The sequence below is a fragment of the Pungitius pungitius genome, chromosome 8 (genome assembly GCF_949316345.1).
Source record: "Pungitius pungitius chromosome 8, fPunPun2.1, whole genome shotgun sequence".
NCBI lineage: Eukaryota > Metazoa > Chordata > Actinopteri > Perciformes > Gasterosteidae > Pungitius > Pungitius pungitius.
In genome coordinates, this window is record NC_084907.1 from 3559299 (window position 1) to 3703477 (window position 144179).

Here is a 144179-nt window from a genome sequence, read left to right on the forward strand (position 1 = left end):
CATGGAAGTAACCGTGGTGACAGGCCAACTTGTGCCCATTTCACAGGAGGGTGTGTCTGGACACACTACACACTGGTGTGGGATGTGTGCGGCACGTCAGTGATGTTGGAGAGAAGATGAGCCTGAGGAGCTACGGGGGGGGGGGGGGGGGATTACACGACAATATCTGCCCCGACCTGCTGTGTGGAAAGAGTTACCAAAGTAAAAGCGTCCGAAGCAGCAGACCTACAAACAGCTTCCTCTGGCTGTGAGACACCTGCAATCATCCTCCACACTACACACATCAAAGGTGTTATTCTGTATTTGTAGTGTATCTAATACATCTGAGGTCTTTCATAGATGTAGCTCTGTTGATATGTGTATTTGCAGCTCTGTAAACTTCAGAACTTCTGCTGAGCAGCACACTTGTTCCCTGGAGGCCTTTTACTGTGACGCCATGTGGTCTGACATGTTCCTCTCTCGTCTCCTTTCATGCAATAGGGCTGGGGCTGGGTGGGACATAATGTTTTGAAGGGGGGGGGGGCAATGCAGTAAGGATAAGTGGCGTGTTAACTCGAGTCAGCAGTTTAAACTGCAGTTGGCGGATCGCCGGCTTCAGAAGCACCTCCATGAAGAGCCACAAGGGGTCGCCCTCCTCCAGCGCAAGGCCCTCGTAGTTTGATCACTCCACTTCCTGCCAGGTCTGCATTGTCTGCCCGGCTGTGATTGGTTGCTACTGTCCCTCTGAGACCTCCTGCTCCCTCAGCCTCCCCATGGTGACTCAGGGTCAAAGGTCACTATGGAGCAGTGGTTCTCGTGCTTTTATTCAGGGTTCGTCTGGTTTTCAACCGCTGCAGAGACTCACCGAGGGAAGGCGGGAGACGAGTGACAGTGGAGCTACGCGAGGCGGATGTGGCCACGAGGTTCTGCTTTTTGAATACTAAACGGGGTGGAAAAGGTTGAAGTGGCAACAATTAAAGATCAAGTGTGTGCGCTGTGAAAAAGAAATATGAGTCTGACGGAAATACATTTAAGTTTTTATGTACAAAAGTATTCATTTAAGTATTACAAACAAGCCTAAGGACCATGTGTCGAGTAAGTAGTGATCTCCGTCCATCTTTATTCATATCTGTGTCACTGTGTGTGTGTGTTCACACCCATTTAGAATAACGACACAGTCACAGTGTGCTGTGCCGGAGCATAAACTATGAATCCCCCCCCCCCCCCCACCCATACTGAGCCACATGTTGAGAAGAAACGTGACGTTTCATAGACATTTGCCTCCTCGTTTTTACCTCTGTGGGCGACGAGCAGCTCAGTGACACTCAGTGATCACTGTTAAACCCACAGTTTTATCTGCACGTTGTTTCAAGAAATCAACCTTCATAAAATCAAAAAACGATGACCCTTGACTTTAAGAAACCGAAAAATAGTTGCCTTTTTTTCCCTCTTGTCCTTTTGCACCCAAATGGGACGAACTGCTTCCTCACACTAAACTGTTCTGTCTTGAAAAGCAAATTTAAAAAAAAAGAAATAGTTTTGAAGTGAGAGTGAACAGAAGAAAAAAAGTTACTCAATTGAAGAGAAATAAGTGCCGACAATCAGGGGAGAAGGATGGAGGGACCGCGGGAGGGATGGGGGGAGAGAGAGAGAGAGAGATGGAGGGGGAGGGAGACAGAGAGGCAGCATGAGGGAGAGGGAGGGAGAGAGAGAGAGGGGGGGGGAGGGAGAGAGAGAGACTATTGGAGCCGCAGCGGGACCGACCGTCACACGGACTGTCAGCGGGGTCGCAACCGCACAGAGGAGCAGCTACTCGCCGCTCATTGATAGACGCACCGGTGGGGTAGGGGGGGGGGGAGGTTTGAGGGAGGAGGAGGAGGAACAGCAGGAGGAAGGAAAGAGAAGAAGGAGAAGAAGGAGAAACCTGGGGGTGGAACGTTATATTTGCTTCCACGTTAACGCAGACAGGATCTACTGCCCTCTTCATCACACCACTATTCCTCCTCATCACCCCCTTCTCCTCCTCCTCCTCACCTTCCTCTCCTCTCTCCTCCCCTCTCTCTTCCCTCATGAACATGCCGGGCTGGAGGAGGAACCTCACTTTCTGCCTGCAGCGGATGCACGAGGAAGGTAGGGAGGCTAAACAAAGTGCGTATTTGTGTTTGGGCGCGTGCACGTGTGAGCGTGCGTAAGCCTGTGTCGCACGCGGATACAGGTCGCTTGTTTGGAGTCACTTTTCATGCTCCACGCGCTCAGAGTGGAGGTCCCCGGTGTGCGCGCGTCCTCTGCGCGTGTGCGCCGACGGAGAAGCACCTGCAGCTGTGCTAATTAATTGTGAGTGCACGGACACGCGCGGCGCGCGCCGCCGCCGGTCTGCTCCGCCGTTTCAGTGGAGATTTGTGAGAGGCTTGGGTTAGGGTGCGCGTGCGTGTGTTTGCGCGTTAGAGAGAGAGAGAGAGAGAGAGAACAAGGGGGGAGGCTGCAATGGTCCTGCAGCATGAACACAGGAGGCGGGGGGGCAGACAGTGATGCTGTTGGTCAGCTACGTTGTGCAAGCGCGTGCGCGACGGCGCGAGGAGGTAAGGGTTTGCAGAGCACAAAGTGTGTGTGTGTGTGTGTGTGTGCGTGTGTGTGTGCGTGTGTGTGTGTGTGAGAGAGAGAGAGTCTGTGTCAGAGTTTTTACTACCAATCGGTATCAACAATACAAGTATACACAATGTGTATTTATATTATAGGTCTGATGTGTGGATTTGGTGTCCCTTCAGAAGAGATGTCCAAAGTTCCCATTATATCATTAAAGCGGAGAAAAATAAATGTATTTAGTAAAGGTTGTTATTATTATTATTATTATTTATCATCAAACCAACAGCGTCTGTGTTGCATTTGAGTAAACTGCTGATTCCGGGGAGTCAACCTGGTCCACCTCAAAGGTCGCCTGCCCCCTCCCCCCCCCCCCCCCCCCCCCCCCCCCCCCCCCCGTACGCTAGCTCGCGTCCTGGTCGTCGTTAGCTTCAAGGCTAACAGAGCGCTCCATGGCCGACGTTGTTTTTGTGAGCTGTCGACCTCCGTTATCATCAGGCCTGGGACGAGGAGCCGGCGGCACTACCAATAGATATGGAAAACATAAAGAAAATACTGTCACATTGCAATAAAACGGTTTACATAATGACATGTTTTAAAAAGACAGAAACCGGAAGCGAGTTGTTATGACAAATAAAGACACAGAAACAATACATGCATGTACAATACATATGTTTAAAGTCAGAGGTGACCAGAGATTATTGTTTATAAGGATTTATTCATTTAAAGAAGAAAAAATAGCTAAGGAAGGGCTATGAAGGAATTCTATTCAGATCACATGACTTCCTGTTGTGACGTTTTACAAAATGAGTACAAGATGTTGACCAGAGGGAAGTTAACTCTCATATTATATATGTTGTGAAACATGACTTTGCAGTCACTAAACCTATCTGATTGTATACGTGGGAACGTCTCACTTTTAGATTTGTTTGTCATCATCTTGGATTACAGCCTCTTTTTTTTTTAAACAAATGAGCAGAAGCTCACATATTTGGGGTGACGAAGGGACTGGTAGAGACCTCGCAATCACAGTAAAGCATCCCCTGCTTTATGGTCTATTTGACTCTAAACGGATCATAATTTACTGAATGAACATCATGCTGTATTGAAGAAGACTTGAAACTAGAGATTGAGACCCTAAGCTCACGATTACAAAGTTTACTGAGGGAATTTATCCAGAGAAAAGTAGACTTCTTTTCTCATGGACGTCTATGGGACCAGAGGAGTCCTGGTGGTCACTACAGAGAATGCATGTTCATGACACTTAGAACTGGAGATGGCCTCTTTAAAACCACCTTGCCCCTTTACGATCACACACAGTTTGTTACCCTTTTGTACACGTTGGACGTATTGACCGGGCGTTCTGATGTAGCCCGACTGGGCACGCTGTGTTCTCTTCATCCTGAGGCTGTGGTTCCGATGAAGGGTCCTCTAAATGTCGCATCTTGAGGGACAACAGTAGGTGGAAGGGCCTTTGCTCTTTGAACCTCATTGATGCCTCCGGGCCCTTGAAGAAACGTTTTATTCTTCCTGGGCTTAATGTGGGACGACTGGTCGGCAGAGAGCTTCCACCTCAACCCTTTTGTCCGAGACCTTTAGCGCTGAGGAGACGAGCTGCACAGCTGCAGCGGAATCCCCTCGGAACGGACGGCAGAGCATTCACATCCAGATGTGGCCACATCGATGGCAGTGCGTCAACCAGATGAAGTGGAATGACAGAAGCTGCTGTTTTTACTCTCAAACCTCGTTGGATTCCCTCATCTCAGGTTTCCTCTTCATCAATATCAGCTTTAGTATCCGACCAGTGGAACTACTCTGAGGTGGGTCGGACGCCACATGAGGCCACTGGTGCTGAGATGAGATGGTTGCAACAATCACTCTGGTCCCATAGAAGGCAATGAGAAAAGACCCCACTTCTCTCTTGATTCATTCTTCAAGCAGACATTGTAAACATGAGTTTATGGTCTCAATCTCTAGTTTCAAATCCACCTGTTGTTTAATTCATCTGAGTGCTGGTGAGACAGAGCGGTGCACGGATAGAATAGATGTCTGGATGAGTGTGTGTGTGTGTGTGCATATGAAGCAGAAAAATGGTGTTTTCTCAAGGTGACGGCATGTGAAACAGAGAGAGAGAGAGAGAGAGAGAGAGAGAGAGGTTTGCTATCCAAGGATAACGGCCCCATGGAGCCTTATTGACAGCAGTTATAGGCCGTTTATTGCATCAGTTTGTCATATTTAATAGAATGTGTTCAGGGTAAATCTGCGTGAAAGAGGTGAGAACATCCTGTCTGATGGAAGCTCAGTGGTAGAAGAGTTTATTGTGTTTAACACGAGTTCAGTAGTAAGAAAACTTAAATATGCTACAGTTTGCTGGTCTAGTCATCTAATCAAAATATGAAAAATAATTATCAGTTCATTTCAGAAACCTTATCCGTCAGCACTGTGAGTGCAGTTAGTGACAGTGTGGGCGGCATGGTAACGTGTCGCTCTTGACAGCTGGGGGCGGGGCTTAGCAAAGGGTCAACTGTTTTTTTTTAACATATTCAGCTTTTCTTCAGAGATTTTATTTCTTAGAATCGGGGCGGAGAAAAACAACTCCATTAAAATACCAAACGCCCCTGTGGACTGAATACATCCTCACAGATAAATGACAGGAAATGAGGGGGAGGGGAGGGGGGCAGATGGCGAATGACAAACCTCTTGATTGTCACCTTAACCTCCACAAAAAAAGGCAGATGGATGGAAAAGATAACAACATTGTTATCTTAGACAGAAACGCCACTTCTTTCTGCATACATCATCATTGTGCATTGTGTTCTGTGTGTGTGTGTGTGTGTGTGTGTGTGTGTGTGTGCGGTTAACAGGACATGACCACTGTGTAATGCATTTATAAGTAGCTTCGCCACCGCTGGGCAACAGTTGTTTGATCAAAGCGACGTTCCCTCGCCGAAGGACAGATTATGGATAAGCATGCCTGTCAGTGTGTGTGTGTGTGTGTGCGTGCGTGCGTGTCTGTGCGTGTGTGTGTGGCAGAGAGAGGAGAAAAGAGAAAATGTTTGTGCAGGAAGAACTGATCTATCATCTCGACGATGTGGGTAAATTTAAGGTTACAAGCCACAATGGCCGCTGTGATTTGCATGAAAGACGGAGGGGGAGTGATGAGGAAAAGAGAATGAGCAGGGGACAAAAAGACAAATGCGTAGAGACACTGAGAAAGAGACCTGAGAGGCAAATAGATAAAAGCAGAGGAGAGTGTGAAGGAGAAAGATAGAAGTCGCTATCAGCGGAAGGAGGAGATCACATTAATCAGGACACGAGGAGATGGAATAATGTGCCGGCTAGCGGGGGGAGCGAGGCTGTGTGTGACTGAGCTCCAAACCCCGAAAACCTCTTTTAATAAGCCACTGATGTGTTATCGCTAATGGACGGAGAGGAGGAGTGAGAAGACGGGGGGGGCGGAGGAGGAGGAGGGGGAGGAAGAGGATGACGAGGGTGAAGGAGAACGAGGGGAGTTTACGCTCAAGGTGTCACATGCATCACTCGTGTTTATTTCTAGCCACTAGCATAAACAATAAATTGGACTTTTAGTGAAAAGATAAGTCTTAAGTCTGAATTCCTTTGGCCAATGAGAGACGAGGTGTAAAGCGTACTTCGCTGATCCGTTGTACGCTCCCACAATGCAACAGGTGTTTCCTCGTGGAGAGAACGTGTCAGTGGGTGAGCCGGCGGCTAGCGGCTAACGTTGCTTTTAGAGGAAGGGACCTGAGGAGGAGACACTATTTAAGCCTGAACTACTTTTATTCTGAACCTAACTAAGTTTCCTGTGAATACTTTAGTTCCTTTTGAAAAGACAGCGTTCGTGTAACGATCGGAAATTGGAAAGAAAACCAGGAAGGTTTGTTCTCATTTGTTTGCACTAATCACCACGGCCATTTTTCCAATGACATATCGACGCCTGAAATGTCACACGCCACACTTTGGTCTGAAAAGGTCACGCGATGGATCCCGTTTCAAACAGCTGCTACCTGAATATAGTGAATATTTATTATAATATATCTGAAGGTTATGAGAACCAGAGCCAACGAAGCGAACTGGTTGATTTTCACTTTACTTTTAGATGAAATGGATTCCATCAGTGATGTTATTCAGAACCAGGCGGTTTGAAAAATTGTTCTTATAGAGATAAAAAAGCTAATTTAAAGAGAGATCATAAAGTGCTGCAGAATTAAAGTACAAACTAAACTCCCCTTTAAAGCAAAGTTCCAATTCAATATCCTTCATTTTAAGCTTGGTGCCACATGATCCAAAGTTAAACCAAGATTTGATTAAATATCTGACTTTGGTGACTTTGATCACATCTACTGTAATGAGGACATTTGTTGATTGATCTGCATCCTCCACTTAAGAAGAACAAACGTAACTGACGGGACCTGTTTAGGTGCTTAAATATGACACAATGCAGTGCATTGTGGGTCCTTATCTCATTTGTAGTCCCTGTATCTGTTAATTGTAATCGTGTTGTGTGTTGTTTTGTTTTTTTGGGCACCCTGGACGAAAAGCCGATACGTCGTCATTTTTCTCTTGAGAGAACACAGAAATGTCCTCAGTGGATTGTCACTGGAGTCCTGTGTGTGTGTGTGTGTGTGTGTATGTGTGTGTGTGTGTGATGACGAAGGCATGTAGCCCTAGGTTAGCAGTGGGCGAGAGCGGTAACGTGGCTTCAGTCATAAAAGGATGTGACGATGCGCAAAAAAACAAGCGCTCCTCTTCTCTTCTTCCTCTCCTCTTCGTCCTCTTCGTCTTCTTGTTCGTCTCCGTCTTCTCTCCTTCAGCGTCTCTCTTCTCTGTTCCACTGTTCGGCTGCAGTTGTTTCACTTTGCTTTTTTCTAGCTTCTTCATGTCTTCTTCCCATCTTCTTCATGTCTTCTTTCCAGATTCTGACCGTCTTCTTCCTTTCTTCTTCCTGTCTTCTTCATGTCTTCTTCATGTCTTCTTCCTGTCTTCTTCCTGTCTTCTTCATGTCTTCTTCCTGTCTTCTCCCTTTCTTCTTCCTGTCTTCTTCATGTCTTCTTCATGTCTTCTTCCTGTCTTCTTCCTGTCTTCTTCATGTCTTCTTCCCGTCTTCTTTATGTCTTCTTCCTGTCTTCTTCATGTCTTCTTTCCAGATTCTTCCCGTCTTCTTCATGTCTTCTTCCCGTCTTCTTTATGTCTTCTTCCCGTCTTCTTCATGTCCTCATCCCGTCTCCTCTCTTCTTTCCATTTTGTTTTCCTCTTGTCTCCTTCCTCCTTCCTCACATTTCGTCTCACCCAGCGTCAGACCCGATCCCGTCAGCTTCCTGCTTCCTGTTTGTGTCTTAACGTCCAACTTTTAGCGGAAAAGAGCGATTGCATTTCCTGTGCGTTTGTTGAATCTCACCAGCGCCGTCGAGCTCTTTCCTCTTTTTCTTTCATTTTTCCGGGAAATAGAAACGAGTGCTGGTTTTGCAGAGGTCTGTGGTTTCACGCTCCGAAACCCAGATTAGCTGCGTCCCCGCGGACGGGGAGATTTATGAGCTGCAAAATGATTTTTTTATTTTTGTCAGGTTCTTTACGTGCTGTGTGAAGCATCTTTCACCGGCTGCTGGTCCGGGGGCCCGTCTGGTATGGCTCCCTCCTTCATTTGTTATCGCAGACACGTCAAGTCTCATGATGATGTCGACTGAAAGACTGTGGAGTCCCTCATCTCGCCAAGGTTATCAATGCATCAATCTCACAACCTCATCTCCTCTCTTCTCCGCCTTGTGCCTCTGTGACATCACAGCCGGCCTCATTCCGGCTTGATTCTTTTTTTTTTTTTTTTACATTTGATCAAATTCACCTAAAACGTCATGACGATCTAACTGCTCCACTCGGCCCGATCTCCCTCTCTTTCATTTTTTCCTCAAATGCGCACAAACTCAATATCTCAATCTTTTCTTTTTCTTCTTCTTCATTCCTACTGAATATAAATGACTCAGGCTCAATGTCCTTGGTCCGCGTCTCCCTCCCTTTTGCACGAACACAGTGGATCTCCTGCTTTGACTCCTCGTATATATGTACATATATCAGGATATCTGCATCTCCACTGTCATTATCTGCTGGCAGAGGCAATCATTCGTCTCGGGCAGGAAGCTTCGTGTTCATCCGTCCTCACGGTGTCCTAAATTTAAATTGCTTCATGCCCTGCTGCCCTTTTCATATAACCTTCCGTACCCTACTGTACCCTTACATTTCATAGAAATATTATACTCTGAGGTTAAAAAACTGGTGATGATGTAAACATATGTTTGTGTTTGCATTTGGAAGGTCGATGAGGACACCGAAGTGACGTCAGTCAGGAGTTACTGACGGCTGCAGGTTTGAAAGATTGTGAACTTCAGGGATATCTTTGATTGGCCATCGTGTTTATAACAAGAAATTCACTCTCTCTGTATTGGTGAACATTTAGGTAACACCACTCTTTCTCGAACATTTGGGGAACCAATCAACGACGACTTGGGACTATAATAAGATTCATCAATTCTAGATCTGAGACGTAATACGGACTCTGACCTCTGGTGTAAAAAGTCAAATGGCCCGCACGCCAATCCACTTCTTCAGGCTCTTAACGGTATCCAGATAAGACCAGATGCTGGTGTAGGACTGTATATTCTGAGGGAGACCTGACTGATTTATCTCCTCTACCACTGTAACAAACACGTTGTTTGTGAACAAATTGAGTAAATGTTATCATGAAATGGTTCTGCAGAGTTTCAAAATCCCAACTTTACACACTTGTCGTTTAATGACAATGTATTCAATGGCTTTTCTTAGTGTCTCTAACCTTAGCCAACGAGTGGTAGAAGCTCAGGATGCAAACCGTCTACTTCTGTCTTGGTGATTTGACCTTTGACATCTTAGCTTCATGTCACCAGTGAACTGAAATGACCATGTTTGGACTGAGGAGGATGAAGAGATGCTTCGTAGAGCTCCGTTAACCCGTCAATCATAGTAAGCCCCCCCCCCTGAAGCATCTATGACTGCACACAGAGCACAATCTACTGACTGAACATCATGCTGCATTCAAGAGGACTTGAAACTAGAGATTGAGACCATGAACTCATGTTTTCAATGTTCACTGAGGGAATCCATCAAGGGAGAAATTTCTCATAGACACACTCAGATCTGCAGAACCGGAGGAACAAATTGGTCATTTGTGAACATAACTCCCAGGAGAAAGAGCTGGTGAGCAAACACCACAGGTGGGTCTTATGATCTATTCTGCAATATCTAAGATATGTGTACTCTACTAAATATCCATCAAACATCTGGGTTCAGTCTGAAAACCAACCAATGGCCGCAGGTCGTAGCTCGTAACTTACACGTAGATGTGAGGATGTGGAGGACCTCATCGCCACGTACCCACTCTTCGGCTTTAACCTCTCCAGTACGCTCCAAAATCCTGCTGCAAACCTGCACTACAGGAGCCAGAGCGACGTGGCAGCGGGTGAGAGCGGGGGAGGTGGGGGCGAGTGGAGTGCAGGGTGGGGGGGATGAGGGGAAAGGGTGCAGCGAGGAGAAGTGGGAAAGGAAGTTGTGAGGGAGCGAGTGCGAGATGGAAAAGGAATAAAGCCCCAGATAATTGAATTTTTAAAATGCACTGTTTATCGATCCACTTTTTCGAGGCGGCCGAATTACATCAGCCTCCTTCTCCCCCCCCCCCCCCCCCTGATAAAGAAAACAACATCTCTGAAAACTATGAGACGAAGAAAATAAAGGAAAAAAAGAAAGACATCAAACGCCCGGTGACACCACAGAGGACGCAGGCAGGCAGCGGGATTTCACTCAGCGGCTTCAGGCCGGCAGCCAAAAAGCTGGGAATTTATCCCCCAAATCTCTGCTGCCGCTGCCGCTGCCGCTGCCTGTGAGATCCGGACGAGCCGCCTCGTGTCGGGGACACTTTGTTTAGACTGTGTTCACTGCATCGCGATGCGACAAACACCCCCCCCCCCCCCCCCATCGTTCACGTGCACCTCCCTCACACGGCTGTGTGGAGGCGTACGCAAGCATTAAGTGACTAAAGGCCCACTCCTGAGGGTTAGATTGCCCCCCCCCCCCCTCTCCCCTCTCCCCTCTCCTCTCCCCCCTCTGAGTCAGAAGAAAAACCAGGAGAGTAGATGAACAGGGCTGAGAATATGTGTCAGGAACAAACATTCTGCTCACCCATCACTGGTTTCACATTCCCCACCATATGCTGGCGCTCGGTCATCTCCATTTCACTGCTTTCAAGGGGACGTCGACTGGCTAAAGGGTGATAAACTTGTTAATTGAAATGAAAATGATGGGGGTTTTTTTCATTCATTTATCTCTTGACGCTCTGAGTTATTCTAGGACTTTGACCGTGATTGTCATGAACGTGCTTTCGATTGTTGTCACATGACACTTTGTCCCGTCGAACGTAGTAGACCCGACATTTTAGGCCATGAGTGTTTTTACTGCTCGACCCTTCGGCTGAGCTCACATTCACCAGCACACGAGGGGGACAGTGACGTGTGCGACTGTGGAAGCAACCTCCCCTTTGGTCATTGTGAAGGTCCAGTAAAAGAAGCTTTCAAAGAAGAATTACCTGTCGACCTTCCTGAGAATGACAAAATAAAACTTGACTTCCGGTGCGGTTGAGGAGAACAAATCAGCTCTCTGAGAAACACGCATCCGCAAGACGGATGGGCGACACCTCTGGATAATTTAATATCGTTTAATGCTACTGGGAACGAGGCATTTGCATTCAGATAATGTTGGCCATGATTCATTCTTCTGTCAGAGGAGAAAACACATTTACAATCGCGGTTCTAATGTTTCAACACAAACCGCGTGTCACGTAATCGAAGCTGGAGCAGGATACAGGGAGGACTCAAACGCAGGGTACAAGAAGGTGCTATTTATTTCACCAAAACAAATCAAACCGAAGCCAAAGAACGGACGTGCACAAACCAGGACTGACATGGACAATGACGCGACAAAGAACAACTGGCACACAGGGCTTAAATACACAAGGGAGGTGCAGGTGATTGGACACAGGTGGAAACACTCAAACAATCACAAGACAAGGCAGGAAGTGAAGTTAACCCAGGACCACAAGGAACATGAAACTTCAAACTAAAACAGGAAGGGAGACCAAACCGTGACACCGCGTCGCACACTACAGCTTACACTTTGAAATCTTGCATAAGTAAATTGAACTATTCATCAAATGCACATTACCACCACTACATTCTTTATTATTATTATTTCAGGGGAGCTTGCTTGTTTTTTATTTGATTAAATGAAACTCTGCCTTTGTGTTGAAAGTATCAGGTTTTGTGAGTGTGGTATAATCAGGAATAATGGTGCTAACTAGAACACCAGAAGGTCCTTCAGCCGGTCCTCACAGGGGAACCAAACCTTTCAACGGATCCACCTGGGACCCATTGAAAAGGCCTGTTCCAGGTTCCACCCATGACCCACACGGGAGAACCCCTCTAGGGGGGATAAAGATCAGACCCTGTCAACCTTTCATGAATCCACTCGGGGTTCTTGAGAGGATCCTCTTTCATTCCGTCGTCTTCGTGGTTTCCAATATCTAGAACCCACCAAGGAGGTTCTACACCCAACCCTAGTCTCCGTGAATAGATGGTTCTGTAGAAGTCCAACACTTCAGGGACCTTCATCTTAAACAGTGCTTTCACACGGATCCATCTGCAGAGCTCACAGTCTCCAGCCGCATGGAGATCTCTTTGTAGCCTTAAGTGTCCTAAAACAGAGCAGCAGCACTTTTATGAAATGTTCTGTGTCTATGTGTGTGTGTGTGTGTGTGTGCGTGTGTGTGTGCCAGAGTGTCTCTGGCCGGATGAGAGCGTGAATGTGTGTGTCTGTCGCTCTGTGATTACATGTGTGTGTGTGTGTGTGTTTGGCCCCTTCTGCTCTGCAGCTTTAGTTGGCTGATCTACAGTCTGCAGAGAGTCAGGCCTTATGGCCTTTTCTACAACGCTGTGTGTGTGTGTGTGTGTGTGTGCGTGTGTGTGTGGGAACATGTGTATATAATATTGTACGTGCATGGATGTGTGAATTCTCGGCCCATGCCCGTGACTTTGTGTGTCTCTGGGTGTGTGTGTGTGTGTTTTCCATGGTGTTAATGTGAACATGAAGTAATCTGTTGGGTCTTTAGCAGAGGTAAAAGTAAAATGTTGTACTCAAGTAAAAGTACTGTTACTTAAGTAAAATTATACTGAAGTACAAGTAAAGTTACCAGTCTCAAAATTTACTCAAGTAAAAGTAAAAAGTAGCTCCATAAAAATGTACTCAGAGTAAAAGTTACTGAGTTACTTTTTTAACAGCTGGGTGGGGTGCAGGATTCTAGTGTAGTTAAAAAAAGACAAGGGAAAATAAATCTCAATCTAGTTTTTTTTAATTGAAGGAAGACTAAATTAAAGTGTAATAGTAAAAATAATCAAATAAAAAGAAAAGAAATAGATGATTTTAGTGCAGATCATCCTATAAAACATTTTAAACATTACTACAACCACTAAATATGGCATGAACTGGATTCAGTAAAACAGGGGTGTCAAACTCATTTCAGGTTCAGGCAGATACTGCCGACTTGGACCGAACGCGGGCCACTGACGATCGGCGCGAACGGCTGACGGGGGTGGGGGGTGGGGGGTGGGGGGGGGCGCTTCGTTTTCCCGCTCATCAATCTGTGCAGTGACCTTAGTTTCCTGGGCGCCATTTATTTTTCCTTTGCATTTTTTTACTCAGTAACAGATATGATTTAAAATGTAGCGAAGTACAATACTTCAAACAAAAAATACTTAAGTAAAAGTAAAATTACAGATTTAAAAATATACTTTAAAAAGTAGAAGTACACAAAAAAAACTACTCAATTACAGTAACGCGAGTAAATGTAATTCGTTACTTTCCACCTCTGGTCTTCAGGATGAACGTACGAGCACAATTTAGCATCTGGTATTTGAAATGAGTCAGAGACTCTCTGCTAGATTCAACTTTGCCTCCACTGCCCCCATCTATTTGTGACTTTATTATGTGTAACATCCAGCCACAAAAGAGAAGAAAGAATGAGCTCAGACTTCAGCTCGTTGGGGGGGGGGGGGGGGGGGGGGGGGCTTATTAAAAGTCCAGCAAAACTGTGTAGAAAACCCCCCCAAGGGACCTTCTGGACCTTCTTGTTGGTCGACCCAGACCTGAAGGGGCGTGGCTTTAGTTCGAGCCGTTTGGTGCGTCGGTGACTTTGTTTAACAGGTTTTGGAAGGACGTCTCGTCTGCTGTCGCTTCGGTGCTTAAGCACATTTCAGGCGGCTGCTTAATTAGGTTTCAGTTAATTGCCCGCCCACATGCGGCTTATAAGTCAATTATAGACCAAACTGAACGTGGGCTGTGAAAAGGTAGCGCTTCTATGGTGTTGGATGTGAAAAGGGGATTCTGTGTGTGTGTGTGTGTGTGTGTGTGTGTTTGTGTGTGTGCGTTTGGTTTTGTTTCGACCAATCCACATCCCAACATGTGGAAAGCATAATGGCTGGTTGAGCTGCAGGGGGCAGGTGGGCTGATTGTGAAGTTTCGTAAGAGCCCCATAACGACGCTTCGTGTGGCTTCACAACAAAAGGACACAGTGGGATCAAGGAAGGGAAGCAAATGGCGAGACTCGAGTCCTCGTTTCACCAAACGAGGCAAAGACTCTGCTGAGGAGCATTGACCTGAACACATTTGTACTTCCTCCGTTTTCTCAGGGTGTTACTCACCGATTTCCAACCTCAAGTGGGAAATTAAACCTTTTATTGTGTATCACAGTGAAACACCTGATACAAATCTTCATCCACGTTCGAATGAAGAAAATCATTGGACGTCTTGCTTTTGGCTGAACCAGTAAATATAATACCTGTAAAACAAAGGTTCAAACCGAAGAGAGTCCAAGCAGACAACCACAACCTGTTAGGAAAGGATGGATCGCTTACTAAAAGTCCAATTTCCACACCGTGCAGACAGTCAAAATAAACTCCATCAGAACTGGAGAAGATCCTCTTCTGGGCTAAAGGCGTCAAGAACAATGTATACAGCGACCAGAACCTCTGTACCGCCCCAAACCCACAACCCCAAACCCACCCCCCCCCGTACCGCTTAGTATAAAATAAAATAAAAATACCCCACGAATCGCCCCCTCCTCCTTTGATACGTCGGCTTCTTCGGGTATCTGCAGCTCACCTGCCGCTGAACTCCAGACGGCCTCGGGGTCCTTCTCCCCAGCGAGGTGTACGCCGGTCTTATCTGCTCACCGGCCTGATGTTATCCGCCAGCCGCATTTATTGTTCTGCACCATCGGGGGTGTGATTTACACGGAGAGTCAGAAGCGTCTTTCTTCACTCACTCACTCCCCCCCCCCCCCACCCCCTCCCTACAGGCAGCAGGGTTGGATTTAGATCTGAAACGGGGGGAGAAAAAGCTAATTCTCTGGATTATCTCGCCATCTACCTCCCAGGCAACGACCTTCTTCACGCGGAGCGGAGAAAACTGAGAACACAGTTGATGTGTGTTTTGGATCCGGCCTTCAAACGGAACAGAAATAGTCATTTTTGTCGGGAGTTTGTCGGGAGGAAATCTAACCACGTGGTGTCCCTCGTGAAGATCTGATGGTCTGCACATTGTGGACACCGACCCACCGAGGGCTCAAAGCTTCACTCCGACCGGTCCACGTCCTCTGGGGTCAGACCCTGCTGAGACGAATCCTGCAGAAGCGTCAACGCGGAACCACTCGGACATTTATGGACGGTTTCACTTGTTCTTTGAATGAAATGATGCATCTGAAGGAGAAAGTTATGCCATTTCTGTCGTCATTGCCCTTTAAACCAGACTCTTCTTGGTTTGCAGGGATCCGTGCGGCTGATCCTGCGGGTTCGTGTGCCGATCTTCACGCTCCGCTCACACACTCGCTGTAATGCTCGCCGCGACGCGCTCGGCTGCGTCTACGGTCTGGGATCACGCGTGAAAAACCACGGCAGAGCCGACCGGTGTTCACACCTCCGGCTGATGGGTCGCATTGGACCGGAGTTGTAATGATTGTGTGTGTGTGTGTGTGTGTGTGCAGCTCATGAACTCAAGTTTCCAATGTTTACTGAGGGAATAAATGAACTAATTATCTTACGGGGGACGTCTCTGAGATGAATTGCAAACACACATCGAATAGAGCAACGCTATCAAAGTAAAATCAAGTAATTGACAGGTTTTGACCTGTTTTTGACCGAAGGTGTCCCCGTTTTGTCAGTACGGGTTCATCCCGGCAGGGCAGTGAGAAACTTGAAGATGAAGACAAAACAGAGAATTGACTTACACATTGTGTTAGAATTCTGGCAGAGCGTTCAGATGTATTTTTATAACACTAATAATCCCTTGACTTACCGTAACGGTGACGTGTTCCTGAGGATCCACACACTGACGCGCTGTGATCTCACACATGTTCACTTTACATTTTTATAATAGAACACAAATCCAACCCGCCGACACTAATTTCTTCTGGCCCACCGGATCGCTTCGGTTTCAGCGACACAGAGACGTCAGACTGCTGTCAACCCTTGTATAGTGTGTGTGTGTGTGCGTGTGTGTGTTAGAGAAAGCCCGAGTAGACAGCGAGGTGGAGGACGGTGTGTTTAGAACCGCCTGTATTTGCTTGTTCATGTGTGAGTGACTGTGTTCATTTGTGCCAGTGGGCAGGCTTTTGCGTGTGTGTGTTTGTGTGTGTGTGTGTGTGTGTGTGTGTGTGTGTGTCTGCCTGCCGTCCCAGTAGCAGCTTACACATCCACTGGAGCATAGACTCACAGAGTCAGAATATAATGCCAATTATACTTGGACGGCGCCGCTCACGTCGCATTAAAGCATCGATGCATCGGGGAATGAACCGATGGAGGCGACGGAGGAAGAGACGGGTGACTGGAGGACACGATGTAGGGACAAAAGGATGGAGACAAAGAGAGACAGAGGGAAGATGGAGGACGCTCATTTGTTATTTTGGGTCACAGCTAAGCCTCATTAAGTCATGAGCGAGGTGTTTTTTTGGTTGTTGTACTGATGAAATATAAAATAATAAGGAGTCTTTTTTTCAGGCGTGTCTCATTTTACAGTTATGAAATATATTGTCCCTAATTATGTGACCACAAACCGGGACGTAAAAAGCAACAAACCCGAGTGGGATTAAACCAGTAAACAGTAGTAAACCAAGTGTACATGAACAATGTCTGTAACCTCATTACCTTCCGGATCTTTTTCCTGACCTCAATAATGCAAGTAAAAATGACAGAAAAAAACATTTAAATAAAATGAATCTATAAGAAAATTGCCCAATCGTCAATTTTCCTCACAATCTAAAACAATCTGAAGACTGGAAATCCTGATCCGTAATTCCCTAAAGAAAAGCAGAAATGATCCAAGCTGAGGCTTCAAAGCAGTGGTCACCAGACGGACGATTCCAGAACAGGAACAAAAACTCTGGAGAAAGGTTCAAAATGATTTCGTTTCCTTTTGCTTCATCCCTGTTTAATGCTCTATTTGACTCTAAACGGACCATCATTTTCCCATAGACTTCTATGGGACCCGAGGAGTCGCCGCCTGGTGGACAGTAGAGAGATCGCAGCCTTTAGGCACTGAACCATCGTAGTGAAGCCAACACGAAGCACAGGGGGAAACGGATCAGCCTTTAATCATGACAGCGTCCCGGTCATTATCACAACTCTCCGTCCTCCCTCGGTTCCATGCTTTAAAACTCTGATGACATCATGACCGATTGGTCGTTGACAGAGATTTCTAGCTTGTGGAAGCCGCTGCAATTAAATAATTTATATCCATATATATATATTATAATAAAAAGGTACAGAAAAGGACATAAAAAATGACAGCGTGTCTTAGAGATCACAAGGAAGCTCTTGTAAAGATTTTTATAGTACGTGTGTGTGTGTCTGTGTGTGTGTGTGTGTGTACACGCGCACTAAAACGCCATTGCAATATGGGGAGTTATGGTGTGATTTCCGATGAAATAACCTCAATTATCATTAAATTCCCCCACTGCCATTTATCAGAGAACCCAGGCAGAGCTTTCAGGACTGTGTGTGTGTGTGTGTGTGTGTCTGTGTGTGTGTGTCTGTGTGAGTGTGTGTGCCTTTGATGGTACCCTTTCAGAGAGGATGTCAATAAGAAGTGATTTTCCTTTTTCATCCCCAAACTGCCTCTCATCATTTCATCCTTTTCTATTTTTCACCCCTCCATTAGAAATGTTCAATAAAGTACCTAATAGGGTTACATTATTTGCATCACTTCCTGTTTCTCTCTATAGTTCTGCTCTGTGTCTTTGTTTGGAACAACGAATGCATCAGAGGTTTGAACGTGTCAGAACGGTTTGTCAATACATGGGGAGTGTCCTTTCAAAATAAAAGTCCTTTTCAGGCTTTCGGGATTGGGTGGTTGATTACGAAAGATCAGTCTGTAAACTCCTGCTTTTGTCCCATGTTTATTTTATGCTGAAGTTTGAAATGTCCCAATCAGCCCTTACAACCACGCATTACATAACGTGTGGAATAAAAAAATGACCATGACCTCGTTGTCCTCGGCAACGGCCATCACCCTGCTGTTGGATTCACACCAAACCACATGAATTCATTCATGTGAGAGACCCCTGAAATGAGCAGAGGGAGGAAGAAAGCTGTATGAATGTACACATCGGAGATACTCGCCTTCAAAAAAGAGCGTCCAGGTCTGGGTGGGTTTGTCTCAAATAGCAGTGGACAGCAGCAGACAGATTCCAGGGGCGCCCATGCATGGGTACACAGCTGCAGGGAGGAAACACACACACACACACACACACACACAAATCTATATTTCAATCTGTTTTGACATTAGCAAACAACTATCAGGACGGAGACTGAACATGGAAGAGGAGAGAGGGAGAGTGAGGATGGAAAGTCAAGGATTACAACCATACTGCAACGTGATTTCAAAAAATAATGAATCCTAGAGTAACAAAACCAGAAGAGATGAGGTACAGGGAGGGAAGGCCAGGGACACGGATTCATTCCCTCAGCAAACATTGGAGTTTCAAGTCTTCAATGAAGCATGACGTCCAGTTAGAGTCAAACAGACTATAAGGCAGGGGATGCCTTTGGGCGGGGCTTGCTGTGATTGACAGGTAGTTTTGAGGATCGCAATCCAACTGTGACACTTTTCACGACAACTGGGATAACAATGTCATTTTAAACTTGATTACTGCTACATTTTCAACATAGAGGATCATAGAGGATGACTTTATGTGATCTTGACGGGGTTAAACATGTAGTAAACATGTTAAGACACTATGACATTGTCAGCTTCAAAGACACACACACACACACACAAACACACTCACACAGGATCTAACCCCCCTTATCTTGTTATTTCAGAAGTGCTTGTACTTCCTTGCTTTTATCTTTGTGCTTCTTTTTATCAGTATTTGCTTGTTTCCTGATCTCTGTAAAGCACTTTTCTGACTAACGTGTTTGATAAAGACTCTTCAGAAGTAAGAAGGAGGGAGGAACGAGGGAGGAAAGAGGGAGGGAGGGGGAAGGAAAGACGTAGGAAGAGAGAGAGAGAGAGTCGGATCACCGGGAGGACAACGGTATATATATATATATATATATATATATATATATATATATATATATTATACACCGTATGTGCTAACATTATTATGACGTGTTTGTAACATGTGTGAAGTTAATGATCAAGAGCAATTAATTAGAAGTTTGCATTGTTTTTTACTTATGTCATTCTTGCATATAATTTGCCCATAAAATAATTTTAAAAAAAATGTACTGCTTCACTGTGGTTGAAGGAAGTGGTCATTTGTACGGGTTAACTATTGGTATTGAACACTTAAATGTAACAATCACCAAAGAACATCTGAAACTATTGCAGATTTTGCATCTGTTCATTTTTAGCAGCACCCAAACAAGTGCAAATAGAGATGAAATAATAAGTATATAACGTTAACTTGGAGTCATCAGGGGGGTCACTAGGACTTCACCAGGACTTCACCAGGACATCGTCAGGACATCGTCAGGACTTCATCATGACGTCATCATGACGTCATCAGGACTTCTCCAGAACTTCACTAGGACTTCATCAAGCCATCATCAGGACTTCATCATGACGTCACCAGGACTTCACTAGGACTTCATCAAGCCATCACCAGGACTTCATCATGACTTCACCAGGACTTCACCAGGACTTCATCAAGCCATCATCAGGACTTCATCAGGGCGTCATCAGGACTTCATCAGGACTTCATCGGACTTCACTGGGACTTCATCAGAAGGAAAACGTGCGTCACAAAGTGTGTGAAAGAGAGAGAGAGAGATGCAAACACAAAAATGAGTCCTTATTAACTTTGATAACCAGAGCGGCAACCTTCGTGTCCCTGTCACACACAAACACACACACACACACACACTCTCACACAGCTAATTAAGAACCTGCGGTAGGCCCGTTTTGTTGTCTGTACTGCGTGTTTCTTCATTGCCCGTCCTCCCCTGAATCACACGCCCGGGTGGATTTAGGAGCAAACCCATATGTTGTGATCAAAGTGCCCCGTCAAAATAAAGCGTGTCCAGAGATCCCGCTCGAGCGAATGAAGCACGATGTTCGGCGGCAACATGGGCGCTCGTCTCGTCGGAGGTGAAGGTTTCCACGGAGGAGGACGTTGAGGCGTAATTGGATCTCACTTCATCAAGCGCAATTTACATTTTAATGACACGCTGAAGATAATGATGATGTCTGATGTGAACTCAAGCGTTTCCACGTCATGTTTTCCTGTCTTCAATATGAATGCAGATCCAATACGTGCGCTGCATAATGACACAATTATACACTGTGCTTATCTTCATTTGAGAAATGTCAACTTGTTTTTACTCCTCTTATTATTCTACATATTGGATCATTGAGAGTAGTTCAGTGCCTGTGGGTTCGGGCTGGAATCAATACGTATGACATATGCAAATATGTTGCAGTTTGCAAGTTTTCTTGTCTTTCTACACACTGACACGCTCAGATTGCGACTGTCTGACTCCTCCGATGCAAAGTGTCTCCGGGTCGATATGAAGCCCGGACAGTCTGTCACTGTCTGCCACCTCGTCCGAACCTGTCACCCTAACAAGTGTGTGTTGTCACGGAGCCGCCGGGCTCGTTTTGTGTCATCGTTGCGGTGTGTGAAATGTGAGGTCAGGGCCTCAAGTCTCATCCTCTGTGCGTGCCTTCTTTTTTATTGATTTAGATGCTTTGAGTTGAGCATAAATGTTAACAGTGATTTATGAATGGAGGAGGGATGCAGGGAATGAGTGACACAATACGAAATGACGCTTATAACAAGCCTCTGCTCATTTAAATAATCTCTGTTTGAACCCTAGCAGGTTTCTTTAAAAAGAATCCAAAAGAATGGATTCTATTTGAGGTTTATTGTTGTGTCTGACGTTTGGACACTGATTTATTCAAAGCTCTCGTTGTGTTCTCGTTGTGTTTCAAAATGTCGGCTTTACAGGAATAGTTACACAAATAATTAATCTGGAGGATTAGGTTTGCAGCAAACTTTATGCAGATTGTATTTTAGTGTAGAATTGTCCCTTCTGTCTCAGGCACATTTCATCATCTGTTCCATGATGGTGTGAGAGGAAACCATTAGCATTTAGAGACATTAGTGCGTTTAGGGATCACAAGGTGACCTTCGACCTTTGGTCATCTAGTGACCAACTTAACTGTCGAATGAGACGACAATCTGAGTTGAGGCCATGGAAATGTTTGCACGTACTTATTTCAATGTAACAACAGAACTTCTCATTTTAAGGCTTTTAACACTTAAATGTGTCTCTAAAATCTAAAATTTGACACAAGAAAAAAGAACAGAATATTGAGTACCAATTACAGCTTTAAGTTAGTGTTTCTAATTTCTTTGGGTTCATTTCACCAAACACTTCAAAATAAATAACTTTGGTCCAAAGATACAAAAACCCACTGAACCTTCATCTCTGTCACTGACGGTAAAAACCAAGATGGACTGGAGGAGTCGCCCCCTGGTGGTCTGGAGAGAGCATGCACATGAAGAAAGCGTTTCCCCGCTTCTGAAACGCTGCTCACGGCCGGAAACTCTCCCGCTGCTCTCTTAAACTAATGCATGCACACGTTCTGGGCTGCTACACACACAAACACACATAAAACACACGTTAACGATGCACACACACACACACACACAGCGTAAGCACACACGGATACGCAAACCCAGGTGCACACGACATAAAATGCATGACCACACACTGAATGTCAAATTGCACGAATATGCAACCATACTGAATACACCACAGAATTGAATATACACATGCGCACACACACACACACACACACACACACAGTTTGTTGATTGGCTTTGGCATCGCTGAGAACCTCCGTCGGCTCATTTGCATAAAGCAAAGGGACGCTGCTCTTTCCCCTCACGGAGGATGATTGGCAGCAACCAGACGGCGAAATGTGACTTCTGCTTTGACTGAATTCAAAAAAGAGCCGCCCTCTCCCCCCAGTGCCCCCCCCACTCCCCCTCCGAGGGCTACAAAGCTCCACTCAATTTCACCTTTTGCTTGGATCCAATTTTTGGACTGACATTTGTGGACGTGTCCCCAACCGTCAGCTTGACGGACGCATCCTCTCTGCCGAGGTATCGGTTCCATCTACACTAAGAAAAAAGGAAAAAGGACGTTGCAGCCCATGTCCCCAGTGAGGAACCTTGTTACGGTTCCTTCTTCTAACTGACGCACCTTCTAATCATCACGCGCCTCGTAAAGGGAGATTGAGATGCTCATAGGGATGCACTCATTTGGAGATCATTTGGATGTCTTCCCCATTTCCACACCAGCGAACATCTGGCCGTTCGCAGGGAAACGCGCACACGAGTGTCGCCTCGCCAATTAGGGCAAATGTCAGGGATGGTTAAACACAGATTCAACCTCTGAATGGGGACGGAGAACCGACGGGGCCGCCCATCGGCGTGCCCGCCTTCGACCCCCGTCACATGACTCACGGGGTCCAAAGAGGCGTCTCAAAGGGCCCGTTGTGTAGCGCAGCTTCACCAATGAGCCTTGAGCTGATTCTGTTTGTAGGCTTACGCCGCGGAAGTCGGTCTCTCGAAGATCAACACACATTTGATTCATTCCTTAATTGCCGCGAAAAGATATCCAAATGCTTTTTAAGAAGATGACTCTCTCTGGCTCCTACTGAGTCAACGAGTGTTGGAATAAACTCGGTAGGCTGAGACGAAGCTTATCTTTGTCCCATAAACCTCCACATTAGGAAACTATCGACCACATTTCAAAGGTAATTATACCAACAACAGAGGAAGTCGTTTTTCTTTTAATCGCCTGGTAGCTTGTTTGAAACAAACAAACTATGATTTGTTCCTGCTGCTCAAAGATTAGGAGAGGACTTTTCAACTGGGAGCCGCCACATTCCCAACGACTGCTGTGCAGATAAAACAAGTACGAAGAAACAAGGGGAACTCGTGTTTCCACTGCAATGAAACAAAAGGAGCCCCCCTCAAGTGACGAGCTGATATCCCACTCCAACTCCGTCTTGCCGCCGGAGTGACGTGACAAAGAAAAGAAAACAATAATCCAACAAAGAAAATCCAAATTGACTGCAGCGGTTTGGAAGTGTGTTTTCTATATTTATTTCTCTGCGTTACATCACTTTGTGGCGTCCCGCAGGCTCTATTAGCATAATAATTAAGCCGAGCTGTAATGCACGGTCGGTCCCTCTATCGCAAGCGACCTGCCGTTGGTTCTGAAGAATCAGCCCCCCCCCTCCAACCCCCCCTCACCCGAGGAAATTACCCTGCATTTAGACAATGGGAATGAATTAACAGGGAGCTAATTTCTCCTGCAAGTGTGTGTGTGGTTATCAGCCGTGAGACTTCTCACTTTCTCATTACAGGCAGTGATTGACTCCAACACATGAGGGAGAGAGAGAGAGAGAGAGAGGGGGAGGGGGAGAGAGGGAGAGAGATGAGGAGGGGAGGGAAAATGTTATTATGAAATTGAGAATGAGGATTCAATCAAAACTAAAGACTACTGTTAATCTTCCCCCCCCCCCCCTCTCTCTCTCCCTGGGGGTGTTTGCTGGGCTGGACGTGATTCACAGTGGACGGCGATGGGGACATAATGATGTCCTCAGAAATGAATTGATTAGCATTCAAATGGCTGAGTGCAGTGCGGTGGGAGCCCGGGCTGCCGAGGGTCAAAGTTCACAGCGAGCTACATGGTTGCCATGAAGAGAAAGACGTTGTGCCACGGTGGGGGGGGGGGTTTGGAACCATGAGGGGGGGGGGGGGGGTCTGTTGTCCCTATATAATATAATATGTAATGTAGTCAGAGACGTGCTGGGGGGCGCCGTGGCGCCTCCTTGTCATGCCGGAAAAGGTCATTCTTCACCGTGATTACTAAGATCTTCTCACTGGGATGTTTCAAGTTTCCTCTGAAACTAATCAGGAATCTATTAAACTCACCCGACTGATCGCTGATTAATGCCGAGAGCTTTTAATCAGATCCGATTAATCAGCCGGATTTATTGGACAAACATAATTAATTGTTTTTCGTTCTACGTGGGGAACAAATTACTTTCGCAGATTATAATTTTCCGAGGCCAAACTGCATCGGCTCAACTAATATTAAAGGCACCGAAGTGCACATTATTATTGTTTAATTGCTATTGCTGCTGCTAATGTTTCTAATTATAGCACTGAGGCGAAGTACCATTGTGCGTTGTCTCTATTACAATATCATGCCTAATATTTGGCTCTCTGTGGTACTTCTTGTGGCTCCGGTTGCTCTGCCTGCACCTGCCCGGGAGACTGCTGCACAGAATACAAAGAGGCAGACGCACACCTGCTGATGTCGGTGCTGGAAGCGAGTAATTCTCCTCTAATCGCAGTAATCTCGCCACAGCTCTGCGGCGCATCCATAGTTGTCTGCGCTATTATTCGGAAAAACACCAGGGGGAGAAGTGACGACTCGGAGACAAAATGACCGACTCCGAGTTCCCGTCGCTCTCATCGGTTCCCAGTTTCACTGGAACTGACGTTCAGTCAGAGACAGGATTGAATAGCTCCTCTTTTAACTCTAATATTTATATATATATATATATATCTCCTACAGCAATATTTAGAATTTGAGCACATTGGGTTGGAAGTGAATTACAAAATGCAGCCAATTAAGAAGTAGAAGATGAAGAAGAATCGACCTCACAGGACCGACTTTGGGTCACCATCATGATTTTGAGTGACGCAAGTGACCATGGGGAAGTAGGAGTGACGTAGAGATACGGCTCTGGTAGCCACCTGTCAATCACAAGGTAGTCCCGCCCTAAAGCATCCCCCGCTTTCAGAATCAGAATCAGAGGTGCTTTATTGCCACGAATGTTACACACACACAGGATTTATTTTGGTGATTGGTGCGATTTAAGAACAAAAGAGAATAAACTAAAGTAAAATAAGATTCAAATATACATGCAATGGTGGGTTTGAGGAGAACTTAGACCTCCTTCCACAGCAGACAGCATATTGTGCAGCAATTCGATTTATTATTTTTCTCCTCTGGAGTATTGGCTCCCTTTGCAGACCCTGTACAACCTGCGACAGAGTAAATGTGAGGAAGTAAGATGAATGCGCTGCACTCTTGATATCAGAGGAGGTTCCACAGGACATTAGTCTAATCCTCCTGCAGTGGTTCCCTCCTGAATCCTTCTGGACTTTGTGCTTCACAGATAACAACGTGAGCATTTCGCTCCCAACGCGTCAGCAGAAGCGTTTCCTCGTCCTCCAGCTGATGTGATTGTCTGTAATTCTGTGTGTTTCCGAGAGTCAATCTACAATATAATAACTGTGTGTGTGAGTGTGTGTGTGGGGGAGGGGGGGATGTGTGTGTGTGTGTGTGTGTCTCTGTGTGTGTTAGATAGCCAAGCAGCTGAGGGAGATGGCAGCCTGTCTGTCTCTGTTAGCATCTCCGCTCTGCCACGGCTGCCATGGCTTAGAGCCTACAGCACAGACCCCCCCCCCCCCCCACACACACACACGTCTGTATACGCCCTATATAAAGTCTTCAATTTGATAAAAGTGCATCAATGCTCCCTAACATTGACAGACTGTGACACACACTCACACATTGACTTACCTTACTCCCTGCATAATTGAAGCTGCAGTCTGTGTAGTGACCACCAGGGGGCAACTCCGCTTGTCCCATAGAAGTCTATGAGAAAATGACTTTGCTTCTCTCTGGATTTATTCACTCTGTAAACGTAGTAAAAATGAGTTTATGGTCTCAATCTCTAGTTTCAAGTCTTCTTCAAAACAGCATGATGTTCATTTAGTAAATGATGGTCCATTTAGAGTCACACGGACCGGGGGTGTTAACACAAACACTTTCTCAGTATGTCTTCGGTGTAGCCTGAATACTGTGGAGGTGGCCCACAGGGTTCAGAGAGAATACTCGATGATGTGATGGATCTGACGTGGGGTGTTGCTCATGCACATCTTCATCTGCTCAGCCCCCGGTGACTGCTGTCACGCATCGAGGGGCTTCCAGCCAATAACGAGGCTACGGGAAGACGTAGCTGCTCCACTGTAGAGACTAACGGGTGGAAGGCTTTAGTCACACAGATGTGTTTCCTCTATTTTCACCTGCAGGCTCTACAACAGACAGCTTCATAAAGGTTGGGCTGGTTGAATGGAACAGGTTGATTTATAGTGGATTCTCTCAATGAAAATGATTTCCAGCTCTGACATTCAGCTTCAGCTGCAGAGGATGGTGTGATCACGAGGCCCGGAATTGTTTAAAAAGGAGATAAAGCGATTGGCCTGAGTGGAGCCTCGGTCTGGCTCTGATGGCGGAGTGCAGCGCTTTGGTTCAGCTGAAAACGTCCACGTGAGCTGAAGTGGATCCAGTTCCTCCTCAAGCCACGAGCATCTCCTGCTTCATGGTCAGTTTGACTCTAAATGAACCATAAGTCACAGGCTCTATTGAAGAAGACTTGAAACTAGAGATTTACAATGTTTACAGAGGGAATAAAACAAGAGAGACGTAGAGACATTTCCTCATAGACTTCAATAGGAACAGAGGAGCTGCCCCCTGTTGGTCATTACACAGAAGTAGAGTCATTTTCCCATAGACTTTTGTTTGTATTTAATAATACAACTTGGATCAGCTCTGAAACAAAAAGCCTCAACAGTAATTACCTTTATTTAAATTGTGTCCCGCAGAGGAAATAACCTGCTTTTATTCTCTCATCGTGTCAGCTTTGCGCTGTTTCTTTTGAGAGATATGCATTCAACTACATGTGTAAACCAATCAGCTGTAAAATACTGCTGGAGGGTGAAATAACCAGATCCCCTTCAGGTAATCATAACGGCAGCTTCCCACAATGCACCCTGCCCGCGGTGGCCCTTCCCAGCTCTGTGGGTGTGTGTTTGTGTGACCACATCTGACTTCAGTGCCCAGGTACTGCGGTAATCACTCCTGCCAGGCTGTTAGTGTGTCTGTGAGTCTCTGTGTGTGTGTGTGTGTGTGAGAGAGAGAGATAGTGAGTGAGTGAATTTAGATGCTGAGGGGAAGAAAAAGTATCGTAGGGAAAGTGAAAGAAAGCGAATGATGTAGAAAAGTAATTAAAGAAAAGAAAGATGAGGATGGGCTGTGAGAGTGTGTCTGTGTGTGTGTGTGTGTGTGTGTGTGTGTAGGAGAGAGAGCCATGTGTGTAATTCAGAGTATTTGAAAATGAAAATGCAGAGATAAAAGAAGAACAAATCTATAGTTTTGTGTGAATGTGTGTGTGTGTGTGTGTGTGTGTGTGTGTGTGTGCCCTCTGCAGTACAATACTGTTTCAGCATCAACACTGTGATGTTTGTTAGTCTGTATACACACACACACACACACACTTATCTTGGCGAGAGACAATGCTGCAGCATTAGGTTGCTGAAGTTAGACTGGACCAAGTGTAGGTTATAACACACACACACACACACACACACACGCAGCAGTGAAGAGAAAGTGCCTTTTGGATTATGTGTAGGAATATCTCAACAAAGGCCGGGGAAATGGAAAGCTCTTCTTAGGAAACTCACCGTGAACAGTTACTCCCCCAGAAAATCACTCTGTCCCGAGAGCACAGAAAGATGGAGAGACGGAGACGGAGGGAGGGAAGGGGGGAGAGAGAGGGAGAGGGGTAAGGGGGGGGGGGTGGAACAGGAATGCCGACATAAAGAAACAAAAAGCGAAGTTTGTACTTCTCAAAACGCCTGCAGAGGCTCCACAGGCGAACCCCGTGTGATCCGCCTGCTGAGGACGCAGCAGGACATGTTGGTTTGAAATCACCAAGGGTTCCTTCTCTCACTTCTTTGTGTCCAAAGGGGTTGAGTTCATTTTCTTTCTTCTGATATAGCTGAAAGAAATGCCCCCCCCCCCCCCCCCCCCCCGGAATAGATAAACTCTTTGAATAAAAGGCTCCACCAACTGGCAAGGTAGTGAAGGAAAGCGAATATGACAAATGAATCCTGGGGAAATGAGTCTTTGATCACTGCACCAAGAGGAGGGACATGGAAGAGGAAAGGTTGGACTTGTTTAAATGCAAAACAGAAGACACAGACTCACCTCACAAGAAGGCTAAATGTATAGATGGAGAGGAGACGTATAGTAAGAAGAGACATTTATGATGAGAGGAGGACGTGAAAGGAAGAGCCAAGAAGTTGCACAACAAAGACATCACAGCTACAAAGGAGAAGAAAAATGAAAATGATTGCAGACAAATTGATCGATAACTTCTAGAGTTAGAAAGTGGCCGAGAGACAAAAAGAAAACCTATTAAACAAGGTTGGACGTATGAATTGTGAAAGCACCGAGCGTAGATGCTCTGACCTGCACAGCAGCTCACACCCTCATCGAAAAACAAAACCCACTAATGGAACTAAAGCTCCACTCGCCCGCTTGGTTTTGTGACTTGGAGTTCATGATGATCAGTAACGGTTCTTCTGCCAGTGGATTCTTTGAGATGTTTCTGGTGGTGGTGACCACAATCTTTTGAAGAGGCCGTGGGAGGTTCCGGTTCTTCAGTAGATGGAGTTTGGGGCCAGGGAGCAAAGCGACACCATTGTGCACCTGAACCCATACTAATATTTATTCTTCATCCGTCTACAAAATAGCACTTATTTAATAAAAGGGGTCGAAACACAAATAGGTTGTCCTTGCTGGTTACAGTTTGACTTAATGTAGTTTCACATTGCTTCATTTAGCATTGTAACAATGTTTTAATTTAGCATTGTTTAACCTAACACTTAGCAACAGGCGTTTCCCTGAAGCACTCAGCTGGTCCATCAGTCGGTCCCGATAGTGGAGAGTAATTCATAAAAAGAGAGTGGACATGACCCTGTCGGGTCGCCACAGTGGGTCAGTGGGTCAGATTGTTGCAGCATGTTTTATTATTAAAACGCTTTGCAGACGCCCGAGGCCACGAACTGAAAAAAATGTATATTAAAAAAACAGCTAAACTCAAATTGCCGCTGACCCTGGGGCTGTTCAAACAGGGCAGATAGGAGGGAAGGAAGGAAGGTAAAACACAATCATCTTGTTTGGCAATTCTGGCAGGGACAGAGGGATGAAGAAGAGGTGGTGGAGAAAAGCAAAATGTTCAAAGACTGCAGGGCGAGCAGCAAAATGAAGGTTAAAAGGGGGAGGAAGAAAGGAGAGGAAAGAATAAATAAATATGTAGAGGGGAGAGGAAACAAGAGCATGAGAAGGAGGAACTGTAGCGACGAAGGGAAGAAGAGAAAATACATTCAAACAGCCTCAGTGTGTTTGTTCGGCGTGTAACTGCTGCCGGTTGTGGGACACAAGAAAGAGGAAGAACCCACGTGATCCCGGCGACACGCGGTGTAGCCCACGAAGACGCCGCGCACCGCGAGGGGGAGGACAGAGACGGGGGAGGACGGAGACGCCAGCAGAGCGCAGCTGTCGGTCCGCTCGTCTCGGGGGAACTTTTAAAAGGCTCTGATTCAATCCGCCTCAAAAGGCCCGAGCCGCAGGGAAAACCACACACAACGGTGAACGCAATAATAATCCACGGAAACACACCTGCACTCGTGTCCACAGACGCACACTCACACATGAACCCAAAGGACCCATCCACTGTTGCTCAAACCTCACTCCCAACCCACCTAACAAGGAACCTTCAGTCTTCACTCTGAGATGTGATGATGAGTTGTGTCCCCGTTAGGAAGAAGGTCCCCACAAGGTCACCTTAAAATGTTCTCACAAGACCGGTTAAACAAACCTACACACACTCACACACGGATCCCGTCCTCCATCTTGTAGCCGGCGCTAACCGTTATGAGCTAACACACGTAATGCAAGTTGGTCCCTGGTACTTTGTACTGTTGGTGGGTTTGGTAAATGGTTCAGTAAGTGAGAGCTTCTTCACTTGGCAGGATGTAATTACAATCCCCTCACGTGCTTGTGTGTGTGTGGGTGTGTGTGTGGGTGTACATGGGGGTGTGTGTGCTCAGTGATTTATTCTGCATCCGAAATAGATTCCCTTTTATGAATTGATTTTTATGCTACCCTCTCCCGCTTTCTTCCTCTCCCGTCGTCCTCTTCTTCTGTCAAGCTGACTCTTACTTATTCTTTATCTCTCCCTTTAAGCTCCCCCCCCCCCCCCCGCCCCCCTCCTTCTCTCACTCTATTACTCCCCAGACCCGTTCGTATCTCCCCTATCCCCCCCCCGACTCCCGTTACAGTCCTGCTGACATGTTCAAAAGTTGAGAAATGGTCTTGTTTTAACTTCATATCAAGTTATTTGGGGTTTGGGTTCTTGGGGATCAGAAAAGAAAAGAGAAATGTTAAATTATTCAACTGTTTTCTTTCTGTGGAGAAACAATCCCAAACTCCAAACTAGGGATTAGGATTAGTGACGTCACCTGGCTGCCAGCTGCCAACAAACCTGCAGCAGGAAGGATGAGATTAACACACAAAATTTGTCACATGTTGTTGTTAATAATTGCTTTGTAAATAGCAAACTAGAACTAATAAAATAAACTAATGATAAAATGACAAATCCAATAACAAAGTTTAACATTGTATTCAATTGTTTGTTACCAGTGAAATAACTGTTAACTAAACTTAAATTTACTCTCAATTCACCATTTATTAACGGTGGTTATTATATACTATAAAGTGTATAAAGCAAACACACCCCTCCTGACTAGAAATGTTGTAACATAAACACACTTTCGAGTCCAAATTACATATTTACTCATGTAATAATAAGGAGCAGAAATGTTTTAGCTGACAAAAGATGAAGTGGTTTATTTTTCATATTGCAGCTATATTTGATCCTTAAGTCAAACTTAAAGTTGTTTCTCATATTTTAAAACAAAGGACAAGAACTCATTCGCACGTCACTCCTCCTTCATTTGGCAGGAACTATAATTAGTTTTGTGTCATTTCAGGTTGTCTCGACAGCCGTGAGATTACTTTTCTAAAAGTACACTGAACGCAGACGCATTCGTTGATCTCCGTATGTTTTGGGAGCAGCTTTAATTTCCAGCCTCCGTTCAGCCTTGTATTTCTTGTTTTTCTTTTTGCTGAGTGTACCTTTTGTGAGCTGTAAGCCACAATGGAGCCATAATGGAGCCAGCAGAGCAAAAACTACTTAAAACAAACGTGTCACCTGCCTGGTAAGCTGCCGAAAGGCTGCAGCAATATTTTCACTGTGTTGATTGGAAATCAGAAATTTTTGATTTGATGAGCTGCTCTTAATGGCCGAGCAAACGTTTTCTCCTATTTTGTTTATAACTGTTTAAAAGGAAAAGTGTAAATTTATAACACAAATCTTTAGAAGTAGTTTTCTTTCCAGTCTTGACACGCACGTATTCCTTGATATTACCATGAATATGTAGTCCATCTTTATTGACGATTCCACCATACGAGCACTTGATAATGTATACTCGTGGGCCTGATTAGATGGTACACTGCGATTGGATGAATGTGATTCACTGTGTACTTTGTGATTGGATGAATGTGATTCACTGTGTACATTGTGATTGGATGAATGTGATTCACGGTGTACATTGTGATTGGATGAATGTGATTCACTGTGTAAACTGTGATTGGATGAATGTGATTCACTGTGTACATTGTGATTGGATGAATGTGATTCACTGTGTACACTGTGATCGGATGAATGTGATTCCCTGTGTACACTGTGATCGGATGAATGTGATTCACTGTGTACACTGTGATTGGATGAATGTGATTCCCTGTGAACACTGTGATTGGATGAATGTGATTCACTGTGTACACTGTGATTGGATGAATGTGATTCACTGTGTACACTGTGATTGGATGAATGTGATTCACTGTGTACACTGTGATTGGATGAATGTGATTCACTGTGTACACTGTGATTGGATGAATGTGATTCCCTGTGTACACTGTGATTGGATGAATGTGATTCACTGTGTACACTGTGATTGGATGAATGTGATTCACTGTGTACACTGTGATTGGATGAATGTGATTCACTGTGTACACTGTGATTGGATGAATGTGATTCCCTGTGTACACTGTGATTGGATGAATGTGATTTACTGTGTAAACTGTGATTGGATGAATGTCCCACAGAGTAACACCTGAAAGAGGAAGAGGACAAACCCTGTGGTGGTCGACCGTACTCAGGGCTTCTCATCCCAACGATCTCTTTTCTGTCGGTTTGACGCCATAATGTCAGCTAAAGGCAGAAAGGTACAATGTTCTCGCGAGAGATGAAGAAACATCGTCAGGTTTTAGGTACAACTGCTCTCGTCAGAATCCAAACCTTCATGAAAACAATCAACATTTCTCTCACGGAGCCGTTGAATATTTTTCAGACGGTTTGAATGTGTGTTTTTCTCACGTTTCCTTTATGCACCCTGTGATTATTCTCTCGGTGGAAAGCGTCCCGATCCGCGGCCCCCGAAGCAACAAGTCGTGATCCCGCCAGACGCCGCTTTGTCTCTCCGTACGAGGGACCAGAAAGTGGGTATTAGCCAGATAGTGTTCTGATCCCAACGTGAAAGAGCTGAGCAGCATTCAGCGCGCTTCATTAACAACGCTAATTCCCCTCAGTGTTTCCCCCCCCCCCCCCGGTGGTTTGGACTCTTTTCGTCATGGCCGATTGACTTGAGCCCTCCAGCAGGCAGCCAGAGACACTCGTGTGTTTCTTCCGTACGTTGTAGCGGCGTATCGGTGGAACCGTGGAGGAGCACAGTCAACCTTTTCATTGATTTAAATCCCCTACTCCGAAAACAGGTTTGTAATCTCGACACAGGAGGACACCTCGGACGAGTCCCCCCCCCCCCCTCTCGGAGGGACGATTACAGCGCTGATAAAAAGGGTTTTGCAGTCTCTTGGTAGACAAATTGGTCATAGACTCGAGCGTGGGTATTACCATGTCTGTTCATGCATATGCATCAAGAGTTCATTTAAAGCACAAAATGCCAGCACAAATGCCCGTGGGTCATTATTCTCATCCATACGTGACCATTTAGACCAATTTACCAGAGAAAACGCACACTTTGAATCCCCTAAACTTAACTTTTAGATTTTCTGGCGCTGCGGTTGTCGTAATATCCTGTGATCAACAATACACAAAGATGTGCTTGTATTTAAGCAATAAGGCACGAGAGGCTGTATCATATCGTCCAATAATGTATTAGTTGGGGGGTGTTGTTAGGAAACCCTCGAACTGTTACAGTAGTGAAGATATAGTAAGTAAGTAAATAGCTGCTTTTCAGCACAAAGTAGTTGTAGCCACCAAACGTTGTGTATTTCAATAGTGCGTGCATGTAAACAGCATTGGGTCTCCGTGCAAAACGCATCGTCTCATTCATTCACATACAGCATAATTCATGAGGAGTTATCCCATTATTACAGACGCCAGTAGGAAACGAGTGCTTGATTATTGCTGCAGTACTTTCATTGACTTTTAGATATTTGAGTCTGCATAAATGGACCCAAGGTCATTTTCTCATTTCTTACACTTGTTTGTAGAGATGTTTACTTTGCAGCTCTTCAGGGTCACGCGGAACATTACGGTACATGACTTCAACACCTTTAATGTGGATTAAATTGTAATTTTGATGTGTGATACATAGTGCGTTGTGCTTTTATTTTTGTGGGAAATTGCTTTTGCACGGTCAGAGGTATTATTTTTGAGTGCCTCTGTCCCCGGGGCCCAAAGCGATTTAGGCCGTGCAGCTTTCACGCCCTCTGCTCAAACGCCTCTGAAAAGCTTTCTCAAAGTGAAAGAGCTGAACTTTCTGCCGTCCCATCCATCATGTTCCTAGTTTTCGCTTCCCCTGAACTTTTCAATCCCTTTATGGGCTTTTTCTTCTTCTGCGTGCTACTGACAGATTGCTCTACTCGTTATTGACTCAACTTGAGGAACTCAATCTGTGGATTTTTCCGTCCGTCGTTATTTGTTGTCAAGGTTTAATAATATTTAATATAAGTCAATAGAAAATGTAAATGAAAAAATGTTATAATTAAACAAAGATCAATCGACTGATAAAACCAATGAAATTAAAAAACAATAATTAATGAACATTGAGATGCTGAGTTAATAAATGATGGTCTACAAATATAACTACACAAATAAACTATAATACAGTTACTTTGAGCTTGCTATGCTCCAGCTCTGACAACCTGTACTTACAATGTTATAAGTGATCATAAACCCATCTGTGATTAGTCAACAATAATACAAACAAACAATAGTGTAAGCTATTATTGCACTCCTGTTCCGGTGTAAGTTCTTTTATTGTGAAGGAGGAGAGGAAGTAGAGGAAGGGTTCAAGGTGGTGAAGAAAAAGTGAGGGGTAATAAAGTTGCGGCCGGCGTGGCGCAGAACCGGAGCCGTGTTGTTGTTTTTTTATTAACCCAAGTATAGGCGTACCATAACCCTCGGCTACATTGGTGGCAGCGGTGGGATGAATAATGTGTTATATTAGTTACTGTTAGATGTTGGGTTATAAAGACATGTTTGTTTGTTGTATGCAGCAGTTCAAATTTGATTTAGAAACGGGGACGTTTCTTTATGGGGGTGGGGAGGTATGTAAGCTATTATTGCACTCCTGTTCCGGTGTAAGTTCTTTTATTGTGAAGGAGGAGAGGAAGTAGAGGAAGGGTTCAAGGTGGTGAAGAAAAAGTGAGGGGTAATAAAGTTGCGGCCGGCGTGGCGCAGAACCGGAGCCGTGTTGTTGTTTTTTTATTAACCCAAGTATAGGCGTACCATAACCCTCGGCTACAATAGCATAGTTTATAACGTCGGTTGATACAGGTTCTAGATATAAATGTAACTTCTCTATAAACTCTGTATAATTTACAACAGGTTACATCACATATTAACAGCTGTTACCAATCAGCTGCTTAAACCTCCTGGTTTGTGACTACATGCCTTACCTTCAGATTTACAAATGAAACAGTTTATTTCTACATGTGGCTACGGACGCTTAATAAGACCAGCGGGTACCAAGGCTCCAACCAGTCATCAGGCTCCGCCCCTCCAGTGATGGAGCGCTGCTTCGCCCTCTGAGCACACCGACTGCTTTCGTGACTGAAGCTGTGTGTCTGTCTGTGAGTGTGTGTGTGTGTGCGCGCGCGCGCGTGGAGAAGGCGGACTGGCGTGATGCGAGGAAACAGAGCGAAGCATGGAGAGTCTGAGAGGAAATAACTTTTTTGTCAAGAGTTTCCGACAAAATTGAAAACCGTGATAGGTGGAGCGTGCGTGACATGTTTCCATTTGTATCCGTGTGCGTGTGTGTGTGTGTGTTTCTGCCACCTCGCTGCCCCCACGAAGTGACTCAATATTAGTGTTTAATGCAGGTTGAATCCTCTCCGTTCATCATCGCTGACCGTGAAATGTGTCACTCGTTGAGGTTTGGCACCTTCAGTCACACAAGCAAAACACACTGTGCAACAACACAACTATTACAGGATGGATTAAGGTGGTTTTTATCCCTTAAATGTTCTCACATCTGTGTGCTCTCATCAGTGTGACCGAGGCAGGGCTGGACCCTTATTCAATCATTATGTGATGAAAGAATATATTCAAATATCAGTGGTTGCTTTGTCTACATTGATCAAATCCGCGTACACACTCAATTGGTCGCTGTTCCCAGGGGGGCGTTGTGTTCTCCTGCCCTGAATCGACTGTGATGGAGGTGCGATCTGCTTGCAGAGACCCTCACCACCACTGGAACCAGTCACATGAAGAGTATTCATGTGACTTGTATCAATAGTCTCACCTGTTTCCTCTCTCACCGCCCCATCCGCCATCCGAGTACCTGCAGTAATGACACTGGCTAATGGAGTGGAAAGCTTCCTGTGCATTATCACGGGTTAATGAGATGTGCACATAAGTGTGTGTCTTTGTCTGTGTGTGTGTGTGTGTGTGTGTGTGTGTGTATGAGAGAGGAAACCAGTAAATGCAATCCTCGGGTTATGATGGGAATAAATTAAGATAAGAACGGCCCGTTGTTTTAGCGCCATGGATCATGTCGAGCACGTTGCTTCTGCCGGGGGGGGAAGAAGAGGAAGCTCACGCGTGTGCGGCCCCGTCAATATGCCCATCTATCGATCCGATTATTGATGCGGTACAATCGGCCCAAAGGGTTTGACTCGCCAGCGATGTATGATTTGAAGCCGCTTCGGCTTATCGGACCCTTTGATTTGACCAGGTGAGGCGACACAAAGCAACACAGCGTGGACGTGTGAAGGTCCCTTAGAGAGCCTCCTCTCTCCTCTTGCTCCGGTGGTGCAGCGACGGCTTTGTACCAAGTCCCTTTTGGCGGCCGTGTGCACGTGGCGGTGCACAGCGGGTTTCTTTGGGATCGCGGCTGTTTGTGCGTGAGGAATAATGTCAGCAATCCTCTCAGTTCCTCTCTTTGACTCGGTGTAATCTAATGTTTCTCTGTTGGTTTCATGTGGCGTGCGTGTTCATGGACACTGTGCGGATTTCTGTGTGTGTGTGTGTGTGTGTGTGTCTGTAGCTGCGGTCCATTAGTGAAAGCTGCTGTAAACAGCTGTGCTTGTCGGTCTCAGGTGGAGGGAGGCAGTCGACTCTGCATCAGGCCCCCGGGAAGCGATGTAGGCTCTCTGTAAGTACTGGAGCATTTAGTATGGACACACACTATATGTGGCAAGTTGATATCCTGGTAAAATGAGCACATTTATTGCCACAAGAGGGCACCGTCTTCACGCCATATGTGACCGGGGCGGAGTTGGAGTAGGTGGAGGAGGAGGAGGAGGATGATAAAAACATTAATCTCCAGCATTAATGTTCTGCTGAACTCAAAGTGATGAACGACATCGTTTGGGTGAGTAATAAAGCTGAGAGATATTACTCATATCCATAGGTTGTTAGGACCACAGTGGGTTGCAGGATACCGGGCCTGGAGTCTTCTAGAGGATGAATATCTCACGGGAGACATGAGGGTTACTTACGGAATGGACCTCTGAACGATGACACATTAATTGTTCTGCCTCTCTTCAAATTAAGAGGAAAAGGTGTGAATTTGAGTTGTTCAGAAAGCAGCTATCTTTCTGCTTCTGGTCCTCCACGTCTCTTAAACGTTCCAGTAAATTGCAGAAGACTCTGGAGACGGATGGACGCCTCCATCAGCAGTGCTCTCGCCTCCGTTATTGATCTTTAGGATGATCGTCCTCAGTGTGAAGACCTCCTGCTGCCATGCCGAGCAGAGCGGGAGAGTGGTCCTCCAGCCTCACTCAGTACCTGCAGGTGACCGTCCCACCTGCTGCCAAGAGGACTCCTCGCCCTCACTCCCTCGACTCGCCTGTTGGACCCCACCCCTCCCCTCCTACTCGCTATCCCACAGTTCTGGTCCATCATCATTCCAGTAGAATCCCCTCCACACCATTGAGTCTGTAAATTGTCTCCCACTCACCTTTCTAACCATTGAACCTCGGTTATTGGAGTCCAGTACGAACGTGTGATTCCTCCTCAGTGAAGCATAAGTTGAATCGCTTTCCCTCTGTTTAGCCTCAGAACAAAACCAGGACAACAGAACGACAAGGTCCATAAATGTACCACACACACACACACACACACACACACACACACACACACACACACACAGTCCTGAGGTCATTTTGCTAATGAATTAGCCTGTACAACCGACCCAGCATGAAGTTAATTAAGAAGCCTGTTGACCCCCTGCAAGTGTCACAGATTTTACAGTTTCCTCAGGCCGAAATCAGGAATTATCCCAGCAAAAAGACACACACACACACACACACACACACACACACACACACAGGGGGTGGAGAATTTAATGGTCTTTGCATTGTGTCTTGTTTTGCTTTTCGCAGGTGTAAAGAGATTTAAAATCAGTCTGGTTCATACAAGTAGAATCTCCTGTTTGTTAAGAGGTTATTTTTTAAGGGTCTAGGGTCAGCTTAAGTTTTCATTTCTTTAAATAAAAGAAAAACTTTTTTTATAATATAGTAATATTTATTACCTGTGAAAACAGAAACCTGGTTTCTAATACTCAAAATAAACGAATTCCAGTAAATTCAAATGCAATCAGGGAGAAAAAAAAAGGATTTGACGGGTTTAACTTTTTGAAAACCAGGCTCCACACACACACACACACACACACACAGACACACAGACACACACAAACACACACACACACACACACTGCTGATTCATGGCGTGCAGCATTTCTGACACATTTTGACTTAATCCCTCATTTATATTGTTGGACTATGGGACTCAACACGTGTGTGTGTGTGTGTGTGTGTGTGTGTGTGTGGTGTGGGGGTGTGCGTGGGTGGTGGGGGTGTGCTGCGGTGTGTGACAGCTCAACATTATCTCTGCTGAACACACCACTCCGCTCCTCTTGTGACCCATTTAATTTCCTCTGTACGCCACCGACACGTCCCGTTGCCCGTGGCAACGTATGGCCCGCGCACGTCCGCGTGTGTCGCAGAGTTTGTGCGCGTAGTTGTGTTGCAGCGTCTGTTTTTTTTTCTCGAGTGGTCATAAGAGCAGGTATTGTGCACTTGAATGAGAAGTTGTGTGTGTATTCATCAGAAGGATGAGTTGAACCCTTCAACGCTTCTCCTTCCTTTCCTCCTTCCTCTTAAAATGACGACGGAGTGAAGAGGCCGACTCACCATCATCTGGAACTCTTTGTGGAGACCTACCAGAGGAACCCGACCGGCTCCAGAGACGCTTTTAGCTTCCAGTCAGCTCAGTTGCATAGAAAATAAATCTTTTCTTTGTAAATTTCAAAGAAAGAGAACAGGACGGGCTTCAAACGACTCGTCCATGAAACTATGTTTCCCTTTTGGACGATGGAGATCCAGATCCAGATTTTAGGGATGTTAATAGATTAAAAAAACTAACTAATTAATCTCACATATTAAAATTCATTAATCACGTTCAATGGCGAGTAATGAATGTTGTTCGTTAACAGAAAACTACACACATTTGATCATCTTGGAGGCGGAATTTCACCCGGAGGAACATGTTGAACGAGCAACTCTTCCTGCTGTGGCAGCTGGCTTAGCCTAGCAGCTAGCTTAGCATAGCCTAGCAGCTAGCTTAGCATAGCAGTGCTTTAAGTGGTCCGTTTGCCTTCAGTGACTCCTCTGCTCAGGTCTCCGCGGTACGTCGTGTCTTAGTTGGTTTTACTTCCAATGCAAAAAGCTTTCTCCGTCTTGAGGTACCGTGCGGCTCTCTTTTGTCTAACTGACTGCAGCTACCCGCCGTTTCGCTAACTTTATTAAAATATTTTGTTGCATTAATCCCGGCAACATTAATCGCATATTTTAAAGTGTTTATGTTGACAGCCCTACTTGTTTTTAACTTCAGTCACTCCTCCATCCAGGAAGTAAGGCATGGAAAAGTTTGAGTGAATTTAGAGCAAAGTCCAACCCCTGCACCCCAAAATAAAAATGTAAATGGGTCATGAGCCTGTTTGTTGTGGTTTGCCAACACGACACCAGGCTCCCTGGGTGTTGCACCGATAGCAAAGTGAATATTCAGTCAGAGGTTTGGGAAGTCAGGATTATTCAGATCAACATCGGCTGAATTCCACAGGAATCCATAAACGTGTGCCTTTAAAAAACAACAACTTTTCATCGTACGCACCGGGAATCCAAACACATAAAATCCCTTTCGATGTGTTAAATACGGCACCTGGCTGCGTCAAAGTGTGTTTAAAGATGACAGCATGGAGACATCATCTCTTGATCTTCAACAAATAGATTCTGTTACTTTTCCAAACATAGACTGCCTTTGTTTTACTTCTATTTTAATTTTCCTCCTTGCTGACTCTTATGAACCTCTGCATCAAGGCACCTATCTCCGCTTCTGTGTCTGTGTGCGTCTGTGTGTGTTTGTGTGCGCCTGTGTGCGTCTGTGTGCGTCTGTATGTGTTTGTGTGTGTCTGTGTGCGTCTGCTGGAGGCGTGATATGAGATAATCATAAACACTCTAATTGTACATTTAGGAGGAGGAAACGGTGGAGACGTTAACGTTAATGACAGATAAATAGTTCTGTTCAAAGAGACCGACTCCTTTGGGCTTCAAACTAAGAAAGGAAATGAAAAAGTCATCACAAGATCTGCTTTTTAATGTGTTTCACTTTCTGAAAGACAAAGTAAGTACACAATGGTAAAACACCAGATTAAACTATGTTACATATGTATATATATATATATATATATATATATACTGTATATGTATATATGTATACAACAGACGCTGCAAGGGCACAAAATGTTCAGGATCAACAAAGAGAAAGAAAAAACTTTTTCTTTTTTTCTATTATTTTAACTATTTTACACCCTTTGAGAGGATAATACTCACTAATATGAATACCTTTTAATAGTGTGGCTTTGATCAGGTATCAATTAGTCATTCATAGTGTCTCACTGGCTGGATGTATGTTTTTGTGTGTGTGTGTGTGTGTGTTTGCGTGCAAGGTTTAAGTCATTTGAAGTTGAATTACTGTGATTAATTCACACGCCCTCTTTGGGACGGTTTCATAATAAGTTCAAGTAGAGTACCAGTGATGCACACCTTCACAGACCCACACACACACCCACGCACACACACACACACACACACAGACACACTGTATATATCTTATGAAACTTTGAACACCCTTCTGGCATCAGAACCGTCTCTTTAAACCCTGTGAGTGAATTCATGAATAAAAGCCAAATGTGTGGAGCCAATGTGGTTATGAGTGTGTGTGTGTATGTGTGTGTGTGTGTGTGTGTGTGTGTGTGTGTGTGTGTGTGTGTGTGTGTGTGCCATTTTTATATTTCTCTCTGTATGGATCCACTAAAATAGATGAATGAGAAAAAGAATCTCCAAAGGTATAGGTGTTCTCAACATCTCACATGTAAATGTGCATTCCATCAGCCCTCTGAATTTACTTTTTTTGGACAGTGCAGACATATGTGTAAAAAAGATAAATAAAATAATGAATCCCAATTTAAAGGAGGACTCGTCGTAGACAGTCAGCTGTCATGTCTCCTGGGGTCTCGCCATTGGACTCATGTCCCTCGCCGGTCACGTGACTCCTAGAAGACACCTGTGTGCTGCACAGCGTCATATTTTGAAGCTTCAAAACCTTCAAATACCCCTGGTATTGGAGAAGTTTGAGCCGATTCTTTCAGGAACCCTCTGCTTAGGTGAAGACTAATTTTTCCCACGATGCACTGCAGCAGTCGGGAGCAATCGACTGGTTTTAGGTCCCGGAATCCGCTGACAAAGCTCAATGCTGAAGTGAGTCTATTTCTGTCTCTGCGACTCCTGGGTCTTCGATGCTTTGGAAGCGGTTCCTCTGGTGCTCCTCCGGAGGTCCGCCCGTCTGCAGCTGACCTCCTTTCCCCCGCTGCGAGTTTAGGTCCACGGAAACGCTTCAGTCTGCAGAGAGAATAAACAACAACGCATGCAGCAGTTGTTGTTTTTTATAACTGTTTAAAAGGAAAAGTGTATATTTATAACACAAATCTTTAGAAGTAGTTTTCTTTCCAGTCTTGACACGCACGAATTGCTTGATATTACCATGAATATGTAGTTTAAAGCATTTTAATAACATAGAAGTGACTTAATGGCTCACATTAGAACGGCGTTACTTGTTGGTATATATTCAGGGCTTTTATTGTGAAAGGTAAGAACAGGAGGAGCTGATCTGGTCAGCTCTGTTTGAAAGTATAAAGTTTGCTGTCTAAAAAGACTCCTGATGAGGCACAGTCCCACCTGAAGCCATTTAACGTCCTACTCTCGACTCAGAAGGACGGCGTGTGGTCAACAAATGTCCTCGTTAGGAAATGAAATGAGGACATTTGTTTTTCGGTTAAACTACTTATGCCACTTGAAATTCGGTTTAGAGTTGAGTGTTTTCAAGCCACTCAACTCTTTCTGCTTCACGGACTCTCATTTTGTCACAAGTAGGTATGACTTTGTATTATAACAGTGGAGCCTCACAGACTCTTTACAATCTTCAAATACTTTTGTGTTTCATTAATCAGGTTGTCTCTCCAAAACGTTTATTTCATTTTACGGCCTCGTGCCACTTCAAAGAGTGCATGTGATTAACATGAAGAAAAAAAAAAAAGAAAAGAGTCCTGCTCCTTCAGAAGAATCGGACTCGAGACGCTGCAGAAAAGCTCGATAATCTTCACGGGTCCACTTTTAATTTGCTGCCTTTAATCAATTCCGTCAGGTGTCACCAAAGAGGCAGGACTTCATGCGGCGTCGCAGCGTCTGATTGGATCGTCTCGGGCCAGCGATTAAAAAGCGTGTCACGAACCCCCCCCCTCCACCCCCCACCCCCCCGCCTGAGTTTTCATTATATCTACCTGGAGTCCACATCCTCACTGCTGCAGTGTGTGTGTGTATAACACAGGGTACATTTATCTTTGTGCGTTTACGTGGTGTGTGTTATCCTGCATAACTGCTCAGACAGTGTGCGGGTGTGCGTCTCTGTGTGTGTGTGTGTTAGCTCTCCTCCAGAGGAAACAACGAGCTTATTATGAAATAAAGAGTGAAAGAAGGAAATGAGAAGAGAGGGATGGAGGACGGACAATTGGGGAAAAGATGGACGGAGGGAAGACGGACGGTGTCAGGGTGGAGTTGGACGGGTGGAGGGAGACAAACTGACAGAATAAAACAAGACTTAATGGAGCTCAGAGCTGCAGAGGGACAAAAAACAACCACAAAAGCATCACGCTGAGCCTCCTGAAAGAATACTGCTGTGTTTTCTGTTAGCTGGAAGAACCAGCTGAGAGTTTGCAGGGTGTGGTGCTGATGGTGGTGATGGTGCATCGTTAAAGAGAGAGAGAGAGAGACAGAGAGAGGAGGGGAGAAGTGGATGTGCCGCCTCTCCCTTCCTGCCTCCCCTCTCCCCTCACAGCCTCCCGTTGCTTCGCTGGGCGGATTGTCGGTGAAGCCGAGGAAGAGGAAGGGTGAGAAACCAAGAGAGTGGGACCCAAGTGGAGCAACTAAGTACCGTGCTGCAAAGGGGGAGAGGAAGAAGAAGACCAGACCGAGGAGAGGAAGAGGGGAGGAGAAGGGGGAGGAGGAGGAGGAGAGAGCTGCTGTGGGAGAGAAGCAGAGGACCAAGTGCAAAAGTTATCAAGATTCCCCCAAAAGACTAAAAACAACAAAGAAAGAGTGGGACAAGAAGAGGAAGTTGGAGATAAGACAGGAAGCAGAAGGAGGACTCCCTCACCTGGACCCCCAGGATGGACAAAGTGGAGCGGGTGATGAAGATGGTGAAGAGGATGTCGCCGAGGAAGAAGAGGAGAGAAGGGGGAGGAGGACGAGGAGGAGGACCGGGAGAGCTGGAGAGCCCGGACACCTTGTGCGACGAGCTCTGTCGCTTCAGCCTCTGCATCGGGGGTGAGGGGTCGCCGTGTGTGTGTGTGTGTGTACAGAGAATCTGTGTTTCTGTAGATTATTAACATATTGCCCATTGTGGGTGTGTGCATGGGGGGGGGGGGGGGGGATCATTGTAACCTCTGCATGGCACAAAGGAAAGAAAACAAAATTAGAAATGTAAACATGGAAGCCCCCCCTCAGGCAGAACTCATGGGGAAACACTGTGTTGTGTTGGAGAACCAGTTGAAATATCACATCCCCCTTCATTAGGGAAAGTGGAGGGGGTATTTGGGGGGGGGGGGTGGTGGGGGGGTATAACATGGTAATAACCTTTTGAGTTGATGTAAACGAACATTACGTCATAAAACAGAATAACTGACACTCGGCCTCGTGGGGGTCCTCCAGTTTAACCTCCAGTGACCTTTGTGTGTTTCTGGTGATGTCACCGCTCACTCTGGATCGGATTACGCAATTGGAAACGACAAAAAAAAACAACGAAAAAGGCCACAAAGCATCTTCACAGTGTAAGAACACCTCCTGGAATATTGAATCATCATCCTAACCAATGACTGAGAGGTTGCTGTGTCTCGGTCTGGTTCGTTTGCTTGTTGTTGTTTTTTTGCTTAATTAGTTAGCGCTAGCATTTAATTAGCTCTGGGCCGGGCCAGCGTCGGCGCCACAGTCCGCGAGCTACCTCATGTTCTTCAAAGACGTCGGGAAGTGTTTTCACAGAGATTTTCTTGTTTACTTTTACTTGTTTTGACGGCACGCGAGCAGCTGGCGAGGGAGGAAGCGCGTGGGGGAGAGGCGAGAGAGCGAGCGTTTCCCATCCAAACCCTCCCGTAGATCCTTCTTCTTCAAACAATCCCGTCCAATCACAGGAGCGGCGGGAGCCGGGGCTTCAAACGGCGCCGAGCAACCATCAGAGTGAAAGGTCACTTTGAAAACAAGAGGGAACACACGTATATATCAAGGCAAACATCCCAAGATCCCCTCTGTTTCAGCGCTATGAGTGATGTGATTCTCACATGAAACACGCTGTTATCTAGTGACTCGGTTTAATGCTCCATGGAACAGAGGGGATCTTGGGATGTTTGCCTTGATATATACGTGTGTTCCCTCTTTTTTTTTCAAAGTGACCTTTCACTCTGATGGTTACTCGGCGCCGTTTGAAGCCCCGGCTTCATGGATTAACCAATATGTGGTATTTGATCTTGATGCTGGACATAATACATTCTCCCTTGTGGCCACCAGGGGGCGACTCCTTCGGTTGCACGAAGAGGTCAGATTGAAATGACGCTACGCTCTCTGTTGATTTATTCCCTCTGTAAACATTATTAAAATGAGTCCATGGTCTCAATCGTCGAGGGTTGAAAACCGCCTCGTTAGTTCGGCAAAGACTTTCAAGGTGGGTGGTTTCCGAGCTATTTTCCACCCCAACAAATATAACTGCAGGGGAAATATAAACCTTTAACACCCTGAGTCATTGGCCAAACACCCTCATCAATCAATCGACACCCCCCCCTCCTTGGGAACAGCAGGTCTTATGGAACCATCTCCCCCACCCAAAAGGGGCTGCAGCTGACTCTCAGTGTGCACTGTGTGTGTGGGGAACAGAGGCGGGAAAGCGTTGACTGAGTGGAGCATCACGGGAGGCTGGAGAACTCTGACCCCCCCCCCTTCAGACGTCTCAAAACATGGGTTCGTTGCTGCCAGAACGTCTCCTTGAGGCAAATGGAGGGCAATAACCTTTTCATCTGTCGCCTTGTGCTAGTTTCGGGTGTGCACGGCGCACGAGCCCTGCGGCACAACATTCAAATTCACGTCAGGAGACGAGCTTGAAAGGCGGAGAGAGCGAGGCGAAACGGGCGGATGATAAGTGAGACGTCCGGGGCGGTGACGGACCAGCGGTGTGCTGATGATCCGACAGCCCTCGTGTGAAGACGATAGAAAACATGACTTTTTACTTTGCACTTATAGCGTTCTAGCATCAACTTTACAGACAAAGCAACAAAGAAAAGTAGCAAAGAAAAAGTAGATTTACTGTAAAATTACTGTTTAACATGAAATCTATTTAATTAAGTCCAAAAACCTTTACAGGCAATAAGAGATTGTTGTTTGAACATTTAAATTGGCATTTAAATTGGCAATTATCATTAAAGGTTTTAAGTTACAAAATGTCTTTGTGTCTTTAATATGCTAGATTAAAACATGTGTCTTTCTTCAACACTTGTGAAGAATTTTGCTCGTTAAAAACACAAACACAACTTAATGCAATGACGCAGTGCTTTGCTTCCCTCATTCACACTACGGCAGGATTAGGTGGGTGTTTGTGAGAGTCTCAGCCCCCCTCCCCTCCTCGGGCCACTGATTCAGTTTGTGGATGTGCCTCCTGAATCCTAAAAACACCCCAAAACCTGCAGATAACTCTGCATTATTTCTTCAAGAGCCGACCCGCATCTCCTAATAACGCATCACGCACAGGAGTCATCTCAGCTAGAAAGACTGAACTCCTGCAGCAGCTGACAGATGAAGCAAATCAGATGCCCCAACAGTCAAAGCTGTGGAGAAAAACAAGCCTCCTCCACTACGACACGTAACTGGCAGCCTGTGACCTTTTTATTCAACCTCTAAGACAAAAAAAACACCTCAGAGAGGGAAAAGTGCAACACGGTCCCTCCTATTGGCTGAAGTGGCCCATTAACATGAACCTTCCCAGACTCGATACCACTGCTTTCTGCGTGCTCGGACTCGAAATGACTCACCCACAATCCCCACGTGGAACCACAACAAGGCTCATTACAGCACAGCTTTTGTCACATTTGAGGAAATGCCGCTCTGCAAACTTGTACTTTCTATTTGAAATGAAGCCGCCGTAATAAAGTTTTCCGGTTGGTCTTCGCTCAGAGCTTTGTAATTCGGAGGAGTTTGTTGAACAAGACTAGTGGCTTGTATTGTTCTCAAAAACAGCTGGAGCCAGATCACAATGACAATGGAAAATGAATATTGGCCACACGACCAGTGTCTGTGTTTGCTTTTGGGCTGCTTTTGTTTTCCCGCCACATTGGCAGCAAACTCTCCATTTTATTCCGCCAAATGAAAATTGTTAAAAAAATAGGGAACTTGTCAGGGGACTTTTGACATTGAATTTTCTCTCGCTGCGAGGGAGGACAAAAGAAATTAGTTCCCCGGCATGTTTACAAGAGCCGAAGTGGTTTAGGTGCAAACGTGTGGCTGCACATCAAAAGCGCAGCAGATGGAGGAAGAATCACAAACTCCCACAAAGGCATGAAAACAGACGCAAGCAGCTGAAAGGATGCATGAGCATCGCAAGCAGAGAGGAGACGACACGCAATTAAATCCACCGGTACGAAAATCTGAAAAGAATCAACATTCGCCGTCAAACAGATGTGAGCGTCAATAAGAAGGTCAATATGAGCATGGATGTGAACTTCACAAGCTCTTGATTAAAGCCTCCTCTTGCCTGATGAAGAGGAGGTCACGTTGCTTCTGTCGCAATGGTTTTTTTCTTTCTTTCGCTGCACCAAATGAATGTAAATGGACACATTCCTGGATGTGCAGCTTTGAAAATGTTTTTTTTTTTAAATGGTCAAATTAAAGAATATATTTGCATCATTTTAAATATTTTGTCTTCTCAATCCGCCTCTATTCCACATGTGCCTCTGCTAAACCAGGTGCATCATTCCGTCACTGCAAAGTACTTCCTGTTCCCAACAGAGGACACGCATTATTCTGGAAAAGATGCTGCATATTCAGTCTGAATCATATTTTAGTGTATTTATTTTTAGGGGCTATATTTCCTTTGCAGCTGGAGTGACCTAGTTTTGCCTCAGGGATCAACAAGGCTCTTCATAACTCTATCTTATTGGCTACATCTGTAAAAACATCTGTATCAACGCTGATAGCAGCGTTATCACGTTCATCTTTCTAGAGAAAACAATCAGACGGATGAAGCACAATAACAATCCCACTAATAGGGTTTGCAATGTGTAATGACCACAACCCTGATTACTTTTTTGTTTATTCATGTGCTTTTTTGTGATCTAAACCCTTAAAATGATCATTTTACTCTTTGAATTGTATAGATTTAGTTAGATCCTGCTAACGTGTTATGTTTTATTATGCATAGGTTTCTTTTATTCTACTTTAAATGCTACGATGCAAATGGCCAACATTCACTCAACGAACATCATGCGGAATAAATCAAGAGAAAAGGAGAGTCCTTTTCTCACAGACACAGGCCCATTAGCCGTGAATGCGTCTTCAAGTCTCCTCTCTGAGTTCATCTTTTCATCACATTTTTCTCTCTCGATCCGATGGAAACAGGTTCCCACAGAACAGGTTCTGACTCGATAAACAACGTCTTGTGGATGTGAGGGTTAATGTCTCAGTGCTTTAAAACAGATCTTTAAAAAAAAACAACTGCTGGTGTTCTCCCCTGAACATCAGATGTTATGGCTGCTGTGTGTGTGTGTGTGTGTGTGTGTGCGTCATACATTAAGCAGCTAAATTTAGGTGTTAAATCCTCCTTTTATTTTGCTCTCTCATCTCTCCACCCCCGGTCCTCTCCTCCATCTCCCTCCGTTGGTCTCTCTCTCTCTCTCTTCCCTGTCTCACGGCCTCTTCCTTTGCTCTCTTTGTCATCCTCTCCCCCTTACTCAGGATACTTTGTCGCCCACCCTCTCTGGGGGATATATGATGGTGTGTGGGCGAATGTTTCATTCCTTCTCATCTCATCTCTCCAGAACCTTCTAACCCGATTCCACTGACTGCGGCTCGGCCTCATTCATCTGCTTCGTTTTGTATTTGTTTGCCATTTGATGGGTCTGAGGCACTTTTGCAAATGAGTAGAATGCAAGTCACGCTTGATTAATGCAGCGCTTAATTTATGTTGTTTCTGTGGACGATGCTCGATCATCTCTGTGATCAGAATTCCCACCGAGCTTGCAGTGATACTCTCTACAGCTAATCACTTACTGATACAATATCACTACACTACTATTCTATGGTTATAGTTAAGAAGAAACAACAAAAAATGTATTCGATCAATTACGTGTTTTATTTATTGTTTATTTATTGCATTAACTGAACCCGCCTGCTTATCACCTGCTGACCCAGATTTTTCCTGGTTAAAAACTCAGCTCACTTAGGTTAAAAGCTTAGTTCCCTGACAGTTGATGGCTGATGGTTATTTCAGGGGCCGCCGTTGCTGTTTTGAACTAACGGTCCCCGCTAAGCCCCGCCCCTAGGATGCTGATTGGCCCAGGCCTCGGCCTCGGACGCGATAGACTCCACGTGTTCTATCGACACGCTTCCAGCGCCGGTTCTCCACCCTCCACGTCACAAAAAGACTCCATCTTCTGCCGCGGGTTGAAAACTCATCCGAGCAGGATGAAGCTCTCATCTCCGTCTCCCCACCGATTCACACGTTCCCATCTCCTCCTCTCAGCGTAATTGATGTCACGAAGTACCATCCAGCTCGATTCTCCCTTTTTCCCTTCTGTGTTGCTGCGTCTCATTACGGAGCACGAGTGCAGGAAGCCGAGCTCACTTCAGTTTTGCCCTCGATTAAAAGTCAGAATCTGATGGAAATGCGTCTAAAATGGAGCTCTGACTTGCTGGCGAGTGACATTTCCTCAAATGAGCCGGCCGCTGAAGCACACTGCTCCACACAGAGATTAATAAGGTGGTTTAATTCATCTCGTTGTCTGGCCCAGCGTGACTCAACTGTTTTAGTGCAGATCAAAGTCTCGGCCCCCGCAGTACGCCGAAGATTAGCCACACAGAAAGTTCTGAGTTATATTCCCCTGCAAAGCTGGATTTCCTTTAAGGGTGACGAAGGGTGCTCTTCTTCAGAGTCAGGTTGAATCCCGAGAACAGCGTGTCAGTCGGGATCCTCAAGCGCGAGAAACCGAGTCGAAATCAGCTGCAGTAAAAAAAGACCTCAAAGAAGGAGGTGAAAAAAAGAGAGAGAGGAGAAGTGCTAACAGCTGGACGGCCCCGAAGAGGTGAAACGACGTCTCGGCATCGAGGCCCAGGAACGAGTCGACCCTGATCCCCAGAGGAGGTAAACGGGCAATGGAGGGCGTCTCCATCAGCCTCCCGGACTGTCTCACATGGATGAAGTCCTTCCAATATAAACTTGGAGAGAAGTTAAGTGACAAATAAATGGACTCTGACTTGCTGTTACACATCTGGCTCAAACAGCAGAGTCCTGAGGGCGAGGACCCGTCCACCGCTGACCCCACCTTGAGATCTTTATACCTCTCGGATCCTGAATTGTGTGAATTGCACACAAATTGATATCAGAGCGGGTTAGCGAGCATCCTGAGTATAATCAACATCAGCAGGGGCCGATTAGCGTTTTAGACATTAGCATTTCTCCTTTGATTAAACCCTTGTGAACTATTTCGGGGCTTTAAGCCGCCCGATGGAATGGCCACTTGTCTGAAAGGGTACTTGATGAAGCTGATGCACCATGTGGAGGTTGAGCAGGACGGGCAGAGAGGGGTGGGAGGGGGGGGGGGCATCTGTCTGCTCATTACACATCCAGCCGACTCAGCAGGCTGGCAGACAGCCGTGATCGAATCCGGATAACCGAGCCACGCGCCGCTACCCGCCGACTGCTGCAGGTATGAGGATTAACCACCAGGCCGAGCTTCATCAACACCTGGAAACCTCCATGTCACCGAAAAACATTCAGAGGCTGATGATTTTCTAAAAAGGTCCATTCACCGGGTGTCCTGCACCTTGGGTTCTCGTTAATTGATTTGCTGAATATCAAGATTAAAAAAAGGTCATGTCGAGGTGGCTCTGGGTGGACCTCAATGGGCCTGGATCCAGCCCCCCCCCCCCCCCCAAACAGTGGGTCTCCTTTTGATGAATAATCCATTTAATTCATGTATTAAATTTGACAAAAGGCATGTCCGTAATTCCAAATGCAGCGGAAACGAATTCATCAAACCGTTTTTTAAACGTCACCTTCTGTCGCTGTAAAGAGTGTGCACATCATATTTTATTATGTTATATTTTATTATGCTAAATTATAATAATTCGCTAGACCTTCCCTCACCCCACCTGAGCTCCTCTCCTCCACCTGTCAGTCACCTGGATGAGGTGAACGTTTTGAGTCACCGGGAAACCTCAACCAGTCTGACAGGTGATGCACATCGCACACTTTATTCAGCATCCGGAGGATTTATCTTGGAACTTTAAGTATTTTGCTTTAATGTGTCAGGCTGAACAAGCAGCATCTCCATCTGCGAACATGAACTTTGTGTGTAAACCTCGATCGGCCCGGGACCTCAAAAGAGCTTTTTCACCATCGAGGGGAGAAGAAAATGAAATGATGAAAACCCTCCGCCTCCTCTATTTGGAGCGTGAGCAGCATCATGTGTTCCTTTAGTGCCTTTACATCGGCGGGTGCTGTCAGAAACCTCCGAATGTGTATCAGGATTCATACTTCATGGATGAATCCTTGCTGTGTTTTGTGAGTTGAGTTGTTCTTTTTATTGGGTGGGAATTTGGAAACGTTATTGCAACTTTTGGAAAAAAAATAAGGGCAAGATATGCATTTGCTATCTTTGGGATAGAGTATAATACCAATCTGCATTCAGGTGTAGCGTTCGGCTGCTCGATGCTGTTTGACTGGAAGGAGCGGCTGAGCTGACTGACAGTGATCAAAGTGAGACAATAGAACTAAAACAATCCTGCAGCATGAATTTATAATGAGCAGAAACAGACCAGAACTTACAAGAAAAGGTGGAGAGATGACATTAGAGGTTTTATGCGCAATCATTCCTGCCACTACAATAAAATAAACTTTATTACATTTATTATAAACAAATGTATAGCATATACATACATTTAGGCTGTCCCAAGTACTTTAGCATCTATGTGCTTCTGTGAAGTTGAGGGTATCGAACCCACAACCTTCTGGTCAAAGGACCACTCGATCTGTCTCACATGATAATGTCTCCTCTTGCCAGATTATTTCAGCTTCAATGATGTTATTCAGGACCCAATCTCCATCTGGCCTAGTTTTTAGATCCTGTGCCTGAGAAGAACCACTTTAGGGAATGATGCTCTCGTGAGTTTTTGCACTGCAGTTCTGTGTCACGTGGACCTCAGGATGAGGATCTAGTGGGCGGCCATGGGGAGCTGCAGGGAGGTCGGGGGACGGGGGGGTGAGGAGGTGGGCGAGGGAGCCAAGGAGAAGGTGCTTAGACGGGTGGAGGTGGAGGTGATGGAGAGCGGGGAAAGTCTGAGGACATCTGGTGGATGGGAGGAAAATAGGGAAAATGGGAATTTTTTTTTCTAGGATGAAGCAACGTGCAGACAGCTTGAATGTGACAGCTTCACCCACACAAGAGAAGAAATGACAGAGTTAAAGCGTTTGAGGTCGGTGACAAAATACATAATGTAGCATGTGTTTTTTTATTGTGAGTGCGATTCTGTTACGTGATGAATAGCTTTTGATGTTTGGATTTGTCTGAGCTATTAATATGTGATGTACCTGTTAAACCAGGTGATACACAGCAGGCTGTATTTTCAGCTTTATTTTATTGAGTAATTAAGTAATGTAAAATAGAGCAATGTGTCACATCGCGAGGTGCCGGTCAATAAACAGCCCTGATTTATAATGCTTTTAACTTTACGTGGACATGACACAGTTCAACAGGAAGCTCTTCAAAGGAGACTCAGCAGGAGAAGTTTGAAGCAGAATCCACGCTGATGTTGTTGTGGTAACAACTGGGCGCCCCCCCCCCCGTCTCTGAGGAGGGAGGCGGGCTGGTGGGAGCAGCGGCGGGGGCTGTTGCTCCTGGGTTGCATCAGATGTTTTATGAGGGAATAGGGACGCGACGGAGGCAAAGGAAGGAGGCTGTGATAAGGGTGGAGATGGAAGAAAAAGGATGTTCTGGTGTAGCACTTGTTCACGGTCCGCTGTGGTTCGTTCTGCCCTAAAGACCAAATCCCTCCGCTTCAATCGTGACCAACGTCCATCATCACAGAACCAGTTAATGCCCATAATCATCCCCCATTGTCTTGTTGAGAGACAGGGCGAAGCATGCGTTTGGTTGTTGAGTCCACTGGAGGGTGCACGGAAGTGAAAAATGCCTCCTCTCTGTATCCGTCTCTCTGCCTCTCTCCCCAGACTAGAAATGAGCAGCTCCACCTCCACCTCCACCTCCACCCACACTCCTCAGGTCCTTCTCCTGTGCATTAACCCTCCAGCTCAACCTTCTTAAAAAGCCTTAAAGTCACTGCGCAGTGACAGCGTTTTATTTAAATCATTGTCCCGCAAAGGAAACAATTGAGTTCCGTGGTTCACATTTAGTTTCTTTTTAAAGTGGAAACGTGTCGCTTTGGTGAAGACTTGGAACTGGTCATTGTGCGTCATGGCTAATCACTCTTAACCAGATAATTAACCAATTATCAATTATTTGAACAAGGCATTTTATGGAATATATATATATATTCCCAGATTATTATTTTTAAATTTTCATATCATAAAAAAGATATTTTGGGAAAACTAGATGCGTTTGAGGTGTTCAGTTACTGTTAAATGTTTCATATTTGTTCTCCATAAGCTACCAGCTTGCGTTGGTTAATGTTTGACCGCTGATGTTTGACTGACGCGATGATGTCACAGGAAGAGGCTGAGCTACGTCTGTCATCACTGCTCCCCATTGGCTGAGCTGTTTTTGGATTCCTGATATCCCAACACTGACGGGATGCTGTTTGTAGTGTGGAGATCTGAAGATGTGGCCTAGATTCAAAGCACACACACACACACACACACAACTTAATATCCACAAATGCAGACTGCACTTGCTTGGGCACACACCCACATCAGTACCCAACATATGCAACACACACTCGCTTAGCACAGCGATGCACACGTGCACCAGAGGCTCACATGCTCACACTCATACATGTATAACACAATCCAGTACAAACAACTGCTCCTCATGCATGTATGCAGAGCACAGCCACAGAGAGGACACACACTCACACACACACACACACACACACACTCACACAGTGGGTGGGAGGAGAGCTTTGAGTGCATACACTCTTTTGAATATATGTGTGTGTGTGTGTGTGTGTGTGTGTGTGTGTGTGTCACCAAACACTGAGCCTCGTGCTCTGAGATTAGCACTCATTTCCATTCCTGCCAAAACTGAAGAGTAAGAGCAGCGAAGGAAGGAAGGATGGAAGGAAGGAAGGATGGAAGGGGAAGAGGAAGATGGACGACTTGAGAATCACAAATAAATCTCGACGCAGTCTAAGGAAAGACGGAGAACAGGAAGTGAGAAAAAGTGTGCTCATAAGCAAACAGTGAAAGAAGGAAAGAGACGTCTTTAAGGGTTAAAATGTTTTTTTTTAATTGCCCGCTTTGCTTAAAATGTATTTTTGTTTGTTCACCACCACCTGGACACACACACTGTGGCTGGAGTGCAGCGGGTCGTACCTGGGGTTCGATCCCCATCTCCCACGGTCAGTGTCTGCCTGAGGACGGTGTCCACTGACCATGTCCCCGGGACAACAGACACAAGTCAGGCCTGCTGTGCCTTTGCACAGAAGATTACGCTAATGAGAGCAGAGCTAATCCCACCACAGCACCGGCTCTCTAATGCCTGCACAGACCTCACACAGTGTGTGTGAGTGTGTCTGTGTCTGTGTGTGTGTAACAGTCAATCGGGCATCCGTCCTCTCTGTCTCTCCCTCTCTCGGAAACGTGCGATCCCATCAAAACCAAAACCCTCCTCGTTAGGTTCATGGAGATTAAACATCTACGTGCGATTTGTAGAGAACGTAAATACTCTGCCAGCATCGACACGATGAACCCGACATGCAAAGCTGCTGATGCTACGCGTTTATGTTCATAGGATTTACAGTGTTATTACTCTCCGTTCTGACTGCTCTCATCCAGCCTCCATGCACGTAATAACATATGTATATAGTCCACACGGTGAAGTGACATCACTGACGTTACAGAGTAGGAGGTCTGGTTGTTCTCACTAGTTCCTCAGTAGCTGCACGGCGCCGTTATTTGAACCCAAATCAAATTGCATTAATAGTTTTGGTGCTGTCTCTGCTAGAGATCTGTCAATCACAATAAGCCCCGGCCTAAAGCAGCCCCTGCTTCATGGTCTGTTTGACTCTAAATGGACCATCATTTACTAAATGAACATCATTCCGTGTTGAAGAAGACTTGAAACTAGAAATTGAGAGAAAAAACTCATGTTTACAACAGTTACTGAGGGAATAAATCCAGAGAGAATTAGAGACCTTTTCTCATAGACTTCTATGGGATCAGAGGAGTCGCCCCCTGGTGGTCACTACAGAGAAGTAGAGACCTTTTCTCATAGACTTCTATGGGACCAGAGGAGTCGCCCCCTGGTGGTCACTACAGAGAAGTAGAGACCTTTTCTCATAGACTTCTATGGGACCAGAGGAGTCGCCCCCTGGTGGTCACTACAGAGAAGTAGAGACCTTTTCTCATAGACTTCTATGGGACCAGAGGAGTCGCCCCCTGGTGGTCACTACAGAGAAGTAGAGACCTTTTCTCATAGACTTCTATGGGACCAGAGGAGTCGCCCCCTGGTGGTCACTACAGAGAAGTAGAGACCTTTTCTCATAGACTTCTATGGGACCAGAGGAGTCGCCCCCTGGTGGTCACTACAGAGAAGTAGAGACCTTTTCTCATAGACTTCTATGGGACCAGAGGAGTCGCCCCCTGGTGGTCACTACAGAGAAGTAGAGACCTTTTCTCATAGACTTCTATGGGACCAGAGGAGTCGCCCCCTGGTGGTCACTACAGAGAAGTAGAGACCTTTTCTCATAGACTTCTATGGGACCAGAGGAGTCGCCCCCTGGTGGTCACTACAGAGAAGTAGAGACCTTTTCTCATAGACTTCTATGGGACCAGAGGAGTCGCCCCCTGGTGGTCACTACAGAGAAGTAGAGACCTTTTCTCATAGACTTCTATGGGACCAGAGGAGTCGCCCCCTGGTGGTCACTACAGAGAAGTAGACTCATTTTCTCATAGACTTCTATACAAACGGGCTACTGAAAAACAGTGCATGACGGCGAGTGTCCTTTGTGTTTTCGCTGTAGAAGAGAAGCCCTCTCAGGGCTGCTGCTTCCTCTCGTGCATCAGTCAACATCTGTATCCTCCGTACGCTGCATAAGCCGCGTAGCTCTGCACGTCTGGTGAAGTCTTCACTTCAGGGAGAATGTTTAACACATCAGCTTAGTTAGTTCTACTCATATCTTTGTGTAAAGGAAAAGTTTCATACTTCTTTAGTAACTTGTTATCAAGTTTTTTAACTCTCTCTCTCTCTCTCTCACCCCCCCACAGGCATTTAACATTTATTGTGTTTTTGTGTAGGCAGATGTTTGACTGGATGTTTTTTCCAGTGCCCTCTGCTCATGTTTACGCGCGTGTTTGTGTGTGTGTGTTTGTGTGGGTGTTTTCTTGGCCTGCAATTTTTTCGGAGGGCACAACTGCGCTGTGTGAGTGTGTGTGTGTGTGTGTGTGTGTGTGTGTGTGAGTGTGTGAGTGTGTGAATGTCTGACCGATAGGAAGCAACAGAGGGTGTTTAGACTCTAATAATTGTCCTGTTAGTGTTTCAAAAATAGGTTTTAGATTGTTTGTTTGTTTTTTCTTCTGTTGATGCACACATGCAAGAGTGTGTGCATTTAAATATGTATTTATGTGTGCGTGTGAGTAGGCATACGCGCTGTGTGTGTGTGTGTGTGTGTGTGTGTACAATGACGCTGAAGAGATTGCCAGAGTCATGAATATGGATCAGTTGCTCTGCCGAGGACGGATTAAAATGCCAAAAAAGAAAGTCAAGTCAAGTTGACTCAGCATAAAGATAAATAATCAGAGGTGACATTGTGAGTCACTGCATTATTTTACGTTTATTTTGAATTAGCCAAGAAGTAAGCAATCTAAAACTAACATGGAAGCCACGATGGATCATTTCAAGATGTGCAAATTCTTTTCCAAGTCTGGTCTCAATTGCTATTTCCTCCCAGTAATTGTGTTGAATCATAATCGATCGCATCGTTTCTGACGCTTGGTATTTGATTGACAGTTGTGCTGCTCCCTCCCAGCTGCTTGTTCAACAGAACATTCATTTGAGGTGCAGGAGACTAGTTAATAGTTCATTTGTGCAAATGAGGCATTGGATTCATATTATTAATAAAGAAAGCCTGTATACCTGGATGTATGTGATTGCCCTTTTGTGGGCTCAGAGCTCCTAAAGAATACACTTCATTCCAAAATAATTGTGAATTTTCATTTCAAAGGACTTCTCTATTTGTAAAGACTTGTTACAGCCAAACTGTAACGGACTAATTTACCACCGAGCAGCGCGACTGCTTTTGACTCTAAATTCTATGATTTTTCAGCAGTTTCAGGATTAATACGGTTCGGTTTAACTAGTTGACAATGATAGCAATGATAGCTGATGTGTTGAATTTAAGTCCATATAGACCTTCAAGTTGTGTTTGAGATTAAAATCCTCATTAAGGTCAACAAATATGTGGAAAAAAGGTGACGAAAAGGCTGAAAAAGGTGAAGGAAAAATCCCAATGTGGGCTGATTAGCAAGGAGAGTATAGTATAGATCATATTTCTGTTGGCCTTGAACCAATCCAAACATTTGAAAGTTGAACATATAAACCTGTCTGTAATACAAAGGAAGGCTCCCTTTAAGCAGAGGCGCCGGCCACGGAGGGACACGCGGTATTGGCTCCTCTCGTCTCCTGCACTGATTCTCAGAGAATAACACTGAGCGAGCTGCAAAATAGAAAACGTTGTGATGAAAAACCGAGCGTAGCGTAGCTGTGTGGAGTCAGGTCCCGTGAGGCCAGCCTCTTACTCCAGAGACCTCTCGACTCCTCCGACACATTCCCCAATTCCCCAATGATGCGTCTCCCTCGAACACACCTCCACCTCGTGGCCCCTTCGTCCCTTCTTCTTTTGCCCAATCCAGTCTCGGCCTTTTCATCTCGCACAACATTGTTCACTGTAGCTTACCCTTCGACCCCTCCACCCCCGCCACGCTGTTACCATGACGCTGAGAACGACAGAGACTCCTTACTGCGAGGGGGTGGGGGGGGGGGGGGGTTGTAAGAATTTGGAGCGAGGGAGGTTAAAAAAAGAGCTGCTTTAGAGATTAGTGTTGGGGGGGGGGGGGGGGGGCAGGAGAAGTCAAAGGAGAAAAGTGAAACAGAGAGAGAGAGGAATGCAAGTCGGATTATTTTCGCTGCAAAGAAGTCAAATTATTTACTTTATTTCTATTTTTATTTCTTCTTATTGTGGCGTGAAATGAAAAAGCAAGAAGAAGCCGTTTAGTTTGACTGAATCTGAAATTAGTTTCAATCGGCCCCATTGCACTTTAGGGAAAATACACGCAAATAGATTGTGTTTATCTCTTTTATTGCACAGTGATCGCTGAAGTAATAAGCTCCAAACCATAGAAACTGTCCACGTGACCTTCAATGAAGAGTAGACCCAGTTCATCCTCTGGGAACCATGAATGCGTATCGCCAGGCAGATGTTCCATCTGACGTCCAATTAACACCAGTCATAAAGTGGAAAAAGGCATAAGAGCAGCCCTTAGGTTTTTCTTTCTTAATGTATAACAAAAGCAGTTAAACTTTTAAATTAAACACGGGTCTTTTTTTTTTTTACTAATTTAGTAAACCAAGCTTTACTTTTGTACCATCTTCATTATCTACTTTATGTTGTTGTGTAGTATGTACTGAAGATATCAGGCCACTGGGACTGCAGGAGGTAATTAGCTCTCTGGATGAATGGCACAGTTACAATCGAGGTGGGAAATGAAATATTTATTCATTTACACCTGGTGAATAAATAATATTTTTCTTTAAAATGAACCCAAAAGATGAAAAGGAGGAAATAAGCGAGAGGAACTTCCAAGAAAAGGAGGATGAGCGATTGTGAGAGTGTGACGGACACAACAATGAGAGAGAGAGGATTAACGGGAGGAAAGAGAGGCAGCGAGGGGAAGGAAAGTAACACCGCGGCTGAGGAAGAGGATGAAGGATGAAGAGAGCGAGCGAGGAGAAAGAGAGAAGCTTAAGTCCACACTACTACTTCCCACAAAGAAAGAGAGAGAGAGAGAGAACATCAAGGATGGAAAGCAGAGGGAGACTGTGAAACCACTTCTCTCCTCTCAGGAACAAGACTCTCGCTCCCTCCCTCTCTCTCCCTCTCTCTCTCTCCCTCTCCCTCTCTCTCTCTCTCTCTCTCCTGTCTTTGCCATGTGACCGGCCAACGCTCCGATGCCGCGCTCTTCTTCTTTCGCTCTCTCATCACTAGCTCGGCTCACACTGATATCTGACTGAAGGAGGGGGAAGAAGAGGAAGAAGAGGAGGAGGAGGAGGAAGGAGGGAGTGAGAGAGAGAGAGAAGGCAAGAAGAAGATACAGAGGAGGAGGAGAGGGAAAAGGATGTTCTCCGTTTCACTCAAGTGCCGCTTAGGGGTCATCAGGCGGCGAGTTAAGGGTATGTGTGTGTGTGTCTGTGTGTGTGTGTGTGTGTGTCTCAGTGTGTGTCAGAGAGAAAGACACTACTGCCATTATGCTGCTGCTGTGTGTGTCTTTAGTGTGTACCAGTCATGTGTGAGCCTCTGCAAGTGTACATTTTGCACACACACAGACACACACACAGAAATGATGCCTACTTCCTGCTGGTGTTCCGGTTGTCATCTACTCGCCTCTTCTCCTTTCTTCTTCTCCTTCTTCTCCTTCTCCTCTTGCCTTTTTGTTCTCCTCCTCCTCCTCCTCCTCCTCCACTCTCCAGCCTGCGGTTTATTTTTGTATTATTATCGATAAATGTCCACAGGAAGCCTCAGATTGCGGTTATTGTTTGGTGATGGGTGTTGTTTGGGCTTCATCAAGGGTTTCAGGCCCTGCTGGAATCGACCAGAAGCAACTTGTTGGTTGTTTCCCGTGGCGAGCTTCTCCTAAAGGGAAACGTAAAAGTGACTGAAAGGAAGTTAGAGGGAAACGTCTGAGCCATGAACAGTGGTTTGTGTGCTGGCGAGAGAGAAGCGGTGGATTATCATTCTGGACTCGGTGACTGAGTGAACAAAGCTCACTTGTCTTCAAATTCAACCAAATCTTCATTTCAGTCAAACGAAGCAGACGAGGATGTTTTTTTTGTTTAGTTAAAAACTAAACCAGGACCTTTGCAAAGTGTTTAAAAACTTTCCAAAGTATTCACAAAAAATAAAATACCTTCAGAACAGACTTCATTTGGGACCATTTGTTTAAAGTTGAACTGTAGTCTGTCTTCCATTCATTTATCATTTCAGCATAATGTGCTCATGTTTCACTCATAATGGTACAGATGTTGTCTTATTCCACACCTGTGTTTGTATTATTATTACAATATCTATTGCTCACCCTTGCTGTATGTGGGTTAGTAATGCTTAGGGTTGGAACGGCATATCTTTTTCATGTTTGTATGTGTGTGTGTGTGTGTGTGCGTGTGTGTGACAGAGCAAGAGATGCATTCTGGGTCGCCAGTGGAGCTTTGGGCCAGTTTGTTGTTGTGTTTTGATTGATCTTCAAATCTCTGCAAGCTGTTGGGACCTCTGCATTCTCACTCTCTCTGCTTGCTGACTTTCATTGTGAATGAGGCCACTGCACACAGTATGTGGCCTTTATACGTGTGTGTGTGTGTGTGTGTGTGTGGGCATCCTCTGTGTGAAGGATGTGCACAACGCGTGTGTGTTTTGGCATGTTTGAGTGAGGAGTGTCATTAAACCGTGTGTGTGTGTAGATGAATGGTGTTTGGTCTCGAAGGGGAACGTGTGTCGGAGGCTGTGGCCGAAAAGCTGCAGCTGAATACAAATCATCAGCCGTCTCACTTCTCAGTGATGTCGAGAATCATCAGCAGCTCACAAGACGTTTGACGCCACGACAACAAAACATCAAACCGGGTGATCATGAGGCAGGTGATCATAACTGCCTCACACACAGGTGACGGGCGGGTCTATCACCTGGCTACATTTCCTGATTCAACCTTCAAAGGAGAATGTAACAAAACCACTTAGATAAATGTAACTGGTGTATGAGGTTCAATGTGAAAGTTAGCCATCTGTCTGTCGGGTGACGCTTTGTTCATTTGTTACACAGGAGAAGATTTTGTCCGTGGACATTACGATCACTGTGTCTATAGATGTCAGGAGGCTTCTAAAACGCAAAGTCACCATTTTATTTTATGTGTGTGTGTTTTTTTTGTGTTTGCCAGACTGTTGTAGGAAGATGTTTACAAGTTTAATTTCTTGTCCGTATCTCGGCTCTGAATAGTTGCCAGGCAACCAGAGGAGTGTCCAGCAAGATACTGGCCATGCCAAGTAAAATTGTGTCTGTACGAATTAAACAAATGAGATGGTAGTGGCAGGTAAAAGGTAGACTAGATGGTGGTGTCGAAGGTAGTGGTAGGTAGAAGGTAGGTAGAAGGTAGGGGTAAGTAGAAAGTGGGTAGAGGGTTGCGGTAGATAAAAGGTGGGTAGAAGGTAGTGGTACATAGAGTGTGGATATACGGTAGTGGTACGTAGAAGGTGGATAGAAGGTAGTGGTAGGTAGAAGGTGGGTAGAGGGTTGGTAGAAGGTTGTGGCAGATAGAAGGTGAATGGAAGGTAGTGGTAAGTAGAGGGTTGGTAGAAGGTTGTGGTAGGTAGAAAGTGGATGGAAGGTAGAGGTGCATAGAGGGCGGGTAGAAGGTAGTGGTAGGTAGAAGGTGGGTAGAAGGTAGTGGTAGGTAGAAGGTGGGTAGAGGGTAGTGGTAGGTAGAAGGTGGATAGAAGGTAGTGGTCGGTAGAAGGTGGGTAGAGGGTAGTGGTAGGTAGAAGGTGGATAGAAGGTAGTGGTAGGTAGAAGGTGGGTAGAGGGTAGTGGTAGGTAGAAGGTGGATAGAAGGTAGTGGTAGGTAGAAGGTGGGTAGAGGGTAGTGGTAGGTAGAAGGTGGATAGAAGGTAGTGGTAGGTAGAAGGTGGGTAGAGGGTTGGTAGAAGGTTGTGGCAGATAGAAGGTGAATGGAAGGTAGTGGTAAGTAGAGGGTTGGTAGAAGGTTGTGGTAGGTAGAAGGTTGGTTTATACTCCCCCCAAGAAAATGCATCATTCTCCCTGCAATAACCTGGACTATGAGACTAAGTCCTAGAAAGTGGGAAGGAATCCTCTCGCTGTGAAGGCCACTTCAGAGATCCAAACCACCTAAAAGTCTACGATGCCTCGTATCTAATCAAGGGTCCCGTTCAGCTCCTCCTGGCTGCGCTGCTTTTTTTTTCAAAGTCGAGATTAAATGGAAACTGCAATTTGAAATGTGAATCTGCCAAGGTTCAGCATGACCATGTGGTGTGTTTTCTTGCAGAGCTTAAGCTGTATATATTTACATATGAGATGTCTATGACCTCTCAATGGCGCTCCGGAGGCCACTGACAGTCTTACTGTTAATACAATCCCGTATATTGCACCTTGTGAAGTCGTAAAAGTTAGGAGCAGCACTCCTACTCAGAGAGAACAAGCAGTGTGTACTTTTCTTTCAACCCAAGAGGGGACATCCATCAATAATGTAAAAGAAAATGTAAAGTAAGTGATGTTTATACTGAAAGAGAATTGATATGATTGCATCTGAAGGTTGGACATCGAAGGGCATGTTTTTTGGGCACGCGATCTGAGTAACTCATGAGAGCTGGTGTGGTCCTCTCTCCCCCGGCCTGCACTCTTTATTAATAATTATTAAAAAGTGCATGTGTAGACGGCAGTTTACACAGCAGGCAGCCACAATGAGCACGTCGTTGTTACATCATCGCCGCTCGTCGGTGCTCGAGGCTGCTTACGTCTCCTCGGCTCTGTAGCCCATTTCTAGTCCATGTGAAAAGAATATAATAGTGTTGGATAACCCAATCTTTATGACACATTAGACCTCCAGGTTTTCCTGGCTCTGATTGGATCTAACATGAGTTAGATAGACAGATACCATGGTATGACATTTACCCGACCAACTTACTATATAGTGCTGGGATAAAAAAAAGAGCTTGTTAAATATACTGTCAACAAAAACACCACATCTGTTGCCAGCATGGTTGTTCAGATTATTAATGATGTAGGATATAAATAGTGCTGTTATAGCGGTGGTCTATTTTACTCTAAAGTGGTGATGACTTACCAAAAGAACATTGTGCTGTACTGATGCTCTGAACTACAGGTTGCGACAGGTGGGTTGTTTTCACAAAGAACTTAGAAGCAACAAGGAAGATGAATCCCTTTTAGAGGATAAATGGTAGCTTAAATACCTCATGGGTGCAGATCATACCAGCGGGCGAGAGTCTCAAGATCTCAGAGCCTCTCAGACCTCCAGGGGAAATGGAAAAGAGAAAAAAGTTGTGCCTGTTTTTATCGGGTTTGTCACACCTCTTTTGCTCCTCTGCTGGGAACCAATTGCTGTTCAGCTGTGGTCTCCTCCAATCCAAGTAGAGGCTCCCTCTGCGAGGGTGAATGGATCAAAAGACTTGACTGCTGATCGCCGAGCAGCTGTGAAGAACCTGGACAGCAAAATATGAGTGTCTGCCTCGCTTAAGTTTCCTTACTGTGGAGCTGTCCGTGGTGCTCATCTCAGGCCTTCGCTTCAACTGGTTCCACAGGATAAACACTTACTCAGTATTAAACCTTTAATGCAACATCGTGAGCATGTGCTTCTCATCTGTATGGTAGTATTGCAAGACATTCATTTTCAGTATAATTTGCTCCCGTTCATTGTAATCCTCGCCATGCTTATGGCCTTTTTGAATGTTAAAATCAGCATTCCTATCCGTGTAATGTACTGTACTTCAGGACAGTGAAGGAAGTCTGCTGAAGGAAATGAGAGCGAGAGCAGATACATGTCATCATTTTCAAGGGGAGGTTCACGGGTCAAAAGTCTCGTGTCCATGCGATAAACTCCTTCTCTCTATCTGGAAAACCAGGGATCACTGACCACATCTTATAGTCAGCTATTCTTCTGACACTATTCACAGTGTCAGGTTACACAAAGGTTGTTCTCTCCCTCCAGTGAGCTAAGGACATGTTCAAACCTTACCCGATTAACGATGTGATGCCTCATTGATGCCTGCTGGGTAAGTTTCTTTTTATTCCCACCTCATGAGATGTTCCAGAGCACAGGATGGATCACAGAACAACAGATTCGGTGCGCTGCTGTACAGTCAAATGGTCCAAAGGTTGTCAACATGAGTCCTAAATCTTTGACATATTATGTAAACACGGCTTTTGTTATTTTCAAAGAAGGTAAAATTAAAAGGAAAGATGTTTTTATTTGCAACGTGGGATACCAAAAGTGTTTTATGAATCCAAGGGACATTGATTGATTCATCAATTATTGAACAGACTCCCTGGACACAAGCCAGAGGCCCAAACTATTGACGAGGAAGCAGCTCAATCACAGAAACATCTATAAAACAACTACATGTGACACAAACACATTCCTTAATTTTTTAATGAATGCTTTAAAGAGTCAAAGTCAAATGTTTGACGTGATTTTCTCTTATGAGCATCTGGTCCACTTGGTAATGTGTCTCACTCCACTCCTGGTTTTAGAGCGTTTAGCTGAGTGGAGGCAGCAGGAGCAGCATCAAAGCCCTGAGAACCCTGATAAAGAACCCAGCGGGGCATCTCACTCCCTGGAGACGGGGGCATCTACAGATGTCTTTCTCACACACACACACACACACACTCACACACTCACACACGTATAGATACACACACACACGTGGGGAGAATCCACAACAAAGTGCAAATTCACACAAACATTTAAATAAGTAGCCTGGTTCCAAAATAAGGACTGACAATGCTGTAAATGACCATTTCAAGCCATTTAGCGGTAACAAACCCCACTGAGAAGCATTTTAAGATGCAATTTAACCTAACATTTAACCCATATTAAAGCCTTTCACATTAACATTTTGGACTGTTGGTAGCTTTCCCTTCGTCTCTAGAAACGAGCCCCATAATACTCCGCTTAGATGCTGTCTCGGATGGCTATTTTGGCCGATAAGCCATCACTGAAAGTCTTATTCCACCGATCTAATCTAGTCTCAAGATACAAGAGTGTGTGTTGTTTATGTTTTGGAAGATTGGGGCTTTTCTGTCATCTTGTGTCTTTTTCTGCTACACTGAGATATCAATGCAAAAGAGATCTCATTGAAGTTATTCGATAAAGGTCAAAATAAGGTGTAAATAGCAGGAGGTATATTAGTTTGAATAGCAGTCTATACAGCGGTTCCTAAACGTTTCTGTCGAGCCCCCCTTTGACGATATGGCAACATTAAAGGCAATCTATAAGAATAAATATATAATGTTCCTATTGAGATGTAATTATTTATTATCATGAATTTCACTTTTACGTGGCCTGATTGGACGAACCTCACTCATTCCCCGGTGATTAGTCGACCCCACGAACAGCTGAGATCCGTCCAGCTGGAGCCGCCCAGCCGTCAGGGTGGACGACACACATCTGTGCCCCCCCCTCCCCAGCACGCTGGATGATTACCTGCGGCGGCAGCGTTTAAAGCACAGAGCCATCGGCGGGCCGCACTATTGGACGGATCTGTTCACCTGGTGTTGAAATTGGAGACCTTTGATATCCGCGTTTTGTCAAAAACGACGGACTGAAAGTGGGACTAACGCTCCCTGGTTCAGTAGAAAACGAAAGCTTGGACCAACATGACGTCACCAGATATTGAGTCCACTGCGCCCCTCGGGTCCAAGGTGCACATTGTGCACTTTTGTAAATCTACTGCTGATTGGTTGAACCCGCTGAGGCTCTGCGGAGAGCTACCGGCGGTACTGAGTCTGTGGAACCCTCTGTACGCGCTGACATCACGCCGTACCGCCCCCCCGGGAACACATTAACTAAAGGTTAAATGGGGGCAGAGTGAACAAGACGTTGTGTGTTTGTGTGACGCGGTGGAAATACACAATGTGTTGGTAACATGCCGGAGGGCACTCGAGCACTCGCTGCCTCAGGCTTTGCCGGCTCAGCTAATTAGATGTATATAATTCCAAAGGTGGGGGGAATTGGGGAAAAATCTCTGCCGCATTGTGACATCTTTTTTTGGATCACTGAGGTACTGAGATCCCGGTTTTCAGCTGCAAACAATGTGTGAAGGCCTCCCTTCATCGGGGGCTTTAAAGCTGAAGGCCTCAAGTGGTGCAGGGTAATTGTATCCGTCAGTGCTTTGCATCCAAACCTGTCACTCATCTTAATGAATTGTCATCTGAGGCTAAATCTAACCAGGAGGCACTGAAGAAGAAGAAGAAGCTAGAATTACTACTTCGTAATGCCTTGACTTTCCTTTATTTTATCCATTAGCCTCAAACCAGATCTTCAAATCCCCCAGAATCCTTTTAGACACCAGCTGCTGAACAAAAAGTCAACCGTATTTGTTATTACACGTTGTGTGTTGTTTTGATTAAATTCATTTTCTTGTAAACTTTACCAGCAACGTAGTTTGTCTAATGTGGAGCATCCCAGTGAGTACCACACACATCATGCTTTTAATGCAATGAAGATCTTCTGAGTTGGTGGACAAATCCATTAAATAGTGCATTTACATCAACAAGGGGTATTGAGAGCCGTCACATTGCATTCCAGTACAGGGCCCATTAAAGAAGGCCTTTCTACCATCGGTCACTCAGACACAAAATGTATGAAAAAGTCCAGGTGGAAAAACAGAGATTTCCCCTACACCATTTTCATTTAACCATTAAATATGAGCGTATTATATAAAGCGTAAATATATGCTTCGGTCCTCCTCGCTGCACGTGACCTCCTGCTGGGATTATGAGTAATGAAGCAGCTTCAGCCTTGAGTTTTCGGCCTGTCGGATTCGAGAGGATTTCATCTGTGAGCTGCATTTCATCGCTGCATCTTGCTTGCTTTTCGAGACAGGTCTCAGCCCGGTAAACTCAAGGTATGAAAACCCAAATAAAGCTCCTCGTCCTGCAGGAGCGCACTTCCTGTTTGAGTCTCCTCAGCGGGGCCATGCCACGACGAATGAGGCATCCGTGTTTAAATGTCCCGACGCGTCCCGCTTGAGCTCGTCGGTGGGATCACGAGTGACGGCATTATGCTCCTCTGTTCCAGGGGGGTTCGTGGCGCATACTCCATCACCCACAATGCAGCAGGGAAATGCTCCAGTGGCCCATTCCTCGGTTTCACTGGGGGGGGGAGCCCAGTCTGATCACACAGACTGGGCTCAAAAGAGAGATTTTTTTTATTACTTACAAAGTTACGTCACATGACGCAGAGAGTCTGGACGTGACGTTCGCAGCTCAGATTATGCACCGCGCGTCTGAATCAGCATCTGAAAAAAAAAAAAACGTAATTTTCCCGGATGTGATGAGTCGCCGTTTGAAGATGACACCGACAGGTGCTCTCGTTGAACCGCTAATGAGAGAAAGCAACATTTTCACTGCAGCTTTTTGAGCGTATTTTATTTTTGGGAGAGGAGGATCGTTCAAATTGCACTTACAATCATTTTAAAGAGATGAACTCCCAGCATCCAAAAGAGGGCTCTGTGTGTGTTTTCTTGTTCCTCTTTTGAGAAACTGTGTGTCAGTGTCTCACACACACACAAAATACTTATTTATACTGTCGGCCCGGTGTGAAACTCTCACTTTTTATTATAGTATATTATTCATGGCGTCTTGACATATGACACGTAGAGACACACAAACACTAGTGCCCACATTGATGCAGCGTGTGATTCATAAAGCTGTGATACATACAGTATCCATTGGGCCACACACACACACACACACACACACACACTGAGTGTTGAAGGTTTAAATCATCTCAGTTTGTGTTGAGAGAGCTTTCTGCAGCAGCCGATGTTTGATGTTGTCGTTTATGAGATGATCCATATTCTAACAGACGATCGGAGAAGAACTGAACAAATGTTGCTTTACGGAGGAACAAGTGATGAAGAGGACGGAGACGAGCAGAGACACTGTCCTGGATGTTAGCGTTTCATCTTAATAAATACTTTCTTCTTTAATATGTTCAATGAAATATCACAGGTTGTTCTTTTGCTACGAGGTCTCTTGATTCATGATCTAAATCCATCACAGATGAATTACCTTAAAGCTACTTCCAGGAACCCTTGTGTGTTGGTTCTGGCGCCCCGTGTGGTCAAATGCGGGACTGTTTCCTACCCAAGGAGTTTTTCTTTAAAACCCATTTTAGTTGCATTGAGCTGTGACGGTCTGCTGCTCTCACATCTGGTTCTGGTTCTGGTTCCGGTACTTTACCGGGTCTGGATCAGCGTGGTGCAGGACTGTTTTCCGATGGATCGGGTCCACTGACGAGCACTCAAGCTTATCTTGGCATAGAAGCATTAGTATCAAGCTGAGGCCGCAGTTAAAAGTTGCTCCTAATAACTGCATTTTATTTCACAACTTTCACAAAAAAAAAAAAATGACAAAGTTCTTTTGATCTCGTGCTGAAGTTCTTATTCCTGACTTAAAGCTTTATTGCTTATCTTTGGAAACCAGGCGGCGACAAATAACAATGAGCTGCAGGAAAGAATTATGATTCTTTATTTTGAGACAATAAGGCAAAGATGTTGAGAAGAATTAGTTTTCACACCTCGAAATTCATTCATGTGAGTTGATAATAATAATAATAATAATAACGATTGCTTTTCTTAACACCATCCACGTTTATTTCTGTTGTGTTTCTTTTGTACATAACGCTTTGCAGTCATAAAAGAAATTATGAATAGCTGCTATTGTGAATGTGATGCATTACCCAGAAGCCATCAGTTCAGTCATGGCCGGGTCACTTTTTTGTGAATTCATGAGCTTTTATAATCATCAAGTATTTACATCGTGTTTCCATCACCATTTATAATTTGTTGTTTACTTTGTGCTGGAGGTGAGAGAGAGAGAGAGAGAGAGAGAGAGAGAGCATTAATGTGCATTAATACATATTTATTAGGTTTGTTTTTTGAGGTCAGATGTCTTTGATCTTTTGTTGGTGTTTTTTAACCGTTTTTTTCCATTCGAATGTCTCATACACACAGAAAACCTCATGCACATAGCAGCTAATTCCTCCCACAGACAAACTGTTGTCTTGACAACTATGGGATGGATTGCGATTCCTTTTCCCCACAGGATGATTCCTACTGATGTGTTCAGGTCAAACCTTAGTTATTTATGGGAATATTTTAACCTCTTATTTACCAGATGGAAGGCTGATGTTTTTTTTAATGTGTTGACGTTTTGTTTCGAGGAACAACAAGCAGCACACACGTCCTCCCCCATGAGGACTCTCACTTACACCTCTCCCCCCTTCCGCCTCCCACCTCTGTATTCTCTGTCTCTCAGTGTGCATTCTTCTATCCCTCCGATCTCTACTCTTCCTCTTCTCCTTAACTGCCCCCCCCCCCTCATAGCCCATGCTGCTTCCCTCCTCTGCTCTGCTTCTCTCTGAGCCATCAGTGCCCTCTGCTGATTGGTTCCTGCAGAGCTTCAGGCACTTCTTCCTCAGCAGGTGTTTCCTCTTTGTTTCCCCATGCACAGGGCTCTTGAGCTGGTGCCTAAGCCTACACCATAGGTATCTATGGCGAGGCTCTTATTGCCCCCCCCCCCCCCACCCCCACCCCCATTAGCAGCAGTGGGGGTGCACGTGCACATCGTTCTGCCTCCAATTACCCCACGCCGCTTATCTTTGGGTTGAGTCCCAGCTCCCAGAATGCTTGTTCTAAACACCATGTTACGTGTGTGCGTGTGTGTGTGTGTGTGTGTGTGTGCGCGCGTACGTGCGCGCAGAACGGAAGGAAATGAAACCTAAATAAATAAACAAGGAGCAGTGTCGGCCCTGATCAGATGATCAAATGCTCCTCTGCGTCTGGAGACGTTGCTGACACATCTGGAGCAGACACACACAGACACACACACACACAGCATTTCTCCACTCGTTAGGAGGAGGAAGAGGGGGAGAGAAGGATGAGCAATGTGAGTGTGGGAGGGGGGCACTGGGAGAGTTATGACAAGAGATAATTCCCCCAAAAATAAATGAGAAATGATAAGCGCGAGATGATGGAGAGAGAGGATGAGGCGCCCTGCTAACCTGATGGGGCAGAGGGAGTGAGGAGCGGATCGTCACGAGGGGGGGGGGGGGGGGGGGGAGAGGAAATGATGAAGGAAGTGTACACTCAGAAAAGAGAGGGAGGAGGAAGAAGCGCTGGGAACGAGTCCTCCAGCAGAGTGCTGACACAATCATCCTGAGTGGGGAAACGTTCCGTCTAATAAGCCCAATAATTCCATAATTACTGATCATAACTCATAAAGCGTCGGAGTGCAGCGCAGCGGAAAGAGGAGTTCAGGAGGTGTTGGATACTCTGCTCCCTCCCAGATGCATGCTGGGAGCATTCAGAGTGTGGGACGGAGCTGAGTGGAGCAAGACGTCTGGTCTTTGTATCCGGGGAGGAGGACCGGGGAGGCCACGACGCGACTTCAAACGCGGCACTAAGACGCCATTAAAGGCTCCTTTCATATTCCACCAGTTCTCCTTTTTTCTTCCCAAAGCAGCTTTGCATCTTCACGACGAAGCGTTCTGCGCTGTGTTCTTATTGTTGTTATTAGGTTACATAAAGTTATTAAATCTCTACTCAGCCAAAACGATTTCTCCTCCAGCAAACACAACTTGCTGCCTTCTTCCTTTTTTTTGCCGACTCAAGTCAGAACCAAGGTGGCTCATTGTGACACCATTTCACCACTATTGATGGTATTTGACTCCACACTATTTTTTCTATGTATCAACTTCTTTAAACTTAAAAGTTCTTCCCAAAATGTAGCATTTTTTTGAGTTTAAAATATATTATTCAAGATGAGGAAGAAGAGGCAATGGGAATTGAAATGATTGGCTGCAATAGAGAAATCTGCCGTTATGTGATCCCGAGGGGACTCAGGACGAATGTCCCCACCCTACTGGGTATTAAATACTCACGGTCAATTGGATGAAATAGATTTTGGAAGAGGATGCATGAGAAAACACTTAAATGACACCAACACAATGGGGTAACCCGTGGTGACCCCTGGTGACCCCCATCACGGCCGCCTTCATTGGCCTCTGCTTCAGGTGTGTGTCGATTGATTACAAAAAAAAATCAAATTCCACCATGTTATAAAACATAATTGATTTTATTGGCTGCTCTCCACCGTTAATTCATGAAAAATAGAAGTTTCCAATCATTTTTTAGGGACTTCCATTCTATTTCCTAATGAACATTATTCATGATCGTGTCCAGTCACCACAACACAAAAACATTAATTTATCGCTTTCTCCTGGAGATTTATCCTCCTTCGTTTTGAGCATCTGATGAGTGGCTCTCACACTCCTTCTTCTTCCCCTCTTCACAACCAGTCGGGAGTCTCTCCAGCATCGCTCCGCTTCATTAAACAACCAAAACAAACTGATGAATTGAAGGAAAAGAAAAAGAGCATGAAGCCTCCAGCTGTAGGCCACGCCGCGCGTCTCACGCTCTGGTTCCCTGTCCCTGTGTGGGCAAGCCCTCCTGTCCCGATCGACCAGGACCACCCACCCCCCCTCCATCCTCCCTCCCTCCATCCTCCCCCCCCCCCCCCCCCCTCCATCTTCCCCGCGTGAGTGACGTCTCAAACGAATCGGTACGGAGGAGTTCAGGACGCCGTATTTTGTAATCAGCTTTAGTGCAACATGAATCACACATTTTTTCGGAGTCCGAGCTAGCTTTGCCTCGCCTGCTAGCTTTAACTCTTCCCCCTCCGAATAGCGTATTCTGATCTGATCTTCATCCGTTACAGATTACTTCCCCTGTGAACCGGTTTTTCAATAACAGAAAATCAGTCTAATACGACCAAGAGTTAATTTTTTTTGTCCTTTGAAAAGGAAAAGCTGAAAATAATGAGCCCCCAGTATCTTACCCGGCATGCTTCATTATCTGCGGCATGACTCTCGTGTGTGTCCACGGTCCTAATTAAGTGGAGCAGAACTCCCTGAGAATGTTTTTATTTCTGTGTGTGTGTGTGTGTGTGTGTGTCTGTGGGATCCTTATTAACTATGGCAGGACTCATCCGGCATGCAGTCATTATGTGTGCCAGTGAATGTGGACAAGCTGGGCTGTGCTACTGTGCATGTTTGTTATTGAAAAAATAAAACCTTGAGCTAAACAGAGATGGAAAGAAATGAGGGCTGAAGAATAATGATGTTAGAAGAGGGCAGAAAGAGATGTCAAAGGAAACGAACAAACAAAACGCATCATACTTTGCCTTTGTCTTGAATTTGGTATATTATTTTGGAAACATTGCATAGTATCAGAAAAACTTTAAAAGTAAGCTTTTAAGCGTGAGGAGAAGGGGTTCTACTCAGTGAAAGAAAAGTGAGCAAACCGAGCAGATCCTCTCTGGATGTAGCATAAAGACAATAAATAGCATGTGCTTCATAATGTGTGTGTTATAGATACAATCATAGTGTGGATACGCATACAAAACGCAAGGAAATTATTCAAATGATTTTCGTGTCCTCGCTGGAATATAAAATCCACTTCAGCATGGCACCTTCCAGTCAGCACATCTTTAATGGATGACCCACAGCGGTAGTCATCGATACAATCTCGTACCAAGGGAGTTTATTTAAAGCGTGGCCACTTTGGCCTCATGTCACTGCCACTCCAGAAGTGTAAAAATACGGAGCAAACTATGCCTGTCTGTCCCTCCTTGTCCCCCAGTGAGTACGATCTGGAGAATCCTATCCTATTTTTCTCATTAAATAACGCGCACTGGTTTGTTTTTTATATTATATTTGTTGTGTTACATGTTAACTAATACACTGTCGAGAAGTGCATTTGTTTTCATCTCGTGTTGTAATACGACTCGTTGGTTGTAAAGAAATGTTAATACACTACGATCAGTCATGATGTTTGTTATGTGAATTTCCCTCCCATCACAGACTGTGCTTTAACACGGTTAGCCGTTAGCGCTAGTAACCCGTTAGCTATGAGACAGCGGCCATGTTGAGAGCCGTTCAGAGGCAATCAAAACGCTTTAAACAAACACAGGACTTTCACCTAGGAGAAAGCTGTTGGTGTCCATTGTGGATTTAACTGTAAATGTGTTTGGCGTACCTTTATACGTCTGCATAGAGCTGTTAGTATATTTAAAGGTTTTATTTTTCATTCTGACACAAGCTGTGATCTTATTTTTCCTAATACGCTCATGCCAAGAATTTCTTTGGCGATCTGGTTGTTGAGCCGCTAATGTGTCCTGAGCAACACCTGTGTTTGTTGACAGGAGGCTGCCCAATTATATTACATCTGGAGACACACTTGTCCAATTAGATCACGCTAAGGGGTCTTGCTTGTCCAATGGAATTAGACCCATGACTGAGTGAGCGGCTACACAGGACGTTGTCAGGAGCCAGGCCCTGTCAGTATAAGTTAGTCCTATAAATGTGTGTGTGTGTGTGTGTGTGTGTGAGAGAGAAGTAGACCTAGCTGTGATCACCTGGAGGCTACCGTTCAAGTTAATCAACTCGACACACCAGGTGGGTTGTTGTTAATCACTGTAAGGAATTTGAGTCTCTCCCTTGAGGTCCGTCAAGGGAGAGACTCAAAAAAAGCCCAAAAGTGAATTTAATTGAAATCAACTCAATGTATTTTCTATAACAAAACCTAAAACTAAACCCAGTGCATTCACACTGTCAATCACAAATACAGGATGAAAATGAACTCAGTGAAATGAGTCTCCAGAGTCAAACCACACAGACAGGGGTAGCCCTGTTTAGCTGTCCAGCCAAACCAAAGAGACTCAGAGAGATAATTACAACGCAAAGTGAAAACAAACCCATTTAATGATGAAAAGCAGTTTAAAGATATTTGGAATGTGTCTACGATTTGTCCTGAGACGGAGAAAGAAAGAGAGACACATAGAGAGAGAGAGAGGTCATGAATCATGACTCATTCATTTGGCCTCTTGTATTAATATTTTCTGATAAAGCACATCTGTACCCCATTGAATTGTAACTGTTCCTTTGAATTATATATTTATTAATCCCCTTTTAACATATGGTCATGTCTTGTTGACCGTGTGCACGAAAGTGGAGCTCAATAATTCACAGGAACATTGCACGAGGTACATTCGATACATTCAATTTTCTAGCGTGCGATTTGAGGTCGAGCTCAGCTGTGGCAGACGAGAGATGAAAAGTACACTGCAGGAGTCGGTGACGGGAAACTTCACGTCCTTTCTCTCTGACGACAACTCACTTCAGATGTTTCAAGTAAAAAATGAATGGAGCAGAATTGAGGGAATTAGCGAGCACCGGACTGTAAAGGACCCTAATTCTATGTAGACAATGGTGATGTTGATAAGACGGAGCAATGTTGATTCTATGTGGTCATTTCCGAGTAAATTAACTGATGGGATCATGACAAAAGAAAACCGGAAAATATTCACGCTGCTACGTTACGCTGTTGTGTTATGCTGTTTTGTCATGCTGTTGTGTTACGCTGTTGTGTTACGCGTACGCTGTTGTCTTACGCTGTTGTGTTATGCTGTTGTGTTACGCGTACGCTGTTGTCTTACGCTGTTGTGTTATGCTGTTGTGTTACGCGTTACGCTGTTGCCTTACGCTGTTGTGTTATGCTGTTGTGTTACGCGTTACGCTGTTGTCTTACGCTGTTGTGTTACACTGTTGCGTTGCGCTGCTGTGTTGCACTGTTGCGATTCGCTGTTACCTAGTGTTGTTACTTGTGCTACTTAGACTTCTATCTATATCACCCCCTGTTGGTCACTAGAGAGACTGCATTCACTAAACCGATTATATGTCCTATATACTGTAAGTCCTGGGTGAAGATTATTCTTGTAATGATTCTGCATTGGACGGAGTACGTTTCTTTTAAATGTTTTTCTGATCAAGTTTAGTTGAGAAAACCAACTGTATATGCACAAGCACCAAAAATATAAAGTATTTTAATCGCATCTTACTTTTTGATGATGAATTCTGCAATATATATATATAGATTGCACAATCCATCATTCACCAGTGTGCCGGTGGTGCGCAATAGCAGATATCACATCAAAAGCTTATCTGGTAGCTTTCATATTTTGTGTTCTCCTCACCTCAGGTATTTCACCATGAAGACATGAAAAGATTTCTTTCTTCAGATACTTGTAAAAACTTTTGCCTGTGACAGTTCTTGCAGTCGAGCGTGACAGTACCTCTACATTTGAATAACACAAGTGGGTGACTGTATAAACATCCCTGTCTAACCGTTATGGTACCGAGCCAATGTTTATGGAGGCTCTTCTGCTTGAGAAAAGCAGTCAGGAAGCTACCTGGTGTGATCAGCTGGTGGATCACCTGCACTGATGTGATGCATTGAACTGTGCTATCCTCCCGGGCTGAGGGGTATGTGCAGCTACTGGAAGGATGCCACGCAAGGCTTTGGCTACAGCGATGATACAGTGCGATGCGTAGCATTCAAACAATAGGTTGTTCTTTTGGTTACATTAGTAGTTTACATTTGTAGTACAAAGTTGAGGTGTTAGCGTTGGAGTTAGTTGCAAGCTAAAGCATCACATGCCGATGCTGTCACACTGCCGTCGGTTGTGTTTTTTCGTTTTGTTTAGCTTGTAAGGTTTTGCTGTTTTCTTGTATTGATTTAGGAATCATGGGAGTGAACTCGCGGCGAGTACCTCTTAGAGGTCGACAGGGTGGTTTCAGACAGAAACCGACACTGAGCTCTCACCGGAGCTTTTAAGCACTTGCTGATGGTGCAGCGGTAAAGCTCCAACCCCTCGGACTCAGCAGGAGTCTTTGAGTGTGTACATCATTTAGCGTGTATGTGTGTGTGTGTGTGTGTGTGTGTGTGTGTGTGTGTATGTGTGTGTGTTAATCATGTAGTGAACTAGCTCCGGTCGAACCTCGACTGCACAGTGACTGTTGGGGAGGAAGGGGCGACAGCAGTCGCTGTCCATGGTGCTGAAGTTCACTATCCGGCCCTGTATGGTTGTTCTGTCTCATCTTTCCTTTCTTTGTTTATTTTCTTCACTTCAAACCGGTCCTTGTGGGAGCTACTCTTTTACTACACTTTTATCTGTTAGCAGGCCTCGTTTGTGAGGGGGGATCAGCCCGTGTTTGTGTTGTTTCCTGTCACGGCCTGCTTGCTCTCAGCCGGGGATTTGTTTTTTTTCATTTTATCGGCTCCACTCCAGCTCTGTGGGATCTGAAACAAAGCACTCAAAAAGAAAGTTAAACTGCCGACTCGTTGACTTGTTCACATCCCTCTTTTTTTACCCTTGGGTATTTTCTCCACCTTTTGTATTATAGCCGAGTCAGCACCCAAAACAAAACTGGGGACCGGTTTCCACATGGTCGCAAACTTCATTCTATGCCATTATCGACCCAAGCAGGAGACTCCTCCAGCGGAGACTCCTGTAGAGACTCACTGTGTGTGTGTGTGTGTGTGTGTGTGTGTGTGTGTGTGTGTGTGTGTGTGTGTGTGTGTTAAGGGAGAGCGCATTTCTCGGTTTCATGTCACTTCAAGCGACATCGCTCACCTCGTGATCACCAACTGACCGGGGAGCCGAGAAATAAGTCATGACCTGGAGTTGAAAACCCCCCCCCACACACACACACACACACACACACACAGACCCACAAGACACAGACTCTGAAGCAAAAGGAAAAGAAAAAACTAGGGCATCAAAAGTCCCAAAGGCTTTCAGCTACAGTTTATTTATTTTTTTGCTTAATCAGGAGAGAAACTGAGAGGGCAAGACAGAAAGAGAGTAAGAATCCTGTAATTAAATTATCGCACAGAGAAAACGAGGAGAAGAACACGGGGCAACAAGAATATCAGCTGTGGCAGAACAGAGAACAGAGTGATTAAAGTCCATTACTGAGATGGATTCTTATTTCTGTGTTTCTCCTCAGTAGCGTTAAGAAAACACACTGAGTTCAGCTTGTGGGGGGGGGGGGGGGGGTCTTTGGTAGAGTAAGGGGGAGAGAGAGAGAGAGAGAGAGAGAGAGGGGGGGGGGAGAGAGAGAGAGGTGCGCATGCAGACACAAGTTGTGCCTCCCTCTTCCTCCGCTGCTCTTCCATGAGGAGAATCAGACATCCAGTCTGGAGCCGTGTGGGGGGGTAAAATGCTTTTTCTTCAGGCCATACTGAAAAGAAGGCTGCTGCAGAAAGGTAAACAAAAACAAATTTTTGGAAAAGCCTCATGATTATTGTTATTGTTGTTGTCGTTAGTTGGATGTTGGTGAAGAATACCGCCCCAACCCTCCGGTTCTCACTTTGAAGTGCCGGACTGTGCCGGATGAGTTGGGGGGGGGGGGAGGGGGGGGCTGGGCTGCTGGGTTCATCACATCAGGAATATAATATAAATGAATAAGTGATTCACTGGGATTCAGTAATTTATCTTTTAATGTTTGGGAAATATGGGGGATGAAAGTATGCCTTCAGAGCATATTGGTCCTTAATATGTTGCATTCTAAAGAATGAGAGGTATTCAGGCATTTGAGCTGAATTAGTTTTTTAATTACCTTGTTCCTTAATTGTGATTATTTGAATTATGTTTTGGAAGGAATTGAATTGATTGCGAGTTACAGCAGCACCAGTTGAACAATCGATGGTGACTCAGTCATGTGCATTGTGTTTTTATGAGGTTATTCCTCACATTGGGGCAATTGGTTTTTAAATGGAACGGTATCCTTTCATAATCACTCTGGGTTGCTATTTTTCTGTGGTGTTTTTATGGGAAAAGCTCAATAAAATGGCCTGGTTTCTTTCCTCTCCTATTTCATGTAAATTCATTCTTTATTTGAATAATCCTGCTGCTCATTTAACGGCGTGCACGAGGTGCGCCTCCGCCCGTGTTTGTACCAGAGAGGTGTGCACTTCTTCCCCATCTCCCTCTGCCTCTCATTTATTTATGCATTCGGGATCTAATACTTTTGAAGCCTGGAGACGCAGTGGAAAAGTCTGCAAATGGGGACAAAACGCCGCCTATCTGCTGTCAGGGCGCACTGCAGCGATCTGAGCACCCGGAGGTCGTGGGTTGGGGGGAGGGGGGGTAAAGCTGCCTTTACTGCCACAGTCAGTGAAGGACATAATTCTCTGTCATATTTGCTGCCTCTGTCTTTAATATGTGTGTCACAGTTTTACCGTGTCAGTATATTTCCAAAGCCTCTCGTGTCTCCTGAATGCAGTGAAACCTCTGACAGCTCGCGAGAAAGAATCTCACGTTTCACTGCCATAAAAATAACTTGTGACTTCCACACTCGCTTTATCTGCAACTTCATCACTGCACAGAGACCTCGGAGAACCTCCCATGAGGATTTCAGAGCGACCCACGTAAATAACATGTGAGCAGCATGTGTTTAAAATAACAATTTAAACAGACACATGCACTGTAATGTAGATGATACAACCCAGAGGGTGCATTTCTTTTCCCGCACTTCTCCCTACAGGGAGGTCAGAGGTCACGATTGCGTTGGGAAGGTCAGCTGCAGGTAGTTGTTCCTCTGCAGACACGAGGAACTTGAAGCGACTTTCCCCTCATGCCGGCGTGAGGAATGTTCCTTTGTTCGGTGTGAAAACCCCTCCGAGTGCCTCTGGTCATCACGCAGGAAGCCGGTGACGCTCCGTGCTGTGGCTCTGATTTGACTGCTGCAGGGGCTACAGGTGGGCTGTGAGTTCTTTTTATCCACCAAGTGAAAGTCTCTCTGAAGCTTAGTGATTCCGGGCCCTGTGAAGTCAGATCAAACCCATGGCGCGGCCAACCTGAGGGAACGAATGTGGCTTTGAAAGCGGCGGCCCTTCCCATCCGGAGGCGAGCTGACGGTTCTCCTGCAAGATCAGCAGCCCGGTGCAGCGTGGACGCCTCATCCGGGTCCTCAGACCATCTGAAACGCTACGCTTTATTTTCATGACATCGTCATCATTCTGACTTGTGGTTTGGTTTGTTGAGGTGAGAAGGTGATTCTTCGGCACTTTCAGAATAATATTACCAAGATCTCACCTGGATATGTTCGTTTTGGGCTCCCTGCAGAGCACTTCCCACTTGGGTGGGATGGACTCAAGCAGAAGAATTCTCTCGTGTTTCATATGAACAAGATGCTGCTACTCATTTGAAACGTTTCAATTGTTGTAGGTGCCATTGCTGGATGAGACCAGCGGGCTGTAAGCTAAGGAAAACACAATCATGCCTGTTTCAGGTTTTACCAATAAAGACGCAAGTATATAGATCCTGCAAAATGTTTCCCACTATCCCTAAAGTCTCTTCTCAGAGGCTGCTGGATAAATCCCAGGCTGCACCATGGTCAAGCTAACGCCATGCATTGAAAGAAGCTGTGTGCACAAATCAAATCAAATCAAATATTAGATATAGATCAAATATTCGGAATCTGGTTCATTTTTTAATGCAGCAGTGGCCCATAATCACAAACATGTGCGATTTGAACATTTGGCCTCGATTTACCCAGATTCTATGGTTTTGCATGAATAATGCGTAGAGGAGGGACTTCTTTTCGGCGAAGTGATGAGTAGAATGATGTGTTTTGACTGCTCTACTGAATGATTCAGCAAAAGGAAGTGATACTGACGATCGAGTTCGGTGTCCAACCAGCTGAAACCTGAGCTGAGATGACTAATGTATAAGTTATGCACAGATTTTTTTTTTTTTTCATAAATCTTTTTCAAGAGTTTAGTTTGAAACTTCTTCACTTCCATCACATCTTTTAATGACGTTACACATCTGCCATTTTTTCTCCATCTTATCTTCTCAGAACCTATCCTCAATCATTTTGGAATAAACCTGTCTCTGTCCTGCACTCTTTTTCCTTCTCATTATCATTAACCTCGCTGCATTCTCCCTCTCCATACCCCCCCCCCCCCCCACCGCCTCTTCCTGTCTTCCCCTTTTCCTTTCCTCCATCGCTCCTCTCAGCAATGCAGATGTGCTTTCTTTGATTTTGTCACCAGAGATTAATTAGTACTTTATTAGGAGTCCTATTTATACCTCCAGCCAAGAGAGGGAAAGGGGAGGGAGGGAGAGAGAGAAGGAGAGAAGGAAAGAGGGAGGAGGGTAGTGGAAGTCAGCGACTGATTGAGGCAGAAAATGAAGGGAATGATGGGAAAAGGGAAGGAGGAAGGAAGAGGAAAATGTGACAGTAAAGCCACTGTGATGCCCAACAGAGCTCAGGGTAAAAAGGAAAGAGGGGATGAAAGACCTCCAAACTAAAACCAGCAGGTTCTGGAAGCTGCCCAGATGTAACCTCCGGTTTCCCTCGGAGTGAAAGAAAAGAAGAAGAGGGGGATAAGGAGAGAGACGGGAAGCCCTGGTTTCCAAAACGGCATTATTTTACCTTTGGTAGCTTCCACAGCTAGCTCGCATGGTTGACAGTTGTTCATCCAGATGATTCTGATTTAGCAATTTCACGCACAATGGAGTTTGTTACTCCAACGGTGGACCAATCAGGCCAATCCCAATTCTCCTTCCTTTGGTTTGTGTGGTCAATTGAAAAAAAGATCCAGGACGCGATGCGTTATTATGATCTCGTTCGATGTGGTGTATTTGAAATAACATTTCATTGGTAGTTCTACGACGGCTGTGAATGAATGCACAGATAATTAAAGACGGGGTGAGATAGAGCGATTAAGAGACACAAGGGAGGAAAAGGGCCATGGAGGACATGTAGGGGGATGGAATAAATGAGCAGTTGTAAGAGACAAAACAGCCTTTGGCGGAATGAGAAGGAGCGAGAAACAAGAGAGAGGGAGAGAAGTCCAATGGTGACAGGTTGGGGGGGGGGGGGACCCAGATAAAGGCCACGGAGGACACTTTCAAGATCCACTCAAAAACAATGTGCTTTGGCCTTTCTAAATAAATAAAAGCTAAATGAGACCGAAAGAGAGAGAGAGGGACAAAGGGAATGAGAGACGGAGGCTGTTGGTACACTGGCCTCAATGTGTCAAGACCGGGTTACAAGAGAGGAATCCTTAGAAAGAGAAAGCAATAACAAGACGGAGACAGACGGGATGAGAGGACTTGAACTGCTGTGAACTGTTCCTATTAGGTACGTAACAGAGTTTCTACGGATTTTGCTTATTTAAGTTTGGGACCATAAGAACTGCTTACAGCATAACTACAACTTCACATAGTCACATAGTAGTGAACTGCTAGAGAGCGGCGTCCTTAAGATGAAGACAACGACGAGTGTCTTTCGCCAGTTGTCCTTTTACTCCATCTTTAACCCGTCTGCAGTGTGTTTCCCTCGAGGTTAATGGAAATATCCACTCGCCTTTGATACTGAGGAATAGAAAACCAGCGCTTTCTGTGCCTCATTATAACTCCCACGTGTTGCATCCACCCGAACAAGACATTCGTGTAGCGTAAACCTGGCAGCCTGAATCGGGGGGACGGGGGGGTACAGTGGGGGGGTACGAGAGGACTGACAGGTAGACGAGCTGGCTTAAAGGAGCGCTGCGATTCCACCGAGGAGGAGCACAAAGCACATTTGGGGTGCATTTGCATTTCAAACTGGGCGGCGGGCAGGAAGCTGCTGATTTGCACTCCGCCCGCTCCTCCGTCTCTTCCCTCTCCGTCTCGTTTCCGTCTGCACATCTTCTTCTTCTTCTTCTTCTCACAAATGTCCTGATTTGCTGCCGGTTCAGTTTTGCTGCCGCTGTCAGTTTTCCGACTGTGGAACTAAATTGGTCTTCCAGCATGTTTCCTTGTTTCCATATCTGTGTGTCTTTATCCCTGCATATATTACATGTACATTTCACATGGGCGGGACGACGTTTTCGTTCTCCTCGCTCTCCTGCTGCACAAAGCCTCAAATCTAAATGGGTATCGCGATGAATGATAGCCAATGATTGCTCATTTCTCTCAAGATCATCAGTGCGATAAAAGTATTTTACAAGACATCAGTTGGATAAGATTTAAATCCTCCTTTTGGTTCCTTTGTCGCGTTAGATTCCAGTTTCCTGCACCGAGCGACTGGTTGAGCTCGTGGTCGTGATGCCACCAGGCGCCGAAGCTATTTTCAGCTCTCAGTTTACTTATCGTAAAATAAATGATGAATAGAGTCAGATTGGCAAGCGTTTGATAACATCTCCATTTTGTGGATTTGGTTTTTTTCCCCATATCTCTTCCATTTACTCTATTGAGTGTTAGATGTTGCTCGTTGGGTTTTTAGTCTTTTTATAGTGAAGAAATGAATGGCTCTTAATAAATAGTATAGTTGTGATATGAAGGTGTCCTCAGCCGCCAACATGGAAGTAGAACGGATCGACAGTCCACAGGATCCGTGATGGAAATGCAAACTACAGTCACTCTAACGTAATTTGAGTATCACATGAGGAGTCTCTTGGGTCTTTCTTCTTCCTTCGGCCTCCCTCCTCCACCCGATTCGGTCCTCATGTCTGACCGCCTCTCTTCCTGTCTTTGGTTCCCTCTTTGGTTTCCCTCGCGCGGTGTTGACCGTCTGTCCTTTTTGGCCTCTCGTGCCGCGCGGCAGTGCTGCTGGAGTGATGAGATGAGGACGCACAGCAGGGGGAGGCATCGACTCAGAGAGAAGGAAGCGGCAGGAATTAGCAGGAGGGGGGAGTGAAGACAGAGGACGAGAGGTTCTCAGCATGAACATACCTTTAAACCAAGATGAAAACTGATGTATTAAAGACATCATATAATGCAACTTGATTTGGAAACGCCCCTGTTTATTATCATGTTCATTCTGTTTGGAATTTTCTTTAAATGGCCATGTTTGCCATTTAATATTACTTTATGATGCAAGAAGACGAACAAAAAATCTGCAGAAAATCATCAGCATTTCAGTTTTTTTTGTCTCCATTTTAAGAATGAATCCCTTTTTATTCTGAACTAGTGACCTGGTTGTATAAAGGATCACATCTATGGTACTCTACAATGTGTCCTTTTATAAATATTTAAATATATTTATAAAACATTATTTTCAACTCAATACATTGTATTGCGAGGTATCGTCTGCATATTGTCATTTCCATTTGACCTTTTCCTTTCTACGGCTAACATCTAATATATTTGAGGTTTTATCTCATTTAAATAAAGTTTATTCAAACCCAGAGGAGCTTCTATGCGAGAACGCCAGATGTTCTCTGACTTGTGGAGCTCACATCAGTGCATGTGTGCACATTAGACAGATCTTTGTGTGTTTTTGTGCGTTTGCTTCGTGCTTCCTGGTATAGACATGTGTAAAAGTGTGCACACACACGCGCCTGCGCTCGGGTGTCTGTGTTCTGTTGTGCACGCGTGTTTCCTGCGCCGCGCCACAGGAGGCCATCATTTGCCACTTCAAAGTACTTACCCATAATCCTCGGAGTGAGGATTCATTTGCACTTGAAACTCGGAACGAGGAGAGAAAGAAGGGGGGAGTTGGTGAGAGGAGAAGAAGAGACGAGATGAGAAAAACTCTGACCATGTGCAACATGAAATGTGATCTCAAGTGTGTGTGCGTGTGTGTGTATGCGTGTGTGCGTGTGTGTGTGTATGCGTGTGTGGAAGCTGACATGATTTGTTTTCCTGATTGCTTATTTTGCCTCCTTCCACCTTCCTCTTCCCCGTCTCTCCATCTTTTTTCGTTTTCTGAGCCTTGAGGAAATGTCCCATAGGGCAGAATACACACTCACTAGTGTTCTACACACAGACACACACCGTACCGACCTGTTACCAGTAAATGCACAGATTCATTGCTAGAACACACTTAATGAAACGGTGGCAGGAATGCACAAACATTAGAATGACACACACTGAGACTCACACACACACACACACTTGCACACAGACACACAAACGCAGGAGCTAATCTCTCAGCACAAAGAGTTGTTAGAACAGTGAGTAAGCTTTTTTTCTGGTCTCGATAGACCGGCTGTGACTTTCCATCCACCTTTTACAACTTCACTTCCTTGCTGCCTTGTCTGTGTGTATGTGTGTGTGTGTGTGTGTGTGTTGGAGAAAGAAATGGATTAATTTCATTAATTTTTCTCTTTTTAATAAGACTGTAAACTGTAGAGGTGTTTCTTGGATGGAATAGTGGTGTTTTATGTGCAATAGAAACATATTTAACAAACTACAGTCCAGAGAATGAAGGTTTTAAGGTGGTGTTGCGGGTCTTGAGTTTGTTTGTCTGCTCGGAGCGCGTCTTCACGTGGAAACCTGAAAAGAAGAACCAAATGGTATTTGTTATCTCCTCAGGCCTCTGCACACAGAATACTTTATTTGATGGAAGATCCTATCTGAGTTTTCTTAACAGCTGAACATTTTTTTCTTTTCTTCCTTTTTTGGGGTGTTTCAAAAGAAGTTTCAAGCAGAATCTTGGTAAGATTTCAATTTAGGACCATTCGTGTATTTTATTATGGGCCGATATCAGAAGTGCACATTGGGATTTGACTGTTCCGTTTCTTTCTGGCTATTTGGGCCACAATGTTTACACAGAAACGCCACAACACAATAACTTTAAAAATGAAACAGACAAAAAGAGATCTTGGACTAGTCATCTTTCTGTGCAACTCAAAAGACGTTTTTGATCAAAGGGATGAGCGTAGTCGTGACTTTGAAATGGAAAACGATGCAGGGATGAGAGGGCATATCTTGTTACATTTATTCAAAATGTGTGTGCTTCAAATATTGGCGGATGAAAGTGTATTTTTGCGTCTCCAAACACTGTGTTGTATTCCATCAGTTCTCCAACTGTATAGCAGATGAGTCCAACCTGCCAGACATCACCATCATCCTCTTTTCTTTCCCCTTATTGCCATGTCTTTTTAGGGTGGTTAGAGGGAGGAGGATGATGAGGAGGAGAAGGAGGAGGAGGAGAAGGAGGAGGAGGAGGAGGAGGAGGAGGAGGAGGAGGAGGAGGAGGGGGGGGGGGTGTTAATCTATGGAATCATCTTGGTGATGAGAAAACCTTTGACTGTGTGTGTGTGAGTATCGTGTCGGTGAATCCGTGGCTAACTGCTCCGGCTCCTGTCAGCTCCGGTTAGCCGTCATCCCGCCAACAGACCCCAGAAGGTCCACTTCCTGTCACATGTCAGGCGAGCGAGTCCTAAAACAGGGACATTGAGGTCCTCGATGTCTGAAATTCGGCCCGGTGTTCTGTGCGATATAGAATACCTCAATGTAACCTTCAAGGCCTTTTAGTAATCGCTGTAAAAGCATTTGCTAACGTTAACAAAATGAGATCGGAAATGGTCTAGTTAATCACAGTTTATATAAATGCTCATTGTGTCAACAGAACACTGAGTTTATCCTCCTGTAAAAACACAGGAATTTGACTTAAAACAGATTAAAACAGGTTTTGGGACAAAGGAGGCTACTGTCGTGTGCTTAAATGAAAGAATACCTTAAAAAAAAGGAAACCCGACGGATGACTCGTAGCCCGACGTGACTCAGAACCTCTGCTGACGGGAATCCAGGTCAGAGAGAGATTCATAACTAGATAACTAGATATTAGTTCCCCCCCCCTCTAGCCAGCAGACAGATTAGGTCATATCTCTGTGTGTGTGTGTGTGTGTGTGCGTGTGTGTCAGATATGCATGTAATTGCTATGTCCTGTTGTTTGATGGGTTTAGACGCTGAATACTTTACATGTGATGTAAATGTATTCTCCTCACCAGGAGGTTGTGTATCCAGTCGCTCATGACTGTCAAGGACAATGAGGGGGGGCTGGGGGCAGAAATCACAAAAGTGCATTCAGTGCACCTTTGTGTGTTATTGAGGGATGACATTCCTCTAAAGCAGTGGTTCTCAACTGGTCTGGCTCCGGGACCCACCATCACACCTTGATGACATGCCGCGACCCAAATCGAGGAACATTCTGGAATTCGGGGGGGGGGGGGGGGGGGGGTGCTAGCGGTGTCGATGGGGGGGCGGGGGCTAACGGTTTTCTTTGCGGCGCCAGTCTCATCTTTTCACGTTTTAATTGCCGCGCTTGACTGAAAACATGGACTGACGAGCCGGCAAAAAAAACGACACCCCGCTGCATTAAAAAAGTCCCTTCAAAATAAAATCACAGGATGATTTCTTTTTTTTTTTTTTTTTTTCATTTTCCCATGCAACGGCCCGCGACCCACTAAAAACGGGTCCGCAACCCACCAGTTGAGAATCACTGCTCTAAAGTATGTTTTTAGCCAAGTGACGGACCTTAATGTCAACCATCACAGTGTGAAATACTGTTTATTGACAACTCTTCTCAAACTGACAGGAGGAGAGCTAGCAGCGTTAGCATCGCCGCTAACAGACCTCTTACGATGCGTTCAGGCTCTGTTCAGTTTATGGTTATAATGCCATGATGTGTTTACATGTCATCTCTTAAAATCTAATTTTGCTGAAAAATGAACGAATCCAGTTGTTTGAAGGAGAACATAAATCAATATTAGAGATGAATTATGGGATGTTTACACTGGCTCTAAGTAGCTTGTAATGTGTTATTTAAACTACTAATGATTTATTTCATTCCATAAAATTATAATCTTTGATTTTCTTTAATTTCTTGGGTTGTGTGTTTATTATGCAGAAAGGAACCCAACTATAAATTACTTCAACAAAGCAAAAAGATAACATTAGAAATAGCTGAAATTATTTCTGTTAAATGTGTACAATCCATAAACAAAGGGATCAGTATCTGCCAATGTGGATCATTGATGATTGGCCGTAATCGGCAAAAAGAAACATTTTTTCTTTTGCAACATCACATACTAAACCAGAAAGAGGAAACTTTGCACTCGTCTTTCAAGTGTTGCTCATTTCTATTCCTAAATAGTTTTTAATCAAATCTATTTTTTGGTCGCTTGTCTCGTAAACTGCAAACAAGCTTGCGTAAAAAAAAAGAGTCAGCAAAATGTAAATGCATAGAAGCCGCAGGAGGAGGAAGTGTGGAAGTCATTCCTCCCCCCCCCTCTCTCTCTCTCTCTCTCTCTCTCTCTCTCTCTCTCTCTCATCTCCACACACTCCTTTTGTCCCCCCCCCCCCCCACACGCACACACTTTCTCGAATGCTTTTAGACATTCAACGCCTTCTTTTTGTGTCCTTCCCCCCGATCCAGCTTGTGGGCCTTCCTCTCTCTCTCTCTCTCTCTCTATGTTTCTCTACCGTTATACAAATAAATTGCTCTATTGAGACAACCTTAATGTAATATGTAAAACACTACAAAAGTAAGTTGTGCTTGATGGAAATGTCCGTGTAATAATTCAGATTTGAAGGAGGAAATGCAGTATTCACAACTTCTACGCGGAACTCTTTGGAAGTGCCAAACACATCATTTGAAATGTGGGGGAAGTGTGAGACAGCTCGGAGAACTTCAGCTACACAAACTTAGATTAAATGAAGGTTGATTTGAACTGACGTCTCACTGCTAACACAAGGATATGAAAACGTAGCCACACAGTTGCCGAGGTCGGTGCGTGAGAAGTTACTTCCTGCAGCATCCTCAACGATGAATAACCACTCACAGCCTGCCTTCCTGTCAGGTTGCGTAATATTAATAATATTGTATGTTATAGATACTATGTTATATTATCTAAAGTCAACCGTCTTTTACAGATTTGACTGAAGTGACGTCCCTCTTCGGTTTCTCGCGTTAAGCAGTGGCCATCTTGGGCCGAGGACGTCTCCATGTTGTTTGGTTGCTTTGTCGATCACAGTAAGCCCCGCCCTAAAGCGCACCCTGCCTCACGGCGTATGTGACGGCTCGTGATTTACTGCGGTGCGTCACGGGGTGTCAGAATAACGTTAACCCCCTCAGCACTGCACAGGTAACATGGAGACATAAAACACAGGATCAGAGGTCTCTCTCTCTCTCTTTTAAAAAAAAAGAACACTCTGGGCCATCTCCTTTCGTCTTATTGTCTCTCACTTTCTACATTATTCTCAACACTTCTTTTGCCTCCCTCCTCCCCTCACACACTGTTACACTCTTTCTCTCCCCGAAGCTCATCCTACCATCTCCCTCTCTCTCCCTTTCTCCCTCCCTCTCTCTCTCTCTCTCTGGGGGGGGGGGTTGAGCGGTGGTAACGTAAGCGCCAGTCGCCTCTCATCATCGCCACAGTGTTCCCTGAGCGCTCGGCAGTCCACATCGCTCCCCGTGTCTCCTCGTCTGCTCGTCTCTCTGCGTCTTCTCCTCCGTGGACGTGACTGTGATCAGAGGAACTCGATGTCTGCCGTCATGTTCTGTGGTCTGAGGAGGGACATTGGGGCAAACAGTGTCGGTGAGTTGCGGGAGCCTCTGAGGGAGATTCGTCTTTTAATTATTCATTCATGGGTGTTAAGCTTGTGTTGGGAAAAAAGACTTCTGCTTCTGTGCGAGGTGTTTAATCGGTCTTCCTGTGGGTGAAAAGGAGACCGCCACGTGTTAGTTAATAGCCAAAGTAATCACATCATTGCATTGGCTGTGGTAGAGAGTGATGATGGTAATAAGGTCTTTGCTAGATAATAAAGTACAGCGTTACTGAAAAGAAAAACATGTATTTATTTGTCTTTCTTTAACTTTTTCGATGTTGTGATCCTTCATTACACCGGCGTCAGGAACACGTCAGAAGAAACTCTAGATGCCTGAATCCAACCTGTCAAATCACATCTTCCTCTCAGTGCAGTGTCTTAAAGTGTTTGGAAAGCGTCTTTCTCTCTGCTCACCAGGGACAACTACTCAAGAAAGTGACTCTAAATCTGTCTTGATTTATTCCCTCAGTAAACATGACTTTACGGTCTTTTCTTCAATGCATCATGATGTTCAGACACAAAGCATAGTGTGAGCATAATGTGATTGACAGGTCACAGACCTAATTCAAGGCTTGATTTCTGCAGTACACAAACCAATAGGTAACATCACGATTCTTTTTCATTTTTGGGCCTCGTTTTGCATGAGGAGACTGCGGGCGTCAAACATTTAACGGAGGTAAAAAGGGTTCTGCCGGTCTGTGCAGTGAAGTTTTGTGGGTTGCACAGTGGATTAATCAGAACACATCTGAGCTTCAAGCAAACCACATGACAAAAAACAGCTTTTCGAGCTAAATATGACAGACTGAAAAACAGCAATGCAAAGCTCTCACTGCTCTCCTCATGGACCCTGAATGTCTGAACCAGAACCAGGGCCGTCAGGGGTCCAATGGCCCGCGGGTCTAAGAGGGTTCAGGAGTCCACATGTTCACAGGAAATGCACGACATGCATTGGGATTCCATGTCTGGAGGAGAGATGGTGAGACTTTAATTTGGTCCCTGTTGAACTTCCATATGTGAGAGGACTCCTGTGGCACAGACCAGCTGCTCCCTCCACCAATAGGTTGTATCTGCTCATGCCTGGGAAGAGACATTAAGACCTCGCTTTACTTTCATGTTGCTCTACTTTGCAGTTTAGTAGTAGTGAGAGAGTTTTAATGAGGATTTGAACTTTATGAAATTACGGTTTATCAGAAAACAAGTGAGACAAGAAGAGCGGGAAAACGACCTCCATTAGCAACTCAAATTTAGCCATCGCTAGCCACTTCGCCGGGGACGACGGCAACCGAGGGTTTGTGCCGCTCCCTTGCTGTGGTTGTTTCCCAAGTTCATTTCAAGGGTTGTGAAACATTTGCACACCACACACCAAATTTACCAAAATACAACACATCATCCCTTGTGGCCAATTCACCTACAGCGACACCTACACCTACAGCGCCGCTTTGTTAAACACGCTCATTACACGGATCACACAGAGGCTCATGACACAAATACTTGGTTGAGATGAGAATTTTTTTGAAGATATTGCGAAGCGGTTTATTCCTTTAATCAAACTCACTAACTAAAAGAACCGCCGTAGTCCTCAAAACCATCGGGTTGAGCAGAATTCAGGAAACAAGCCAAACACAAGCTTGATTCAGCCTCCAAAGAGGAATCTCATCTGATTTCTCTCCAATGAATTACTATGTCACAAAACAACTTGTTTTTCGGCTTCATGTCCCTTCCGGGACGCCGTACTGCTTCCCAAATGCTGCTCCCCTTGGCTCAAAGTATTCTACACACCTCGATAGTCAAGACTAAAAAAACAAATACGAAACCGGCACAAACCCGATTATAGCCCTCATAATACACCGTACCAGTAGAGCAACGGCAGAGTCGGAGGAATGCGTCAGGGGTATTAATAAGGTGAGCTCCATCCTGTTTCATGCACCAAATGGGCATTGTGGGAGCTGGATGCTCTTCAAAGGCCTCAGAGACCAGCTAAGTTGCAGGGAGCTCAGGAGAGCTGCTTCATATCTCCTCTTTTAGGTTTCCCCTTGCTCACTGCACGCTCTGTTGAGCTGCTGCTGCACTTTGGCTTTGTCCTCAAGAGGGATCAATTTGAGAAAGCTGAGCGCTTACAAGGAAGAGAAAAGTCGGCCAAAACACATCTGTATGAATCGCGACGTCTTGAAACCCCCGTGCGGACGCCCACTGGCTCTTGTGTTGTTTGCCGTATCGACGGGGCTCCTTTCATCGCCATTAGAAGAAATGAGCACACAAAATGGAGGCGAGATTGAGTGTAAATGAACGACGAGTGATTTTTGCATTTATTCTTTTTATGGTCGCCTCTGCTTTTCTGCCGATTCGCTTTGTTTCTTGAGCACCTCGGAGCTGACCGCGCCGAGCGTTTAATGGCGACTGCTGCGAGAGGCCGCGAGTGTGTGCGCGTTGGTATGTTATCATCAGCTGTGCAGTTGTCTCTACAAACAGCGTTTTCAGCACAGCACGCTGTAACCGTAATCCTGCAGGCGGTCGGCATGAGCGCACGCACACGCACGTATGTAAACGCAGCAGCGGAAGGATTATTACACGTATTATATTCAAAGTGGCGTGTAGACGGAAATAAAATCTTCTCTGTGTCTTCATCTTCTTCAGTCATATACATTTAAACCTGTGCCTGGAGGGGCCGTGTCACTTGTCACCTGAAAGCCCCATATCTCTCGTTTCCGTCCTTTCATGCGCCTGCCACCCTCTGCTCGACCTCGGCATCGGGGTGAAGTGAGCGTCATGTCGGATGTGTTAGCATCGGGAATATCTAAACTGTAACTTCAAAGGAGTTTTTTGATGTGTTTTTTTTTCCAACCTGGCGAGCTGTTTCCTCCCGCTTCCCATAAGCCGTGATTTTTTTAAACTCCAGCTTTCGTTTTGTGTGTTGTGTTTTAAAGGATGGTTGCATCCTATTAGCCGGAGTTTAGTGACACATTATGTGTCAACAATGCGGTTGTGTCAGAAAAATGCAGTTCTCGACTCGTTTTGGCTGTCATTAAACCATGTCGAGACAGACCGTGCTTTACCCCCCAGTAGCGAGAACGCGCCGTTTACCTCGGGGATTCAAACAAAACTAATTGTTCAGGTCTGGAAAAGATGATGGTTTACGTAGGATTCCTCTGTATTGCAATATGTCGGCTGGCATTCTGTTAGGATGCTTTGTGTTGGATTGCTCGACGTTGTGTAGAGCTCTACTTGCATCAGGCCCGCACATTGCAGCTCTTCACATATCACCGCTTCTCATTGCACCGTTTCTCATTGCACCGTTTCTCATTGCACCGTTTCTCCTCTCACCATTTCTCATGTCAACATTTCTCATTGCACCGTTTCTCCAATCAACATTTCTAATGTCATCATTTCTCATTGCACCGTTTCTCCAATCAACATTTCTCATGTCATCATTTCTCATTGCACCGTTTCTCCTCTCACCATTTCTCATGTCATCATTTCTCATTGCACCGTTTCTCCTATCAACATTTCTCATGTCATCATTTCTCATTGCAGCGTTTCTCCCATTACCGCTTCTCATTGCACCGTTTCTTGTTGTACCATTTCTTATATCACCGCTTCTCATTGCACCATTTCTCGTTGTACCATTTCTTATATCACCGCTTCTCATTGCACCGTTTCTCGTTGTACCATTTCTTATATCACAACTTCTCATATCACCATTTCTTATATCACCGCTTCTCATTGCACCGTTTCTCATTGCACCGCTTCTCATATCACAACTTCTCATATCACCACTTCTCATATCACGGCTTCTCATTGCACCGTTTCTCATATCACCGCTTCTCATTGCACCGTTTCTCATATCACCGCTTCTCATTGCACCCTTTCTCATTGTACAGCGTTACATTGCATCGCTTCACATTGCACAGCGTCTCGTTGCACCGTTTCTCATTACACAGCTTCACATTGCACCGCTTTAAGCAAAGTTATGTTGCGTTGCTTTTTGACGTTGTATCTGGTTAATGAGTTGCATTGAGGAGTCCTGTTGTGTTCCATTGCTTCTTAGCTTGCTGCTTCACGTTGGTTTACGCTACATGATGCTACTTTGAGTTATTGATGTTTTACACCACAAAAGCTTGAAGAGAAAGGAAGTGAAGTGAGGATAAAAAGGAAAAAACTCCGTAAGATCATTAGAGGCAAAGGGGTCGCCCCTTACCCCGTTTATGCCAACCCTGCTACCATCTTCACACAGGCTGCAATTAACCACAACAGAAAAGCTATTAAGCGTACTAATTGCTGTTTGTTCCTTCCATAGCCGCTCCACGCATCTGGGTGAGCGCTCATTGTGTGTGTTGCTGGAAAGGGATACCGTTTGTGCGGGGGGTGACAGCATTTGTATGCATACTTGTACGTGTCTATTCTTTTTATTTGTCCCTGAAGATGTTTTCCTCAGCGTGGTGGGGGGGGGGATGCAGTTCATATATGTTTTGTCTTCTCTCACTCTCCTCTCAGTCCCTCTTTTTTCCAATGAGTGTGTGTGTGTATATGTGCGTGTGTTAGTTGTCATTGTTAACACATGCATACGCACTTTTTGCCAGCGCTGTGGCAGACAATAGCTAATTAGACATCTTCACTCCTCAGGCATCATGATGACCGCAATCAAGCGCCTTGCAGCGAGTGTAGGAGTCAACACATAAAGGCAATATTTAGAGATTGTGTCAATAGCGTAGTTGTTGTCAGCAAGGCAGATATCTTGTATTGCCATTAATGGGAGTTGAATAGTGGGGTTGAACACCCTCCTGTTTTGGGTTGTTTAAGGATTGTACTTCATTCAATTCTTGTTGTAATGTGTCCTAATATTTATGAATGGGAAGGAAATATAGGAAAAGAAGATTAAAGGGGCAGTTTTTAGCATTTCGGGGATCTATCTGGAATTGAAACATAATATTCCAAACAATGTCATCATGATCGTGAAATAACTTTTGTGTTTTCATTCATTTAAAATAAACCCTTTAGAATCGCTTTGTAGTTGCCTATTGCCTATTCTTATTGTGTGTAATTATCTGTCAATAATTTACTAAACCACTACATTGCTTTAATGTTCATTGTGTTTAAACATTGATATGTTACGGGTAATATAAATGGGAAAAAAGGAAAAACAGTAACACATCATTTCAATAAATTAAGTCAAAATTGAGTGTTTAAACAATATGCCATTTTCTAGAAATATGCCATTTTCTAGAAATTCTCTAAATCCATTCTTTATTTTTTAAATAACTACTGCCCATAATAATTTTGTTTATCTCATGTTACCAATTGTACTATCATTGGGGTAAAGTTTTATTTCAGATCCAGTTAAAATTGTCCCTGCATATTTCGGGAGAACCAATAATTGAAAATGTGCCTGACCTGACACCTTTTTCTGAGAAGTAATCATTTGAAATCGGCGCTGCTTCTTCTTCCAGCCCTGCGCCGTCGTACCAGTGAGCAAACAGGTGCTCTCGCTTTGTACCAACTCCTCGGCGGCGTTTAAAATGGGACCCTAACCTCCGGTTAGGCTGAATACTCGGATGATTGTGGCTTTAAATGCCTCATTCCGCGGAGTGAAAGGGCTGAGTGCATCCCTCTGTTTTCTTTCATGTATCTAGGTACTTGCCGTGTATTCCTTTCTTTAGCCTGCTTCACTAGTACCGGCCGCCCACAGACGCCCCCCCCCCCCCCCCCCCCCCATCATTATGCATTTTAACATCATAAATAGGCAGCACTGTTATGTTAATGTTCCATTGTTCTCAGTGCTTGTACCCTCCGGACATTCATTTGGTTTGTTGCATCCTCGCAGATTTTCATTAAGGCTTTTCTGTTGTCACAATTTGAGATTTTCTTTTTTTCATACCTCTTCTGGGTCGTATTAACACGTCGTAATGATTTGCTCACAGAAGAAGCGCTCTTTGAGATTCAGGAGATAAAGAATGCTGCTGCTTTCTGTGCTGCTACAGAAGAAAGTGTAGTTTTAAATCCCTCTTCAGAGAGTACATTGACTCAAGTAATGTGCTGTACAAATTGTAGGTAATTGTTCTTTACTTTACTACTTACCTCCACATTTTAGAGGTACATATTGTACGTTTTACTTCACTAAATCTCAGAGGTAAACGTTGCTTTACATTGTACATGTGGTTTTATAGAATCCAATGCATCACTGTGGATTAACCAAACAGGAGATAGGAAGGAGTTAAAGGCCAAGCACACATTGATGCAGCAGTAACATTAACTAACAAGTCATTCACTTAATGAGGCACGTTGAGTACATTTTCCAGGTTATACTTGAATACCTTCACTGAAGGATACTGTTATTTAAGCAAACAAGGACTTTACTTGTTGTGGGTTAAGATGAATTTAAAGGAGAACCCACAGGTGACAAATATTCTAATAAAATACTTGCATGGTGCTAATCTGGACCAAAAATAAAATAAAACAGCCGCCAAGGTCTCAACCAGGTCATCTTACAACGGGCGATGTCTGCTCATCGTGAAGTGAACATTTGTGAACCACGTGGGCGAGTACTGCTGCACGATGTTATTTATTTGACATGGCAGAGGGGGGGGGGGGGGGGGGGGTCCACTCCATGTTTAATTAAATAGCTTCTTTTTCAACCGTGACAGCTTGAATCCTCCCGGAGACACGGCACACACGCATTCTGCGTCTTTGTCTCGAGCCGCGGTGGATAATGATCACGGGATAATAGAGTGATGAGCCGAAGATCGGAGGCACGTTCAAAAGAACATATTTCATCCAGCTTTACGATTCCCTCCGGGAGCCGATCGATGAGGACAAACGTTTCTGTTGGAAGCAAAGCAGGGGAACACTTTCCCTCAGGAGCTCACTGGAGGCTTCTTTTCTTCATGTTGCACCAGTTATTCTAGAAGGTTGAATCAAAGATACGTCATCTTGATGAACAGAAATGTCTTGGCGCATGTTTAAAGTGTACAGAATATGATCAGTAGATCTCTGCAACAGTGCAGCGTTGCATTTAATAGTGCAACCCATCTTCATAAATGGGTTACTTTAATATCTTAAATTACATTTTTTTGTGCGTTTCCTACCAAACTACCTGACTCTGTGTCCATCAGGAGTTTGGTCGTACAAATTACGGTTGCAGGTTTTAGTGCGTTCAATGGAACCGGAATTTAGCATCTGACACCCCCCTCTTTGAGGAATATTACTGCTCTTGCAGTGTTGCTGTTTTGATAAGATTCCAATAAGCTGTGCAGCCATGTAACAAAAGCCAAACCTCAGCATGTGTGCGATGAGATTGCAGCTTACTTGCGTGGAACATCTTTTAGTTGGAGGGTTGGAACGGGGGGGGGAGCATTGAACAAAATGAGGTGTGCAGAGAGCAGGCTGCAGGCAGGTGGTCCCCCGCACCCCCCTTCCACTGATTCTCATCTTTAACGCGTTCTGTCTGTTTTACGCCTCGTTCTTTTTAACAGGAGAACATTGCTCTCCTAACAAGGTGCATTGTGGGTCGTCGCCGTCAGATACGCTCAGCACTGCCTCTGTGTGTTGTGAGATAATAAGGAGGCAGCGAGGGGAGTCCGCGCACTTCGCCGATTGTCCTCAGGTGACGACAGTGCACCCTCGTCTTGTGCGTCTGTGTAACGCACGCAGCGTGCACTGCGTGCGTGTTTGCGTAAAGGATTTGTTGGAAGCTTAGGGAAAGCCTGCGCTCCCCCTCCGAGTCGTGTCTGTTAGTATTCCCTTCATGCATGCGTGCACACTCAAAGGCCCCCCAGGTGTTTTTCCGTGTGAGGCTGGATGTTCAAATCTTCAACCCACAACCGCATGCAGCCGGCGTCGGATGCTGCACACGTGGTTACTACAACTCAGAAGGAAAATTATTTGATGAGTAAAAGGTGTATTATTTATTTATGGGAGTCGGTCATTGGCTGCATGACCCTCCCATTTTGACCTGTCAATCAGCGTGTAGCCCTGGCCTAAAGTGTCCCCTGTTTTATGGTCTGTTTAACTCTAAATGGACCATCATTTACCAATTGAAATAATGCTGTATTGAAGAACTCAAACTAGAGATTGAGACCATAAACTCTGTGTTTTAAAACTCAATGTTTACTGAGAAAATAAATGGAGAGAAAAGTGGACTAATTTCTAAATTAGCTTTGCAAAAATAACGCTGCAGCGATCTCGACGTAAGAGCCTCCAGAGGACCTCCTGTCCTCCCCGCTCCTGGGAGACCTCCAGACACAAACAGTTTTGTCCACATCAAGTTACAGAGTTGCCTCGGGCATTCCTTATATCACAGGGAACCGTGTGTGCATGTGTGTGTGTGCAGAGTCCTGTTTGTGTAGCAGTGCGTGTCTTGTGCTTGTACACACAGGCTTTTTATTTGTCTGTTTGGGTGCCCGTGGACAGGTGCAGGTGTTTGTCTGGTGCCTAAATCCTTTTGGGCATCAGTAAGCGCTGCCCGAGGCTGTTCATGTGCGTGTGTGTGTGCGCGTGTGTGTGTGTGTGTGTGTGTGTCTATGCTGCGTCCATTATGCCTGCGACAGCCCCACAGCGGGAAAAGCAGCGAGCCAGAAAACTTATGAAAGTGGTTTAAAGCAAAAACTGAATCCACAACTTATGAATTATTAAACTCATTACACCTCTATGAGGATCCCTAAACTGCAGAACACAACAACAATGGCCTCCTTTCCCCGCTGTCACTGCTGGGGAGGGAAGTCATTTCCCAGCATTACCGGTGGGGACAGCGCTGCATATTTTAAAGGTCTTAGAGGGAAAATGTGTCACCGTATGGAACACAATTCTTGTTGAGTGGTAAAAAAATACTTGGTAGGATCCATCTGAACTCTGTTTATACGACATAAATGAATAATAGATTTACACTTCACGGTAAATAAGTAAGTGGAAATCAGAATGAAATCAAAGTTCTGTCTCTAGTAAGTGGAAGGGGAAGCTACTAATTAATCAAAAATAACCCCTTTGCTGCACATCCTACGGCTACTTATAAAAGACTGAAATAACCCAAAATGTTGATCTGACAAAAACAATTTTTTATTTGTGCTTTTGTTTTAAAAAAAAAAAAAGAAATAAAACCTATACACAGTACACGAAGATCGGGGGGAGCCTCCAAATAAAGGTTCCCCGGTGGAGCTTTCAACACTTCAACACAACCCACAGGTCAAACACACACACACGTGCATGGTGTCCAGGCGCTTTTTGTTTAAAAGCAAAGAAAAGACTACTGCATTGCCTTGTTGTAGTGAAATGGAGTCTTGATGGCAGCTGCAAAGGAGTGTGAATGTCATTGGAAGAGGAATTAAAAGCACGACTAAGGAGAAAAAGGATTTTACAGGAGACCCTTTCCAATGGCTTAACTCTGTTGATATTGCGTTGGTTTAAAAATGGCGTTTCAGGTGCCATAAAGCATTAAAAAGAAATACACCGTACATATCTATTCACAGAGACATTTATGTTTAAGCTGCGGTGTAATTGTCCCTGATTTGAATGAATTGGTTCATGAATTGTTAACCCCCCCTGTGAGGAAGCAGAGGTTGTAAAGTAGGACACATCCGCTCCCATCTGAGCCACAACAACAACAACAGGCGCAACTGTCAAAGCTGCTGTCAAACTGAGCTACACATAGCTTCATTTCCCCACGATGATAGATGACTTTGTTCTACTGCTTCAGCCTTTATGCTAACGTCGAGGAGTTAGCCTTTGTTCTACTGCTATAGCATTTATGCTAACGTCAAGGAGTTAGCCTTTGTGCTACTGAGTTAACGTTAGTTTTCTTGTTTTATGGCTGATGAAACAGTTGATGAAACTTCTGGACTTCACCCTCAGTCCATTATTTGTGGTTGTCTTTGCATTACAATGTTTTTTTGTGTCGTCTGTCTCTTACACGGCTGAAGTGACCAAATTGTGGTGGCTCGGGCGGGATTTGTGTTTAGCCCATCTCATGATCTCATCATGATCTCATCATGTATACTAAAGTCTCCCTTTTTGGAGGGGGGGAGTACCTACCTGAATCAGTCCCTCTTAAAAATGCATTACTTTTTTAAAAGAAGTTTTTCTCCTTGTTGTGGAAACATAATAAAAATGACTATAGTTTAATGTGCCGTTTCAGACGGACACCGGTGGAGATCCATGGAGAAATGAATTTATAGCTTATCAAATATTTAAATCTTCACACGTCCCTGCCCCAAAGCCTCTGCCATAAAACAGGACATCTGTTCCCCCCTGTGACATGACGACGATGGCCGAGCAGAAAGAAAACTAACCTTATCAATACTTAACAAATGACCTCTGTGTATTCACAAAGGTGTCACACCATTGAAGAGTTACTGGGACTCTAAAGAGTAACTCTTCTTCACACCGAGTCACAAGGTGCAGGATACAAAATGGATGCGATTGCACTTGTGATAGCGCTGAGTAAACTATATGTGAGGGAGGTTTTTCAAGCATTAAGGTGGCGACTTTCCACTCGTCGGGAGGGAATCGGTCTGAATCAGCACTTTGAGAGCACTTTGACCTTGTGTGGCTGCATCTGTCCTTTGGGAGAGGAAACTGGGATTTGGGGATTTTCCTGTAATTTCAGGCTCATCTCCACTGCTCCACTTTGTGTCAAACTGAAGGGGCTCATCGATGTCAACAGTGCATTTAACCCACAACGCCTGTGAGGAAGTCAGATGACATGGTTTAAAAAAGGAGTAAGGAGCAAACAGATACAAGACTTAAACTCGTTGCAATCCTCCCAAACATAATCAAGCATGCAATGGACACTAGTGTTTCTGTACATTCATAGAAAAACACGAGAAAAATTACATCTGATAAGATTTCATACAAAGCAAAGTATGATGACTCATTTTTCTCAAATATCTGACCTAATGGAGCTACTATGATTACAAATTACCTAAGGAAGTGAGTCATGTTTCTGGGTGCTCAGAGTTGCGCTCTGATTGTACAACTTTACTTTATATCTATTTTCCATTGGCGGTTAAAATATTATAGCGTGCATTTCTCCAGATTTGTTGTGTATTTGGTGTAAACCATCACGTTAAGAAATAGGTGCTTCAGGCCTGAGCTCAACCAAGAACCAGAAGTGTGTGCACTTGTTTCTATTTCTTCTCAGTCGCTTTGGATAAAAGCGTCAGCTACATGACATGTAATGTCATGTAAATGTGTGTAGCGATAGCTCTAAAGCTTTAAATTGTGTCTCTGTTTCCTCTAGATGACGGACCATATGGAAAAACAAAGGATATCTCTGGACCAGAACAGACCATGGCCTCGAGAAGACACAGCATACCAGGTACATACGACTTATATCCGTTCCTCGATCCGTCGGCTGGGATGCTCAGAGAGCTACTGTCAACCCTCATCCAGATTTATCTTCACCGCACTGGAGCATCATAATCACCTCTCATCATAATTTGTCACTGAGAAATGCCTGAAGGAAAATCTTGCACCGACAGCAGTTTGCTTAATGAGTTTGAGGCATTTACACAAGAGGCTTCCGACTGTCCACACTGGATTTCTTTCTCTCTCTCTCTCTAGTTCCTTATCAGATTGTGCTGTGGCAGGGTGACCTGATGTCTGCAGATAACAGCAAGGGCCCGGGCTGTCAGTAATTAAAAGTGTTAGCTCTGAAAGTCTCCCTGAGTCAACTGTCACACCACACTTTGTTATTCTAACACCTATCGCCAACATGTATGCGCATTCAGTTATTTATATTTCTGTACTTATCAAGAGAAATTCCAATCCATCTTCAATCCTGCAAACAATACATTTTACCGTAAATGGTGACCTCGGTCAGCGTCGTTTCACTCCTACCAATAAACCCTTCAGATTTAATGAGATCTCCTCCTGCAGCCAAATGTTGGCTGTTTCCCTGCGATCCCCTGAAACATTGAATTTTAGGAGTCAAACACAGACCGATGGCTGTGATCCATCTGGAACCAACGCTAACGTTGACTTTGCACTTCCGACATTGCAACAGTCATCAAAGGGCGGAGTTATTAATAAATGCTAACCATAGTTGTTACGTATAAGTGCTGCAGTTCTTTTTCTTTTTCTCCTCATGATCCCTTACGTATCCCATACTTATTTTTTTCCTGCGTTACTTTTCTAAACTATGTTGCTACTCTACCTTGTTACAGTATGTTGTAACGTCACCTTGTACCGTTACACTATTTTGCTACGTTGCGTTTTTGTTACATTGTTACAATACAATGTTGTATTTTTTTGTCGTTCCATTGCTCTTATTATGTCTTATGTCAACATTTTTCTGTTACAATGGCACGTGACATTGTAACTTTATTTGTGATCTTTGATGTCTTTTTTTACCTTAACTGAGTGATTTTGCTGCCCAAACATAAGAAGTTGTTTCACATTGTTAGGCCTGTGGCATTGTGTGTCTCTGGAAGCGTGATAGGCAGCAGATGTTCGACATTCAACGTATCCGGTGGTTTGGAAGTACTTTAAAAACATGATTGCAGCTAACATGAAATCACTCGTTTTGTTTCTTCATTGAAAATGTTTCCTTCCTTCCATTGAGTGTTTCGTCTTCTCGGTCTGTGTCTTTATTTCCTCTTTGTTTTATGCTTTTCTCTCTTTTCATTTATCCATGGAGTTACTTAACTCCGCTCTATTCTCGGTGTCGCTTCACCTTCCTTTAGCAACACAGTTAGTATTTGTCTCATTTACCTTTCACACTCACGTTGTTGTTCACTTTGTTGTGTGTCTGTGTGTGTGTTAGATAGATAATATTTGTGCTTTCTGATGAAACACTTCCCCTCAGTTCTCGAGATAACGGAAACCTTTGCTTAAGTTTCTTTCTATGAGTTGGACGAATGTTCTCATGTGTGTATTCTTTATTCCCTGAGAACCTAAATTAAATGGTAGATAAAACTTTATGAATCCCAATACGGAGTCATTTCTGCTTCTGCAGAGCAAAAACTAATTTAGAGAAGATTCATTTCAGAGGAATCCATCAGCATCAAACTGCATTAGTAAAAGCGTTGGTCCTTCTACATGAATAGGAACAGAACTATTGAACAAACGTGTGTGAGTGTGTTTGTGTGTATGTGTGCGGTTATACCCACACAGAGATAACTGGAGTGTGAAGCAACTCATTCATCCTAAGTGTCGCCAGAGGGATTCACCTAATCTCGCCATCTATCGTACCAAAGCTCCATCTCACCTGTGTATTTTGTGTGTTTTGTGTGTGTATGTACGTGTGTGGATCTGCAAAAGATTGAATGACAGATGTGGAAACCGAATGAGAGGCGGTATTTTATTTGCGGAACAGAACATTTTTAAGCCTGTTTGAGTGCATGTGTGTGTGTGTGTGTGTGTGTGCGCACGTGTAGATGATTACGATACAAACAGCTGCAGAGACGGTTCTGTTGGACCTCCTGCGGCGGGGCCTCTCTCAAGGGGGTGAATCGGGATCGCGATGCATCTCGTCCATTGAATATGCAGAAGACGAACAAATGATCAATTCTCAAGGACGCCCTGCGGCAAACATCTTTGATTTATCTTCCCCGTAACTCAGCTTGCCTTTAATGCGTGAATCAGGGTGAACGGAGGGACCCGCCGCTAACCACTTTCCACCTCTCTGCTGTATCTGTGTGTGCTCATCGTTATCTGTGTGTGTGTGTGTGTGTCTGTGGGTGGTTCCTCCTTCTCTCTCTGTGTGTTTTCCGCACGTGCGTGTCTGTATGTGTGTGTGTGTGTGTGTGTGTGTGGTTCCTCCTTCTCTCTCTCTGTGTTTTCCGCATGTGCGTGTCTGTATGTGTCTTTATGTGTGCTTGTGTGTTTGTGTTTTTGGTTAGAAGCTCTGCGGGGGGTGACCATGGTGGAGCTGGTGAAGAAAGAAGGAAGCACGCTGGGCCTCACCATCTCAGGAGGAACCGACAAGGACGGGAAGCCGCGGGTATCGAACCTGCGGCCCGGAGGACTGGCAGCCAGGTGGGTGCAACGAGCAGTTAATACTCTACGCTCTGGTGAGAACTAAATAGTACAAAGTATAACTGCAAAATTTCCAAAATAAAATGTAGTTGTTCTTGAATTTATTTCTAAATGCCACTAGGGGGCGACTACTCTGTTCCCATAGATTTCCATAGAAGTCTATGAGAAAAACACTCTACTTCTCTCTTGATTAATTCCCTCAGTAAACGCTGCATAATCTCTAGTTTCAAGTCTTCTTCAATACTGCATGATGTTCATTTAGTAAATGATGGTCCAATTAGAGTCAAACAGATCATGAAGCAGGGAATGCTTGAGGGCGGGACCACAAGCTGATTGACAGGTCTTTGTTTTAATCTTTTAACTTTAACCGGTTCTGTGTGTATTTTGAGTTGATAAAAGTTAGCTGTATCCATTTGGGTCGTAATCAGTTTTCTTCAACTTTGTCCTCTAGTTTGCAAAAAAACAAAATAAATGGTAAAAGCCCACAACCAAGATGGTGACACTACAAACCATCCCTCACAAACCAACGGGCTACGTCACCAAGGCTACGTCAGCTACCCTGTAGAGTCATGGGATGACACAAACGTCCTTTCTGCACCCTTCCGCTCTCATCCCCCCCCCCCCGTGCAGGAGTGACCAGCTGAATGTCGGCGACTACATCAAGTCTGTGAACGGCATCAATCTGACCAAACTGAGGCACGAAGAGATCATCAGCTTACTGAAGAACGTGGGGGAGAGGGTTCTGCTGGAGGTGGAGTACGAACTGCCCCCTACAGGTACAAATACACTCGTACTATTCTTCCAGGGGCGAAAAGTACCAGCGTACGTTAGAATGAGGTGGAAAATACAACATGATCAAGAAAATAATAGTTAATTCTGCCTCTCTCTCTCTCTCTCTCTCTCGAAGCACCGGACAGCACCTCGGGCGTTATATCAAAGACCATCGACATGTGTTTGCACAAAGAGGGGAGCAGCTTTGGTTTCGTCATGAGAGGTAACCATGAAATACATAACTAAGTTTAGCAAAGTCTGTGACTACACTTGCTAGATTTGCCCTTCCATAAACGGGTTCATCAGAAGGAAAATGGTTATGGCTGGAACCTCAGCACCTCAGAAAGAATCCTTCTGGAATCTCTCGTTTAGTCGAAGGCTGGTTGGGAGCAAAGAAAAAGAGTCAAAAATATGTTACAGAAATATAAAAAATAACCAGACGCCACTGAGCCTTTCAGGTCAGAACGGGCCGATTTGGTATGATCGGCTTTCCCCTTCTGCTCTTCTTCTCAGGCGGCACCCACGAAGACTGGCACAAGTCCCGCCCCCTAGTGGTCACCTACGTCCGGCCAGGAGGTCCGGCGGACAGGTAGCTCCCGCGACCTCGAAGCGGCACATACTGTACTGTCAGCTCCACTCAGCTCAGAGCCTGGTCACGGAAACAAACACATTCAGGCTCCTCTCACCCCCCCTTGAGAGACCGAGGGGGGGGGGGGGGGGGGGTGAAAAGGGCAAAGACTTCCAAAAAGTCTTGTAAAAAGTAAAGCTATACGGCGGCCTCCATCGGGGCTGATGCGTGTAAACCCCGAAGGTGGCGGTGTGTCACTTCCTGTGACCGTCACTGGTATGTTGACGCCTACGTGACACTCACGGCGGCGGCAGCGTAAATCACCTCGTGTCCCGTTGTCTGTCCCCGTCTCCGTGTTTGACAATAATCCATGACATTTCCCTGTAAATGTCATCTTTGCGACTGTTAGACGGATGTAACGCGGCAGTGTTCAACCGTCTGCAGCTCAAAACCTTTCTCATTTCATTATTCATGGTAAGAAGAAGACTTTAATTTCACAGTCCTTTGTCAGTAATAATATTGTATTTGTAGAGCTGTTGGACATTGTATATAATACAGCATTTCTGATCAATACCAAGGGTTTAAAAACCATTAAAACTGTTTTATGGCTTTGCCCCACACCCAAGGTTGAACCTTTTGCACCTCTAGATGTTAATGAGTTTTAAGCACCAAAGAATTCATTATGTTTTGTTCACTGACCTGAAGCCTCAAGTAATAAAACCCATTTCATAACCTCGCCCTCTGATGAAGCTTCATCTAAGTGTGGTAGATGGTTGTTAAACCCCCCCCCCCCCCCCCCCCCCATGACCACACATAGTCGGCCTCTCCCTCTTTAGGCCTGAGGAGTGTTAGAGGCCAACTCAACTAATCAACATGGAGATATTAAACCTAAACACAGTACAGCGCTGCCTTTCAAGTATCGCAACCAACGGAAAGCCCGGCTTGAGTTGAGCTTTAATTACTAAGTAAGCATATCTAATTCGAACATCATTTTGGGGCAGTTTGTCACAAAGGGATCGTTGGGGGTTTGTGATCTCAGAGCCATGTTCACGTGTAAATACACAACATCTAACGTGAGTACTGCTTCTGGCACAGGAACAGCAGATACCTTATATTAAAATTCCTCTCTCCTTTGTAGCCGCACAAAGCTCCCTGCAGAGTCCAGTGTCAGTGCGCTGCTTCTCTGCCGGGACGCAGCAGGAGGGAGGGTTTGATCACAGGAAGCGTGACCCCTTCCTTCTGATCACGCAGTAGCTTCAATCAGTCGATGGCAGACTTTGGAAGTGGGAGAAGCTATTTTTGTGAGATTGTCATGCGGCGGGAAAATCAGGACGCAAGCGGAGAGTCTCCCTGAAGTGTTTGCACACAATGAGGAAGACGTTGGAGACGTTGGACACATCTTGTGAAAATATTTGTCGAATGTGATCGCACAGCAAACAAATATTTTGATTAATCCAAGGTCCAGTCTGACAAATTCCCTCTTGCTATGGAGTCATTTTGCCCCAAAGCTCCTCGAACAGCGTTCCGAAGGAAATCGTCTTCAAATGTGGGTCAGTCCAGGGGAAGCGAATGTGATGTTCATGGTGCTTTTCTTCCCATTCATGTGACAATCGGAGAAAAGTTAATCCTCAACGCCACCCAGTCCCAGGAGGGCCTACATTTTAACCACCATCCACCCGGGGATCAAAGAAGAGCCAACTCTAAAGACGTGTCAGGGACCTTCTGTTTAATTGCAGGATCATCGGGAAACCGCTTCTTATGTGTCGTCACGTGAACAGAAAAACCAAAAATATCAGAGAGCCGGTCAGCTTTTAAAACGGGCTAAAAGTCAGCGACGCCTTAAGAATGTCGGACCAGCAACTTAAGTTAGAGCTATAAATAAAGGGAAAGTCTCCCAAGCTGTGGAAGCTTTAATATGTATGTTGCAATCAGGTTATAAAGGACAAATTAACTACTTGTGTAGAGTCCTTCAGAATAAAGTGTAATATTAGAATAAATGTCCTCTAAAGGTATCGCTGTTGAATAGGGTTAAAACAATATATCTAAGATTAAAACAATAATTCTATTTATAATATTAACAGAATATTTTAAATGAGGCATCTTTTGGGTACAATTCATTCCAGCCTTCTGGTGCTCGTCGTTATAAAATACCTCATGTTTTTTTGGAGTCACATTTTAGTATCTTCTGGCTGGTTTAATGACGGCTCTGTATGGCATCATGAAGACAGTCACAAGCTCCTTAATGCAGCTCTCTGCCTTTATAGTTCTGTATATATATATATAAATAGATACCTTTGATTGCCTTTAATATATTGGAAAAGTCTATTTGTGAACCAGAGATTTTTTTATTTTTACTGGAACCAGGTCAGATGAAAAAGTGTAAAAGCTTTTTTTTTTTCAGCAGACTGCAGAGAGATCTCACAACATCTCACTGCTGATTCCACTCGCTTCTGTCCTCCGTTTGAACTGGACGGGGAGACGGGAGCGTACGTCTCGCACGGAGAGAGAAGAGAGGATGAGATCAGAGGGACAGGGACGAGAGGAGCTCGGGCCAAGTAGGACAAAGTGGGATGACAACAGAGGGGGGGGGGGGGGAAGGTGGGGGGGGGCGTGATGCTTTTTAGAACTGAGGGCTAAAGAGAGACCAGGGAGTCAATGCAGGAGAGAGAAGCTTTCTCATGGGGGGGGGCGGGTTTAACATGTTTGTCATGTTGTCATCTTTCCTCCTCTTCTTCTTCTGTTCTCTCGTGTCGCTCAGAGAGGGAACGCTGCGTCCCGGGGACCGTCTCCTCAGCGTGGACGGCGTGCCGCTGCACAACGCCAACCACAGCGACGCCCTCAGCGTGTTGGCCCACTGCGGCCAGGAAGCCCTGTTCCAGATAGAGTATGACATCACCATCATGGGTGGGCGGCCAGACGCACACACACACACACACACTAACACAGGAGATGGTGCTTGGGGCAAAGGTTTCCAGAAACTATTGGATATTTTGGGGTTTTCCAGTTGGCATTTTCTCTCAAGGCTTTCTTTATTCCCCAGTGTGAAAGTGCCCAATTGAGCCCCCCCCAGAATGCATTGCAAGGACTCCCCCGGTCATGGGATCTGATGGCCGCGGCTTTCGAAGGCCTTTGTTGCCTGTAGCTCATCTGCTGATGTTGGCACACAGAAATAGAAAGAAGGCCCTGTGCCTGCAGGACGGTTCTAAAGAAGCTTTTCTCTCCTCGCTCAGACACACTGACCAACGCCTCCGGCCCGCTGCTGGTGGAGATCGCCAAGTCGCCGGGGGCAACGCTGGGTATCACGCTGACATCGGCCAATCACCGGAACAAACAGGTCATCGTCATCGACCGCGTTAAGCCCGGCAGCGTGGTGGACAGGTGCTCGCAAGGCTCACATCCACCTTCTCCTCCTCCTCATCCTCTCCTCCTCATCCACCCTCTCCTCCCTATCCTCTCCTCCTCATCCACCCTCTCCTCCCTATCCTCTCCTCCTCATCCACCCTCTCCTCCCTATCCTCTCCTCCTCATCCTCTCCTCCTCATCCACCCTCTCTTCCCTATCCTCTCCTCCTCATCCTCTCCTCCTCATCCACCCTCTGCTCCACATCCTCTCTTCCTCATCCACCCTTTGCTCCACATCCTCTCTTCCTCATCCACCCTCTGCTCCACATCCTCTCCTCCTCATCCTCTCCTCCTCATCCAGCCTCTCCTCCTCATCCACCCTCTCCTTCACATCCTCTCTTCCTCATCCACCCTCTGCTCCACATCCTCTCTTCCTCATCCACCCTCTGCTCCACATCCTCTCTTCCTCATCCACTCTCTCCTCCAAAGCCTCTTACTCCTCATCCACCCTCTCCTCAACACCCTCTTCTCCACATCCATACTTTAAGTATACGTTCTATACAAAATAAACATCTGTCTTCACAGGAAACCACCTAGTTCAGTTGGTTAGGTTGAGGGAAAAATGTTGTTTGGGTTAAATGAACCTCTGAAGAGCTAGGAATGCTGGATGTCAACAGCTGGATTAATAAATAATGTGACATATCAATTGTGCTATTTCTGGAATCCATCTGTCGTGCAAGCTAGGTGCCGAAAAAAACCTTTAAAGGAAAAAAGTGTACTTGTAACACCAACTAAATCTCAACCATCAACGGTGATGATGTCATAGGAGCGAGAGGACAACCGTTGAAGAACCTCTTGTCTTCAATATGTCTCCTCTCCCTTTTACGAAGCTGCATATCAATGCAACCTAATCTCTCACAGACGCACATCTGGTCCCATAGCCATCACTGAGGCGCAGTCTGGCTCTGAAATATACATGAAGCACTTTGAGTGGGTGAGCGAGCCGTGCAGTTAACCCCGGTCAACAGAAGCAGTTTGCCCAGAGGGGGGAGGGGGGGGGGGGGTTCGTCCACCACTTCCCGTTTCATTAGCATGAGCATCATGTTTACCTGCTGTGCGGCGCGTCGATCCGAGCTGACCAGGACAACCTGGAACACTGACAAATGTTAAAAGCTTCGTGAGGGTGTAGTACGTGAAGTACGTGTAGGACGTGTCGTGTTGCACAAACCTTACCTGAGCCACCTTTGCACAAAAGGATAATGATCAACTTTGAGGGACAGCTCCGGGTTTTAGGGCTCGTTCCTGCAGCGCTCTGTTCCACTTCTCCCTCTCTCTCTCTCTCTCTCCGTCACCAGATGTGGAGCGTTGCATGCTGGGGACCACCTGCTGTCCATAGACGGGACGTCCACAGAGCACTGCACCGTCCTGGAGGCCACGCAGCTGTTAGCCAGCACCACAGAGCTGGTGAAACTAGAGATGCTCCCCTCGCACCAAACCAGGCTGGCCGGGAAACAGCACGACACAGGTGGGTGCGCTTGTCTCCCACACCTTGTCAAAGTGCTTAAAGAAGGCGGAAATAGCCCCGTTTTTCACAGCAGTTTTTGGAAAACAGGAAGTGATCTGTAACATTTGATCAGTGTTGACCTCTATAAGTAACTGGTGTGATGCCATCAGAGACGGAGGTCAATATATTTGGGATTTCAAACGCGATAATCTAAAATGAAATTACCTGCATCTTACATTAAGGGATTCTTACGTGATTATAATGGTCTAGTGTTTGAATGTCAGCAGAGCAATGCAATGAATAAAAACATTTAAATACAACTCAATGAAGCAGGAAAGAAAAGAGTCACCACGGCAACAATTTCAAATGACTAATTGTCCTTCAATCACTCAAACACATCACGCGTCCCGCAACGTCACCACATCTGGATGCGTTGTCGACCAGATGGCGTTTAGTTAGGCGGCTAAAATCAAGTGGATGTTTTTTTTGCGTTGTCCTCCAACACAGCTGTTCGAACCGTGTGATCATGAGAGGAAACATTTAACACTTTTTTCTCAATGCGTGCGCCTTAACTATTAGAACAGTTAATCAGGCCCCGATTAACTGACAAGATGAAGAGACGGTTCCATGTGTTTTGTTCATGAATCACAGATTGGTATTTTTGTTTTGATCCAACTTCCAGACTCCAGGTACTTCTTTCAGGGCACATGGTGTGCTACGTTTATGTTGTCTCTTTCTTAAATAGGTCGAAACACACCTTGAATGTGAATGAACACTAATCTGATGAAATATACACGGGTGGTAACCGTTAGCAACAGTCCCGAGCTGAGGGTCGGGGGGGGGGGGGGGGGGGGGGTGGGGGGTCGTCTGGAGAGGATCTGAACCAAATCCACTGTGTGTTTTCCAGTGAAGGTTCAAAAGTCGGACCACCCACACTCATGGGACCCCTGTGTGAACTACTGCCACCCATCAAACTCCACCCTCTGCAACACCAGCGCCACCCTCAACAAGTCGTGGACCGCCTCCAACAACAACACCATCACCAGCCTGGACTACTGCAAGAGTGAGACCCCCCCCCCCGCACCCGTTGACCCCCCCTCGGCCTCCGTTTGGGGCGAATGAGCTGCTGCTTCACGTGATGAATCCACCTTTTCCTCCGTCTTTCCTTCAGCTCTGGTGTCCGCCGGCTTCTCCCCCAGCTCCACCACCACGTCGGGCCCCAGCAGCCAGAGCTCCAGCACCCTCCCCAGGGCCGCGCCGCCCATGAGCCCACGCAACTCGCTGCTCAAACGCCGGCAGAGAAAGAAAGAGCACAAAAGCTCCTGTGAGCCCCTCCCTCCTTCTCCCCCCCCCCCCCCCCGTCTCTATCGCCGCATCGTGTCACGTCCCACTAAGGGGGAACGAGTAACCGAGGAACGTAATGCTCTGTGTCTTCAGTGTCCCTGGCGTCCAGCTCGGTGGGGCCGGGCGGTCAGGTGGTTCACGTGGAGACCAGCGAGGTCTTCCTGAGCGGCGACCCGCTCAACGGCTTCGGCGTGCAGCTGCAGGGGGGGATATTCGCCACGGAAACGCTGTCCGCCCCCCCGCTCATCCGGTTCATAGAGCCCGACAGCTCGGCAGAGAGGTGAGCCTGTGGTCGGGACAGAAAGGTTTAAGTGAGGCTTTTATTTTGGAAACTGCCTTGTCACACGTCACTTCCCTCCCTCAATAATAGCCACGACCCCGGTGCAGTTATGTGTATGTGATTTAAGCGACATGCAAGAGTAAGTGTGTGCTGAAACTTTAATGAACTCGATTGGGTCTGAATGGTGTGTGTGTGTGTGTGTGTGTGTGTGTGTGTCGTCCCCTGATTGATGTTCCGGTCGTATTAACAGCCTCTCTAAGTGCTGGGTGGGTTTTTGCACCCAGAGGCCACCCTCCCTTCTCTATTAGCGCCCACGCTAACAACACTAATTAGTTAGCTTCCTCTCCCCCACACAGGAGGAATCGATAAGTTCCCCCCCCCCCCCCCCCCCCCGCGCTTTTGACCGAACTAAATAAACAGCTTCACACTACTCTGAGTTGCCCTTAACAACGATGTACGGCCTTTGGAGACATCAGTTACAACAATGCAAGGTTTTTTATTTATTGCTCATTTTCTGTACCATTATTTTTTTAAATATGTTCAAAAAAACTACTACTCAGCCAGCTACTTTGCATTTAAGTTCTAACATCCACTCGCTGCGGTGTAAGCAAGTTGAGGCAGTGGGGATCCTGAATCTTAAAAGCTGCCTTCTCTGTGTTGACCACCAGGGGGCGACTCCTCTGGTCCCATAGAAGTCTATGAGAAAATGACTCTACTTCTCTCTTGATTTATTCCCTCGGTAAACACTGTAAACATGAGTTTCTGGTCTCAATCTCTAGGTTCAAGTGCTCTTCCATACAGCATGATGTTCACTCTGGGGGGTGTCAGGCAGGGCAACAGAAAGAAATAAAGAGCAAAATAATTTAGATGAAAAGTTAAGTTAGGAAGCAGAGCATACAAAAATAAATAAATACATGGAAAAAAAAGCACAGCAAAGTGAGCAAAGTGACCTCCATTTTGCAAAAGAAAGGCATTTCCATAATGAAGGACTTCAATGGTCCACACCGATGGGCCTTTTTTCTCCTTTCAGAAGTGACTCCAGTGGTTTTTAAATTGGGGCGGTTAGGGTAATAGAAATCTTTAATATCAGAACAGCAGCATTTAAATCTACAATTGCTGAAACGAATGTGATAACATTCACAGCAGGGGGGTCTGAAGTCTCTTCTGTTCCCTGAATTAACAATAAAATACATTGTGCCGCTATGGGGCCACTAAGAATTAGTACAATGCCGTGTTTCTGTTTTACTTCTCCCTCCTGTGAGCATGTCAGCCCTGGTGGGGGGGGGGGGGCTGGGGGGGGGTGATGATGTTTAAATAGATGAAAGCAACACCAACATGTTTTATTTCTGGATGTTTTTGGAATCCTCAACCTGGTTTTGAGGAACCTTTATGAAATGACTGCAGGTGATGAGTCCCCCCACTGAACCCACCCACCCAACGGCCTCACAAACACGCTTGCTCCATTAAGGGTTAATGCACTTCATGCACCTGACGTGGCCCTGAAGATACGACGCTGTCGTGGACGTCGAATGCTTCATTTCTGTCTGACATCGCCCCCCCCCCCCCCCTCCCCTTTTTTCAGGTGCGGCCTGCTGCAGGTGGGGGACCGCCTCCTGTCAATCAACGGCATTCCCACAGAAGACGGAACTCTGGAGGAGGCCAATCAGCTGCTGCGGGACGCGGCGCTGACCAACAAGGTCTCGCTGGACATAGAGTTCGACGTTGCAGGTTCGTGTCGAAGTCGGCGGAAAATGTTCCACTTGTTGACACTTTGTTGGCACTCGGCACACTAGCTGAGAGGGAATAGACCAAAGCTGTCGCCGTAGCAACGGCAGGACTCACCAACCGGCTGACTCACCTCTCTGCTTCGGTGCAGTGTGGCTGGTAAGCGAGGTGACCCGTGAGGAGCACCCACTTGAACGCGTGGCGTTGAGGGCGCTGCTTTCTGACCGCTGAAAGAACAAAAAGGACACGTTTCTCATTCAGAAAAAAACCGCGCTCGCTTGTTTAATCAACGCAGCTTTCCTTTAGCCGCGACTCTGGAGCCCGTCGGGTCCTCGTGTGACAGGAAGCAGAAGCTGAAACACAGAGTCCTTGCGAACCTCTTAAATGTAAACTGTTCCTCTTGGTCGTCTCGGTGGGACACTGGGAAGCGATTTGCTCTTAATCGGAGCTCGCCAGTAACACGTCTGGTTTTCACTCTCTTTTCGTAATGTTGCATCACTCAATGGGGCCAGAAGTCATTATGAAATTACCATTTGTTCTCTTAAACAGAGGGAGGCTGATTTCTCACCCTGACGTTAAGCCCCAATGCAGCCAAATCCCAACTGCGACCATTATTTTTTAAGTGGAAATAACGTATTAAAAGCAACAAAGTCGGCGTCTACGTCCTACAGTTCTGAGGCGCAGCATTGTTTGTGGAATGAAATCACTTTAAAACAGAAGGAAACACGTCCGACTGCTAATGACCCCCCCCCCCCCCCCCCCCGGAGAGACTAAAGAGCTTAAAGCCTCGTAATTACAAACAGGGTGAAAAGACGCGTTGATATTTGTTGCTTCTTGGTTTTCTTGTTGATTTCTGTTGCTGTTTGGTTCTCAGAGTCGGTGGTGCCCAGCAGCGGGACGTTCCACGTCAAACTGCCCAAGAAAAGAGGGGTGGAGCTAGGGCTCACCATCAGTGGTAAGAACGCACGCACACACACACACACACACACACACACATAACCAAAAACATGTTAACCCTCGCTAACCGTCTCAGTTCATCGAGTTCGGGGTTGATTCTGGCCCTTTAGTCCATTGATGATCACCATCTGACATTTTTGTCAGTTTGCTGAAAGGTTAAAAAGGGGGTCGCAATGTTAGCAGGATGCATCAAACTGCATTTATAAGCTAAATAAAAGGTTTATGTGCTGACTTCATGATGCTGCTGTGTGAATAACAGAGGCAGAGAATGGTGCAATGGAGACACCTTCTGAATATAAGAGTTCACTGCTGACATCAATAAACACTTTAACCCTATAGTATGCATACTACATATATATACACAGCTGTAATGATCCAAGAGGAATGTGACACTAAACCAAACTACATACTGAAGGGAGGAGGAGGAAGATCTTCTGTTATAATATTGTTATTGTCACCATTATCACATTGATTAATAGTAATGACGCTTTTATATATTTGAAATGAATGATTTGTATACTTGGTGTTTTTGTGGCCGGTCACCGTGTGATGTCACCGCGTGATGTCATCCTCATCCACAGCCAGCAAGAAGCAAGGAGAGCCGCTCATCATTTCTGACATCAAGAAGGGCAGCATGGCCCACAGGTACCTCAGTCCAGCCCCTCCCTCTGCTCAAATCCTGTTGTAACTGCTGATCTCTACCGCTGCTCTGTGGGTGGTGACATGGTTCCACCGTTGTGGCCCCCCCCCCCTGCAGAACAGGGACCCTGGAGCCCGGCGACAAGCTGCTGGCCATCGACAACGTGCGGCTGGAGAACTGCTCCAGGGAGGACGCCGAGCAGATCCTGCAGCAGTGCGAGGAGCTGGTGAAGCTGAAGATACGCAAAGACGAAGACAACTCGGGTAGGCGAGGGAGGTCGGCAGGAGTGAAGCTCCTTTTCCAGGAGCTTTGTCTTCTTTCTTTTTTGTATACGTGATTAAACAAATGTTCAGCCGGCTCAGCATCGGTGTTAGGTAGGGGGATGCAGTAGCAGCTGGTGACCACCAGAGGCCGCCGTCGTCCGCTGCTGGGCTCCAGAGGCGGCGGCTCCTATGCGGTCAACCAGATGCACCTTCATTGATCCCAGTGAGGAAACCGAACCTACTGCAAGTGAACCCACACGCGTAAAAGCCTCCAAAAAAACATAAATAAACAGATAAATGGCCGGTTGTGTTTTGGTTTGTGTACCGTGAGCTGTAAATCCCGTCCAGGCCCCGTTCCACTCTCACAGCCGACATCTTGAATGTGTGTTACACGTGACGACAGGTGGATTCAATCAACACATCGGGGGTGACGGGGAGAAGTCGCACCGATCCAATCGAGACGATAAGAGCCGACTCACCAAGACGTAATCCCGCCAGATGATGATATGATTCGGGGGTGAAGCAAATGAAGTGTTAGATGATGTGATCGTGCTACACGGTGACAAGGCAGCCTTTTCCCCTAGTTGCCATGGAAACGGTGTGTCTCCTTCTTGGCTTTGTTGTCTCGGGAAGGAGTCTTGACCCACTTCTGGGAAGAGGCATTGTGCATTTCACTTGATCGGATAACGTGATGCGGTATCACCGAGTGAACTGAAGAGGTTTTAATCTGTGTGTGTGTGTGTCCTTGTGTGCATCAGATGAGCAGGAGACGTCGGGCAGCATCATCTACACGGTGGAGCTGAAGCGCTACGGAGGCCCTCTGGGTATCACCATCTCCGGCACCGAGGAGCCGTTCGACCCCATCACGATATCGGGCCTGACCAAGAGAGGCCTCGCTGAGAGGTGCATGCTCTCTCACACACACACACACACACACACACACACTACTTGTAATAGCATCTTTCTGTGGTTCACAACATGTGCCTGAAGAGTGTGAGCATTAAACAGGTAGCTCACATTTAGCGGTTCTGACGTCTACGTTTCAGTATCCAACCTCGTCTCAGGATGTGTGGTGTCGTTGTTGCTTGGCGACAGGAATGGGCGGAGCCAGACTTTGTAAACGGGTAAACCGGCCACAAAAAACACCGAACCGAAAGGAGGGCCCCGGGGCCTCTTACCTCCTACCCTGAGGGCCTTCTTATCCATTCACAAGAGAGATATGGAATGAAAGAATCCTGCAGCATATGTTGTAGCTTTTTATCTTCCTCATCATTCTGAAACCCCAACGCAGTGATACTGAGGAGAATTCATTATCTGATACAACTACATTTAAGGACACAATGTTCCTCCTACCGGCGGCCACGAGGAACATTTTGACCTGTCACTCAAACCTTGTTCTAAAACGTAAAACTGATAAGCTTCTTAAAAAGCCTCAAAACACACCACCTAATCTCCACTTGTTGTTTCCATGGTCTTTTATATTTAGATCGGTGACATTCCTAAACGCTGTGGAATGCTTTCCCGGGAGGAGGGAGGTTTGCGTTGGCGCCGCTCCCTCGTTCGCACCCTCTCATGTGTCCCAGCCGCATGGAGGACATTTCTTCTTCTGTCTCCGAGGCTTTTCTGCAGTCCGTTGTGCCAGAGATATAAATACATATTAAATGGGTATTTATACACATATAAATGTATACGTAAAAAGTCAGCTCTCCTTCTGGTTGCGTTACGTCCCAAAGCTAAGATTCCAAAAGTGGAGAAAAGTCGGAAGTAAATTGTCTTCTTTCCTCAAAACTTAAACTATTATTATGATGTTTCATACGGAAGTATCCAAAGGAATCTAATTACGGATTTACAACAACGTTATTCTTCAAACATCCAGTACGAGGTATTTTCAGAGCGTTTTATTCGGCGTGGATCCCGTCCAGAAGCCACAGGAAGTGACCTGGATCTGCAGGTAAGATGAAGACGACCCGACAGAAGAGTGCGTGAAACAATAGGAGATAACGGCTGGTATCCACGGTAACCAGAGCGCAGGGCCCGTGACATAACAAAGACATAAGCATCAGCTTTTATAACCGGCTCACGTCCCCGTCCCCCCCCCGAAAGCCCTCTGCTCGCCCCCCCCCCGACACACTTTCACACGAACACACTCCGTGACCTCCGCCTGGTGTTCTACTTCCTGTTGCCTATAAATAAACTTTGTGAAAACGTTAACACCGACTGCTCCTTTCGTTGATCGGTCACATGACCACGCGGCGAAAAAGAATCCCGTGTGTGCACAAACCACACGGCTCGTTTGTGATCAAACCCTATCAGAATCAGCTCAGCAGAAGAGCGTGGTCTACTTTTTCTCAGGTTGAAAGAGTGAATTTGTTCGCTCCGTCTTACCCTCACATGTGACCTTTACTCCGAACATTATTGGCTGGAAGGCGATGCACTTTTTGATCATTTTAAATGAGTCATCTCTTGTGTGCCGGGGATAATCGTGTGTGTGTGCGTGTGTGTGTGTGTGTGTGTGTGTGTGTGTGTGTGTGTGTGTGTGTGTGTGTGTGTGTGTGTGTGTGTGTGTGCGTGTGTGTGTGTGCGTGCGGTTGTGTGCGTGTCCAGGACAGGGGCGATCCACGTCGGGGATCGGATCCTGGCCATCAACAGCGTCAGTCTGAAGGGCAAACCGCTGAGCGAAGCCATCCACCTGCTGCAGATGGCCGGGGAGACGGTCACCCTGAAGATCAAGAAGCAGCTGGACGGCCTGAGCGACGGTAACGACGCGGCGACACGACACACACACACACCTGCACATTTCAGGTGAGGGTGCCCCCAAGTCGACTTGACCTCGATCAGCCGGGCACAACGCTGCCCTCCTCCTGAGTGCACGGGATTGAGTTTAATGAGGGAAGGTCACTCTGAGGCCCCCCCCCCCCGGCTTCAGAAGAACACGTCTGTCTCTCAGGCGCTCAAACTGCTTGAAAGAAACGCTTGCTGTGTGACTCGCTCTAACCGCCCGTCCCCGTTAAACCCCCAAGACGCAGAGGAGAGGAAGGCCGCGGAGGCCGAGGACGCCACGGAGAACGAGCTTAGCGACGCCGAGGAGGAGGACGACGACGACGACCTGACGGACAGCCAGCAGACCAACAAGCTGTCGGAGCTCTACTCCACCACCATCCCCAGCGTGGACTCGGCCATGGAGTCGTGGGACGGCTCCGGGCTGGACGCCGGCTACGGCAGCCAGGGTAACCGCCGCAAAAAAACGCTCCGCCCCCCCCCTCCCCGTCAAATTGGGCCGACGGTGACGTAACGCAAGGGTCCCATCCTCTGCCCCCCCCTCTGCCCCCCGCTGCAGGTACGTACAACCAGCAGGCCGCGGGCATCGCCCTCCATCCCCACGAGTGGCGCAGCGCCAAGCAGCAGCAGCAGCAGCAGCAGCGCGGCACCACGCCCCCTCCTGGGCGCCGGAAGAACTACCCCTTCAGCGACGGGGGCTTCAGCGAGGACGACTGGGACAAGCCACCGGGGTAGGGGGTCCGTCTCCTCGCCGCGTTGTGTTGTCAGATCGCGTGGGCTAAATGCAGGCGAATGAGCACCTTCAGATGTTTTTATTACATTACGTTGCATCACGTGTCGTTTCGCTTTTATCCAAAGCGATAAAGTTTGATTTTGTGTCTGCTTTCATTTTGTCAGGTTTATTATGGATTTGTAAAACCTTTGGGCAAACAAAAGATTTTTAAAAAAGATAAAATAAATGTAACATATACTATGTTAAAAATAGTCATAATGCATTTTGTCAAGAGAATTCATGAAAAAAGGCAAAATACAATAAGTTAAAAAAATCATAAATAAAAGTCACAATTTATTAGGTTGAAAAATGAAAAACCAGTTTTAATACATTATGGAAATTTTGTATAATTCATATAATGAGTTGATAATTTCAAGAAAATACAGTTATAATATATAAATATATATATTATAACTGTATATATAATAATAGTGTGAAGAACGGTCCACATTTGTTAATTATTTAATCCAAATTGACCCGTTGGCTCATTTTCATCCCACAAACCGCTGCTTTAGTTTTAAAAGCGGGACGTTGAATTTAAACCGAGAGCTCGCTGGTGATGTGAGACGTTCCAGCGTGGGGTTTGAGTCACGGAGCCCGCGAGGCTGACTGAGCAGAACCAGTGTGTGTGTGTGTGTGTGTGTGTGTGTGTGGTGAGTCAGCTAAGCCTTGCGAGGATCGTAGCGTCCTCGTCGCCGTTACGTAACATTAGCGGGGGCAGAGAGATGGAGGATGAGGCGAGAAGTGAAAAAAAAAATTTGAAATCCAGTGAGACGGAATTAATCTCGTCAGTCAAGGACATTGAGCGTTAAAAGATTACCCGTGTCGGACTAAACCCAACGCGTGCCCCGGGACCGGTTCTGTTGGTACTGCTGCCCAGCTGACTGGAGCCTGGATGTGCAGAACATGTGGATGTTTCCCCACACGTGTGTGTGTGTAAAGCAGCTCTGGTCATCTCAGAGCAGCTTGATTTCAGCGTGTCACATTTCTGGCGTGTGACAGATTCATTGGCCAACAAGTGGACGGTGTTCTGTTGGATCCAGATGACAGCTTCTGGTGTCAGGCGCTCGAGGACCTGGAGACCTGCGGCCAGTCGGAACTTCTCAGAGAGATCGAGGTCAGCGGAAGTCCTTCTAATAAAAGTCCGCTGTTGGTGTCATAAAGCTGCATTCTCTCTAGTGACCAGCAGGGGGCGACTCGTCTGGTCCCATGGAAGATGAAAAAATTACTCTACTTCTCTCTTGATTTTTTCTCTCAGTAAACATTGTAAACATGAGTTTATGGTCTTAATCACTAGTTTCAAGTCTCCTTCATTACAGCATGATGTTCATTTAGTAAATTATGGTCCATTTGGAGTCAAACAGATCATGAAGCAGGGGATGCTTTAGGGCGGGGCTACACGCTGATTGACATTGTCTACTATTATTTACACACTTGATCATAGTCACAGTAACTGTTTTAATATTCTTTCATCCACCCTTTGATGAAGTGATGCTAAGCTCTGCATGTGCGTTAAGGAAGCTAAAACTATTAACCCTTTGATGAATCATCCAATTGCAAGACTTCTGAAGTTCTGAAGACTGTGTGTGTGTGTGTGTGCGCAGGCCTCCATCATGACAGGAACAGCCATCAGTCTGGGTGTCGACGGAGTCAACAAGCCGCTGGCTGAGCCCCTGCTGAGCCACAGCAGGATGAGCCCCCTGCCGAGGAACTCGCTCCTCCACCAGGGAAACCTGCTCCACCAGGCCAACCACCTCCACCAGGGGACTCACCTGCACGAGGAGGCCCACCTGCACGAGGAGGCCCAACTCCACCAAGGTAATCTGAGGAGGTTCTCTCAGCAAGCCCTTCGTAAAGGGCCAATAACAAAAAATGAAACTACAAACTGTGTCGTTCCGCCCCCAGATCTCCACCTGCTCCAGGAGGCCCATTTCAACCACGAGGCCCACTTGCTCCACGAGGCCCACCTGCACCACGCGGCCCACCTGCACCAGGACAACCAATCCCCCCTCCTGCACCACGAGCCCAAGCCCAAGGCCTCGCTGAGGGTGTCGGAGAGGACGTGGGAGTCCCGGCGGATCAAAGAGGAGATGCAGGGCATTCTGTCCCCGACGCCTCTTGAGCTGCACAAGGTGACATGGCCCTCATCCCTAGTGACATGAGAGTAAACGCTAGCAAGTTAAACAGGTGCAACGTCAATACAACTTAAGAGTACGTAAGCGTGATGTGCTGCTCAAAGGAATAGTTCAGCTTTCATGGGCATCGTGACTAGGACCTCGTTCGAGGGTTTGCAAGGAATAAATCATCATTCCCAGATGAATGTCCCCCTCAATGCGTCTTTATTTAAAACATGAATCCATAGTTCTGCAGTTTTAGTTCCGTACGGGATGAAAGCCTTGTGTCGTTGCGTGTGTAGACTTTCTTGCTCTTTGTTCTCATAAGAACGGAGGTGAGTTAGAGAGCAGTTAGTGAGTTTTTAGATATTAGTGACGAAAATCCTTGTGAAACTTGAAATCAAAGTCGTGTTGCTTCAGGTTTAATCTGCGTGTAAAATCAAAATGGTGCCTTCAGGGTCCTCTGGATCGGGAGCTCATACCCTTCAGTCAAACACTGAATCACGTGACCTCTCTGATAGATTGAGCCTTCATTGCATTAACCCCCTCCCCACCCCTCCCTCCCTCCCGCAGGTGACGGTGGTCAAGGACCCGGAGATCGACGACTTCGGGTTCAGTGTGTCGGACGGCTTCCTGGAGAAAGGCGTCTACGTCAACATGATCCGACCCGACGGGCCCGCCGACCGAGCCGGGCTAAGACCCTACGACCGGATCCTGCAGGTAGACCCCCCCCCCCCCCCCTCCTCCTCATTCCAGATCCAGTACCACTAAGGTCATGGTTCTTTCCTCCGATGGGCAATGAGTCAACAGAGCTACTAGTTGTCTGGGATCTGATGGGGATTAACTCGACCCACGCAGGGATCATCCCGAACCCCTGAGCAGAAGGGCAGGTGTCAGTTTGTGCGTCTCTGCGTCCCCGTTCCAGGTGAACCACGTGAGGACGAGGGACTTCGACTGCTGCCTGGCGGTGCCCCTGATCACGGAGGCCGGGGACCGCCTGGAGCTGGTCATCAGCCGCAACCCGCTGGGCGACGAGGACGAGGACGCGGAGGACAACAACAACACTTTGGACCGCGCGCTAGACTTGTAACACACTCACACACACACACACACACACAAAGATCTAGACACACATCTGTCCAAACACACACACACACACAGACAGGCGACCCATCGCAGAGGAACTTGGGGTCCAGAGCCGTCCCCCCCTCCACATTGTAAATGATTGAACGGTGTTGTCATGGGGACGAAAAGGCTCCGATTGAGGATTTTGTTGTTTTTTTGAACTTGAGGAGGTTGAAGATAAGTCGTGCGTCACAGGATTCCAACTCCAGAGGAGTCCGGCTGGTGTTTTCCAGCTGCAGATGGAGGCGGACTTCCACGCTGGAAACGTCCTCTCCATAGTACAATATTTACAGTATAATAAGTACAGCACACGTAGAAACACTCGCCATCGCCGCTCACCGAGGAAACGGAGGAACCTTCCAGCCGGTTGGTTTGTGGCGGTGTCTCTGAAGCCGCGTGGCGTGGATTGTTGAGCAGCAGAGCTCGTGACCACGCCTGAGGTTGAGCTGAGACATTAAATGATTACATACAAAGCACCTGAGGCACATTTTGGGGGTAAAAGCTAAGACGTCCGGACTAGTGAGGACCGTCCAACACGGATCATCTTTAAAGTAAACCGGGAGGCATCAAGAGCCAAAGGTCCGTCATTCGGGCGCAAGTCACACAGTTTCAGAATCGAAAGCTTCCTAACTCTCGTCCCCAAATTTGTATTCTTGGTCCCACGCTGCGGCTTAACAGTGGACAGGAGCACATCCCGGCATGATGTGCGGCGTGAGTAGATCCAGGCGCCCGGCGTGCGAGGGCCGTGAGAACGGTCACATCTCTCCTGTGACCGCGAGTCGTTATCAGGAGACCGGAGCGATGTGAGCGCTGGTTATTTCGGGCCCCGCCGTGTTGTCGTTGTCGTCTTCTGACCCCGGAGGAGGTGCTTCTCGTCTGCAGGCGACTTGGAGAAGAGACGCCGCCCACTTCAAATGTTTTCAGTTGTGTTTTCTGAGGAATCCTCTTTTTTGTACCGGCGGACTTAAACTCTTAAAGGGCCAGTGTGTAGCATGTTAATAATGTGTTTTATTGACCGTAAAATCAGTAGAAAGTAGAAACGCTACTTTTACTTTTCTCCAAGTGCCCCCCCCCCCTTCCTCAGACACTTCTTTTTGTTCAGTTTGGTAAAAAGATTCCTTCCACGTCCTGTCTTAATTGTTGCATCTCATTTCTGCCAAAACCTTTTTATTTGCACTGATTTCGCAGAAATGAGACTTCAGCTGATCGCTCCCCTCCTGCTGTGGGAGTGTACCTGTGTGTGTGTGTGTGTGTGTGTGTGTGAGAGAGAGAGAGGAAACATTTTTATAATGTGTGTCAGCGCTAGAGATAGTGAGAGAGAGAGAGAGAGAGAGAGAGAGCGAGAGCATCTTTTATCCTCTGAGGGTTGTTCAACAAAAACAATCTGCTCTCTGTTCTCTCTCTCTCATTGTCTCTCTCTCTCATTCTCTCTCTCTCTCTCTCTCTTATTGTCCCTCTCTACTGTTTCTTTGTCCACTCTTTCCTCACATTGTTACGTAATACATTTAGAATCCAGCTGTCGCCATCGAGAGGCACAGTGTGTGTGTGTGTGTGTGTACGACTATTGTTATGTGTGACTAGGGTTGGGGGGGGGGGTTACAGTATGTTCTACATGTACAGTATATACCTGTGTTTTTGTACGTATCCAAAGGATGTCATTTTTCCTTTCCTTTGAAGCACATACGAGCTTGTTTGTGCGTGTTTGTGCGTGTGTGTGACATTACACACACACACACGTGTGTATGTGTACATCTCGTTGTACAGTGGTGATTTGGGGAAACCCGATGAGACTGAAAACAGTGTAAACTCATTTCTCGGGAGAGAATAACTGACCTTTAAAAGCTCCCCGAGCTACAAAAGAAGATGAAGAAGAAGAAGAAAAAGAAGAAGAAGCACAAGTTGAATAACTCTGTAAGTACGTTCAACACAACACAAACCGACTTGTCTGAGTGTTTTTTACTGAGTGTGAAGTGGCCAAAAAAAATGGTTTTGTAAAGCAAAAAATAACAAAATAAGACAAAATGGTGATAAAAGCCTTCCAAATAGTTCTGTTGTTTCTATGTGTGTATGTGAGGTCATCCACACTCCCTATGCATCAAAGGGTCAAAGGTCAGCTCAAAGCCCAATCCGGAATTGAAACAAAGATCCCCGCTGATGATTGAGGGAAATATGAAAAAGTTGCATAACGGAGTAAACGTAAGAAATGAGTCGTGTGTGAAGAAAGGGACGTTTGTTTTGTTCACCTGAGGATGAGGAGGGTCGTGAAGACGTTAAATGTTTGATCCCACAATCAATAAATTAGTATTAAAAAAATACTAATCACTAAATAAAGGTTGTATATTTTTGCATGATGTCCAGATGTTGTTGTCTCACAATGTTCACGCCACGTTTCCCTCGAGAGACGTTTGCAAAGAGGGGATTTAATTTGTTTGAGCTTGTGACATTTGTATTTATTTAATGGCTTTATTTAAACATTGAATTGTTTGAAAAAAAAGCTTATTACAATTCCGGATTGGGCTGTTAATAATGTATGCGTTGATATTGTGTATTTTTTTCAAACTGTGTAAAGTTCTATTCTATGTAAAATAGTATTTTTCTATGACGATAAATGGGATGAAATACAAAACAAACATTACCGGAGGGGAAATAAAATGTATAACTTTGCTGTTGTTGTTGTTTTTTGTGTACTAACACTCTTCTCTTTTTGAGAAGACCATGAGAAAAAAAAAATCAGAAAGGAAGAAAACAATAAAACGTCTAATTTTACATGGTATGAACTGTCGTTATTTTCCATGAACTTGTGTCCAGACGCTGCTGAGACTGACCTTCAGGTGGCGTGTTGTGTGTACGTCTACAACGTGACGTAAAACACAGAGTCCCGTAGTTCACAGCCAACAAGTGCACGGGTGCGCATGTGTGTGTGCGTTTGGAGGCGGGGTTTAAATACCCAAAGACCCGATTGAGCCGACGAAGAAACCACCAACGAGCACAGAGACAACAGGCCGGGTGTGGTGGGAGGTCGTCGCTCGGCAACAGGCTGTGTGTTTTTGCATTAACAGGAAGGAGGTCAAAAATGTCATGAATAGAAAAACAATAAAGAAAACGGTTTGAGAAACTGAAGTGGACAGAGTTTAAGGTTGAAGTAAACTTCAGACCTTTAGACACTCAGACCTTCAAACCCTTGGACCTTCAGAGACTCAGACCTTCAAACCCTCAAACCTTCAGACAATCAGACCTTCAGACACTCAGACCTTCAAACCCTCAGACCTTCAGACCCTCAGACCCTCAAACCCTCAGACCCTCAAACCTTGAGAGCCTCAGAGCCTCAGACCCTCAAAACCTCAAAGCCTCAGACCCTGAGACTTTCAGACCTTCAGCAGAGCCTCAAACCTTCAGACCTTCAACCTTCAACTTTCAGACCCTCAGACCTTCAGACCTTCAGCCTGTCCCACGGGAGGTCTATTCTCAGTGGTCTATTTTGGGAGCTGGCAGAGGCGAGTGGAAATGTCTCTGTGGTGTTATTTAAATCCCGCCTCAACACAACTGGCAAGTTAATAAAACCCTGTTAACATGTGTGACGCTTTGCATCTTGTTTGAGGGGCTCCTGTGGGGCCGATGATTATGATGGAAGTGGTATTTGTGTCAAATAATCATGATGAACACCGACTGAGCCGGACCTCCACTGAGAGGAATAAATAAATACATAAACAGCACATTTTAAATGAGTGTTATACTGCCGGGGGCAAAACAACAATCAACTCTTCTCCTGATAATCAACGGCGTCTCCCCCATGTGAATGTTTGGGTCCAAACGTTCCACCAACTGAAGCTTCGCTGGGTTTCCTGTCACATGGCTCGGTGGGGGGGGGGGGGGTTGGGAGGGGGGGGGGGGTTGGGAGGGGGGGGGGGGGGGGGCTGTTACCTGAGGTGAGTGATGTTGCGTCCGGCTGGAGTCCCAGCTGTAGGAAAAGGCTCTGATGAAGAGGAGAAAGGAGGCCTCGAAGGTCTTCAATCAGGTGATTCACCGTAAATCACACGCACACTGACATGAAGAATGTACAGCTGTACAAAATGACACTTTATCCTGCTCGGAAACAGCCAATGGGAATCAGCCAATGGGAGCAGAGCGTCTCAATGGCTCTTTTCATTCCAAACCAATCAAACGCCTAAAACTGGTGTTTTGCATTGCAATAAGATATGTTTAAAGTGTCTGTGTGAAATATTCTGAATAAAAATGTACGCGGAAGAAAATATGGCGTCTCTTCAAAATAAAACCTCACAGGCAAACATCTTTCTCCTTATTCTCACAAGATGGACGTCCTTCTGGAAAAGAAGAGTCATAATAAGTGAATAATTGCCCTCGGCCACAAAGCACTACTTACACATAGGGAGCGTGTTGGAACGCAGCCCCTCTGTGGTAGCCGGGTACCGAACTTCTTGTAAACAGCGGCTTTATAGGATTAATTTTCATTGAGCAGTTGAGAGAAGTTTGGAAATTGGACTTGAATGGAAGGATCTTTGTGTGTGTGTGTGTGTGTGTGTGTGAGTTACATCTCTGCTGCCATTCAGACACAAAAACAAACTGTAATTTTCAGAAGACACATTTTTTATTAAGAAATAAAAAAAGCTTTACACCATTGTAAAACCTGTTCAAACACATACTTTTTTTTTTCATTTTTGTTTTCTTTACCTAGCTTACAGTTGGCCATAAAAATAAAAAAAAATCAAACCTTTCAAATTCTTTTCAAAATGTTTTTCTTTTCTCCGGGAAGAATTAGAAACATTTCTCATGTACATTCCTTGAAGGAGGAAGGGCTGGCACACAGAGCGGCGCGGGAAAGACGGTTGCCACGGGAAACGATGTTCAGAGCGAGCACTTCCCAGAGGACTTAGCGGTGAGACGGGATTGTACGGCCAGAAGCTGGAAATGTAAATATGTTTATTCGCATGTAGTTTGGTTCTTCGGTTTCTTTGATAAAGCACTAAGGCTGGGGGGGGGGGACACATGTCTGAAGATGCACAATGTACAACTTGAAAAAAGAAAAGAGCCCACATTGAAGATAATTTAACCTGTTGTTGTGTTTGTTGGTTTTACTGCTTCCCAAAATCAGCCGAGAGGACTCGAAGGGTTTGTCCCATCAGGAGCTACCCCCCCCCCCCCCCCTCTCAGGGTGCTGGGGGTACTTTGGGTGCGTCGTGCTTTTTTGGGTGCGCTGCCTGTTGTTTTCAGAGATAAACATGGCAGGTGGAAGGAGGCGGGGCTTAGTGGCAGTGTTACTGTGTTTCTTTCCCCTCACAAACTGTCTGTCACAAACAAAAACAAAGAGATAAGTTTCGCTACGATCCAATTGGACGCCACGAGACGCCGGAGCGCGTCCCTCAGCGCGCGGTCTCGGCTGGTTCGGTCCGGTTCGGTTCGGTTTTTGCATTTGTTTTTGTTTGAATTGATTTTCGGCGCCGAAAAGTTTTTCAAATGATTTTTTTCATCGAGATTTCCTAATGCTGTCGATTTCTTTGTTTTTTTGTCGTTTCCACCTCCTCGGAAAAACAGCAAGATAAAAATATTCTACAAGTATTGCACATAACAAATCTGAGTTTTTTTTTGTAGTTTTTTGATTGATAGTTGTACTTGTACTCCGGTCACAGAGGTTCAGATACACTATATTTGGAATACAAAAAGGCAAATGTGACAGACACACGATCAAAAATGAAAACAAAAAACAAGAAAACAGAATTCATTAGAACAAGATCAACAAAAATAAAAAAAAAATGAAAGAAAGTAATTTCTTTGTTTACACTCTAAAAAATAGATTCTCAGAAACTTTTACAATCACCCGCGGGTGACTTTCACATTTCAACATTCGGCGGTAAAAACTCGCTCAGCATCGCTTAATGCCTCGATTCTCTTGCAAATTGGTTCTCTCTGAGAAAGAAATGGGCTCGCTCAACTGCAGGGAGTGTAACTGGTACATACTGGGAGGACACGCACAGAGGCAGAATAAACCAATGGGTGATAAGTGGAACACGGAGCTTCGTGTCAAAGCGGGGGCTCGGCTGTACAAAGACCACTCATGTAGGAAAAGTTAGCTACTGTATGAAAATAGATGTCTGCTGTGGATCTCAAATCCCTTTGGATGATACGAACGACTTTACTCTAAAACACGCGGAGACAGAAAGACACGACCGAAAGCGCCGATGACACACGAAACGGAGGCCCTGGTTTCACCATAACTGACGGGAAGGAATATTTAACAACGCTTTGATCTATTTTTAATACGCCTGCGTTTGTGCTTCTCAGGAAACAGGAGGGTTGTTGACGGTTCGGATTGTTGTTGTTGTTTTTTTTCTTCTTTTTCTTTTCTTTGAGGACCCTGAATTAAAAAGATGGCAGTGCTTCTCTTTTGGCCTCATCGTTGCACATGAAGTCCAAGTAATAAGGTGCGACAACATCTCACTTCGACCCCCCCCCCCCCCTCTGGATTGTTCTGCCTCGGATTGTGGATCACTTGGCAGTGCAGCTGTGATACATATTGTGTGTGTGTGTGTGTGTGTGTGTATATATATATAAATATACAGTATATATATATATATTCACATGTGGTCGATTGGACCCCCATGAGACGTCCCTCGGGGGGGGAGACGGCCCGTGGTAGCAGCCGTCATCACATCTCATTCAGTCATTCACTAACATATTCATCTTCTCCTCGTGTCTTTGGTTCGGCTTTAATTGGATTCTGGACTTAACGCAACATTTAGAGTTTTTCGGGGGGGGGGTATTTATTTGGATGCTGCGGCGTGTTTCGCTTATTTAGGCCGGTTCGAGTGGCGTTCTCTTCGCTCCGCACTTGGTGAAATGTTTTTTTTTTTTGACCCAAAAACGGAAGATATTTACAGAGGAGGCGGATCAATGACACCGTTGCGACGTGGGGGCGGAGCTGGACGAAGGTTTGACCCAGGCCCCCCACGAGAGAAACTATTTGGGGAATCAGAGCAGATGCCTCGTTTTTTTGTTTTTTTTTGCCTGAAAACTGAAGACAGATTTTTTTGGCAGGAAAATGAACGGATTATCATTATTAAATGTATGATTTGTATAACAGCTTAGTATTTTCACAAGTGCTCCTTCTACGTAAAAACTACAGCAATTATCATCAATAGTGAATAACAATAATATTATAGTCTTAATAAAAATAAAAATCAATCTAAACACCGACAGAGGAAAACTAATAATAATGTAACTTCCTCTGTGGAAAAGGAAACAGATCCAATCCAAAATGGTAAGCCGAGCGCGCCTGGTGCAGCCAGCGACTGGGAACCAGGACGGAGAAAGGTAGAGATAGATATAGATATAGACTGGTAGCTACTACTGTACAACAACGCCACGCACAACACACTCAAGGGTCCAAGCGCACAGCTCAAATCCTTTCAGATGCCTGTCTCTCTCTCTCTCTCGTCTTAAGGTGCATTTAAAAGAAACCAAAACAGGGTCCTGGCTTGATGAGGGTCACCTGCCGCCACCTTTTACTGATTCCCTCTGTGGAGCCGCACCGGGGAATTTAGTGGATTAGGGAATGAGAAAAATGTGAAAATTTGGAAGGTTTGGTCACATTTCTCACGGAAAATGTCTTGCCTGTGCAGCTGGAATATCATCGAAAATGTGCCTGCTGTGGGTGAGGTGATGCAATCAGTAGAATTAGTGACGCTGTGCCTGCAGTGGAACAGGGTGACCCTCAGAAAAGCACGTTCATTGAATACAGGACATCACGTCACTGCTCTGCTCTTCCAAGAACAAGCCCAAAAAGAAATAGACCCCCCGCGATCAGAGTGGGATTTCTCTTTAGTTTTTTTTTTAGTAATTTTGTGGCTGGACCGTTCTGTTTCATTCCAAGACTCGGACCCAGTGACCACTGGACCAACCACGTCTGGCTCGACCAGAGGCGTCAACTCGTTCCACGCAGCGGCCACGTTTTACAAACAATACAATTCGTGAAAAATAAAAGGACCAGCAACTGTGCGCAATTCAGAAATAGATTTGAAATGTGATCCAACCGGATTTGAAACTGTGTGTGTTTCTTTTTTTTTCTTTCTCCTCCTGTGGACCCTCATCAGTCCACCAGACAGACAGACAGACAGACAGACAGACAGAAAGCAGCTTCAGGAGCGCTGAGAGGAGTCGGAGAGGAGAGCGCTCTCATGGAGAGCCCCCCCGCCTCGTTCCTTTACATCATGGTCTCTACGATGGTGTGGGTGGGGGCCTTCATCAGGAGGCCCTTGTTCCCGTTGGGGTCCAGAGGGTAGGACAGCTCCTTGAGGCCACGGTGGTCGGCGGGACGGGAGCTGGCCCCCCCGCGGACCGGGGCTGCCACCGCCTTGATCCTCTGCAGGGTGAGGGAGAGAGGGGGGGAGGGGGGGAGAGTGAGGTCACGGCAGGTCAAAGGAGCAAAGGAAACAAGGCCAACATCGAGACTCCGCCCACCTCGATGAGCGGCCCGTCGGAGCGGATGATCTTGATGACCACCACCATGGGGATGCAGATCATGGAGGTCAAGGCCAGAGTCCAGCCGATCCCGATGGCCCAGTCCGGATACTCGTAGATCTTGTTGTACGTCAGCGGCTTGTATTTGACCAAGGAGAAGATGAAGCAGCCCTGGGGAGGAAGACGAAGGAGACCGCTTTCATCACATCTGCATAGCAGGTAAATGCACTGCGCAACGTGTGTGTGTTACGACCACGGCATATTCACTCAGTTCACGACCAAACGAGGGGGGGGGGCGTCTCTTACCATGCACAGTACAGGAGTGATGATCGTCCAGCTCCATTTCATCCAAGCATTTGGTCTGTAGCCAAGCATGTCCTCCAGCGCATCGTAGTAGTTATCGACGCCTGCAGGGGGGGGGGGGGTGGGCGACGGAGATAAATGCGTCACTTGGGAGTCACAAGCCGGTGAAACGCGACTCGCTCGGGAGGACGGAACTCACCATAAACCCAGGCCACGGCTACGCACTCAAAGAACGCCACCCACAGAAGGCACACGCCGCTAGCTGCATAGTAGTCAAACAGCTGGAAAACATACATGCCACCCTGCGGAGAGGCAGAAGAACAGAGTGTGGGGGGTCAACACAGGCCAATCCGTACTTCAGATGGAGACAAAAAGGGGCTTTCGGTGTTTAGAAGTTCCAGGGCTTGTGAATCGATGCGTGTAGTTCACACAGTCACGTGTGTGTGTGCGTGTGTGTGTGTGTCCAGTGTGAAAGCCGTTGCAACAATCATGGGAATCTTAAACTTGAACCAGGCCGCCGCATGCCCAAAAAAAAAAAGATGTTGTCATGGGAACGGCCACTGCGGGAAGCGGGGCCAAACACAGAAGGGCAGTGAGAAGGGTGGATGATGCGTGAGACCAGGTTGGAGAGGAAGAGGGTGGAGGACGACAAGAGGGATGAAGGGGGGGGGGGGGTCATGTTGGAGGCAGATGGGGGAGGAAGTGGAAACAAACATTTCTCTACATCCAGACTTATTTAAAGGTCTCATTTGGGGTTTTTCAGCTCCACAGGAAATGATGCATCTTGCATCATGTGACCAAGCAGTTCCCGTCAAGCCTGGTCTTCGTTTACACGTTCAATATGCCAATAAAAGACGCCAATCTGCGTTGGAAAGAGCCGCTTGTAGCGGGACGAGACGTCGACCGACTAGTTTGACCAATCACGCTGCGTCGTGGTCTCTGTCCGCCGTCAAAGAAAGACCCAGCGGTGCTTTCATGTCTCAATGTCCAACTAAGCTTTGCATGTGTTTCTCCTGGCGTGGCGTAGAGGAGAGCGATGCAGGGAGGAAGAAGCAAAACGGAGGAAAATAGTTTTGGTGGAAAAAAGACGGGAGGACAGAGAGAGAAGAAAGAAGTGACGAGAGACAGAAATAGAAAAGGGACAGAGAGGAAGAATTGGGAGGACAGGTCTAGTGTATCTATTAATATGGAGGAGGGGGGGGGGGGGGGTGTTCTCATGACTTGACAGTATAAATAGCCCCCTGTCATCTCCCCAGGGACACACACTAATAGCTGGGAGAACAAAGTGGCTGTGTGATTTTCTCATAAATAGACATTTTATTACCACAGTGCGCTGTGATAAACGATCGGACCATAAAAAGTAGCGTCGTTTCTTGAGTGTTTATCTATTTTTGAGTTTAGAACGTTCCCCCGGGATGCCACAAGGTCACGGGGTCATTAACTGCCCTGCACGCACAATACAGTATGATCTACTTTCTGGGATAAGCCGAAACGTAATATAGGGTCATCGATAATGACGATAATGTTAAATGATTTACCCAGGATGACAAGCTTCCAAACTCAAGTATCTCTAATAAGGCTTCACACATATTGTGTTGTCATGACCTTGTCGGGCCGATGCTGCGCTATGATTGGCCCGGTCTGCGTCGGAGGGGCGGGCCTAAAGGGGCGCATTACTGAAACTGATTGTGTTTTTGTTGTTGTTGTGTAATAGTGCCGTTACCTTGGTAACCATGGTGAGTCCAAGCAGGTAGCTGATGCTGCAGATGATAGCGATGAAGATCTCTCTGCGGTAACCCTTCCTTAGGAAGGACGGATACAGATCCACCAGTGATGTGATCTGCCCTTCCACCTCCACGAACTGACAGGACAAAAATAAACCAAAAAACTGGCGTTGATACAAACATTGTGCGCTCCATCTTTTGGTCTGCATCACAGATCTCACTGCTCTCATGTCTGAGTTTAAATGAATGTTTTCTGGGAGGTTATGACAGGTGAGGATCACGTTCCTGCACTTTGGACGTCATTATTTTATCATTTTCTATTCTTTATTTTTCTGTTGATAATGTTTACTAAAAAAAGAAAAAGTTTTTTTTTTTTTAAAAGAGCCCAGGCTTCTACTTCTTGTTGCTCAAGGGAACCCGGGCAACTTCTCCTTTCGAGTGCTATCGCCGCTTCCTTTTCACGGCCGCAAAGGCGTCTCTGCTGACCTGACTGTCGAGGCCGAGCAGCAGCAGCATGACGAAGAAGAGGACTGCCCAGACGGTAGGGAAAGGCATCATGGACACAGCCTTGGGGTAGGCGATGAACGCCAGGCCGGGGCCTGCAGAGGGGAGGGCAGAGGGCAGAGAGAGAGAGGAGGGGGGGGGGGGGGGGCAACGTTAGTATCCCCATGAGCTGATCTGATCTGCCTCCCTGTGGGAAGAAAAGGCCCCAAACAATGGAGATGCAAAACCAGATGTGAATGCAGGATCAAACCTCAAAGCTACGGCGCTGAAAATGGTCTCTGTCTTATTGTGTGGAGCTAATGCTTTAACACATTCCTACTTACCTGTCGCACTGTGCATACGTTGCCGCATCACTAACTACATGCACCATGTCATAGCATCTGCAATGACGTATAACAAGGACAAGTCAGAATATCATCAGACAGGAGGAGGGAACAATGTGTGGTGTAAATTATTCTGCATCTGCGTGGAGACGAGTCAGTGAGGCCCGGAGGTCGTCTAACCTCTGTGTGCTTGGTTCTCCCTTCCGGGTGTCTGAGTGAGTGGGTTTTTAAGTATCGACACCTACGTCACTCGAGCCATTCTGCATCCCTGACTGAATGAAGCGTGACCCTCTCTACGAGGAATGCAAAATGGCCGTAGCAAAACAGCAGCAGATGCAAACTTGTATGTCAAATAAAAAGCAATGGCTTTTTAATTGTTTTTATTAGGAGGTTTAATTTGACGTTGATGCTACTGCACGTTGGGAACTGTAAAACAGAAGTCAAGAAACAGGGAAGCAGCCGTAACAGCAACACAGCAATGCAGCTGATAGCAAGATACGGAAGTATGTTCAGTTTTTGTTGAACAATATGACAAGGCATCCAACCAAACACCGCGTTGACTCCAAACAACAGTACAAGCCTTTCGCTCTCTGAGAGCAGGGGAAATCCAATCGCCGAATCCACACCGAGCAGACCGACTACTGTGCAGAACCTCAAAGTTCTGCTCGTGGAACCCTAGCTTCTCACGGCCGCAGTTACGACAGACCGCCTCTGAGCGTGTCTCGGGCACACGTCTACTTTTTGGCAGCCGATGCGAAGCCTCAACCCACTCGCCAAACACCACACGTTGATATTGGATAATTCTGCTAATGATCGGGGCGCTGGAGTGAATTTGGAGACTACAGAATTGTCCAATATTCGTATCGACTGGGCCGGCAGCAGGGACGGTGCTTGGGGTTTCTAATTTTTTACCTTTTTTCCTAAAAGATGAAGGTCTAACGTGAGCATTTCTCTCTTAATACGTCAGCTCAATGTTACAGAAACATGGACGATCCAGAAAAAGGAGGCTTAAAACTTTCCAAACATCAGCCCTCGGGTCTCTGTTAGAATTACCACCTTCCTATGATGTGAAAAACAAGCATTAATGAAATCTCTCTGTGATTATACCACACAACGAGGCTTGACTTCCAGCTTCCAAAACACTAGTTGTGTCTCCTCAGGAAAAGGGTGCATAAAGTATTTATTAAAAGAATACACATTGTCAGGGATATTTGTTTAGCTCCACAGATATTATATCGGGAACTTATAGGGGCATTTTTAAAAAGCCCCTCACGTATTTATGAATGTTTTTACTGTTAAACGGTAGTTTGTGTTCATGGATTTTTGTTGTTCATAAAGTACAAAAAGACGAAGCTGCACACACTGGATCCGATCCACAGCAATGGAGATGTCAGTCAACGCTTCGTAGTAAAGCAGCCACGCCCCTAGTGGACACCAGGAGAACAGCATGTATGCTAGATTTGTGATTTAATAGTATAAATGATTGCATACTTATAACTAATGGTATACAACATTATTACTGATTAGGTGTCAATGCGGAGATTTGTGTCCCTAAGGGTCTGAGTGTCCGTATTTCAGAAATTACAGTTTATTTAGAGGTTGAACTTCCAAAATAAAAAAAATAAAAACTCACACCCTTGCCAAGATGTGTGCCATATGCCCAAACACTGCCAAAATGATGGACCAATTCCCCGTTATGAAGCATAGGGGTTAAGCTGGCACACGGTCACAGCATGCACCATATCCTATCATAGCTATGTTCTAAGTGTATGTTCATCTTCTAACGTTCCTCAAATACTTGCTCTCATAAGCACAAATGACTTTTCCCATAGCCCTGACTCATCCGACTTGCTTTGCCTCGAATGATGCGCTAACAAACTGATCAGATGTTCACATTTGTTTCACATTCTGCTTTCGTCAAGTAGTGTTTGATTGCGGAAACTTCCATATTCCGATGCCGTCATTTGTGATTAATCAAGGGAATCCATTTAAATACCAGGTTCAATTCGTTTGGGATTCGTTGCTGTTTTTCTTTTGTCATAACTGTTGTTTTATTTGTTAACCAGGAAGCAGCGCCCACCATCACTGCCGCCTTTACAGAACCCTCGTACCTGACTCTGCCACATCAGCAATGTCCACCCCTTGCTCTTGTGCCATGAAGCCCAGGACGGAAAATATTGCGAAGCCAGACACAAAACTGGTACCACTGTTGAGGGCTCCCAGCAGCAAACAGTCCCTATGTCACACATATGTCATGAGGAGGATTTGTTAATGAACACACAAGGATCCCTTCCCCCCCCCCCCCCCCCCCCTCCCACCACCCCTCTCCCCCCTACCGCTAAGCCCCTCACTGGAAACTAATGCCTCACCTGTAGCAGTTGTATTTGTACTTGTTGTAGCTCCCCAGGGACGTCATGGCGCCCAAGCAGATGGCGTAGGAGAAGAAGATCTGGGTGCCGGCGTCGATCCACACCTGCGGAGTAGAGAGAAAGGGGGGGGTGGGGACAGAAAGGCTGAGGCCTGCTGCTGAGGGGGGGTCAAGGAGAGCGGACTACCGGGCAGGCTTCTTAGTTTCAGCGAGCGAACTCGGGTCTGGAGTTGGCTGCGCCCCAGTAAAGTACAAGAAGGGGCCACACCGTTTTAAATTCTAGTAGTTCTAATAAGATTGATCCAAACAAATCAGACAACACATGCTCGTTGGACGGAGAGCTTCCGCATTGATTGCTCAGGCAGCACCGGGGCACCCACCTCTGGGTCCTTCAGACGATCCAGGTCCGGGTACAGGTAGAACTTGATGCCCGCAGAAGCGCCGGGCAGCGTGACGCCGCGGATCAACAGCACGATGAGCATGACGAAGGGGAAGGTGGCTGTGATGTAGACCACCTGTGGGAGGAGAGGAAGGCGAGGTCACACATCGGGGGGGGGGGGGGGGGGGGGGGGGACGTTAGCGGACCATCTCGGGCCGATCTGCTCCTCGGGTTTTAACAGCCAATAACACGAGAGGCGGCTCGTCTCCCGAAAAGTCACCGCGCGGCCCGCGAGCCGTCCCATAAATCAATAGCAGTGTGTCGGTGTCCGTGACCACAGGCGGCCTCGCAGCAGTGGCTTTATTACAGCAGTAACAACTTGGGAGCAACCAGAGAGCATAAATCCTGCAGACCAATCAATAAATAGAGTTAAAGGCTCTGAAACGGGCCGTCTGGGATGGATCGAGCTTGTTGTTGTTGTGGTAGCAGCAATTTAAAAAGGGTCTGAAATATTCCCTTTATGCATTACTGTGCGAATCAGAGATTGTCATCGGGCCGTTGGAAGGAGACATATGCAAACTGTCACCTTTGATTGACGCGACAGGATGTAAAGGGAATCATTAAGGAACAGATGTGTTTACTGGCGTACATTCAAGAGTCCACGGATCCCTTTATTTCAGCAAATGCTGCCGAGTAACGGAGGGACTACAACAGGCAAAGTGACACCAGATGTTTTCCTATCCGTCCTACTGAGAACAATTGCTACCGAAACGTTGACTAAAACTCAATCCTGTCCTCGAATGCCTCAGCTCAAAAACCTCCCCCCGAGCTCAGCGTGAAACACAGCCCCCATTGTTCTCTTCGTAGGACGAAGAAATGAAACAAAGTCACATGAGCAGCGATGACCACAGTTCAGCAAGCCCTAGAGGAACAAGTGCGGGACGAGAGGAGCCTTGATTCACCTTGCCGGTGGTCTTGACTCCCTTCCAGATGCAGAAGAAGCAGATGACCCAGACGAGCAGCAAACACAGAGCCAGGTCCCATTTCACGGGGCCGATGTCCTCAATGCCGCTGGTGATGCCCAGAACGTTGTGTCTGCGGCGAGAGAAGGAAAAGCTCAGCCAGTCCTAACGTGGCAACCACTGTCTGCCGGGCCAATCAGATCAAAGCCAATCAAAGCCTCCGAATCAAAACTCTTCAATGAATTGGTTACTGTATAACTAGCAGAACATTTACCAACCGGGACCTTAAATGATGTTTAGCAAAGGTTTCCATGGCTACATCCCACCTTCGCACCATCCAAGTCGGGTTGGTTTTAAAGAAATGTGAACCCCCCCCCTAACCCTAACCCTAACCCTTTTTTTCAACCCTCCGAAGGTTCTTCAAAGCTAAAAACACAACACCAAAGCGCTTTTCCGTTCTGTCCGGTTACTCACTCCCAGAACTCGGTGACGGGGGAGGTGAAGTTGGAGAGGCCGGAGGCGTTGGCGGCCAGCCACAGGGATTTGTTCTTGCGGTAGGTGTCCTCGATGCAGCGCTCGGTGTTCCAGGGCTGGTTGCACTTTGCCCACGGAAGCTCTGGCTGGAAACACTGAGAGGCCCGAAACAAAAAGGGGGGTCAGGTCGGAGGGCAACTCGCCTTTGGGACGTTAAAATGAACAGGAATAACCCGAGTGCTCAAATGCAAAGGCTACATTCTTCAGAAGGATCAGAAGATGGTCAGTTACCACTCCTCCGATCAATGATGCATCCTCTGCCAGCATCTTTCAAAGTAGCTTTTATATGAACCCACTTTGGCCATAAGGATTATGACCTACCGTTCATTAACCTTTTATTACTCTCATCCTCTCGGTGAGGCCAGTTCAGCGAGCCCGTACGTAGAGGGTCACGTATCAGGAGTCACACTGAAAAGTCATGTCTTATTTAAGATCCAAGGGAGAGAAACCCAAACCTACCTGGAACAGGTAGTAGAGGCCCCAAGCCAGGATGACGATGTAGTAGATATTCAGCAGGGACACAATCACGATGGAGGCGTAACCAATACCTGGAGAGGGCAGAGAGGTCCGAGAGGTCAGAGTGACCGTAAAACAGGACGTCGCTTTCACGGTTAACGCGGAATTCTTGAGATACGGCTAAAAACCACGTTCTAGGAGGTTTGACCAGCGGTTTGTGATGGAGGCGGTGGCGGGACGTCCCGGTGGGGTCACAGTGACTGAGGCCCATAATGATGTCAACTGTGGTCCCCGTGTGGAGGAATGATGAAACAACTTTGTCGCCCTGCATCCGAAAACGGAATGTGTTGAAATTTGATTATCCGGGGAAAAAAATGCAATATAAATTGTAACCTTTTCAAAAAAACACTAGAGAAATAAACGGGGTGATGCTTTTATCTCCGCCGTTGTTTTTTTTTTTTAACTTTAGGACCTCGGGATTGATCTCATGTCCCCAATGATGTGGACGAGGAGCCAGAACAAAGAAGATTGAAAAGCCCGTACGTCTCGTGCTTTGTGTCTACTCAAGGTCCACACCCATGTGTTTTTGTTCTTTTAACCTTCAACGGCGTTATCCTGCTCTTAAATGTTCCTAAACATCAAGGCTGTCTGTCTGCGTGTGTGTGTGTGTGTGGGTGTGGGTGTGGGTGTGTGTGTGTGTGTGTGTGTGTGTGTGTGTGTGTGTGTGTGTGTGTGTGTGTGTGTACTACACACGGATACAAAGATAAGGAACAGGGAGCAGGTGTGGGAGGGGATTTGGCTGCAGATTTGGACGCGGATTAGGTTTTAGGTTTTAGGTTAAGTAATGACTGGTGTCACTGAGGGTCCTTATAAGTGTAGTAGTCAAGTGTAAGTGTTTGTTTGTGCGTTGGTTTGTGTGGTTGTGTACTATCAGCCGGCACACACCGCCGACAGAGGCCACTCATCCAAATGAATGTCCTTTAACGTCATTGGCCATCTGCGAGTGTGTGTCTTTTGAGAAATATCTTTATGAATTTAAGTGTTTGTGAACATGTGAACTATTTCACCATCACATCCTGTCCTGCTAACTAGCAGCTGCCACACATCTTTAAACACTCACACACACACTCACACTCACACCGGCTCAGATCACATGGCACGCTGCTGATCAGACAAACAGATGCAACCTCCTCCATAACTGGGGAGGCAGCAACTTCTCTCCTCGTGGATCGGGACGAGCAGAAGAACGTCCTGGTGTTTCTCCTGTTGGTTTCTCCAAAGAGCACCAACGCGAGAACGTCTCCAACACCTCAAAAAAGTACCTGACGAGACGTGGGCAGCAATCATCATTTAGATGGAACATTCTCCCTTTTTACTCCTCTCCTTTGTCTGTCCTCCATTTAACTCCATCTTCTAACCCCCCCCCGAGCCTCTCCTCTCGTCCGCTCCACCTCTGATTCTCTCCAGCTCTCCTCCTCGTCTTCATCAATCCATCTCTGGATCTCTTCTGGCTGATCTGCTTCTTTTCTCTCTGCCTGTCGCTCTTCGCTTCTCTCTGATGTGCCGCACTGTTGCCGTAGCAACATGTGATTTGGGACACTGTGCACCGTCACCGTCTCGGGCGTTTGTGTGTGTGTGTGCGCGCGCGTGTGTGTGTGTGTGTGTGTGTGTGTGTGTGAGACGGCGGTGGGGATAATGTGTCTGGGAAGGGAAGAAAGTGAATGTGAAAGCGAGAACGGCGACATGAGTAAATGATTAAAGAACCAAATCCAGAAACATGAGGAAAGATTAATGAGGAAGTTTATGTGTGATTGTTGAGGACAAATGTAAGTATTTAAAAAAGCAAAAAGTGAGGATTGAAGTCAGAGAGCCAACGGGCAGTAATGAAAGCGTTAACATTAATCAGCGGGGATGGAACAGGAGGCGAGGGGGAGGTGAGAAGAACTGACGAGGGGGATAGAGAAGGAGAGGAAGGAGAGGAAGCAGAGGAAGGAAATAGGACACACAAAAACAACCAAAAGATGAATCCCTCCGATCGGCTGAAGGTAGATGCTGCAACGCATCTCAGACCTTCCGAGGGCGCTTTCTCCGAACAGAGAAGGTTTTTCCACCGGGGGAGTAGATGCGAGCCAGAGGAGGTTAGCGCTGAATAGAGGCCTCAGTGTGCTCGGTGTACGAGCGCGCTGCCTGGTTGCCTGGTAACGGTTGCAGGGTAAAGTCTCGGCGGTGCGATTGGAGGAGAGTCTGGTGTGACTCAGCTTTATGCTTTACGTTGCCATTCCTCTGTGAAAAACAACAGAGGTCTGTAGAAAAATGTGAGCCCAGTAGGCGGTCGCCAGGGAGGCGCGACTGTGACCAAAAGCCTGTGATGCACGTGTGTGATACTGGGCACAATGGGACCAGCTCGGTAGGTGTGCCCATGAAAAGAAAGTAAAGGTCACAGCCGAGTGAATGAAACCTCTACAAGCGCTCTGCAGGCCGCTCAGCTTGGTCATTTAAGGCTCAAATCGACTCGCCATCCGTCGCCACCCCCCCTCCCACCTCTAAAACCTGAAAGAAACACGTTGGGCAAAAAGGAGGTGTCGGTTGATGGTGGACGTACCGGTAAAGATGGGGCAGAGCTTCTCCCAGCAGGTGATGCCACCCTCAGAGGTGAACTGGCCCAGGGACACCTCCAGGAAGAAGACGGGCAGACCTCCGCCAAACAGGAAAATGAAGTAGGGGATGAGAAATGCACCTGTGTGGGGCGGAAAAGACGATGAGTAAACAGGTGGACCCAAGCCAACCCAATGGAGAGGCCGCTCAGCGCCTTACCTCCACCGTTCTTGTAGCAGAGGTACGGGAAACGCCAGACGTTCCCTAAACCAACAAAGCCGCCAGCCACGGACAGAACAAAGTCCAACTTGCTGGCCCACTTCTCCCGCTGCGGGTGTTTGCCCTCGGCCTCGTCTTCGGGCCGGGTGCCGGGGCTTTTACCGGGGGAGGGCTTCAGGGTGTCCTTGTGGAAATCCTTCAGGCACTGGAGTTTCTCTTTTTGAGCCATTCTGTAGAAAACGGGAGACAGAGGAGAGGACAGAAAATCCAGTGAGCGTCGGACCAAAAGCCCTCGATGGCGGCGGAATGCTGCAGCGGCTCCTGAAAACTAGGTTTGAAAGCTTTCATACATGTGCTGAAATAAAAGAAATTAAAAAAAAGAAATTAAATGAAATCAAATGACAAAAAAAGATGTCAAGTTCTGCACACAATCCCGAGATGAGGGACAAAAATGACTTTTATGATTTTCAAGAACATTCCGACAGCTTGTTTTTTTCCCTAATTAATTCATATTATTGATCATTAATGCTTTTCTATTGCTAGTTTTTGGATCTAGCGGATTCTCAAAGGTTTTGGAACAGAAACGAATGCAGGCACCGATAATTTAGGCTCCCTTGAAGCATGTCAGCTGTTAAGTGAAGCCATTAAAATAAAATGACCAACCCACACACTTATGTGGAGTGATAACTGTGGATACAATGAAGAACCTCTACTGAAGTTCACAAATATGGCGGATTATCTTTAACTGACCAACTGTAAAAAAGTAAAATACTCACATGACAAACAGCAAAAGGCAATCAATCTATCTGAGGTAAGCGGTTGCGGCTCTTAGCTATTGCAAGCTCGATGTTATCGAGTGTGCTTTTAGGAAAATTGCCAAGAAAAAATGTAACTTCCCTCAGCTAAACAGTTAAATAAGGAATTTTATTTTGAAAGGTAAAACTGGGAGAATTGGATCTCGTCTGCGCGACCTTTGTAATCACTGAATGGTACTGAACAGCAGTGGAAATAAAGCCCCGGATTGGGGTTGCCAAAAAAACTGTTTAATATAACGTTACCAACGGCGTCACATAACGGCCTAACGGTAGAATTTAACAAAACAACGTCATTCGCTGTCCTACAAGCAGAGGCCTCCAACTTGACATGAACCCTTGACTTACATCCACCCCCGATGTTTCGGGGACGTAGTTAAATTGAATTGATTTCCATGTTGTTGTAAAAACACGAGCTCGACGCTGTCGCGGAAGTACGAGCCTTGAATGGCAGCTTCGGCTGAGACGAACCAGTAGGGGGGATGTGCAAACGGGAGAGACAGGCGTGCTTAGTAGTCAGAAGATGTCTGTCTTTGTGGGAAATGTCTTAATCTGCTTCCACCTGCCACGCCGCCGTCTGGTAGATCTTTGTCCTTCTCGCTCATCCATTCCCCGACTTTGTGCACGACACAGCGCTGCGTCCCGGGACAATGCGACGTTTCAGATGAAACCCAACGCTTTACATGATTACTAAAATAAATGTCCGACATGAACAGGTTCTCGACACAGTTTGACTTCAACTACCGTCTATCTCGTATGCAAAAGTAATCTTAAAACTAGTTAATGAATCAAGACAGGAACAGACATTTGCTTTCATGACGTCCTGCATGCGTCTGACTGGTCCTGTAGTTAAGTAATAAACTGAGGAAACTGTGTGTGTGTGTGTGTGTGTGTGTGTGTTTAAATTTGTATTTCCTTCTTGAGACACAATGGACTCCATTATGTTGGTGCTAAACTGCCGCGGTAGATAGTAATGGCCAAAAGTGATCTGGCTTCCACTAAAGAGGCAGAGTGGATATTTTATGTGAATAACAAAACAGGGTAAAATTAATGAGATGAGAAACAAATCCTCTAATGCTCTTTAGCCGAAGCGAGAACGGAATGATGGAAACACTTCAATAAATTGATTGTGATTTAAGTATATTTTCAGAGAACCATAAATAAAAGTCACTAACCTGGTTGTTTACATAGTGTCACATATGTCTTTCAGTTCAACTCCATTGTTTTGGTTCATTTTGGTAGAGCAAAGAGAATATTTTAATGTACTAATAAAGACCAACAGGATGTCATCAGAAGATAAATTATAATATAAGCAGAGAAAAAACATCTCAATCCTTGCAGACTCGACTTTAAAGAGGACCCACAACTAAGCCTTGTTGCACTCCCCATAAAGAATAATTGTAAAATACACCAACATTAAACATTTACAGGCCTGGTTACATTGATTAAATGCAATATTTAATCAAATTATCTCCAATGAAAACAATCAAGTGAAGGAAAATATGACTTAAACATCACCTCCACAAGTACAACACACGGGCAACAAATGTCGAGAAGAAGAAGAGAGTTAATGAGATGGACAATAAGCAGATTTGAAATTTCGATGGACGGAGTTGTTTGACATTCTAAAGGGCGGTGAAATTTAAAAATCTCCTCCTCCTGCGGCCCTTCAGAGCGCGAGGCCGGCCGTGGGAATCGCCATGACTTGTGGGACGACTTAAAGCAGAAGCCAAGATCCTGCTGTAAAACACAGAGACTCATTGTGTGAGTGAGAGATTGCTGGGCTGAGACTCATGTAGTGACTTCAGAACGCAGCCACCATAACACCCACACACACACACACACACACTTACATAACCAACTCGCCTATTCTAAGACCATGTACCTTTCCACTGGGTTGACCACCATTTAGTACTGCCCCACTTTTCTCTCACTCTCAAACGAAACTCACTCAGATCTGAGCCTTTATTTGATGTGAACAGACAACCGTTGGTTGGGCACGATGATGGGCCACAAATGTCCAAATGAACCATGCTTCTTTGCAACAATCCGTACGCTTGTTTTTATTTTTATTGTGGTTATATGTATACAAACACAATTTGGATATCACTACATCCATCTTTGATTTGAATGACCACATTTGGACTATGGACGGAGACACAGATGTCCACGTTGGAGAGACAAACGCGGGAAGCCGGTGGGCTTTTGCACCAAATATTTCTGTACTGTTAATAATAATCACTTGGGCCCAAGTAGTAACCCGAAGAGCTCTCCATCCAGCAGGGAAGATGTCCCCTCTCATCAGCTTAGAGCTGCAAATGCGCCTATTTGGGGATTGGGAGGTTCAAAAGAAGTGATCATCAACAGAGGACTAGATATGGAAACAACACGTCAGCCCCCGGAATGACAAGTCACCGTCAAACAAAGACAAAAGATATCGGCCACAAAGATCAGCTGGAGCAGAGTGGCCTTCTCTCCTGTCTTTTGCCCTCTTCTGTGCACCTTGTCTCCTTTACTCCACTCCTTTGCCTCCCTTCCCCTTACTCCCTCTTCTCCTCCTGTCCTCCTCCGACTCTTATTTGTCATTTAATTAATTTCCCGCTGCCATTATTTGCATCTCTTCGCCCGATTCTCCCCACCGATTTAGTGAAAAGGGAGGGTGAAAGAATGCTGTTAAAAGTTAACCGAGTGGGCGGGGGGGGGGGGAGTTCACAGACGGGTTACTAAAAGGAGGGGGGGGACCAAAAAAAGCAAGCGGACGTAGATGCGTCACATGCAAATAAAGCAAAGAATTCGAAAAGGGTACAGAATGAGGGACGTAAAATGTCAAGTGTAGGACGCCATAAAAGAGGTGAGAGACGGAACAGGAAGTGTAAAAGTTAAAGACAGACCGAGAGCTTGCAGCCTCATCTCACTTTAGCAGTCGATTCTCTTTGATTTAATGGCTTCACTCCGGTTCATCGTAAACTACGAATCTATGACACCGGAACACGCCATGACTTCGGGCTCCGGTCTTAATCTCCCCAAAGACGCTTCTCCCTGTCAGAGATCCTTGCTCTCATCTCGAGGGGGTGGGGGGTGTGGGGGGGGGGGGGGGGGGCGTGGTTTAGCACTAAGCCAGAGCTTATCGCCAGCGTTTATCTCTTTGACCTCGCATGCACTTCGTATCCGATGTACAGGAAGTACATGAGTACATGATCACCAAAGAGCCCAAAGACAGGAAGTCATGAGTCATGACGTTCTATAACAGAAAGAGGAACTGCATCAATACAGAAGAAAGAAAATGTCACCTCTCTGTTCAAAGCGGCCTTGCTTGAATCAACGGTTCAGACCAAACTCCTTCCTTGTTACACTCTGAAGGTTCTTACACTGGGTTGTTTTTTATCGTCTGATTTATACATGTTATCCATTAAAAAAAAACCTGGCTGCTTACAGTATGTTCTGACTTATGTAGTAACTCAACGAGGGATCTGAAATATCCATATCCATAGTCGGGGACGGGAGAAAGTGTGCTGACGCCGGGACACAAAGAGGCCCTTCTGGTGGGCGGTGTGTCTCTGGATGTCGGGGATCCGACGTCGTCCCGGGCTCACAGCGGGCGATTCAGGAGGGCTCAGCGAGGTGAGATTAAGCGCGGGGTCTGCTGCGCGTATGCGACGTGAGGCTGCACCCGTACGCCACTCGATGGGCCTGTGCGAGGCAGCCACAAGGTTCCAGCCACAAGCCACTCGGCCGGCGTCCTCATCTTACCACTAATGCCAGCTGGGTGTGGATGGTTGAAGTTGTTAAAGAGCCGCTGACTAACCAGTAGATCTTTACATCAGGTTTCAGGGGACCAATGGACTGGTATCTAAACGCGGTTTCCTTTGACCACCACCCCGTGACTGGACGCTTCTGCCGACCAGTTGTCCCGTTGCAATTTACGTCCCATCATCAATTGAAAGTCATAATGGGCGTATTACTTCTTGGGTCCCACAAGTTCTAGTCAGTTCACCTTTGAGTGCAAATGGACGTTGGTTCCAAAATCTTCACTTGGGAAAGAGGTTTTGGATCTGTTCCAACATTGGAAGGTATACCGAGTTCTTAAAGGTCCAATTCCAACCCAAAGACTTTGTGCAGAGTTAAAAGGGATCCAAAGCTTCTATCACAACCCCCCCCCCTCCCCATTCTTTTGTTTAAGCCATTTTAAGACGTGGTCGCGGTATCGCAACCAGAAAGACTAAGTTACCCCGGGGAGCTCCAAGGAGGCAGCGATGTTGTGGTTTGAACCACCTCGTACACAGAGGTGAGATTTTAACGCCTGATAGGGGGGGAGGGGGTCGGGGGATGGGGGGGGGGGGGAGGGGCAGGGCTCAAACCAGTTCAGGCTTTTGTTTTCCATGCAGGCCTATTTCTTTGTTGGAGCCACATGGTGACGT

General features: G+C 45.9%; 2 protein-coding genes across 9 annotated transcripts in view; one reads left to right on the forward strand and one right to left on the reverse strand.

Moving 5' to 3' along the window:
* Window positions 1-1866: 1866 nt before the first annotated feature.
* Window positions 1867-120147, forward strand: grip2b (glutamate receptor interacting protein 2b). Of its 8 annotated transcripts, none has more exons than XM_037491029.2 (25): window positions 1867-2109; window positions 99191-99268; window positions 101793-101928; window positions 102559-102704; window positions 102836-102922; window positions 103213-103288; window positions 106026-106171; window positions 106498-106645; window positions 107964-108133; window positions 109020-109175; window positions 109284-109436; window positions 109550-109736; window positions 111319-111464; window positions 112336-112416; window positions 113000-113063; window positions 113176-113321; window positions 114080-114224; window positions 115926-116077; window positions 116342-116548; window positions 116659-116830; window positions 117874-117988; window positions 118476-118689; window positions 118777-119003; window positions 119559-119705; window positions 119911-120147. In XM_037491029.2, exons 1-25 carry the CDS (start codon window positions 2049-2051, stop codon window positions 120073-120075), a joined length of 3525 nt encoding a protein of 1174 aa, XP_037346926.2. In that variant the 5' UTR covers window positions 1867-2048; the 3' UTR covers window positions 120076-120147. The 8 variants fall into 8 exon arrangements, with proteins under 8 accessions (XP_037346926.2, XP_037346925.2, XP_037346924.2 ...); XM_037491028.2 differs by lacking the exon at window positions 1867-2109 and adding an exon at window positions 42627-43616 and having other exon boundaries at window positions 101796-101928; XM_037491027.2 differs by lacking the exon at window positions 1867-2109 and adding an exon at window positions 42628-43616.
* A 4547-nt stretch (window positions 120148-124694) lies between these two features.
* The window catches only part of LOC119230062 (sodium- and chloride-dependent taurine transporter-like), a 21738-nt gene continuing 2253 nt past the window's right edge, over window positions 124695-144179 (reverse strand). Inside the window, exons 2-15 of the mRNA XM_037491042.2 lie at window positions 138950-139179; window positions 138738-138872; window positions 136139-136227; window positions 135620-135774; window positions 135146-135278; window positions 134185-134319; window positions 133806-133909; window positions 133548-133672; window positions 131096-131208; window positions 130609-130746; window positions 129085-129187; window positions 128889-128989; window positions 128583-128753; window positions 124695-128484 (exon numbers count right to left, since the gene is read on the reverse strand). Coding sequence (XP_037346939.2) covers window positions 128326-128484; window positions 128583-128753; window positions 128889-128989; window positions 129085-129187; window positions 130609-130746; window positions 131096-131208; window positions 133548-133672; window positions 133806-133909; window positions 134185-134319; window positions 135146-135278; window positions 135620-135774; window positions 136139-136227; window positions 138738-138872; window positions 138950-139178 — 1890 coding nt within the window. The 5' untranslated portion in view covers window position 139179 and the 3' untranslated portion in view covers window positions 124695-128325. The remainder of the gene's footprint in view (window positions 128485-128582; window positions 128754-128888; window positions 128990-129084; window positions 129188-130608; window positions 130747-131095; window positions 131209-133547; window positions 133673-133805; window positions 133910-134184; window positions 134320-135145; window positions 135279-135619; window positions 135775-136138; window positions 136228-138737; window positions 138873-138949; window positions 139180-144179) is intronic.

What these genes read in the sequence shown, in the direction of transcription:
- grip2b (XM_037491027.2), top strand. Translation starts at nt 43,460, where the DNA reads ATGGACAAAGTGGAGCGGGTGATGAAGATGGTGAAGAGGATGTCGCCG. An exon ending in CAGCCTGGACTACTGCAAGA is followed by an intron (nt 109,176 to 109,283) that starts GTGAGACCCCCC and finishes TCTTTCCTTCAG; the next exon opens with CTCTGGTGTCCGCCGGCTTC. An exon ending in CCTACGACCGGATCCTGCAG is followed by an intron (nt 119,706 to 119,910) that starts GTAGACCCCCCC and finishes TCCCCGTTCCAG; the next exon opens with GTGAACCACGTGAGGACGAG.